At 44.3% G+C, this 143481-nt stretch overlaps 6 protein-coding genes across 10 annotated transcripts in view; 3 read left to right on the forward strand and 3 right to left on the reverse strand.

The window, feature by feature from the left end:
- Positions 1–1187: 1187 nt before the first annotated feature.
- On the reverse strand, positions 1188–5469 carry acer1 (alkaline ceramidase 1). The gene is made up of 7 exons (XM_029630807.2): positions 5367–5469; positions 4515–4627; positions 4185–4299; positions 3850–3988; positions 3152–3289; positions 2892–3029; positions 1188–2769 (listed from the first exon to the last, which is right to left on the reverse strand). The coding sequence occupies exons 1-7, from the start codon at positions 5371–5373 to the stop codon at positions 2592–2594; spliced, it is 828 nt and encodes a 275-aa protein (XP_029486667.1). The 5' UTR covers positions 5374–5469; the 3' UTR covers positions 1188–2591.
- A 4906-nt stretch (positions 5470–10375) lies between these two features.
- myo1f (myosin IF) lies at positions 10376–33011 on the reverse strand. Its single transcript, XM_029632633.2, has 28 exons — positions 32836–33011; positions 27525–27656; positions 26779–26868; positions 26526–26620; positions 19977–20064; positions 19572–19661; positions 18584–18715; positions 18264–18398; positions 17901–18033; positions 17046–17242; positions 15532–15612; positions 15329–15415; positions 15137–15223; positions 14873–15040; positions 14631–14716; positions 14448–14529; positions 14218–14324; positions 13989–14087; positions 13731–13875; positions 13441–13555; positions 13101–13270; positions 12798–12943; positions 12407–12553; positions 12107–12255; positions 11875–11937; positions 11445–11646; positions 11157–11332; positions 10376–10876 (listed from the first exon to the last, which is right to left on the reverse strand). The coding sequence occupies exons 1-28, from the start codon at positions 32836–32838 to the stop codon at positions 10800–10802; spliced, it is 3282 nt and encodes a 1093-aa protein (XP_029488493.1). The 5' UTR covers positions 32839–33011; the 3' UTR covers positions 10376–10799.
- A 5786-nt stretch (positions 33012–38797) lies between these two features.
- Positions 38798–103924, reverse strand: adamts10 (ADAM metallopeptidase with thrombospondin type 1 motif, 10). 2 transcript variants are annotated; one of them, XM_029632634.2, is made up of 25 exons: positions 103738–103924; positions 97655–98005; positions 94087–94457; positions 92833–92992; positions 92399–92601; positions 91879–91962; positions 87734–87879; positions 79406–79449; positions 78880–78985; positions 76981–77127; positions 76678–76819; positions 75831–75938; positions 75603–75748; positions 75089–75152; positions 74654–74765; positions 55949–56082; positions 54035–54158; positions 50176–50256; positions 49822–49985; positions 49601–49727; positions 48605–48734; positions 47933–48137; positions 47498–47674; positions 40793–40967; positions 38798–40695 (listed from the first exon to the last, which is right to left on the reverse strand). In XM_029632634.2, the coding sequence occupies exons 2-25, from the start codon at positions 97758–97760 to the stop codon at positions 40586–40588; spliced, it is 3366 nt and encodes a 1121-aa protein (XP_029488494.1). In that variant the 5' UTR covers positions 97761–98005; positions 103738–103924; the 3' UTR covers positions 38798–40585. The 2 variants fall into 2 exon arrangements, with proteins under 2 accessions (XP_029488494.1, XP_029488495.1); XM_029632635.2 differs by having other exon boundaries at positions 74663–74765; positions 103738–103923.
- A 5860-nt stretch (positions 103925–109784) lies between these two features.
- On the forward strand, positions 109785–118616 carry LOC115108383 (tyrosine-protein kinase ZAP-70). 3 transcript variants are annotated; one of them, XM_029632638.2, is made up of 14 exons: positions 109787–109932; positions 113776–113839; positions 114420–114905; positions 115051–115211; positions 115511–115649; positions 115749–115830; positions 115951–115973; positions 116071–116110; positions 116223–116433; positions 116690–116896; positions 117106–117298; positions 117429–117569; positions 117879–117991; positions 118102–118616. In XM_029632638.2, exons 3-14 carry the CDS (start codon positions 114501–114503, stop codon positions 118217–118219), a joined length of 1833 nt encoding a protein of 610 aa, XP_029488498.1. In that variant the 5' UTR covers positions 109787–109932; positions 113776–113839; positions 114420–114500; the 3' UTR covers positions 118220–118616. The 3 variants fall into 3 exon arrangements, with proteins under 3 accessions (XP_029488496.1, XP_029488497.1, XP_029488498.1); XM_029632636.2 differs by having other exon boundaries at positions 109785–109932; positions 115511–115830; XM_029632637.2 differs by having other exon boundaries at positions 109785–109927; positions 115511–115830.
- Positions 118617–119022: 406 nt separating this feature from the next.
- On the forward strand, positions 119023–124669 carry mob3a (MOB kinase activator 3A). Its single transcript, XM_029632639.2, has 4 exons — positions 119023–119203; positions 121760–122305; positions 123820–124022; positions 124274–124669. Exons 2-4 carry the CDS (start codon positions 121888–121890, stop codon positions 124301–124303), a joined length of 651 nt encoding a protein of 216 aa, XP_029488499.1. The 5' UTR covers positions 119023–119203; positions 121760–121887; the 3' UTR covers positions 124304–124669.
- An 8980-nt stretch (positions 124670–133649) lies between these two features.
- Positions 133650–143481, forward strand: part of mknk2b (MAPK interacting serine/threonine kinase 2b) — a 16767-nt gene continuing 6935 nt past the window's right edge. The window contains exons 1-10 of one of the 2 annotated variants that reach the window (XM_029632641.2): positions 133650–133778; positions 134338–134542; positions 134983–135070; positions 135219–135338; positions 135445–135542; positions 137881–137960; positions 138195–138268; positions 138461–138565; positions 138969–139024; positions 139255–139350. In XM_029632641.2, coding sequence (XP_029488501.1) covers positions 134492–134542; positions 134983–135070; positions 135219–135338; positions 135445–135542; positions 137881–137960; positions 138195–138268; positions 138461–138565; positions 138969–139024; positions 139255–139350 — 768 coding nt within the window. In that variant the 5' untranslated portion in view covers positions 133650–133778; positions 134338–134491. The remainder of the gene's footprint in view (positions 133779–134337; positions 134543–134982; positions 135071–135218; positions 135339–135444; positions 135543–137880; positions 137961–138194; positions 138269–138460; positions 138566–138968; positions 139025–139254; positions 139351–143481) is intronic. The other variant, XM_029632642.2, reaches the window with a different exon arrangement.

A 143481-nucleotide genomic window follows, 5' to 3' on the forward strand; every position in this document is an offset into this window, starting at 1 on the left:
CCACGCAGCCATCATACCGCTCAGGAAGGAGACGCGTTCTGTCTCCTAGAGATGAACGTACTTTGGTGCGAAAAGTGCAAATCAATCCCAGAACAACAGCAAAGGACCTTGTGAAGATGCTGGAGGAAATAGGTACAAAAGTATCTATATCCACAGTAAAACAAGTCCTATATCGACATAACCTGAAAGGCTGCTCGGCAAGGATGAAGCCACGGCTCCAAAACCGCCATAAAAAGCCAGACTATGGTTTGCACTGCACATGAGGACAAAGATTGTACTTTTTGGAGAAATGTCCTCTGGTCTGATGAAACAAAAATAGAACTGTTAATGACCATCGTTATGTTCGGAGGAAAAAGGGTGAGGCTTGCAAGCCGAAGAACACCATCCCACCCGTGAAGCACGGGGGTGGCAGCATCATGTTGTGGGCGTGCTTTGCTGCAGGAGGGACTGGTGCACTTCACAAAATAGATGGCATCATGAAGTAGGAAAATTATGAGGATATATTGAAGCAACATCTCAAGACATCCGTCAGGAAGTTAAAGCTTGGTTGCAAATGGGTCTTCCAAATGGACAACGACCCCAAAGTACTTCCAAAGTTGTACTTCCAAAGTTGTACTTCCAAAGTTGTGGCAAAATGGCTGAAGGACAACAAAGTAAAGGTATTGGAGTGGCCATCATAAAGCCCTTACCTCAATCCTATATAAGATTTGTTTGCAGAACTGAAAAGGCGTGTGCGAGCAAGGAGGCCTACAAACCTGACTCAGTTACGCCAGCTCTGTCAGGAGGAATGGGCCAAAATTCACCCAATTTATTATGGGAAGCTAGTGGACGGCTACCCGAAACGTTTGACGCAAGTTAAACAATTTAAAAGCAAATCTACCAAATATTAATTGAGTGTATGTAAACTTCTGACCCACTGGGAATGCGATGAAATGAAATAAATCATTCTATCTACTATTATTCTGACATTTCACATTCTTAAAATAAAGTGGTGATCCTAACTGACCTAAGACGGAGTTTTTACTAGGATTAAATGTTAGGGATTGTGAAAAACTGAGTTTAAATGTATTTGGCTAAGGTGTATGTAAACTTCCGACTTCAACTGTATCTATGTCTAATGCTCAATACGTTGTTCATAGCAACTTTTCTTTTTTTCAATCAAAAGAGAGAACTACATTCTGTTAAATGTCTCAAATTTGTCTGTACATTTATTTCAGTAATGCACAAACTGTTAATCTTATTCATATAAAAATGTAATTGCTCTCATAGAGGTAGAACCCCACACATAACAAAACTTGACATGTTCCTAACAGTTTCTGTAATAACATTGTAATACTCTTTGAAAAACCTGAGAGAGATTAAATTAATACATGTATGTTATAAAATGACTTAGTTTAGTTCAGTTCACACACAATGTGATATTTATCCCTGAAAAAGGTGTAGGTCATGTAAACAAACTCTACAAGCCCCCTGAAATGTGGTTGCGATTCAGCCCCACATTTAAACAAAGCTGTCTTTTTTGTTGAAAGTATCTCAGTACTCAGCTAAATATAAAAACATGTTGTTTTTTTTTATTATTTTTTTTTTTACCCCTTTTTCTCCCCAATTTCGTGGTATCCAATTGTTTTAGTAGCTACTATCTTGTCTCATCGCTACAACTCCCGTACGGGCTCGGGAGAGACGAAGGTTGAAAGTCATGCGTCCTCCGATACACAACCCAACCAAGCCGCACTGCTTCTTAACACAGCGTGCATCCAACCCGGAAGCCAGCCGCACCAATGTGACGGAGGAAACACCGTGCACCTGGCAACCTTGGTTAGTGCGCACTGCGCCCGGCCCGCCACAGGAGACAAGGACATCCCTACCGGCCAAGCCCTCCCTAACCCGGACGACGCTAGGCCAATTGTGCGTCGCCCCACGGACCTCCCGGTCGCGGCCGGTTACGACAGAGCCTGGGCGCGAACCCAGGGACTCTGATGGCCCTTAACCACTGCGCCACCCGGGAGGCCAAAACATGTTTTTTTTACAAACACCATGTGCAGAGAATATCCTTGCACATACAGATGTAGGATCTTAATTTGACCTATATTGGAACAGCAAAATAATCCTGCAGTAATAGGATTTTAACGTTTAGTCCATAATGTTGCTTGATCGGTGATTAGGCTATTATGCTGGCCAAAAGTATGCTACATGAAAAGCAAAATACTGTTAATATAACCGTTGGTTTTCAGTGAATGTATGTGAACCAAGAAGCTCATCTGCATTTCCTGCAATGCAGGAAAATTCTCAGCAAAAAAAAGATTGATCAAATTAAGATCCTACATCTGTATGAATGCAAATAACAGATGGGTGAATTGATCAAAATTCACACAAAATGCATACAAACATACACACATTAATGACCTGAGTGGCATTGATTCTATTATCATATAAAATAAGAAGCAAACCAATGGATTGCAGCCATTTCTCAAACTGAGTCACTGCTAAGTACAAAGAAAGGCACTGCATCTGACACTTTCTCTGCATGGCACTACAGACCACATTTCATCACCAAAGCCTTCAAGTTGTCTCTTGCAGAAGATGAATGTTCTTTAGAATATTTTCTGAGTCTTGGTGGTTCCTTTCAGAACAATGTAAGGCAACCCCAGGACCCAGTTGTCATTGGGCCAGTACTGAAGGCTTGGCAGGGAGTAGGGTATCTCATAGTTGGCATCCAAGTAGGCTATCAGGGTGCTTGCGTAGGCTACAGCCATCACAATCAGAATGTGCCTAGAGAGTGAATAGACACATGTCAGTTATACATGGTTTTGTTTGTGATTCACAAAATCAAAAAGAAAATTGTTCCATCTAACTTCTATTAACATCATTGTTGTTGTCTCCCCTACTCCTACCAGATGCCATGCAGGTAACAGAAATTAAGCTTTTGCCAGAAGCTGCATCCGAAACGATCACTGATCCAGCAGGAGATGGCCAGCACCCACAGGCCAACAGCAGACCAGCATAACCGCAGCACCTTCGGGTCAGTACAGCTGTGTGTGAGGAAAATAAAGGGAAAGAGAGAGAGACAGAAAGCAGTTATTTGATAGCAGTTATCAGACAGTGGAGTGATAGGCAGTAATGTACAGTGCAATAATGGGAGTTATTTCCTTACGTCCTCATCTCCAGACCCAATGAGTAGATGATGTGGAGGGCAAAGCAGTTGAGGAGGTAGGCATTGGCAGTGGGTTTGACAAAGGAGCATAGGGTGGTGACAACAGTTATCATCATGACCAGCCGGGAAAAAGTTGTCCTGCAGGGGGCGAGAGAGAGAGGGTTAGGGGTGGGTAGGAGACATAACATTAACTTGAAGACAGTTGACAGGTATCACACGGCAGCACAGAAAACACTGGAAGGTAAATAAATGGGGACTATTGAACTAGGGGCTAGTTTTATAGTTAAATTGGGATTATCTTCACACTGTCTTAACAGTGTTAATGGGAGTGTCATTCAGAATGCCAGGGAGCCCCTCTCTCCCACTGGCTGGTGAATATAGCACACTGTGCAGGCTGCTCCTGGCCTGGTTGTCCGGCTCCTGGCTTAATATGGCTTCTGTTTCAACCTAGCGTGCCCTGTAAAAAGATCCTGTCATTGTCTCCTGCCTTATTAAAAGCCTACAGTACGTACTGCCGTTTGGTCCATACAGAAAGAACAGCCGCATGATCCTGTAGCAGGGAGATCTAAACACACGTGGATGCTGCTCTATGGTTGCATTAAATAGAGACAGGAAGGCAGCACGCGGTACCCTACTTCCAATATTCACAGACAACATTTTGTCTGCAGAAGCCTCAACCAGGAGCAATGGTGACCAACCTGTCCTTGATGAAGGAGGGGAAGAGCCTGCGTGGAAACCAGAGACCATAGCAGAGCCCCAGGACCCACAGGATGGACAGCTCATCTAGCATCTGGCCCATGAAGCTCAGGGTCATGTGGAAGTAGGCAGAGAAGAGACCTGTAGGGAGGGGACACATGTTAATGGCCCGTTCCTAAATGTCCCCCAGCCCCTACCCAGTATCAATTGGGAAGAGGTTAAGAGCTATTATTGAATTCAGAATGAACTGAAAGCACCCTGATGAGGCCACCCTTGAAGTGGAGTTATAACTGAATGAAGGTTGGCCTGCTGTTTGGAAAGGAGAGTGAAGACACACCCACAAAGATCATCATGGTCCAGACCAGGTGTACCGCTAGGTTCCTCTCCCTGGCGTAGGGGTGCAGCAGGTATAGCATGATGGGGGAGATCACGAAGAAGAACAGGCTGCTCATCTGGAGAAACAGAAAGGACTGTTCTAAAATATGGATTCACAATGTAATGTAGTGTGTGATGCACCTGTCCACTACATCTATCATCATTGTTGCCATACAGGATGGTCCACAACAGATACAATACAAGAGTACAGCAGACAAGTGAGTTGCGATATAGTTTCAGAAAGGTACATTTCTCAGCTGGATATTGTAAGAAAGGAATCATGTACACTTACAGTGTTGAAGTACTCCACTATGTGTTCAGAGTGCCTGTAGTTATCCTCACACCAGTCCAAATCGGAGCTTTCATAGGCGAACAGGCCTGTCATCTTCTCACTAGAATAGAACCCTGTGGGGGAGAAAGAAAGAGGCCGTTATTTTCTATGCTTCCAGCATAGAGCACAGTATGACTAACCATGTGGATGTAGCCTTTTTCAAAGACTCCACATGCTGATCCACTTTTTGAAGACGCCACATGAGGGACTGGCTTTAGTGAAATGTCAGTTGTCTGTTTTTTAAGCAAATATCCAGGAGTGGATGCCTTAGCATGGGCTTCTTCAATCACAGTCACCAAAATGGTTGCTTCAGTGTTGCTTATGTTGTCCTGAATTATAGTGCTACATCCAGCCGGCCTGTTGGATTGTTAGCAGCATGAGTAAAATGACATATTCAGTGACAGTAAATATAATTGAAATCAACTATGTTGTTGAAATATGACATTTAAATGGGTTACACACAGAGTAGGATGGCCTGTCAATGCTAAATGTTCTCAGCTGGATATCCATCCATGTTTTATCCATCCATGCTGCAATCATGGCATGCTTTAAAATAATTGTCTTTGAGCCAAAGCAAATATTATCTTAACATTGCGTATGCAAGTAGGTTGCAAGTAGGTGGCATAAGACCTTACATTGAAAGACTCAAGAAGACAAATCATCATCATGAAATAATGTCATCATCAAAACATCTGTAACCTGTTGTTATAACTTATATATTGTCAACAAAACAGCACGCGTTCATATGGAATGTATGCAGACACGATATGACCACCATCTCAGGAGACTAGATAACATAGATATAGAGTTTACCTGCCATGTTGTAATCCAACCACAACTACTCAACTACTTTCCTCTCCAAGTGGCAGGTGGATTTTAAGTAGGGGACAAATGCTCCCGATCCTGTTGCACGAGTCTTTACTGTGACATCACGCCCCGGTGTGGCAAGAAAAGCTACTGTGAAACTGACATTCCCGGTGCCTTTGTTATAGTACAACCCGTCAGTTCAGAATTTGGATTAAAGTTGAATGGGAACCAAATGCACATGGGTGCATTTTACGCATGAACGTAAAACCTGATACCCAACCTCAGCAACACGCAACGCATGATCAAACAAATTTAACTAAAACCTACCATATTACATTCCCCTTATTACATTATTCCTTATTCGCCATCCTTTGTTTGAAATTATAGTTTTAGAATAGACCGAATACACACCTAATGGCAAAAGCTGTGGCTATTCATATTCTCTATAGCCAGGTGTACCAGCGGGCATGGCACAAGCACACGAGCGTGAGGCCACATTGGTCATATGTCACCTCAATGCCCTTTGCTTTTGACGGAAGGCATAGGTAGCCAATCGTTCCTTACCTGCTGTTTGCCATTGTATTATTTATGTATTCTAGAAGCAAGAACATTCCTGACAATGTTAATTGAAACAATTGTGCTATTATGCCATTTTACAAGGGATGGCAAAACTACAAGTCAGTCAAACAGCACAGACACCTGGTATATATATATTAGAATATGGAAATATGGAAGTCGGGGTGGCAGGGTAGCCTAGTGGTTAAGAGCTTTGGACTAGTAACCGGAAGGTTGCAAGTTCAAACCCCCGAGCTGACGAGGTACAAATCTGTCGTTCTGCCCCTGAACAGGCAGTTAACCCACTGTTCCTAGGCTGTCATTGAAAATAAGAATTTGTTCTTAACTGACTTGCCTAGTAAAATGAAGGTTAAATGTTTTTAAATTAAAATTAAACTGCATGTTTAATCCCCACACAAGGCCTATGCTGGTTTGGAATAGGATGAGGGCCAAAGAGCCCAGGCAATTCTACAGCTGTATTTTCATTTTAAGAAGTCTGGTTGGTGATATAAAGCTCCATGGGGAATGAGGTCAGAGTTGAGACCAGCTCTACTGGTCTGTCTGTGGATCATCAGAATAAGCAGGGGATCCTGCTCAGCAACTACACAGTCTTGTTATTGTGACCTCCACAGGTACTAATGACAATACTCAATTATTAAAGCAGTAGCCTACCATGTATGTTTAACATGTACCTCATAGTATGGCTGTATTCATTGAGTATGTCGTCTGCTCATATGATTTCTTTATTCAGACGAAGGGTACTGCTATGGGATACCCTATGGCTCCTAACTGTGCTAATTTGAATGTGGGTTACATTGAGAAACAGTCCATTCTTAATCCTCTCAAAAATGTTTTCTTGCCTGACATTACAATTTAGAAACCGTACATTGATGATATTTTTGTTCTATGGAGGGGTGATGCAAAACAGCTCCAGGCATTCCATGCTTTTCTAAACTCTTCTTCTGAGCACCTGAGATTTACTATGTAATCTGACATGTGTCAATCAGTTTCCCTGATCTTCTGATTTTGTGTGAGGATAATGTTCCAAACACTGATCTTTACAGGAAACCTACTGATCCTAATATTTTGTTTATGGCTGATAGTTGTCACCCGCTTCCCTTGAAACACAGTTTGCGCTACAGCCAATTCTGGCGAATCAAACGAATTTGTAAAGATTTCGAAAGAAATATGGCTGACACGCAAAGACAATTCAAGGAGAGGGGGTACAAAAATGTTCAGATTAATACTGCCATTGAGAAAACTCAAAACAAATCGAGACATGATCTATTTCAAGGACAGTCTGGCAAAAAGAAGCATTCTTGCGTTCTTAGGGTGCCGTCTTTCGGATGGGACGTTAAACGGGCGTCCTGACTCTGTGGTCACTAAAGATCCCATGGCATTTATTGTAAGAGTAGGGATGTTAACCCCGGTGTCCTGGCTACATTCACAATCTGGCCTTCATACCATCATGGCCTTCTAATCCTCCCCAGTTTACGATTGGCTCATTCATCCCCCTTCCTCTCCCCTGTAACTATTTCCCAGGTCGTTGCTGTAAATGAGTCAATTTACCTGGTAAAATAAAGGTTAAATAAAATAAAATAAATACCACTCACTATTCAAAGTGCTCTGAACAAATTAAGGGAATCGTTCACAAACATTGGCACATTCTAAAATACGATGACAGTATTGCTAATGTGTTTTCAGACTCTCCCTTGGTCCTATTCTCACCGGGCAGAAATCTCAGAGATTAATTGGTAAACTCCGAAGGGCCGTTCTTACGCACGACGCAACCTGGAGTGCCTGGATACAGCCCTTATCCGTGGTATATTGGCCATATACCACAAAACCCAGAGGTGCCTTATTGCTATTATAAACTGGTTACCAATGTAATCAGAGCAGTACAAATAAGTTTTGTCATTTAGTTGATTGGTTATCCACTGGTTTTTCACTAGGTGCGGTGCATTCAGAAAGTATTCAGACCCCTTGACTTTTTCCACATTTTGTTACGTTACAGACATATTCTAAAATGGATTAAATAAATAAAAATCCTCATCAATCTACACAATCTACCTCATCAATCTACCTCATAATGACAAAGCAAAAACAGTTTATTTTTTATTTTAGCAGATTTATAACAAATAAAAAACAGAATTACCTTATTTACATAAGAATTCAGACCCTTTGCTATGAGACTCAAAATTGAGCTTAGATGCATCCTGTTTCCACTGATCATCCTTGAGATGTTTCTAAAACTTGATAGGAGTCCACCTGTGGTAAATTCAATTGATTGGACATGATTTGGAAAGGTACACACCTGTCTATATAAGGTCCCACATTTGACGGTGCATGTCAGAGCAAAAACCAAGCCATGAGGTTGAAGGAAATGTCTGTAGAGATCAGAGACAGGATTGTGTCCAGGCACAGATCTGGGGAAAGGTACCAAAACATTCCTGCAGCATTGAAAGTCCCCAAGAACACAGTTACCTCCATCATTCTTAAATGGAAGAAGTTTGGAACCCCCAAGACTCTTTCTAGAGCTGGCCGCCCGGCCACACTGAGCAATCGGGGTAGAAGGGCCTTGGTCAGGGAGGTTCATAGTTCCTCTGTGGAGATAGGAGAACCTACCAGAAGGACAGCCATCTCTGTAGCACTCCACCAATCAGGCCTTCGTGGTAGAGTGGCCAGACGGAAGCCACTCAGTAAAAGGCACATGTCAGCCTTTTACTGTCATGGGAGACTAGTCAAGACTGGGAGACTAGTCAAGACTGGGAGACTAGTCAAGACTGGGAGATCGAGGGAAAGATGAACGGAGCAAAGTACAGGGAGATCATGGATGAAAACCTGCTCCAGAGCACTCTGGACCTCAGACTGGGGCGAAGGTTCACATTCCAACAGGACAATGCAGACAGCCAAGACAACGCAGGAGGGGTTTCGGGTCTCTGAATGTCCTTGAGTGGGCCAGCCAGAGCCCGGACTTGAATCCGGTCGAACATCTCTGGAGAGACCTGAAAATAGCTGTGCAGCGACGCTCCCCATCCAACCTGACAGAGCTTGAGAGGATCTGCAGAGAAGAATGGGAGAAACTCTCCAAATACAGGCGTGCCAAGCTTGTAGCGACATACCCAAGAAGACTCCAGGCTGTAATCACTGCCAAAGGTGCTTCAACAAAGTACTGAGTAAAAGGTCTGAATACTTATGTAAATGTGATTTTTAAATTTTTTATTATAAATCTGCAAAATCTTTTTTTTAAATGTTTTGCTTTGTCCTTATGGGGTATTAGGTGTAGATTAATGAGGGGGGGGGGACTATTTAATCCATTTTATAATAAGGCCGTAATGTAACAACATGTGGATATAGTCAAGGGGTCTGAATAATTTGTGAATAAACTGTATACACTTTTCTACTATGCATATTCAACACTTCATATTGTCAAGATATGTTTTTATACAACATAATTGGTCAAAGATGGAACCACCTGCTGCATGCTTCAGTAACTGTTCCAAAAACTACTGCAAACTGCATCCACACATTGAACATTGTAATGGATTAGCATTTCCATTCTTAACATGTAAAGCTCCCAGTTTCAGTCAGTGCTCACCTGCTGGACCAGTCCTCCCAGCTGAAGAAGAATCTACTGCACCCTCTCCTGACAACACATCATTCATAGCCATAATGAAGACAGCATTCTTCAAGGGTTACGAGACTTTGAAAAACAAGGGTGCATTCCAGGGTTCATTATTGATAGCTAATCATGATATAAGAATGTTGGATTAGCATTAGCCTTCAAGCATTCAGTTTAATTTAGTTACACATTGCGTCAAGGAGACAAAAACAGTATATCAATCATTTCTGTATCTATAATAATTGTCTTTATTATGACCACTGCCACATGACAAAAATATAAATTCTCTGTTCATTTGTTAACTTCAAGGTGAAGTTATTTTACAACCCATAAACTAGTTTTGTAACGAATTCAACATAGCAGAACTATTATTTGTAATTACAAGTTTATAACATCAAATAACCATGTATATTATCATACATCAGTCAAGCGTTTATGCTCAGTGCACATTGACTTGCAAGAATTGAAGACAAGGAAATGGTGCAGTGGCGCCTCCCAGTGGTTGCGTAAAGCAGCAACCATAAGTAGAAACGATATCAAAGCAGCCCTCTACACCCCTGGTTCGGTAAAAAGCTGAGGGATCAGGCTGGGGAAATGTAATCACAAAAATTCATAGACAGAGCTATGGGTGCAAGGAATGACCATCCAAGATAGAAAAATGATAGTTTGAACCATGTTTTGAGGCTGTATAGTGTTTGTTGACATTTTCTTTGTTTACAAACATTGGGGTAAACAAGCTTACATTTTGGGTTCTGATGGCATTTATAAGTTATATTTTTCAGGACTCAATGGTGGCATATCATTCATTTATTAGTCAACAAAATGGATGTAGAAACTGTTGATTGCCCCTTTAAAGGTAGTATTTATTCAAAGACAAAATCAACATTTCTGGGATGCTTTTTATTCTACACTTGATGGCATTACATTTGTTTCACGGTTATCACAAAGCAATTTTTGAAATAATATGCATAAAATCATTGCGTCCTATTTTGAGTTAGCACCTCAAAGCTGTCCTCTTTTGTGAAACTGGAAAAAGAAAGTGACAGTTCTCTGTTTCAGCTAGCTTCCCAACATGCACCTTTCTTTGTACTTCTATTGTTGTGCAGATATTATAAAGAACTGGTGATGATTCTATTGATACACTTATAAAACAGATATCTCTTGTAATTACTGTTAGGCTTATATGCAATTCACCATTGCTTTGCAGTGGATAGTCATGTCTGTTGTATACATTGTTTGTTGGGCCACAGGACAGGCAGTAATCAGATCTTCTCCACAAAGTTCCCAGGGAAGAGTCCTTCCTTACCACAAAACCTGCCTCTCCACCAGCCTGATGCATCTGCAGGGGAACACAGAGATATGGACAGCTGTGGACTCCATACACAGTACAGTCTTAGAACTCATCCAATACAGGTCTGAGCATGAATTGATGCTGTGAGCTTATTCGGGATCAGCACTTAAAGCATAACAGCACTGGTGTTGTAGTGCCAAGCATCCAACAAGTTCTCTAGTCTCTTCTGCCTCTTTCTTCTCACCCTTTTCCGTTGTTGAGATGGACACAGTTTCTTAACAAATAGAGAATTGAGTACTATTCTATTCCTTCCCTACGTGTTCCTCACCTTCATTGAGCAGGTCGATGATATCATTGGTGTCGAAGCTGAGCTCGTCTGTGTCCTGGCCAGCATACGGGTACAGCGCCCGGCAACGCGGGCCGGTGGGGCGTGGCTGGGCCTTGGGCCGGCTGGATGGGGCCGGGGGTGGCCGCTGGCTGCTGATACTCCTCTTCCTCTGCATTCTGGAGAGGGGGGGTGAGAGCGAGAGAGATAAGAGAGAGAGAGAGAGAGAGAGAGAGAGGGAGATAGTATATGTTGTGAAAACCCACTGTGTGCTCAGTTTATTCAGCTCACCCAGACACGCCCTGGTCAGGCACGTTGAGAAAGTCCAGGTTCCCTTGCTGAGTCTGAGCCGAGCCTCGTCTTGTATTCAGGGAGCCCAGTTTGGGGAGGGCAGCGCTGGGGGGCCGGTTCTGTTTCTGGGGGATGGAGTAGGTTTGCTCTGGCTGCTGAGGCGGTGGAGCACCTCTAACTCTGGGTGCACCATTCTGGTGCCCTAGTCAAAGAAGAGGAACACAGATACCATCAAAACACAAGTATACCATTGTATACCATTCATACACTAAGACCTCTAAGATCTCAACATAATTATCACAGTGGTGGTACACAGTTCATAGTAAGCACTGCAAGTCCATGTGGGTATTCACAGCACTGCAAGTCCATGTTCATGAAGTGAGGCCTGCCAATGATGTAGGAACATATCTGGACCAAATAATGAGTTTACCTCTGCTAGGAGGCTGACTCCTGCCCCCTCCATGGTTCTGTGGAGATCCCTTCTTGGTGGGCTCTGACAAAATAAACATGTAGAGTTTTAAACTATGACATATTAGGATTAACAGGATATATTATATACTGTACACTGTATTGAGTCAGACTTAGTATTCTATACATTATCTACTATATCTATGTTTCTTTTCCACTTCGGTATGTGATTTTTTTCTGTTCCTGATACTCACTGGAGGTCTTTGGCAGGCCGTCTCCCACGTTGATGGTGAGGGTCTTTCCAGCTGGTTTGATCTCTGCCTGGTCTCCCTGTCCCCTCTGGAACACCACAACACGGGTGCCCCCTCCACCCCAGCCCTCCTTCTTCACCCGGAACTCCAGTCTGTAGGGAGCCACAACAGTGGACATGAATGATATGATCCATTTTACCAGATGCTTTCATCCAAAGTTAACTCGATCAACTAAACTATGGAGACCACACGTAGAGAGTCATATAGCAAGGCTGTTCCTATCCAGTATGTGTGTAGTCATACCTGTCGTTGAAGGAGAGAGACAGCTTGTTCTTGGTCACCTCTTCATAGCGCTTACAGAGCAGGCTGAGGAACTCAGTCTTGAAGTTGGACTCTAGCAGACTGTCATACTGAGCCTCATGCACGATGAAGAAATCATCCTGTCTCATACTACAAAGAGAGGGAGAAAGGCAGAAATGGAAAGGTTTGAGGGATTGCCGTTGATAGAAGACAAGAAGTGTCACACACAGTAGGCCGATATAGCAAAGTTCTTTTTTTACATATCATGTGTGATCAGTTCCTGTTTATTAATGACAACACTGACCACAAAAGTTCCCAATGGTACTGCCTGGAAATACATCATACTGGACTGTTATATGCTATTCTAAGTGGAGCAGGGAGAAAACCCCTTTACCTGAGTGAGACAGAGTGGATGCTCTCAAACTCCAGCTTCCTCTTCAACACCTCTTTTATCTGTCCCTTCTCTGGCCCCTTCTTCACCTTCTCTCTGCCTATCAGGTAGATGCCCTTGGGAGACAGAATCAGGTCCCTCTTGATGGACTGGAGAGACAAAATGGGAGGGGGAGAGAAAGAATAAGAGTGAGAATGAGTGTGTGTAAATGGAAGATGGAAGAAGTGAACCTCATGTTGTGTTGTTAACCCCGGCATTGGCTCTCTTTTCCTCACCGCTCTGTAGGGGAGGGACAGGTAGACTCACATTGAACCTGCGGTCAAACTTGTTGACAGAGTCTGCAAAGTCGACTCGCTCCCTCTTGGCCAGGAACTGTCTGAGCTCAGGCCTCTGCTCCAGGCCCAGATAGTCTCCTACAAAGTTCCTGTTGATGCTGTTCCTCCTCCGCTCCTTAGAGTTGTACAGGATGTCCGAGGCTGCGGATAACATGCGAGAGAGGGGAGTACGTGGTCATTTTAAGTAAGAACCTTCAAGGACATATTCATTGCTGTATATTCATTTTCTGCGTTGACATTGATTTATGTATATTCATATTTCTTCCTTGTTTCATCCCCACACACCCCTCTAGGATCATTGACACACTTACCCTCCTCCCTCATCTGTTCATATTTCCTCCTGGCGATGTACCTTCTCCAGGCCTTCTGGATGGTCCTGGCGAACATGTCGAATTTCCTCTCCCGCATCTCTTCCAATAGGAAGAGCTAGGAGAGACGGAGGGGAGAGGGAATGCTTTGATCAAAGAAACCCTTTTACAGTATATAGATGAATACCTCACACCTTTTTTGTAATACATTTCATATATTCATTTAAACCGGGAAGACCCATTGAGATAAAAGAAATAGCACTTTTCTCAGGGAGACCTATGTGGGCCCCTACCGACTCTGGGGCCTTGACAAAGACCTTGGAGCGCCCCATCTGGTACTGATCTGTGTCCATGTTGACAGAGCGGAGGAGATGCAGGACCCCCTGCTGCTCTCCCCCCCGCCAGCACGGCCACGTCTCTGCCGTCAGGATGGCGTACCTGTAGGCCAAACACAGAGGGTCAGGCACTGGGGGGGACACACACACACACACTGAGAAGAGGACACAAAGCAGACACTGAAGGACACACACCTAGGAGTAAGTAAGACTCACCTCTGTAGGAACTTATTGAAGACTCTGCGGTAGGCGTAGCCGGCTCGACGTACGCGGATGTTCTCCCGCAGCCCAAGGTACTCCACCTGGTGCTTGGCCCTAAACAGACACACATAGTTTCATCATCCCCTTTATTCTGATGTTCCATTTCTAATGTTCCAAACTATACCGTCATAACTTCCTGCTATTGGATATTTGGTGTCTGTTGGGGGGTGTAATAGAGACAAACCGGCTCTCCTCCCAGTCCTTGGGTCTCTTAGTCTCGTTGGGTTTGATACATCGGATATAGTGGGGGGTGCACTTCATCAACGTGTTCACCAGATCATTGGCTTGTTTCTGCGGAGAGAACATAAGAGATGGATATACCACCATGTAGCTACTAATAATCTCAAACCTATGGGTGTACTGTTCCACTCAGCCACTGAACCACAGTGCTGGCAGTAGAGTTGGGACTGTTACCTTGATCTTAGAGCTAGCAGTAGTGGGCCTGCTCTTCTTGTCTGTGTTGAGGTTTTCAGGGAAGAGGCTGCGGATGAAGTCACTGTGGGAACAAGATGGGGGACCACATTTCCCACATTATTTTCAAGCCTTGGTTGTTTTGAGACCCGTGTCTGTTAAGGTAAAGATAAGAGGCATACGTACTGTTCACTGCTCTGCATGAGTTCAATGAGGTCAGTAAAAAGCACGTCCCGGTTTCTCTCACAGAAGCCATTTATTTCGTAGGAGACCTGAGGTGACATGAGACATCATGTGTAAATATCAACCTTCACACATGTCTACCTACCCACTTCCCATCGATGGAACATTCCTTTCTACCTCAGCCTAGAATTGTCTACGTCTCTGTGTTTTGAGCGTGAGAAGACTTGTCCTCTCCTGGTACCCACCTTGCCTGCATAGTGGTGGATGACAAAGCCAGAGTTCCAGCTGTTGAAGTGTTCGTGAGTGCCCACCGCCGCCGAGAGCTTCTGGAGCAGGGTGCCGTCTGCCCCCTCACCCTTGGCATGCATGGTGGCGCACACATCATCCAGCACACTCATGATGCCTGGCGGGTTCTGGAGGGGATTGTTAGACATTTAGCGTGGTAGCCACAAGCAGAATAAAGACACATTTGTGGAAATTCCATTGAGATATTGTCATTTTGGGCTCACCAACTTATTCTCGATGAGGTCACACACAACCTTGTTGTTGAAATACTCAATTGGTGTCCACTTGATGCCTTCCTGAACATACTCTTCCTGCGAGAAACACAGAGAGATAGACAATGCCAATATCATTTTCACAACATCCAAGACACCTCGTAAAGGAAATGAAGAGTGTTGATGTTTGAGAGTGGTTTGTACCTGTTCAGCCTTCAGTGTCAGCTCAATAAATATCTGCTGTAGCTTCTCGTTGACAAAGTTGATGCAGAACTGCTCAAACCCATTCCTCTGTCAGAAAGCACACATCCAGATCGAAGACAATGTTATCACACAGCTATGTCTGGTCTTGTTATCCCATCAGAGATCAGAGATGTACATGTCTATGTATTTAATATACCATTCACCTGAAATATCTCAAAGCCATATATGTCAAGTACTCCTATACTGTATTCTTCATGAGGTTTCTGTATGGCTTTGTTTATTGCCTGGTAATAGGAGAGGAAGAGAGAGGAGTTCATTAGTATGAAATGGACATGTCACCATTACTGTATTTGTGTCTGTGTGTGTATCGTTGCAGTGTATAGTAAACTCAGCAAAAAAAGAAACATGCAATTTTCAGGACCCTGTCTTCCAAAGATAATTCGTAAAAATCCAAATAACTTCACAGATCTTCACTGACCTTCATTGTAAAGGGTTTACAATTACAGTTCATAAACAATTAATGAACAACCACCTGTGGAACTGTCGTTAAGACACAACTAACAGACGGTAGGCAATTTAGGTCACAGTTATGAAAACCAGAGGCCTTTCTACTGACTCTGATAAACACCAAAAGAAAGATGCCCAGGGTCCCTGCTCATTTGCGTGAACGTGCCTTAGGCATGCTGCAAGGAGGCATGAGGACTGCAGATGTGGCCAGGGCAATAAATTGCAATGTCCGTACTGTGAAAGCTGAAGACAGCGCTACAGGGAGATAGGATAGACAGCTGATTGTCCTCGCAGTGGCAGACCACGTGTAACAACACCTGCACAGGATCAGTACATCCGAACATCACACCTGCGGGACTGGTACAGGATGGCAACAACAACTGCCTTAGTTATACCAGGAACGCACAATCCCTCCATCAGTGCTCAGACTGTCCGCAATAGGCTGAGAGAGGCTGGACTGAGGGCATGTATTGTAAGGCAGGTCCTCACCAGACATCACCGGCAACAACGTTGCCTATGGGCACAAACCCACCGTCGCTGAACCAGACAGGACAGCAAAAAGTGCTCTTCACTGACGAGTCGTGGTTTTGTCTCACCAGGGGTGATGGTCGGATTCACGCTTATTGTCGAAGGAATGAGTGTTACACTGAGGCCTGTACTCTGGAGCGGGATCGATTTGGAGGTGGAGGGTCCGTCATGGTCTGGGGCGGTGTGTCACAGCATCATCGGATTTAGCTGGTTGTCATTGCAGGCAATCTCAACGCTGTGCGTTACAGGGAAGACATCCTCCTCCCTCATGTGGTACCCTTCCCACGTCTGGGACCTGTTGAATTGGAAGGTGAGGGCTAGGGCCATTCCCCCCAGAAATGTCCGGGAACTTGCAGGTGCCTTGGCGGAAGAGTCGGCTAACATCTCACAACAAGAACTGGCAAATCTGGTGCAGTCCATGAGGAGGAGATGCACTGCAGTACCTAATGCAGCTGGTGGCCACACCAGATACTGACTGTTACTTTTGACTTTGACCCCTCTGTTCAGGGACACATTATTCCATCTGTTAGTCACATGTTTGTGGAACTTGTTCAGTTTATGTCTCAGTTGTTGAATCTTGTTATGTTCACACAAATATTTACACATGTTAAGTTTGCTGAAAATAAACACAGTTGACAGTGAGAGGACGTTTATTTGTTTGCTGAGTTTAGTTGTCCCTGACCTCCACCAGGTAGTCAAAGAGTCGTGTGTAGAGGGCCTTAGCCAGGGCGTCTCGGGTATAGGTGGCTTGTTCTTGATTGAGTGTCACATCGATGGACTCAGACTTTCCACCCCACTTTGAGTCCATCTTTCTGCTGGTCAGTTTGTCTTGCAGACGTGTTGGGTCAACGCCCAGCAGATAGGCAGGAAAGGCAAGCACTGGGAGGGAGGAAAAACATACAGAACAAACAGAACACCTGAGCAAAATACATGAATTCCTGCTTTCATTATAGCAAAAGTGTGTTTTGGTGTCTATCCCTCTCTAATATTTTTTCACCTTATGGGGACAGTTGCATTGATGCTTACTTGTGCATGTGGAGCTCTGTGTGCATGTGTTCATGTGGAGATCTGTGTGCATGTGTTCATGTGAAGCTCTGTGTGCATGTGTTCATGTGGAGCTCTGTGTGCATGTGTTCATGTGGAGCTCTGTGTTCATGTGGAGCTCTGTGTGCATGTGTTCATGTGGAGCTCTGTGTGCATGTGTTCATGTGGAGCTCTGTGAGCATGTGTTCATGTGGAGCTCTGTGGTCATGTGTTCATGTGGAGCTCTGTGTGCATGTGTTCATGTGGAGCTCTGTGTGCATGTGTTCATGTGGAGCTCTGTGAGCATGTGTTCATGTGGAGCTCTGTGAGCATGTGTTCATGTGGAGCTCTGTGTGCATGTGTTCATGTGGAGCTCTGTGTGCATGTGTTCATGTGGAGCTCTGTGAGCATGTGTTCATGTGGTGCTCTGTGTGCATGTGTTCATGTGGAGCTCTGTGTGCATGTGTTCATGTGCATGTGTGTGTATTAGGCATGTTTGTCTTCTCCCACTCACAGTCAGTGCTCTCCACCTGCCCATAGTTGCCTGCCTCTATGAAGCTGATGTTTCCAAGGTGCAGGATTCCTGTTATGATCTGCAGCCCCTGAGCCTGGTAGGCCTCTGGGATCCCAATCACATTCATGGCTTCCTGTGGACAAAACTCAACACTGATGTCTATGGTCCTGTACAGAGCGCCATTACTGCTGGCCCTGACAACACACTAGGACTGGGAATACACAATAGAACAGTATATTTAACTAATATAAGCCTGTATTATTAATATAAATATGAGTGTCAATGTGTTCCCAGTGCTTCTGTGATGTCTCAATAAAGAAAATAAATATGTACTCTGTTTTAAGCCCTGATGGCGTAAGGTACCATTGTCTCCTGAAAGTCCTTGCTGTCGTTGGTTCCGTCCACTTTGTATGTCCCAGACTGGTTCAGGTAGTAGTAGTACTCTGGAGTCATGATGCCCAGGGCTTCTTTCTGCTGGGGGTTGGCTCCTTCTATTAGCTAAATACAACAGTTCAGACAAAACACAACTGAAAGTTATAGCTCATTAATTACATATCAACAATTCACACACAATTATGAAACCCTACAGAACCGTTAAATCTGTGCTGTCGGGTGAGAAAGTCAAACACATTGCCATTGTGGGTTGTTAAGTTACTGCTGGCCTAGCTCGGGGCCTGACTGACCTGGTAGTAGACGTGGAAGTTCCTCTCGTTCTCATTCTGGCTCACCACCCTCGACTTCTCAAGAAGGAAGTTAGAGATTTTACCACCGTCCGGCTCTCCTCCTCTGCTAAACTGGATCTCAAAGTACTTACCCTGTTAGATCAGAACACACACAAAAACCTATCACTCAAATTAGACATGGTTCATTATTCTGACTTTGTGGGCAGGTAGCCTAGTGGTTAAGAGCGTTGGGCCAGTAACCGAAAGAGCGCTGGTATTGAAGCCCTGAACGGACTAGGTGAAAAATCTGTTGATGTTCCCTTGATCAGGGCACTATACCCTAATTGCTCCTGTAAGTAGCTCTGCATAAGAGCGTCTGCTAAATGACTCGTATTTAAATGGGAATGGGTATGTGGCCCTATGCATTGGTAGAATGGAATTATCAGAGCAGTGACACGAGATTTACTACTGCTCTGTACCACAAGATGTACCACAAAAGAATATATTTACATTACCACACAGCTGTTGACCCCACCCAGGATTTCACCTCAGCTCAGTCTTCTCAAGCTCTTTCATCTCATTGTGTTGTTCTTCTATAATAGAGGCCTACAGTACATACAGCTGGGCACCTCAGAGGCAGGAAACACCAGAGGTGACATGCACTCAGCTACAAAGCCTGAACTGTTGCATGTGGATGTGGTTAGGAGTTGAGGCTAACATCTCAGGATCTCAGTAGTAGGGAAAGGGGAGAGGGTGAAAGGTGGCTGTTGCATACTGCTGCTGTGGGTATATAGTCTGCAGAATTCAGATCACCTCTGGTAGAGCACAGGAAAAACAACAGCCTCTGTGCACAGTGTACTCACTCTACGTCCTGTCTATAAGAATAGTTAGCACAGAACTAACAGAAATGATCAGTTTACAGTATCAGTCTTACTTTATTAGCCCACACACAGTGTCTAGAGAGGAGGAGAAAGATGAAGGGAGGCTGATTGCTGTACATATCACTCACAAAGCGACTGGAGTTGTTGTTGCGGACAGTCTTGGCATTGCCGAAGGCCTCTAATAGAGGATTGGACTGGAGGATGATGTCCTTCACATGCTGAGAGACACATACAGAGAAACATCACAATACAGCACTTCAGTTTCCTTCACAGTCATTAGTAATGGTAATGATAATAGTAGTAATAGTAATGGTAATAGTAGTAATAGTAATGGTAATAGTAGTAACAGTCATGGTAATAGTAGTAATAGTAATGCTAATAGTAGTAATAGTAATGGTAATAGTAGTAATAGTAATGGCAATGCTAATATTAGTAATAGTAATTGTATTGGTAATAGTAGTAATAGTAATGGTATTAGTAGTAATAGTAATGCTAATGGTAGTATTAGTAATAGTAATAACAGAAGGTAATACCTGCACTTTATCACCTCCTCCTGATACTTTGGAGATGTAACCCATAATGTATTTTGCAGCCACAGTCTTCCCAGCTCCACTCTCCCCACTGGCACAACACCCACAAAACATACAGCCATATTAATGACAACCCTCTAATTTACACTGTATCAAAAAACATTTTTGTGAAACTTGTTGTGAAGGTGATCTATGGCTGCACATGAGTTTCTGTTTCTTTTATACTAAACAAAAATATAAACACAACATGTAAAGTGTTGGTCCCATGTTTCATGACCTGAACTAAAATATCCCAGAAATGTTCCATATGCACATAAAGCTTATTTCTTTCAAATTCTGTGCACAAATGTGTTTATATCCCTGTTTGTGAGCATTTCTCCTTTGCCAAGATAATCCATCCACCTGACAGGTGTGGAATATCAAGAAGCTAATTAAACAGCATGCTCATTACACAGGTGCACCTTGTGCTGGGGACAATAAAAGGTCACTCTATAATGTGCGGTTTTGTCACACAACACAATGCCACAGATGTCTCAAGTTTTGAAGGAGCGTGCAATTGGCATGCTGACTACAGGAATGTCCACCAGAGCTGTTGCCGGAGAATTTAATGTTAATTTCTCTATCATAAGCCGCCTCCAATGTTGTTTTACAGAATTTGGCAGTATGTCCCACTGTTTAACGTATACTGTTTACAGGAAACTCACTCTACGTCCTTAGATGAAGTTGAGTGGGAAAAGGGGTGGTGAAATAAATTTCTGTTACGGACAAAGGAACTCAAAGGATGTGATGATATTAATTAACAAAAATGTTGAATATGAAAATGGACGAAAAAAAGATTTGGCTCATTAATTTATATGGTCCAAATCAGGATGATCCACAGTTCTTCGAAAATATTTATATCAATTTATTGAACTTATGATCTAATCATTATGGTATGAGACTATAACACAGTGTTAAGTACCTCAATGGACCGTAAAGGTAATCACTCTACAAACTATCCTCACAGTGACCTTAAGGAAATCACAAATATTATGGACACATTAAAAATAGTGGATATTTGGAGGCTAAAAAACCCCGACCTAGTGAGACATAATCAAGCTAGTCGTCTTGACTACTTTCTTATCTCTTTCTCTCTTGCATAAATGTTTTTAATAGGAGACAGAATGCGATCGGATCATCATCTAATTGGCATTCACATAACTCTTATAGATTTTCCACGTGGACGGGGATATTGGAAATTTTATCAAAGTTTACTGGAAAACAACTTATTTTTAACTAAGACAAAATCATTTATAACTGATTTTTTTCAGTACAATATAGGTTCAGCAAATACTCTTATTGTTTGGAATACCTTCAAATGTACCTTCAGGGGTCATTCAGTTCAAAATTCATCAATAATAAAAAATCAGTTTCTGGCTAAAGAGACAAGACTAACAAGGGAAATCCATGAACTAATAGTACAGGTAGATAGCAATAAAAATGATACTACAGAGATACAAGTTAGAAGAAAAACATAAAGAACTTGAGGAACTTATTCAAGAACGAACTAATGTAATCTATTACATTAGTTCAATTTCGGTAATTCTCTTATAAAATGGGTAAAAATAATGTATAGCAAGTGAGCTGAGATAAGGCGGGGCTTTACCTAGCAGAGACTTGTAGATGACCTGGAGCCAGTGGGTTTGGCAACGAGTATGAAGCGAGGGCCAGCCAACGAGAGCGTACAGGTCGCAGTGGTGGGTGGTATATGGGGCTTTGGTGACAAAACGGATGGCACTGTGGTAGACTGCATCCAATTTGTTGGGTAGAGTGTTGGAGGCAATTTTGTAAATGACATCGTCGAAGTCGAGGATCAGTACGATGGTCAGTTTTACGAGGGTATGTTTGGCAGCATGAGTGAAGGATGCTTTGTTGCGGAATACTGGCTTCCAGTTGAAGCTCGCATCCGCTACAAGACCATGGTGCTTGCCTACGGAGCTGTGAGGGGAACGGCACCTCAGTACCTCCAGGCTCTGATCAGGCCCTACACCCAAACAAGGGCACTGCGTTCATCCACCTCTGGCCTGCTCGCCTCCCTACCACTGAGGAAGTACAGTTCCCGCGCAGCCCAGTCAAAACTGTTCGCTGCTCTGGCCCCCCAATGGTGGAACAAACTCCCTCACGACGCCAGGACAGCGGAGTCAATCACCACCTTCCGGAGACACCTGAAACCCCACCTCTTTCAGGAATACCTAGGATAGGATAAAGTAATCCTTCTCACCCTCCCCCCCCTTAAAAGATTTAGATGCACTATTGTAAAGTGGCTGTTCCACTGGATGTCTTAAGGTGAATGCACCAATTTGTAAGTCGCTCTGGATAAGAGCGTCTGCTAAATGACTTAAATGTAATGTAAATGGAATAGGAAGCCGATTATAGATTTAATTTTGGATTGGAGATGCTTAATGTGAGTCTGGAAGGAGAGTTTACAGTCTAACCAGACACTTAGGTATTTGTAGTTGTCCACATTTTCTAAGTCAGAACCGTCCAGAGTAGTGATGCTGGACGGGCGGGCAGGTGCGGGCAGCAATCGGTTGAAGAGCATGCGTTTAGTTTTACTTGCATTTAAGAGCAGTTGGAGGCCACGGAAGGAGAGTTGTATGGCATTGAAGCTCGTCTGGAGGTTAGCTAACACTGTGTCCAAGGAGGGGCCAGAAGTATACAGAATGGTGTTGTCTGCGTAGAGGTGGATCAGAGAATCACCAGCAGCAAGAGCGACATCATTGATGTATACAGAGAAAAGAGGCCCGAGAATTGAACCCTGTGGCACCCCCATAGAGACTACCAGAGGTCCGGACAACAGGCCCTCTGATTTAACATAATGAACTCTATCAGAGAAGTAGTTGGTGAACCAGGCGAGGCAATCATTTGAGAAACCAAAGCTGTTGAGTCTGCCAATAAGAATGTTGTGATTGACAGAGTCGAAAGCCTTAGCCAGGTCGATGATTACGGCTGCACAGTAATGTCTCTTATCGATGGTGGTTATGATATCATTTAGGAAACCATCTGAAACCAGATTGCATGGTGGAGAAAGTATGGTGGGATTCGAAATGGTGGGTAATCTGTTTGTTAACTTGGCTTTTGAAGACCTTAGAAAAGCAGGGTAGAATAGATAGAGGTCTGTAGCAGTTTGGGTCTAGAGTGTCTCCCCCTTTGAAGAGGGGGATGACTGCGGCAGCTTTCCAATCTTTAGGAATCTCGGACGATACGAAAGAGGTTGAACAGGCTAGTAATAGGGGTTGCAACAATTTTGGGAGATAATTTTAGAATGCCGATGACTCAAGTTTTATATTAAGTCCGCAATCTAGATCCCTGCAATGTCTCATTAAAGATCTAGATAACTTTTCTGTACTCTTTGGACTAAAACCTAATTATGATAAGTGTACAATATTACATATTGTAAGCGGGTGGCAGCGGGAGGAGGTAGGGAACTGGTCTGTCTGCCCAATATAAAGGATCAAAACTGGAGGAGGCGGGTGGCAGCGGGAGGAGGTAGGGAACTGGTCTGTCTGCCCAATATAAAGGATCAAAACTGGCGGAGGAATAAAATTAGCATAAATAGGAAAGTATACCAGTTTCATTTGAGGACCAGGATGTTGACAACTGTGCCATACAGATGACAAAATAGTTGGGAAGAGATGTTTGATGTATTGATTCCATGGTACAGGGAGTATGAGTTGATATATAAAACAACGCAAGATTCAAGACTTCATGCTTTTCAGCTAAAATTATTACATAGAATTATTCCCACCAACAAAATGTTGAATATTTGGGGCATAAAATCATCGAAGCTCTGCAGATTTTGTTGTGAGGATACAGAATCAATAGACCATTTATTTTGGTATTGCCCTCAGGTAGCCTGTTTCTGGTCTCAGGTTCAGAAATGGCTGAAAATGCATAGCATTGATCTAAAATTGGCCCTAGAAATAGTACTGTTAGGAGATCTAGAGAGACCGGATCAGTCAATTACTAATATACTAATACTCTTAGTAAAAGTATTTATTTTCATCTCGCAATCTGTTGATTCTATTCGATTAGATAGATTGAAATTGTACATTAAACATCACAGTATAGTTGAAAGATATGAGTTGCATAGAAACCAGAAGTGGGTGGCCAGCAGAGATAGATGGGACGGGCTGAGGTAAGCTGAGGGTTGGTTGTGGAATTGGAGACAAGTGGGAGTGGAGTTGCTGTGTGAGAGATAGAATGATGGTAAAAGATAAAAGTAAAACAAATTAATACAAAAATAAGTCAAAATAAATCATAATAAAAAGTACATTTGAATGACACTAAGTGGAAGTGTTTTTACAACTAATGCCGGTTTGCATGAGGCTGATGCTGTGCGGGTGTTTGTACACATGCATATACACACACTCTCATTGAAATGAACACCTACATGAACACACACATACATGTAATAGTGCCAGACATGCACACAAACATATACAGTTGGCATTGATGTTATGATTTCAGTTGTCCTTGATGTCCTTTGTTTTAAATGTATTATTATTATTGTTTGCATTGTTGTTTGCTGTTTTCTTCTGTCTTTTCCTTTTTTCTCTTTAGTTCTCTTGGTTGTTGGTGCATTGGAGGGTTCTTGGGGGTGGGGTTCATTCTCTTGGTTGTTGGTGCATTGGAGGGTTCTTGGGGGTGGGGTTCATTCTCTTGGTTGTTGGTGCATTGGAGGGTTCTTGGGGGTGGGGCTCATTCTCTTGGTTGTTGGTGCATTGGGGGTTCTTGGGGGTGGGGCTCATTCTCTTGGTTGTTGGTGCATTGGAGGGTTCTTGGGGGTGGGGTTCATTCTCTTGGTTGTTGGTGCATTGGGGGTTCTTGGGGGTGGGGTTCATTCTCTTGGTTGTTGGTGCATTGGAGGGTTCTTGGGGGTGGGGTTCATTCTCTTGGTTGTTGGTGCAATGGGGGGTTCTTGGGGGTGAGGAATGGAATTAATTGTAAATTTTATTTTGTTTTTTCTTCCTGGGGGGGAACTGTGGGAAGAGTCTTGAATGGTTGAGGAACAGTTATTGGGGAACTGTGGAGGGATCTTGGAGGGTTCGGGTTCACATTTTTTGGCCTGGTGGTAGATCGGTCAACATGCCCTTGAGCAGGGCATTGACCCTGGATGCTTCTGTGTGTCGCTCTGAATGGGAGTCTGTTGGATGACTGGTGTGATGTAGTTGTTGAATGGGAGTCTGTTGGATGACTGGTGTGATGTAGTTGTTGAATGGGAGTCTGTTGGATGACTGGTATGATGTCGATGTAGAGCGGCTTCACTGCAAGTATATTGTATGTTTCGAATATTCAATAAATACATTTTTAAAAAATTAAAAAATAAAGTATGTCCCACTGGCCTCATAACCAACGACCACGTGTAATCATGTCAGCCCGGGACCTCCACATCAGGCTTCTTCACCTGCGGAATAGTCTGAGATCAGCCACCCTGACAGCTGACAGCTGGGTTTGCACAACCAAAGAATTTCTGCACAAACGGTCAGAAACCATCTCAGGGAAGTTTATTTGTGTGCTCGTCATCCTCACCAGGGTCTTGACCTGACTGCAGTTCAGAGTCCTAACTGACTTCAGTGGGCAAATGCTTACCATGGATAGCCACTGTCACACTGAAGAAGTGTGTAGGTATGTATGGTGTCATGTGGGCGAGCGATTTGCTGATGTCAACGTTGTGAACAGAGAGCCCCATGGTGGAGGTGGGGTTATGGTATGGGCAGGCATAAGCTACAGACAACGAACACAATTGCATTTTATCAATGTCAATTTGAATACACAAAGATACCGTGACGAGTTCCTGAGGCCCATTGTTGTGTCGTTCATCCGCTGCCATCACCTTCTGTTTCAGCATGATAATGCACAGCCCATGTCTCAAGGATCTACACAATTCCTGGAAGCTGAAAATGTCCCAGTTCTTCCATGGCTTGCATACTCACCAGACATGTCACCCATTGAAAATGTTTGGGATGCTCTGGATCGACGTGTACGACAAAGTGTTCCAGCTCCCGACAATATCCAGAAACTTCATACAGCCATTTAAGAGGAGTGGGACAACATTCCACAGGCCACAATCAACAGCCTGATCAACTCTATGCGAAGGAGATGTGTTGTCGCGCTGCATGAGACAAATAGTGGTTTTCTGATCCACCCCCCTACCTTTTTTTTAAGGTATCTGTGAACAATAGATGCATATCTGTATTCCCAGTCATGTGAAGTCCATTGATCAGGGCCTAATGAATTTATTTTGATTGACTGATTTCCTTATATGAACTGTAACTGAGTAAAATCTTTTAAATGGTTGCATGTTGCATTTATATTTCTGTTCAGTGTAGTTAGAAAGGAAATGACACACTGATTGAGCTTTGGTTCTTTGTTAGTTCTGAGAAAAGTAGTAGAATGACGCACATGAGAAGGCCTAAGGTGCGTTAGAGAGAGGCACAGAGAAGAACTAGGACTACATACTGCCTGCCAGCAGAAAGAGATAGCAGTTATGACACTGGTATAATAACACACCTGATAATAACACACTGGTTCTCCTGATCAATCATCATGTTCCTGTACATGTTATCAGTCAGGGCGTAGATGTGGGGAGGGTTTTCATACTGGGCCTTTACATGGAGAAAGATGGACAGAAAAATGAGAGAGAGAGAGAGAGAGAAAGGGAGGGAGGGAGTTTAATATACAACTATGAAGGTAAACAAGGAAGTGAATGGGAATACAGTATAAAGACTAAAGTATGTGTTGAACAAAAGGATGTTTTACTCACAGCCCCTTGGTAGAGTTCAATTTCCCGGTCAGTGAAGTAGGGCATCTGTTTGAAAGGGTTCACTGATATCAACACAGAGCCAATATAGGTCTGCACATGACAGTTAAGGGTGTTTCTCGTGAAATCACAGAATTTGATATTGAAACAATCACAGCGAAATTGTTGATTATGTAAACTTTTCAAAAAGATAAATATCCCAAACCATACATTAGTTTCATCCGGACTGGATTACACACACACATATATAATGCTTTTTTTCACACAAAGAATGAATTAAGTCCCGAATGTGCAGTAAAATATGTACTAAAAACACGGAAGTCTGCTGTTGAGTCACAAAGTGCATCCAAAAGAGGAACAGTGCAGTCCTATTATTGCATACATTCATGTGTGTCTGCGCATGTGAAGAAGTTGAGTGAGTACATATGTGTGGTAGGGGGATGAGGCAAGGATGGTATGTATGTCTGTTATTGTGTTGTTGCTACTATATGAGTACAAACATCAGCTGTGCTCACGAATGATATAGAATGGAAGGACCTAATGCTATGGGCCAGTGGAATGACCTCAATGACCTCAATTCTCAAATGGTTTAAAAGCCATTTGTAACAGTTTTTTGTTTGTGTGTATGTGTGTATGCCTATAAATACATCAGTCTGAGAGTGTGTGAGGGGGCAGGTCTGCTGTATTTCTTCTGAAGAGACATGTGTGAGAAGTGATGAAGGTCCCTAACAGACAATGAAACAGGATACGAAGATGTAGTCATCCATGTATCTCTTCTTCAGGTTCTCCACGATGGCGTCTTCGCTGATCTTGGACAGTAGCACCATGTCGTCCACACCACTCTGCTTGACATTCTGACTCTGCCAGTGATACTTACTGCCCTGCAGGAGAGAACGCTCAGGGTTAGGGAATGCACACCCTTTTTATGTGTAATTGAGGCAGAGAGAAAAGCAGAGGTAGATCTATAGATGACCTAGTTCATACTGAATGTGAGCTACAGAACATTCTGAGAGGGAATCTACAAACAGGAGAGGTATAGAAAACCAGAGGAAGCATGGGCCAACTGTAATTGGAAGGCATGTGCACCAGCAGACATCAGAGAGAAGTTTCTCAGCAGCAGGGTCTCTCTGTGTGTAACTGTGTCATTAAGAATGTGACTAACTGTGGTTATCAGTACAGGAAGCTGAGGACAGTTACCAGGCAACGCTCTGTAGATGAGGTGAGCATATGCCAATTTGGCCATCTCTGTGAAGTACTGCTTCCCACTCTGATCTACGACAGTGATAACCAGTAGTTGTGGTATCTATTGAATATGCTTCCTATAGGAGTCTGTGGAATGGGAGGGGACTCCGTTTAAAGTATACCATTGGACCACAGATAGAGCAATGAGACAGATATTTCACAGGATGTATAAATGTGAAGCATCTGGTTCGCGTTTCCACTCACTCCCAAATATGGTGGTGAGAGGAAGCCCAGTGGAAGGCAGTGGGAGAAGATGGAGCGAGATGGATTCTGGCCAATATTCTGCCAATTTTCTCATTGATAAAACATTTGATCTCGATACAGTTTTCTGTTTCCAAAACTAGAATCTGTTACGAACAGAGTAGACTAAGTTTTGTAGACTTTACCCGTTGCCAAAGTTTCAAACTACTGCATTGTTTAGGAGTGCAAGGGCGAATTGAGTTATTGCACACACGCACTTCACAGAGGTAGGTGTTCCCTAAAAGAAATATGCAAATACTTGCTAGAACACACCAATAGGCTGTCACTAGCTCTTGCTTATTCTGCCCACTATGATTTATTTGCTCCCACTGGAACTGATATCCTGTGGTCTATCTTGGGTTAGTTATACAAATCTGTGATTGGGCCTTGTTTCGGTGACTTCTTTACCCAAAATGAATGTAGTGCATTTTAAAGTAACTGCCAAAAAAAAGACCCTCTTTTCATTTTCTGCTCCCCTCCCATTCCTATACCTTCAATATGATGATGACGTCCACCACATCGTGCAGAGAGTTTCCTGACTTCCCTAATCACCACATAAAGAGTTGAGTTCAACCCGGTTTGGCCAACGATATTGTATTATAGGATAAAGTAATCCTTCTCACCCCCCTTAAAAGATTTAGATGCACTATTGTAAAGTGGCTGTGCCACTGGATGTCATAAGGTGAAAGCACCAATTTGTAAGTCGCTCTGGATAAGAGCGTCTGCTAAATGACTTAAATGTAAATGTAACTGTGTGATATGATCTTAGCCTTGTTTGGGTTCCTAACGCTGTTTTGTTTTGATGTGTGGTGGATCCTGAAAATAGGTCTAACATGATTACTGTGGTCTGAGTTCCAATTCTCTCAACCTTCTAGTGATAACTTTGGAGGAGAAGGTTCGAATACAAATGTATATTCCAACCCCAGTGAGTCAGTCAACTCTCTGGCCAATCAATCAATGATATTCAATAACAAATAAGCGACCATGAACATTAGATACTGTAAGAAAACAAGCAGTACTTCAGTCCTTGAGGGCCGGTATTGCATCTCTGTTGTAAAGAATGATACCCACTTTTCATGTGAACAACCTGAGTAAGGCTGTTTGTTTGTCACACATTTCAGACCACAACCCATACGTATTCTGCTCAGCACACAGAAATAGCCTCAGCTGGGTGAAACCAAGGTTCTGACTGCTTTAAATAGCTAACTGCTGATGTGACTGTTGATCCAGTGCTATGTTAAAATAGCCCACTTGCTGCTGTGTAGTGTCAGACCTGGGAGATGCTTTGTGCGCTCAGAGAGGACTACTGTAGTTCACTCCATCTGTCATCACTGTTGTGACTCACTCACTACTGTGAGTGAGTCAGCCTGTTGTAGAAAAAAGTTGTGACAATGCATCCAAAATCAATCTATCAATGAAAGAAGTCTTATTGTAAGCTTACTCAACTATCTTAGAACATCTTTTGTGTGTTTGCGCATCCAGCAAGGGGCCGGATCTGTGCTTGGGAGTCTGTGTGGGGAGGAAGTATTGTGTTAGAAACTACAGGCCCCTCTGTCTCTCTGTCAGGTCAGCTGCACTTCCCTTCTCATGGCTCACCACTACATCTTGTGAAACCCTCTCCACTTTTTAACACGTCACTGCTGCTCTTCCATTCCAGACAATACTACAGAACTTCTTTCACCCTTACATTTACATTTGAATCCAGAGCTACTTGCCGTTAGTGCATTCATTTTAAGATAGCTACAGTGCCTTGCGAAAGTATTCACCCCCTTGGCGTTTTTCCTATTTTGTTGCATTACAACCTGTAATTTAAACTGATTTTGATTTGGATTTCATGTAATGGGCAGACACAAAATAGTCCAAATTGGGGAAGTGAAGTTTATAAAAATACTTGTTTCAAAAAATGTAAAAGAAAAACAAACAGAAAAGTGGTGAGTGTATATGTATTCACCCTCTTCGCTATGAAGCCCCTAAATAAGATCTGGTGCAACCAATTACCTTCAGAAGTCACATAATTAGTTAAATAAAGTCCACCTGTGTGCAATATAAGTGTCACATGATCTGTCACATGATCTCAGTATATATGAATATATATATTTATGAACATTTGAACATCTTGGCCATGTTCTGTTATAATCTCCACCCGGCACAGCCAGAAGAGGACTGGCCACCCCTCATAACCTGGTTCCTCTCTAGGTTTCTTCCTAGGTTTTGGCCTTTCTAGGGAGTTTTTCCTAGCCACCGTGCTTCTACACCTGTATTGCTTGCTGTTTGGGGTTTAAGGTTTGGATTCTGTACAGCACTTTGAGATATCAGCTGATGTAAGAAGGGCTATATAAATACATTTGATTTGATATATACACCTGTTCTGAAAGGCCCCAGAGTCTGCAACACCATTAAGCAAGGGGGACCACCAAGCAAGTGGCACCATGAAGACCAAGGAGCTCTCCAAACAGGTCAGGGACAAAGTTGTGGAGAAGTACAGATCAGGGTTGGGTTATAAAACAAAATCCGAAACTTTGAACATCCCACGGTGCAACATTAATTCCCTTATTAAATAATTGAAAGAATATGGCACCCCAACAAACCTGCCAAGAAAGGGCCGCCCACCAAAACTCACAGACCAGGCAAGGAGGGCATTAATCAGAGAGGCAACAAAGAGACCAAAGATAACCCTGAAGGAGCTGCAAAGCTCCACACCGGAGATTTGAGTAACTGTCCATAGGACCACTTTAAGCCGTACACTCCACAGAGCTTTATGAAAGAGTGTCCAGAAAAAAATAAGCAAACAAAAAGGGATGTGGGAGACTCCCCAAATATATGGAATTAGTTAGATGAGACTAAAATTGAGCTTTTTGGCCATCAAGGAAAACGCTATGTCTGGCGCAAACCCAACACCTCTCATCACCCTGAGAATATCATCCCAACAGTGAAGCATGGTGGTGGCAGCATCATGTAGTGGCAATATGTTTTATCGGCAGGGACTGGGAAACTAGTCAGAACTGAAGGAATGATGGATGGTGCTAAATACAGGGAAATTCTTGAGGGAAACCTGTTTCAGGCTTCCAGAGATGTGAGACTGGGACAGAGGTTCACCTTCCAGCAAGACAATGACCCTAAGCATACTGCTAAAGCAGCACTTGAGTGGTTTAAGGGGATACATTTAAATGTATTGGACTGGCCTAGTCAAAGCCCAGACCTCAATCCAATTGAGAATCTGTGGTATTACTTAAAAATTGCTGTACACCAGCGGAACCCATCCAACTTGAAGGAGCTGGAGCAGTTTTGCCTTTGAAGAATGGGCAAAAATCCCAGTGGCTAGATGTGCCAAGCTTATAGAGGTATACCCCAAGAGACTTGTTGTTATTTCTTGTTTGTTTCACAATAAAACATATTTTGCATCTTCAAAGTGGTAGGCATGTTGTGTAAATAAAATGATACAAACCCCTCAAAAATCTATTTTAATTCCAGGTTGTAAGGCAACAAAATAGGAAAAATGCCAAGGGGGGTGAATACTTTCGTAAGCCACTGTAGGTGAGACAACAACATATCACATATCGTAGTAAGTACATTTTTCCTCAATAAAGAAGTTATCAGCAAACTCAGTGCTAGTAGGAAAAGAAAGAGCCAGGGTTAGACCTTACCCAGCTCCTCAGGAACAATAGTCCCCTCTACTGCTGGTTTTCACATTTGATAGGACTCTTTTTAATGCTTTTGATCAGTATTGTCATACCTACATGTACTTTCTCTCTCATGTCTTGTTAACGTCATGAGAATACAATCTCTGGTTAGGAGAAAAACAGGTTGTAGCAGCAGCAGATACGTTTTATTAACGACTCCATAGTGTACAGCACATTCTTACACAAATGTGAGGACATAGGATTCAATCAATGATTCTTTCCCTCTTGACTAGAAACACTCCATAACCGGAGTGGATACTAGCAGGGCTTGTCAGTCAAAAGAGGAAAGGACAGCATGTTCTCCATTTAAGTAGTTAAGAGTCTCTACTACTTGATGTCCACTACCTCCTGTTCTGCAGCACTTTGTTGTATGATTGTCGTTGACAAGAGTGATAGAACACAACAGTTATCCATTTTCCTTTCATCATCTGGACATCAAATGAACACACCCTGAACATCACTGTGCTTCCCTGTTGGTTGTAAGTCAGCTGTTGCCAGGCTCCAGAGTGTGATAAGTGCCAGCATCCGGGCATAATGTGAGAGCCCACTGTACAGCTGAGTCAAGTGACCTCAACCTAACATATAAGGCCATGTACTTCAGAAAGTCTGTGAGATAGAGGAGACCATCACAGGAGGCTGTTGAGGGGAGGATGGCTCATAAGGGCTCATAATAATGACTGGAATTAAATTAATGGAATGGTTTTAAACACAATGAAATCATTTGCTTGATGTGTCAAAGCTATTCCATGAATTCTATTCCAGACATTACTATGAACTCGTCCTCCCCAATTGAGGTGGCACCAGCTGCCTGTGCTCAGCATATACAGTAGATGGAGAGGATAGACGAGTCCTAGTGAGGAGAGTCTTCAATAGTCTAGGTATGTGTGTGGTGTGTTACCATCGTGCCGGCGGTGCGTGTGCCCCTCTTCTCCCACGGTCCTGGACCAGGTGTTCAAAGTCCAGACTGTGTGTGTCGGTAATCCCACGCTAGCCCCTTCACAGCACGACCATCACAGTCAGGAAGTCTCCAGCACACACAGTCACACAGACAGAACAGCCACCGAGAAGACTTTAACATTCAAAGCGTTCAAACGTACTTCCTCATACTCCCACAGACCCAGAGCGAAACAAGAACTGCTCTGCCACAGACTTAAGAGGACACAGACACACACACACAGATACAGACACACACACACAGACACACACACACACACACTCATCCTATATCTATAGGTACCACTTCTACTCTGTTGCATTTTCAATTCTTCATTTAGTCATGGTCTAAATGTTTAGACCTAATTAACAGTCAATGTTGATACTGCTAGGGGCTGTTATATCACACATTGTTAACGTCCATAACAAACTTCATCTTTGATACAGACAGTATTTTTATATCATGAATAACCCCTCTATAACATACCAATAATTTAACTAATGGCACTTCTGTGTTTAATTTCACTTTACATGACGCTTCAGTTGTTTACTAACTACTCCACCCAGACTGTGGTTAGTCTCTCATCTTTAAAATCTGAACGGCACTACACCCATAACGAACTTTATAAAGGGGTTTTACATGACATGTTCACCTCTGATTTAGACACTGTCTCCTGTATTCCTGACCCTGACTTGGCTCTAGAACATGTATCCTCCATGTTAATTCCTCTAGCCTATTACAGCATCAAATATAGATCTAACTCTTGGTTTTCTTCTATGCTATTAGAGCCCATTTAGATGAGAAATCAGGCCTTGGCCAAGGCAAGAAAAACTGATTCTGCAGTGGACAGTGGTCTGCTAGTACTTCTAAATTTTGGACAACAGTAAATGCACTGAAGCATGCAAATTCTTCTTCTTCCCTGCCTTAGGAAGTTCTGTCTGACTCTGGCATCAAACTGAGGAGAAAGTGATAAGTGATGCTTTTAATAAACATTTGACTTCGGCAGGCTTTTTATTTGAGAGAAACTGTGGTTTAATTGACCCTGGTCAGTCAATCGACTGCTCTTCCCTCTGTACGCCTCTAGCTGAATCGACGGTTATCTGTCAACTTCTAGTGAATCTTTGTATTCATTTCAACAATTTACTACCTGTGGTGCTAGATGCCTTGCTAAAGATTGATGTAAAGAAAAATCCAATGGGGCTGATATGCTTTTGTCACGTTCTGACCTTAGTTCTTTTGTTATGTCTTTGTTTTAGTATGGTCAGGGCGTGAGTTGGGTGGGTTGCCTATGTTCCGTTTTCTATGTTGTGTTTTGCGTTTGGCCTGGTATGGTTCTCAATCAGAGGCAGGTGTCGTTAGTTGTCTCTGATTGAGAATCATACTTAGGTAGTCTTTTCCCACCTGTGTTTCGTGGGTGTTTATTTTCTGTCTTTGTGTATGTCACCAGACAGGACTGTTTCGGTTCGTATCATTCTCGTTGTTATTTTTGTTTTAGCGTTCTGAGTTGAATGAATATCGTCATGAACACGTACCACGCTGCGCTTTGGTCCGATCCTTGCGACTCCTCGTCAGAAGAAGAGGATGAGCGTTACAGCTTTATCCCTTTTTTGCTGCAGCTCTCTGCCCCCCTGATTGCTGAATAATTAACCCATATTTTTTACCTGATGATTATATCTGGTACTATCTCCAAGGTTTGGAAGGCGGCCCATGTACTCCCCCTTCACAAACCTGGTGACCCTTGTGACCTAAATAATTATAGCTCTATTTCTAAACTTTCTGCCTAGCTAAAATATTAGAATCCTTGATTAATTCTCAGCTAAGATCTTTCTTATCTTTGAAATGTATCCTAAATTTACATCAGTCAGGGTTTAGACCAGGTCATAGCACTATCTCTGCTGCATCCCTAGCTATAAATGATGTGGTTAACTGTATGGATAAAAGACAACATTGTGCTGCCCTCTTCATTGACCTGCCAAAACTTCTCGACTGTTCATCACTCAGAGAATTTCCTCAATTGGCCCCGGCTGCATGTAACTGCATGTAACTGGTTTACATGCAGCCTAGAACAGATAAAACTCAATGTCTATCTACTGATGGTGTTAAATCAGGTCTTCTGGATATTTTACGAAAGCAGTCCCTCAAGGGTAGATTCTGGGACTTTTTACTGTTTACATTAACAATAAAATTGTAACCTGCACTTATATGCTGATGATACTGTTGCCCTCTATCTGAACTACAGTTTGCCTTCATTGTATTTCAAAAAAATGTATTGACCTGAAATTAGTATTGAATGCAGGTAGAACTAAGTACAGCGCATTCAGAAAGTATTAAGACCCCTTCACTTTTTCCACATTTTGTTACGTTACAGCCTCACTCAAATGTATTAAATTTAAAAAATCCTTGTCAATCTACACACAATAATACCTTTTTAACATAAGTATTCAGACCCTTGGCTATGAGACTTGAAGTTTCTTTTGATCATCCTTGAGATGTTTCTATAACTTTATTGGAGTCCACCTGTGGTAAATTCAATTGATTGGACATGATTTGGAAAGGCACACACCTGTCTATATAAGGTCCCACAGTTGACAGTGCATGTCAGAGCAAAAATCAAGCCATGAGGTCGAAGGAATTGTTCGTAGAATGGCACCGGAGAAGAAGGCAGACGTTTTACGTGTCCCCAACCAATTGTGTTTTTTTGTTTGTTTATTTGCATTGTTTGTAACTTATTTTGTAACTTATTTTTTAACTTATTTTGTACATAATATTGTCGCTACCGTCTCGTATGACCAAAAATAACTTCTGGACATCAGGACTGTGATTACTCACCATGGACTGGCAGAATCTTTTTTTCCCTTTAACAAGTCTGATGAGCCCGACGCGAACGATATACTGCTTTCTCTGGAACAAGCCCAGATCCCCGTGATTTGCATGAAGAGGCGGCGGAGAAAAAGGGGCCAGAGGGCGGGCTGCCTTCTGAGAATTTGTAGGCGATCGAATAAACCCCCACTTCCTTCCACTCTGCTAGCAAACGTGCACTCTTTGGAGAATAAAATCAATGACCTATGCGCAAGATTAAACTACCAACGGGACAACTGTAATATCTTATGCTTCACGGAGTCGTGGCTGAACGACGACACTATTAACATACCGGTTATAAGCTGGTTATGTGCCGTATCGGCAGGATAGAACAGTGGCGTCTGGTAAGACAAGGGGCGGAGGACTATGTATTTTTGTTCATAACAGCTGGTGCACGGTATCTAAGGAAGTCTCGAGCTATTGCTCGCCTGAGGTAGATTATCTCATGATAAGCTGTAGACCACACTATCTACCTAGAGAGTTTTCATCTGTATTTTTCGTAGCTGTTTACATACCACCACAGTCAGAGGCTGGCACTAAGACAGCTGTTTTCCACCATAAGCAAACAAGAAAACGAGAGGCGGCGCTCCTAGTGGCCGGGGACTTTAATACAGGGAAACTTAAATACATTTTACCACATTTCTATCAGCATGTTAAATGTGCAACCAGAGGGAAAAAACTATGGACCACCTTTACTCCCCACACAGACACACATATGAAGCTCGCCCTCCATTTGGCAAATCTGACCATAATTCTATCTTCCTGATTCCTGCTTACAAGCAAAAATTAAAGCAGGAAGCACCAGTGACTAGATCAATAAAAAAAAGTGGTCAGATGAAGCAGATGCTAAACTACAGCACTGTTTTCTAGCACAGAATAGAATATGTTTCGGGATTCCTCCGATGGCATTGAGGAGTACACCACATCAGTCATTGGCTTCTCCACAGTGACAGTATGTACATACCCCTACCAGAAGCCATGGATTACAGGCAACATCCACACTGAGCTAAAGGGTAGAGCTGCCGCTTTCAAGGAGCGGGACTCTAACCCGGAAGCTTGTAAGAAATCCTGCTATGCCCTGCGATGAACCATCAAACAGGCAAAGCATCAATACAGGACAAAGATCGAATCATACTACACCGGCTCTGACGCTCAACGGATGTGTCAGGGCTTGCAAACCATTACAGACTACAAAGGGAAGCACAGCCGAGAGCTGCCCAGTGACAAGAGCCTACCAGACAAGCTAAACTACTTCTATAATCGCTTCGAGGCAAATAACACCGAAACATGCTTGAGAGCACCAGCTGTTCCGGAAGACGCGATCACACTCTCCACTGCCGATGTGAGTAAGACCTTTAAACAGGTCAACATTCACAAGGATGAAGGGCCAGACGGATTACCAGGACGTGTACTGCGAGCATGCGCTGACCAACTGGCAAGTGTCTTCACTGACATTTTCAACCTCTCCCTGTCCGAGTCTGTAATACCAACATGTTTTAAGCAGACCACCATAGTGCCTGTGCCCAAGAACACTAAGGCAACCTGCCTAAATGACTACCGACCCGTAGCACACACGTCTGTAGCCATGAAGTGCTTTGAAAGGCTGGTCATGGCTCACATCAACAGCATTATCCCAGAAACCCTAGACCCACTCCAATTTGCATATCGCCCCAACAGATCCACAGATGATGCAATCTCTATTGCACTCCACACGGCCCTTTCCCACCTGGACAAAAGGAACACCTACGTGAGAATGCTATTCATTGACTACAGCTCAGCGTTCAACACCATAGTGCCCTCAAAGCTCATCAATAAGCTAAGGACTCTGGGACTAAACACCTCCCTCTGCAACTGGATCCTGGACTTCCTGATGGTCCGTCCCCAGGAGGTAAGGATATGTAACAACACATCCACCACGCTGATCCTCAACACAGGGGCATCTCAGGGGCACGTGCTCATTCCCCTCCTGTACTCCCTATTCACTCATGACTGCATGGCCAGGCACGACTCCAACACCCTCATTAAGTTTGCCGATGACACAACAGTGGTAGGCCTGATCACCGACAATGATGAGACAGCCTATAGGGAGGAGGTCAGAGACCATGACAAAATCCTATTCTCGCTCAGGAAACTAAAAATATACTAAAAATATACTTTGTTTAAAAAATGTTTGGTTACTACATGATTCCATACGTGTTATTTCATAGATTTGATGTCTTCACTATTATTCTATAATGTAGAAAATAGTCAAAATAAAGAAAAACCCTTGAATGAGTAGGTGTGCCCGAACTTTTGACTGGTACTGTACGCATTACCACACCCGTTCTCAGGGATGGCTAACTCTGGAAATTAATTTGGTCTCTCCTGAGTAAGGTAAATCAGCTTTTAGTTATTGCACCTTATTTGTGGAACAAACTGTTCTTAAATTTGGTGCCTCTAAGAAAATTCAGAAAGCTGATTGAGGACCCTATTACTGATGAATGTGTTTGTTTTTCATGACTGTTTTTCTTTCTGCTTGCGTTTTGTATTTATACTTTGATGTGTGTCTTTTCTGTCATTTAGGTAGTTCAGTGCTCATCTGTAAAAGAGACCTTGGTCTCAGTTAAATTAAACTAGGCTCTTCGGCTCTTCACTGACAAGTAGAGATTCACATTGTTACTGCAAGTGCAGTGGGCCTCAGATCAGCATAGTTTAATCATGAGTATAAAGTATATTGCTGAGAGATGTGGGGCTCCTTGCCTTCAATAGCCTCCTCATTCTGGGTGAACATCAGCATACCCCGGAAGGCCCCAAGTTAAGCTCTGCTATGATGCAGGGCCTGAAACGTAACATGTCAGTGGTGAGGATGAGTCATGCCAGGCCTCGGTAACCATCTGCAAATTTCCCCCAATCAGGAAGAGCCTAAAGCAGACATATCACAACCTCAGTGAGGAAACACTAGCGTCATTATTTTCCATGACATCTATGAGATACAGAAATAGATGGATGATCATTTGATGATCTAGCTTTCTGTCTGGGCCAGGGGTTTCCAGAGGGAGAGAGGCTAAAGCACACAATGCTCAATGCATTTATTAACAATGCGCCATATTTATTCACTTTAATATGTTCATTTCAATGGTTGTACATGGGGAACGGGGGAATGTTTCTGTAGTAATTAAAACACAGTACATATCTGTAACAATAAGCATCTAAAAACAACAAAACAATATTGTCCCTAATATTTGATAAAATGGTTTGTCTCTGAGGTCACACCATGACCATAGACACAGATGGTTCAAAATAGAAAATAGAAAATGTAGCTTACATATTTAGACAGTCAAATAAGACAGTATGTTTTATTAAAACAGTTTTGTTATGGTTTTTGTGAGATAGTAAAGTATCAGTCTGTGTGCTGACACCCAGTTTTATAAGAGACTGAATGTTTGGTAACTTTATGTGTCTGTCCCATACTGAGTTACTGTAGGTAAGGAAATAAAGGGTTAACTTCTCCTCCTCTTCTCACAAACTTATATAGCACTATTTCTTTAGCACCTCAACAAAAGCACTTTATATTCACCAGAATGACAACAAATAACGACAATAATTAGCTAAGAAATAGCACCATTCCAAAGCACCATCAGGAGAGTAATAACAACCTAGTTACTCCAACAGAAACCAGAGCGGTCATATTGCAAGGGCTGGTTCTTGGTGTGAGCTCAGTAGATGGATGGATGTGGGAAAAAGGCCTTCACTGTACATGCAGCATATTAAAAACCGAAGTTAACTGGTTGACCATTAGAGGCGCAGCAGGGCCATGCTATCAGACAGAAGGACCACTTAAGACCAGAGGACATGTGAGGGTCTCTGTTCCCATCTAATCGGTTGTTGGAAGTGTTTCACTCAGTGATGGACACTTTTTCACTCACTGTATACGTGACTAGTACAGAGAACCATGTACCATGTAGCATTTTTCACATCGATGAGGCCACGGTACATGCGCCTGTATCTAAATGTGTACAGTAAGTACTAACAGTATGAGAGATGTGTTGAGGTTAGCTGCTAGACGTGAACTGATCCGACCATTGACCAGCCCTTGCTGGGTCCCATGACAAGACAGTGGTGAGTAAAAGGTTATGAGCATAGACCGGACCGTGGATGGAGAACCTTAGTATTCAGTAGAGTCGTCGAGACAAGTCCCAAATAACTAAACATACAGTATCCTTATGAGTAGCCATACTTTGTGCAAATCAAACCCTTTTCAAAAAGCATAATATTAATAAGAATTCATAAAGATTTAGTTCTGAGACAAAGCATTGACAAGATAACAAAGAAGACCACATGAGTTGACAACAGCCACCAGATAACTAACATTAACATTTACATTTGGTAAGTGATAAAGTATCAGGTCAATTTCATTTGTACAGTGTAGATTGTGTACACATAGAGCAACGTCTGTAAATATACAAGTAAATGTCCGTATGGACAGTGTCTCAGGGTAAGATTGGGCCACTTAATAAACAACAGAGAAACGTAGCTAAGCTGAACAGAGTACTTTGGCCAGTCCTGTGGCCAGCATGGCAATGGTAGTAGCACCAAACGCTAATAAGGATATAAGGACATAGAAACAGCGGTATCCCAGCAGCCCATCTGGTCTTCACAGCAATGCCCCCACAGCCGGTATCAGTTAGGGCAATTTCAGAGTGGGGGATAAAAGCACAGTTCTCTCTCTCACCCTCCCCTGATGTCAGAGAGGCTGCTCTGTGGTGCGATGGCTTGTCAGTCCCTCCCCCTGTGGAATGTTCAGCTCAGGCGGTCTGGTCTGGTCCCGCTGGGGATGACTCCGAGTATGGGTCTGGTTCTCACTCTGGATCAGGGGTCAGTGTCCTTGGCAGGTCTTACAGCACATCTGTCTGAAGTAGGGGCGGCTGCAGAACTTAAACCTGAGCACTAGGGGGCAGTACGCCACTGTGTTCACATCTTTACACTCTGGAAGGGAAAAAAATATATTAAAACATCTTAAATGGATATTAAGCTAGCAGGAAAATATACTGAGAAGGTAATTAATACAGAGTTGAACTTTGACCTTCAGGGTCACCCTCAGGGATGTCCATGGGTAGGCTGCTGAGGTCACATTTGCTCTTGCACTGCTGCATGGCTGCCGGGCGCAGGAGGTCTGGGCACTCATTGGACGGCTGGCCGGTGTGTACAAGACACTGCACAGAGCGCATCTCCTGACCCAGACCACAATTGGCTGAGCACTAACATAGAATGGATAGAGAGCGAGAGAGATACAGGTCACAAAACTATGAGGACATAGTAAAGACGGACAATAGAGCACTTTTTAAATGTATTATTCATTTCATTCTTTTTTACCGCTTTTTCGCCCCAATTTCGCAGTATCCAATTGGTAGTTACAGTCTTGTCCCATCGCTGCAACTCCGTTACAGACCCGGAAGAGGCGAATGTCGAGAGCCATGTGTCCCCCGAAACACAACCCAGCCAAGCTACACTGCTTCTTGACATAATGCCTGCTTAACCCAGCCACACCAACGTGTCGGAGAAAACACGGTACACCTGGTGACCGTGTCAGCGTGCATTGCACTCGGCCCACCGTGTGATGAGACAAGTACAACCCTGCCGTCCAAACCCTCCCCTAACCCGGATGACACTGGGCCAATTGTGCGTCGCCCCATTGGTCTCCCGGTCGCGAACCAGGATCTCTAGTGGCACAGCTAGCACTGTGATGCAGTGCCTTAGACCACTGCGACACTCAGGAGGCCTACTATACAAATCTAAACAGGAAAGATTAACATTGTCTAGTATTTCCTCTTCACTTCAATACATCAATCAATCAAGGACCTACATACACTACATGACCAAAAGTATGTGGACACCTGCATGTCGAACATCTCATTCCAAAATCATGGGCATTAATATGGAGTCAGTCCCCCCTTTGCTGCTATATCAGCCTCCACTCTTAAGGCTTTCCACTAGATGTTGGAACATTGCTGCGGGGACTTGCTTCCATTCAGCCACAAGAGTGTTAGTGAGGTCGGGCACTGATGTTGGCAATTAGGCCTGGGTCACAGTCGGCGTTCCAATTCATCCAAAGGTGTTCAATGAGGTTGAGGTCAGGGCTCTGTGCAGGCCAGTCAAGTTCTACACCAATCTCAACAAACCATTTCCGTATGGATCTCGCTTTGTGCACAGGGGCATTGTCATGCTGAAACAGGAAAGGGCCTTTCCCAAACTTTTGCCACAAAGTTGGAAGCACAGAATCGTATAGAATGTCATTGTATGCTGTCGCATTAAGATTTCTCTTCCCTGGAACTAAGTGGCCTAGCTCGAACCATGAAAAACAGCCCCAGACCATTATTCCTCCTCTACCAAACATTACAGTTGGCACTATGCATTCAGGCTGGTAGCATTCTCCTGGCATCCGCCAAATCCAGATTCGTCCAGTCGGACTACCAGATGGTGAAGCGTGAATCATCACTCCAGAGAACACGTTTCCACTGCTCCAGAGTCCAATAGTGGCAAGCTTTACACCACTCTAACCGACGCTTGGCAATGCACATAGTGATTTTAGGCTTGTGTGTGGCTGCTTGGCCATGGAAACCCGTTTCATGAAGCTCCCGACAATTATTGTGCTGACGTTGCTTTCAAAAGGAAGTTTGGAACTCAGAAGTGAGTGTTGCAACCGAGGACAGACAATTTTTATACACTGTGCGCTTCAGCACTCGGTGGTCCCAATCTGTGAGCTTGTGTGGCCTACCATTTTGTGGCTGAGCCGGTTTTGCTCATAGACGTTCCCACTTCACAATAACAGTACCGGGCAGCTCTAACAGTGAAGAAATATGACGAACTGACTTGTTGAAAAGGTAGCATCCTATGATGGTGCCACTTTGAATGTCACTGAGCTCTTCAGTAAGGCCACTCTACTGCCAATGTCTGTCTATGGAGGCTGTGTGCTCAATTTTATACACCTGTCAGCAACAGGTGTGGCTGAAATAGCCGAGTCCACAGTTATCTTTCTCTCTCGCACGCTCAAACGTTAAAGCACCAGACAGAATACATTTCCTACTACAGTCGGTCGAACTACTGCGACATTCAAATGTTTAAAATAATTGTATCTGAAATGCAGCCATACACATCAACAACCGTTGTTTTATATACAGTTGAAGTCGGAAGTTTACATACACTTAGGTTGAAGTCATTAAAACTCGTTTTTCAACCACTCCACAAATTTCTTGTTAACAAACTATAGTTTTGGGAAGTCGGTTAGGACATCTACTTTGTGCATGACACAAGTCATTTTTCCAACAATTGTATCACAATTCCAGTGGGTCAGAAGTTTACATACACTAAGTTGACTGTGCCTGTAAACAGCTTGGAAAATTCCAGAAAATTATGTCATGGCTTTAGAAGCTTCTGATAGGCTAATTGACATCATTTCAGTCAATTGTTTCAAGGCCTACCTTCAGACTCAGTGCCTCTTTGCAAGACATCATGGGAAAATCTAAAGAAATCAGCCAAGACCTCAACAAAAATATTGTAGACCTCCACAAGTCTGGTTTATCCTTGGGAGCAATTTCCAAGCACCTGAAGGTACCACGTTCATCTGTACAAACAATAGTATGCAAGTATAAACACCATGGGACAACGCAGCCATCATACCGCTCAGGAAGGAGACGCGTTCTGTCTCCTAGAGATTAGAGGTCGACCGATTATGATTTTTCAACACCGATACAGATTGGATGACCAAAAAAGCAGATACCGATTAATCGGCCGCTTAAAAAAAAACATGTATTTGTAATAATGACAATTACAACAATACTGAATGAACACTTATTTTAACTTAATATAATACATCAATAAAATCTATTTAGCCTCAAATAAATAAACATGTTCAATTTGGTTTAAATAATGCAAAAACAAAGTGTTGGAGAAGAAAGTAAAAGTGCAATATGTGCTATGTAAGAAAGCTAACGTTTAAGTTCCTTGCTCAGAACATGAGAACATATGAAAGCTGGTGGTTCCTTTTAACATGAGTCTTCAATATTCCCAGGTAAGAAGTTTTAGGTTGTAGTTATTATAGGAATTATAGGACTATTTATCTCTATACCATTTGTATTTCAGGAACCCCACTAATCTACCGACGGAAACACACAAGGTGGCTAAAAACAGACCTCCATCCTCTGCTAGCTTGCTACCGATGGCCCGGCTAGCTGTCTGAATCGCCGTGACCCCAACCAACCTCACTACTCACTGGACCCTTATGATCACTCGACTAAGCACGCCTCTCCTTAATGTCAATATGCCTTGTCCATTGCTGTTCTGGTTAGTGTTTATTGGCTTATTTCACTGTAGAGCCTCTAGCCCTGCTCCTATACCTTATCCAACCTTTCAGTTCCACCACCCACAATGCGATGACATCACCTGGTTTCAATTATGTTTCTAGAGACAATATCTCTCTCATCATCACTCAATGCCTAGGTTTACCTCCACTGTATTCACATCCTACCATACCTTTGTCTGTACATAATACCTTGAAGCTATTTTATCACCCCCAGAAACCTCCTTTTACTCTCTTTTCCGGACGTCCTAGACAACCAATTCTCATAGCTTTTAGCCGTACCCTTATCCTACTCCTCCTCTGGTGATATAGAGGTGAATCCAGGCCCTGCAGTGCCTAGCTCCACTCCCATTCCCCAGGCGCTCTCTTTTGATGACTTCTGTAACCGTAATAGCCTTGGTTTCATGCATGTTAACAAAAGAAGCCTCCTCCCTAAGTTTGTTTTATTCACTGCTTTAGCACACTCTGCCAACCCATATGTCCTAGCCGTGTCTGAATCCTGGTTTAGGAAGACCACCAAAACTCTCAAATCTCCATCCCTAACTACAACATTTTCAAACAAGATAGAACGGCCAAAGGGGGCGGTGTTGCAATCTACTACAGAGATAGCCTGCAGAGTTCTGTCCTACTATCCAGGTCTGTACCCAAACAATTTGAACTTCTACTTTTAAAAATCCAACTCTCTAAAAACACGTCTCTCACCGTTGCCGCCTGCTATAGACCACCCTCTGCCCCAAGCTGTGCTCTGGACACCATATGTGAACTGATTGCCCCCCATCTATCTTCAGAGCTCGTGCTGCTAGGTGGCCTAAACTGGAACATGCTTAACACCCCAGCCGTCCTACAATCTAAGCTTGATGCCCTCAATCTCACACAAATGATCAATGAACCTACCAGGTACCACCCCAAAGCCGTAAACACAGCACCCTCATAGATATCATCCTAACCAACTTGCCCTCTAAATACATCTCTGCTATTTTCAACCTAGATCTCAGCGATCACTGCCTCGTTGCCTGCATCCGTAATGGGTCAGCGGTCAAGCGACCTCCACTCATCACTGTCAAACGCTCCCTGAAACACTTCATCGACCTGGCCCGGGTATCCTGGAAGGATATCGACCTCATTCCGTCAGTAGAGGATGCCTGGTTATTTTTTTAAATGCCTTCCTCACCATCTTAAATAAGCCCCATTCAAGAAATTTAGAACCAGGATATAGCACTTGGTTCTCTCCAGACCTGACTGCCCTTAACCAACCCAAAAACATCCTATGGTGTTCTGCAATAGCATCGAACAGCCCCCGTGATATGCAACTTTTCAGGGAAGTTAGAAACCAATATACACAGGCAGTTAGAAAAGCCAAGGCTAGCTTTTTCAAGCAGAAATTTGCTTCCTGCAACAAACTCAAAAAAGTTCTGGGACACTGTAAAGTCCTTGGAGAATAAGAACACCTCCTCCCAGCTGCCCACTGCACTGAGGATAGGAAACTCTGTCACCACCGATAAATCCACTAAAATTGAGAATTTCAATAAGCATTTTTCTACGGCTGGCCATGCTTTCCACCTGGCTACCCCTACCCCGGTCAACAGCACTGTACCCCCCACAGCGGCTCGCCCAAGCCTTCCCCATTTCTCCTTCTCCCAAATCCAGTCAGCTGATGTTCTGAAAGAGCTGTAAAATCTGGACCCTTTCTAAAATTATCTGCCGAAATTGTTGCAACCCCTATTACTAGCCTGTTCAACCTCTCCTTCGTGTCCTCTGAAATTCCCAAAGATTGGAAATCAGCTGGGGTCATCCCCCTCTTCAAAGGGGGGGAACAGTCTTGACCCACACTGCTACGGACCTATATCTATCCTACCCTGCCTTTCTAAGGTCTTCGAAAGCCAAGTCAACAAACAGATTACCCACCATTTCGAATCCCACCGCACCTTCTCCGCTATGCAATCTGGTTTTAGAGCTGGTCATGGGTGCACCTCAGCCACGCTTAAGGTCCTAAACGATATCATAACCAGCATCGATAAGAGACATTACTGTGCTGCCGTATTCATTGACCTGGCCAAGGCTTTCGACTCTGTCAATCACCACATCCTCATCGACAGATAGCCTTGGATTCTCAAATGATTGCCTCCCCTGGTTCACCAACTACTTCTCTGATAGAGTTCAGTGTGTCAAATCAGAGGGCCTGTGTCTGGGCCTCTGGCAGTCTCTATGGGGGTGCCACAGGGTTCAATTCTTGCGCCGACTCTCTTCTCTGTATACATCAATGATGTCGCTCTTGCTGCTGGTGAGTCTCTGATCCACCTCTATGCAAACGACACCATTCTGTATACTTCTGGCCCTTCTTTGGACACTGTTAACAACCCTCCAGACGAGCAATTGTAAATGAGAACTTGTTCTCAACTTGCCTACCTGGTTAAATAATAATAATATTTTTAATAATAAATAATAATAATATTTTTTATTAAAAATTATGTTTGGAGGAAAAGTGGGAGGCTTGCAAGTCGAAGAACACCATCCCAACCGTGAAGCACGGAGGTGGCAGCATCATGTTGTGAAGGTGCTTTGCTGCAGGAGGGCCAGGGGGACATCACAAAATAGATGACATCATGAAGGAGGAAAGTTGTGGATATAATGAAGCAACATCTCAAGACATCAGTCAGGAAGTTAAAGCTTGGTCGCAAATGGGTCTTCCAAATGGACAATGACCCCAAGCATACTTCCAAAGTTGTGGCAAAATGGCTTAAGGACAACAAAGTCAAGGAATTGGAGTGGCCATCATAAAGCCCTGACCTTAATCCTATAGAAAATTTGTTGGTAGAACTGAAAAAGCATGTGCGAGCAAGAAAGCCTTACATACCTGACTCAGTTACACCAGCTCTGTCAGGAGGAATGGGCCAAAAATTCACCTAACTTATTGTGGGAAGCTTGTGGAAGGCAACCCGAAAAGTTGTGCCCCAAGTTAAACAATTTTAAAGGCAATGCTACCAAATACTAATTGAGTGTATGTAAACCTCTGACCCACTGGGAATGTGATGAAAGAAATAAAAGCTGAAAGAAATCTCTACTATTATTCTGACATTTCACATTCTTAAAATAAAGTGGTGATCCTAAGACAGGGAATTTTTACTTGGATAAAATGTCAGGAATTGTGAAAAACTGAGTTTAAATGTATTTGGTGTATGTAAACTTCCGACTTCAACTGTAGCTTAATAACACAAGATAGATATTGGTCTCCGCTACGACATACAAGTGTATCCGAAATGCAACCTCAGGCTACACCTAAACTATAGCCTACTGTCGTCTATCAAAACTAATTGCGATTATTTTACTCCTGAGGCAAAACTGGTCAAATTAATATCCTACACCTGTAGGAGGTCTAGTTAAATGAGAGCAGAGTTCAATACAGAGCAGAGCCCATGTTAACCCCAGCCTTACCTCTCCCCAGGGCCCTGTGACCCACATGGGGGGTGGGCAGCGCTGCAGGTTACAGCGCACCCTGGTGGTGGGACGCCCATACTTGGGACACTGGGACTCTGGCAGTGTGCCTCCACTCTCCCCCCTCTTACACAGAAGGACACGGTGCCTGAACCCTGGACCACAGCTGGGATTACACTGGGGGAGAGAGAGGGATGAGAGTGAGAGAGATGAGGGAGAGATTATTCAAATCAGAGCTCCAGCCTCTATAGCCCCAGAGCACACCAGAGACCAATACATAATCCAACCAGCAGGTGGCTTTGGTTACACACAGAAATGTTGCATAGGTACAGAAAGTATCGAGGTAAGCAACTTCTCTATTTCAAGAAATCTCTAGATTCTGCTTGTTAGTTTAAAAAAAAGTTTGATAGGCTTCTGGGGGTATTTTGGGTGTACCTCTGACCAGTTCAGGGCCAGCCACTCTGGGGGGCAGGTGTGGTTGTTGCAGGGCTCAGTGAGGGGTGGTCCTGGGGGGGTACAGGCACCGTCATCCTGCACCTTCTCCTCTGTAGGAGAGATCTTCCTCTTACACAGCACCTCTCTGGTCCTCAGGCCCCCGTTACAGCTGCGACTGCACTCAGACCACTCCCCAGACCCCCAGCTGTGGGACACACAGACAGTCAGGGCTTAGTTTAGCAGGATCTCACACATGTTTCATTTTTTTTATTTTACTAGGCAAGTCAGTTAAGAACAAATTCTTATTTTCAATGACAGCCTAGGAACAGTGGGTTAACTGCCTGTTCAGGGGCAGAACGACAGATTTGTACCTTGTCAGCTCGGGGGTTTGAACTTGCAACCTTCCGGTTATTAGTCCAACACTCTAACCACTAGGCTACCCTGCCACCCCATTGTGAAGGTGCTTTGCTGCAGGAGGGCCAGGGGGACATCACAAAATAGATGGCGTCATGAAGGAGGAAAATTGTGGATATATTGAAGCAACATCTCAAGACATCAGTCAGGAAGTTACATACACATATGATAGGTAAAAACGTATTCTGCGTATATAGTCATAAGGGCCCAATCAGAGGAGCTCCAAACACGCAGTGGGACAGATACATTGGCACTCACCTTGGGGAGCATGGCTCAGAGTTGCAGCCTCGCTTCTTGTCTTTGGGTTTGCTCTTCTTGTCACAGAAGTGGTTGTAGACCACGGAGTGATCAGCTTGCTTCTTACACACAACCTGCTGGATCTGAGCACCTGACAGAGAGAAGGAGAGAAAAACACATTATAAAACAACTCTTTTGATCATTCCTCTGATGCAGCTCACACTGTGTGGCTCAGTTGGTAGAACACGGTGCTTGCAACGCCAAGGTTGTGGGTTCAAATCCCACAGTGGATCAGTATGAAAATGTATACCCTCTACTGGATAAGAGTGTGTGCTGAATTACGTAAAAGTGTGTAGAACTTGTACAAGTACTTTTCCTCTCGCTTGTTTTGCTGACATTAGGGTCAAGGAAATGTGCTTTTAAACAAAGTAAATGAGTTTATATCAAGCTAGTTACTTTGGATCATTTACCCGAAACAGAAAGAAAGCAAAAGAAAGAGAGTGTGTGTAACTTCAAAGTTGGCTTCAGCACGAACTCCTGCGGTTTCACCAACCCCACAGTACCTCTGTTCATAAACATTCCATTCCCATGTTTCCCCAGGGTCAGTGTTACATTAGGAAAACTCTCAAAAACTATTTTATATACCAGCATGTGTTTGTGTGTGTGAGAGAGGGAATATGAGAAAGCCGTGGAGAAAGTGAGGGTATGCACTGTGCATGTATGTGCCTGAGTGAGTCAGTGAGTTTACTAGAGAGGTCAATAGACTGTCTATATGGAGGACCCAGCCCTGCCCAGCAGATAAATGGATCATTAGTAAAACACAATGGGTGTGTCATGACGACCATGATGGTATTTTTAACCTCAATAATATGAAATGAATATGGGATAAGAGATTGAACTGCATGAATAAAAGTCTCTGTGTGCATTTCTGAATCAAATAATATCAATCAATCAATGAGCAATGGTAGAGCCAGAGAAGAGTACAGTACAGAGTTATAGAGCCAGTAGTGGTGGTACCCCCAGCGCAGAGTGCGGAGCAGCGGGACCAGGATGTGTAGTGCCAGGCGTATCCAGTCAGAGGGTCTCTGTTGACTGGAGGGTTGAAGCGGTAGTGGATCCCTGGGTTCTCGTCCCTCACCAGCACCTACACACATACACATACACACGCATGTCACGTATGGTATGCCATAGAATAATTACCGTTACACACACAATAACATACACAGCTAGGCCATTACCATGACGATGAGGGTCATGTTGGTGGGCCCCAGGGCCTCCAGGGTCTCAGGCTCATCAGTGGGTCGGCGGTAGTGGAAGGTGGTCCCTGTGATGTCGAACCTACGAGGGGGGTCGATGGTCAGCTTCCCATTGATGAAGTACTGGTCCCCTTTACTCTTCAGCACTATAGCAGAGAAGGAACGAGAGGATGTCTGACTGCAAACGTGTTATATGTTCTAATAGTTCTAATAACAGTGTTACTGATGTGCCGATGCACCTACATTTTCATTTCAGTTTGAGTGTGAATGCACACTATAGAATCCAGCATGACAGAATAACACATTGTGTGACACAGAAGAGACATGAACTCTCACCTAGGTAGTTGAGGGAGATGTTGAGCTCCTGAATATGAATGAAGGTAGATCCTTTGGGGATTCTGACCACCTCTTCATAACCTGGGATCACACACACACACACACACACACACACACACACACACACACACACACACACACACACACACACACACGAGGAGAAAGGCAATGTGGAAGTGTTATTCACTGACATACTGGAGGGAGAATGATGTATAAATAGTGTTTTACTCTGTGGGACTTCAATGGAATAAACAGAGCCTTCGGATTCCAACCAAATTCCTGGGCAGCGTTCAGTAACCATGTTTGAAGCCAGGCTGTGCTGTCCAGCCAGCCACCACAGCCCTGTAAATAACTTCAGTCTCACAAAAAAAAAAGTTTTTTTAAATAATCCATTCCAATGGTGCGACCGCTGAGGAAAGGAGAGGCTTGACTTTTGACCCCTCTCTGGTGCAGCAGTCAGTGCAGTGAGTAAATTCAGTAACCCGGCTCTGTACTTGCGGTTCCTGGCAGCTGAAGAGGGAGAGGTTTTTCTGTTAACAATCAGGGGCCTATGCGGTAAAGAGAGAGCCAAAGAGCAATAAACCCCTGGCCCTCAACCCCTGAGTAACCCTCCACCACAACCAAAGTACAGACAGACAGACAGACAGACAGACAGACAGACAGACAGACAGACAGACAGACAGACAGACAGACAGACAGACAGACAGACAGAACCTAGAAAGATAGATGAGAGAGTGTCTCAGACCTCAGATGGGACTAGTAAGGTTGCAGAGGCAGGGGAGAAAATGGCACCATCGTCACTCTTAGGTGTGAATCTCTAGATAGAACAACATGCTCAAAACACCAGCCCATCTGCTGTACTGCTTGGTTAGTGAATGACAACAAACCCCATTTAAACCCTCCTGGGAGTGAGGATTGGTCTGCACCTCAGAGACATAAAAAACCCTGTAGACATGACTGCTCTGTGGCTCATAAATCAGCCAGGAACCAGAGTGTAGGCCCAGGCTAAGGCTCTTGCTGAGCCGTCCAGTGTGGTCCCAGCCACCAAGCTGTGGCCACCCCAGGAGGGTGTGTTCACTCTGAGGGTTGCAGAAGGGATAACACTCCTGCAACCCACACCTAAAACTGCCTGCCACATGACCGCCAAACGGGCACAAGAGAAACCCCACACACTCCTTCCTCCCCACATCCTTCCTCCCCCGCAGCCTTCCTCCCCCGCAGCCTTCCTCCCCCACAGCCTTCCTCCCCCACAGACTTCCTCCCCTACAGCCTTCCTCCCCACAGCCTTCCTCCCCACAGCCTTCCTCCCCTACAGCCTTCCTCCCCACATCCTTCCTCCCCACAGCTTTCCTCCCCACAGCCTTCCTCCCCTACAGCCTTCCTCCCCCACATCCTTCCTCCTCCACAGCTTTCCTCCCCACAGCCTTCCTCCCCTACAGCCTTCCTCCCCCACAGCCTTCCTCCCCACAGCCTTCCTCCCCTACAGCCTTCCTCCCCCACATCCTTCCTCCCCCACAGCTTTCCTCCCCCACAGCCTTCCTCGCCAGTGGAAAAGAAAGCCCAAGGTCTCCATATTGTGGTGGCAGAATTTGGAGTGAGCTGTTGTAACTTCCCAAGGGATATGTACAGTGTTGGACTGTGATGTTATGCCTTCCATAGACTCTTGGTATGTCTGCACCCTGACACAGGCAACTGTTCTGGACCTGTTGATGTGTTGAAAGAACTGTCGTGTAAACAATATGATAGTATGATCACCTCCCACTATATAAGGGTGGACATGTAAATATTTATTCATTGAGTTCTTCCTTGTGAAATCAGAGGTGGATCTCCCCTGCAGCTGCTTGTATTAAATGGTTTTCTATAATATCATGAAATAGTCTCTGCCTTAATCTTTGGATGGGGTTTTCCACAACATTTGGTGCTGTGACCCGGATGAGAGCGACCTGGCGTTTTGATCCGTTTCCCTCGGTTGGACTCAAGACTTCCCTCTGGCCACAAAGAAAAATTATTAAGAGACCTTACTTAAAAATGTCTGTGAGGGATTTTCTAGCCGAGACTTCATGGTGAAAGATCTCGTCCTCCTCATCCACAAAATGTAGGGGTTCAATTTGGCAGAACTATTTTCCTATAATAATGAATCTCACCGGTGGTAGGTAGAACCTAAGGAAACTGGTTCAGGGATCTAAGGAAATTGATACAGAATTGTATTACAATCACATGTAGAACCTAAGGAAATGGGTTCTGAGGATCTAAGGAAACTTATCCATGGTTAATGTTGATCAATAGTGGGTATTTGGAGTTTAACCGGACTTTAAAGTATTCTGAGTTTGACTATGCCTTAAAGCACACATAATCACACGATAGCCTACAGGAAAAGTATTCGGAGTTTGACCATACTTAAAAAGAAACAATATTATTCAAGTGTTTGAGAAGGCATTAGGGTTAGTGCAGTATCATGTACCTGCAGGGTGACGTTAGGCATTAGGGTTAGTGCAGTATCATGTACCTGCAGGGTGACGTTAGGCATTAGGGTTAGTGCAGTATCATGTACCTGCAGGGTGACGTTAGGCATTAGGGTTAGTGCAGTATCATGTACCTGCAGGGTGACGTTAGGCATTAGGGTTAGTGCAGTATCATGTACCTGCAGGGTGACGTTAGGCATTAGGGTTAGTGCAGTATCATGTACCTGCAGGGTGACGTTAGGCATTAGGGTTAGTGCAGTATCATGTACCTGCAGGGTGACGTTAGGCATTAGGGTTAGTGCAGTATCATGTACCTGCAGGGTGACGTTAGGCATTAGGGTTAGTGCAGTGTCATGTACCTGCAGGGTGACGTTAGGCATTAGGGTTAGTGCAGTATCATGTACCTGCAGGGTGATGTTACCCACGGCTCTCTAATAGGACAGAGGACCACAAGCCTTCCAACTGTCACTATGATGGAACCGAAACCTCTGGAGTGTCTATAGGCTGAGCCAACCACAAGCCCTCGACAACGGCTTGGTTTTCTTGGAGATGGTGATGGCTAATTCTTGTGCCTGGCATCATCTGTAAGCCTGGCTGGGCTGTATCAGTTCCCCTGACATGTTTCCACAGAATTAATCACAGACCATTAATCAGGGCCAAAGTGTTTAGACTGAAATAGGTACTGAAATAAAAGGTCATTATGCACCTACAGGAGGGAGAGAGGGAGGGAAAGGGGTTGGCAGGGCAAGATATTCACCAGTAACTCTATATGATTAACTGGTACAGTATGCAGATCATGCAACTAGAAAGCTCGCATGTGAACAGATAATTATACATTACTTTCAAAATGTCTGAGGTCCCCTAACTCACATTGCAAGGCAGTAGTCCAACACATATTTAGCTCATGTCAGAATCCAAATGCACACATTGTTTGAATTTCCATAAAACTATTTGGTTGCATAATCCTTCGATGGATCTCTCGAACTTAACTAAATCTCATTCTCAGAAAGTTGCTCGAGCTCCCTGGTCCAAAACACAGGCCCTTTCTTCTTTGACATTTTATTTGTGTTTTTCATTTTGATTCCCAAGTCTAATTGAGAGGTATGTGTTATTGGCCTGTTCTAGAAGTGGTGTTGGAGGGAGCAGAGAGTTTGAGGACAGAAAAACGCAGCAATCAGGGTCTTTTAAAGAGAGAGACGTGTCCTGTTGCCAAGTCTTGGAACAGAACAGTCCCCCCAGTGTCTGTCTGTCCACGCCTGCCCAGCCTGAGAGAGAGGCACACTACCACCCTAACTGTAGAGACCATCATTGTGCAGTAAGCATCAAAGAACGGGGTTAAGATTCCTTCCTAGCAGTATTGTGGTGAATAGACTTCTGCTCTGTATACTAAACTGTACCTCCTTCAGGCAAGGAGTCATTGAAGACGCCCTCTATGGCCTCACAGTTGCTCCCGTCACCCCCGCAGATACGGCAGCGGTCCTCCCGTACATCCGAGCCCAGGATCCGGTCACAGCCCACGTGCTGCAGGGAGACAAGGGCCATAGATCAGAGGGTGCAGGCAGAGGCACACAGACACAGACACTAGCCCCTATAGTGAGCAAAGCAGAACACACACTGTCCTTTCAGCAACAGAAGTGAGGCTGATTGAAATGTTTCCCAGGTGCCTAATGAAAATACTGACACCACAGGATGTCAACAACACACCCTCTCTACCTACAGGAAACATTCCTAAGACACAACCCGTACTGAGCTGTGATATACACACGTACCCCACCAGACATGCCACCAGGGGTCTTTTCACAGTTGCCAAATCCAGAACAAATTCAAGAAAGCGTACAGTATTATATAGAGCCATTATTGCATGGAACTCCCTTCCATCTCATATTGCTCAAATGAACAGCAAACCTGGTTTTAAAAAACAGATAAAGCAACACCTCACGGCACAATGCCTCTCCCCTATTTGACCTAGAGAGTTTGTGTGTATGTATTAATATGTAGGCTACGTGTGCCTTTTTTAAATTGATGTAGTTTTGACCTTGAGCTGTTCAGGAAGAGTAGCTCCTGCTTCGGTAACAGCTAATGGGACCGTAATAAAATACAAAAAAATACCAAATAGCAACAGAAGGTTCAAGCCAACACAAATGTTGGTCTAAATTAACTCCTGCCCTGTACAGTAACTCTAACATGTGACTGGATGGATGGAGCAACCCTGGGGCACTTTAAACCCTGTTGACCCAGGCAAGTCTAGGTTCCATTAACTATCAATGTGGAAGCTATTTCCCCTTAGTAATAGCAGGACTTGTTCCAGGCTGGGCCCTGGCCCTTCAGTTCAGACTGGGCTCTGGGCCGTGTCCCCTGGTGAGCCTGGGCCAGGCCAGGCAGACAGCCTGCTGCAGCCTGCGCATGTGTTTCCAAGCACACACACACATCTCTCTCTCCACTCACTCTCGCTCGCTTCAAATAAATCTCTTACTCTCTGGATCCTAACCACCATGAGGCTGCAAACAATACTTACATTTTTCTCCTCACTGTTTTCTCCTTTTTATATACACAATAAATATAAGAGAGAGACGGGAGGAATGGGACAGAACCTGGGAGATAGAAACTGTGAGAAATAATGAGAGAAGGAGAGTATGATAGGGAAAGAAACAGAGTTCTAGAAATTAAGAGATAAATAGAGGAATGAGAAGGAAGAATGCCAGAATATGATAGACCCAGAGAGAGAGAAAGAGAGAGAGAGAGTGAATAAGAAACAGAGAGAGAGTGGGAGAGAGGGGCTGAAGTGAATATATTTAGCAGCTAGCCGTGCAGCCAGCTGAGCTGGAGGGTCACTGAGTTCCTGCTACACAGAACAGAACCAAGTAAGAGAGGAGAGGATAATAGTTGATAAACAGGCTCCTCTCTCAGTCTGGACGAGCCCAGAGACTTCCACTCACACCCACTTCATGTGCCCAGGCCCTGAGACAGCTCCAAACAAAGCCCAAGAGAGGGGAGGGGGATGGCCGTTCAATTGCCTAATGAAATCTAGCTCTGCTCCACATAGCTGCAGGAAACCACAAAACAACAATTCAGATGTTTTGTGGTTTGGTGTCATTCAGCGAGAGTATTTCATTTTTCCCTCCTCCCCTCCCAGTCCAAAGCCACTCTGCTTCTTGACAGGCTCTGAAGCCATCCAAAAACAACAGAATGGGGGAACAATCGGCATCGTTTGTGTGAGCAGTGAGCAACACCATCTGAAAGGCAATACTACTTTAAGAAGACAACCAGGAGGAGAGTTAAATGAGAGGACAGAAAGGATGGAGCAGTCTCACCTTGCACTCTCCATTCACACAGACATCCAGAGAGTCGTCCCGACATGGGGTCCCGTCCACCACAGCCGGAGCACGCTCTGTGTAGAAGTTATATCCCTCCGCCAGGCAGTTCAGAGAGCAGGACTTCACTCCACCTGGACAACAGAGCAGCACAGAGAAGAGGAACATGAGACAATAGTTCAATACAAACACAAATAGATCCCGGATTAGATTCTGCAGCAAATTTGGGGGGGGGGGGTAACCTAGAAGTACTTAAACCCACAATCCTACGTCTCTTGGTCTACACGTCTCTTGGTCTACACGTCTCTTGGTCTACACGTAAGCCATTATACAAATAGGTCTTGACTAGATCGCTGGTGTTTTGGCAAGGATCTGACAATATCATCATGTCAGTTTTTAAGGCTGGGTTTACACAGGCATTCCAATTCTGATATTTTCCACTAATTGGTCTTTTGACCAATCAGATCAGCTCTTTTTCCAATAACTGGGCAAAAGATCAGAATTAGGCTGCCTGTGTAAACGCAGGCTAAGAGCTGTTGGTTTCATAAGATGTTACGTAATACTCTTGGGTAAACAACAAATACCCAGACTTGACAATACCATCATGTCAGAGGTTTAGAAGAGCTGTGCATTGTTATTTTCATTCATTGTTTGTGATACTCTTGGGTAAACAACAATATACACTCACCGGACAGGTACACCACCACCCCGTTCACGAAAATGGATTGCTCCTACAGACAGTGAGTCACGTGGCTTGTTATATAAATCAGACGGACATCAAGGCATTCAGTTACTGTTCGATTGAACATTAGAATGGGCAAAACGAGTGACCTAAGCAACTTGTGCGTGGTATGATCGTCGTTGCCAGGCGTGTCGGATCCAGTATCTCAAAAAGAGCCACCCTCCTGGGATTTTCACACACGACAGTGTCTATGATTTACCGAGACTGTGTGACAAACAGAAAACATCCAGTCAGCGGCAGCCCTGTGGGCAAAAACAGCTTTTTGATGAGAGAGGTTGAAGGAGAATGGAAAGAATTGTGCAAGCGGGCCGCAAACAGGCAAATAACTACGCAGTACAAGGCACAGTACAACAATGGCGTGCAGAACGGCATCTCGGAACACACAACTCGTCTGTCCTTGTCACGGATGGTCTATTACAGCCGGACAACCACACCAGGTACCACTTGTCCATGGACCCATCCTGCCTGTTGTCATCAGTACAGGCTGGTGGTGAGAGGAGCAACTGTGAAGGTCCTCTATAGGATCCCATAGATGGTTGGTGTTTTGGGAAGGACATGAAAATACCATCAGAAATAAGTCAGAGGTTATTGAGAGCTGTATGTTTCATTAGGTGTCACGTAATACTTTTGGTAAACAACACATACAGTAGAATGATTAAGAGCTAGATTGAGTTGACCAGAGAAGCAGCTGGTCCTCTATAGCAGGGGTGGGCAATTCCAGTCCTCGAGGGCCTGATTGGCGTCAGAGTTTTGCCCCAGCTAACACACCTGACTCCAATAGTCACCTATTCATGATCTTCAGTTTAGAATGCAATTTCAAATTAAATCAAAGTTTATTTGTCACGTGCGTCGTATACAACAGGTGTAGACCTTACAGTGAAATGCTAACTTACAGGCTCTAACCAACAGTGCAAAAAAAGTATTAGGTGAACAATAGGTAGGTAAAGAAATAAAAACAATAAAAAGAGAGTGAAAAATAACAGTAGCGAGGTTATAAGAGTAGCGAGGCTATAACATTAGCGAGGCTACAACATTAGCGAGGCTACAACAGTAGCGAGGCTATAACAGTAGCGAGGCTACAACAGTAGCGAGGTTAAATAGAGTAGCGAGGTTAAATACAGTAGCGAGGCTGTAACAGTAGCGAGGATATAACAGTAGCGAGGTTAAATACATTAGCGAGGCTATAACAGTAGCGAGGTTAAATACAGTAGCGAGGGTATATACAGTAGCGAGGGTATAACAGTAGCGAGGCTATAACAGTAGCGAGGTTAAATACAGTAGCGAGGCTATAACAGTAGCGAGGTTAAATACAGTAGCGAGGGTATATACAGTAGCGAGGCTATAACAGTAGCGAGGATATAACAGTAGCGAGGTTAAATACAGTAGCGAGGTTAAATACAGTAGCGAGGCTATATACAGTAGCGAGGCTATAACAGTAGCGAGGTTAAATACAGTAGCGAGGCTATAACAGTAGCGAGGTTAAATACAGTAGCGAGGGTATATACAGTAGCGAGGCTATAACAGTAGCGAGGATATAACAGTAGCGAGGTTAAATACAGTAGCGAGGCTATAACAGTAGCGAGGTTAAATACAGTAGCGAGGCTATAACAGTAGTGAGGTTAAATACAGTAGCGAGGGTATATACAGTAGCGAGGCTATAACAGTAGCGAGGCTATAACAGTAGCGAGGTTAAATACTTTAGCGAGGCTATAACAGTAGCGAGGTTAAATACAGTAGCGAGGGTATATACAGTAGCGAGGGTATAACAGTAGCGAGGCTATAACAGTAGCGAGGTTAAATACAGTAGCGAGGCTATAACAGTAGCGAGGTTAAATACAGTAGCGAGGGTATATACAGTAGCGAGGCTATAACAGAAGCGAGGATATAACAGTAGCGAGGTTAAATACAGTAGCGAGGTTAAATACAGTAGCGAGGCTATATACAGTAGCGAGGCTATAACAGTAGCGAGGTTAAATACAGTAGCGAGGTATAACGGTAGCAGGTTAAATACAGTAGCGGGTATATACAGTAGCGAGGCTATAACAGTAACGAGGATATAACAGTAGCGAGGTTAAATACAGTAGCGAGGCTATAACAGTAGCGAGGTTAAATTCAGTAGCGAGGCTATAACAGTAGTGAGGTTAAATACAGTAGCGAGGGTATATACAGTAGCGAGGCTATAACAGTAGCGAGGTTAAATACAGTAGCGAGGCTATAACAGTAGCGAGGCTATAACAGTAGCGAGGCTATAACAGTAGCGAGGTTAAATACAGTAGCAAGGGTATATACAGTAGCGAGGGTATATACAGTAGCGAGGGTATATACAGTAGCGAGGGTATAACAGCAGCGATGGTATATACAGTAGCGAGGCTATAACAGTTGCGAGGTTAAATACAGTAGCGAGGTTAAATACAGTAGCGAGGTTAAATACAGTAGCGAGGCTATAACAGTAGCGAGGTTAAATACAGTAGCGAGGCTATAACAGTAGCGAGGATATAACAGTAGCGAGGTTAAATACAGTAGCGAGGCTATAACAGTAGCGAGGTTAAATACAGTAGCGAGGCTATAACAGTAGTGAGGTTAAATACAGTAGCGAGGGTATATACAGTAGCGAGGCTATAACAGTAGCGAGGTTAAATACAGTAGCGAGGATATAACAGTAGCGAGGCTATAACAGTAGCGAGGCTATAACAGTAGCGACGTTAAATACAGTAGCGAGGGTATATACAGTAGCGAGGGTATATACAGTAGCGAGGGTATAACAGTAGCGAGGGTATAACAGCAGCGAGGGTATATACAGTAGCGAGGCTATAACAGTTGCGAGGTTAAATACAGTAGCGAGGTTAAATACAGTAGCGAGGTTAAATACAGTAGCGAGGCTATAACAGTAGCGAGGATATAACAGTAGCGAGGTTAAATACATTAGCGAGGCTATAACAGTAGCGAGGTTAAATACAGTAGCGAGGCTATAACAGTAGCGAGGCTAAATACAGTAGCGAGGATATAACAGTAGCGAGGTTAAAAACAGTAGCGAGGCTATAACAGTAGCGAGGTTAAATACAGTAGCGAGGGTATATACAGTAGCGAGGCTATAACAGTAGCGAGGATATAACAGTAGCGAGGTTAAATAGAGTAGCGAGGTTAAATACAGTAGCGAGGCTAAATACAGTAGCGAGGCTAAATACAGTAGCGAGGTTAAATACAGTAGCGAGGGTATATACAGTAGCGAGGCTATAACAATAGTGAGGTTAAATACAGTAGCGAGGCTATAACAGTAGCGAGGTTAAATACAGTAGCGAGGGTATATACAGTAGCGAGGGTATATACAGTAGCGAGGTTAAATACAGTAGCGAGGCTATAACAGTAGCGAGGTTAAATACAGTAGCGAGGGTATATACAGTAGCGAGGCTATAACAGTAGCGAGGTTAAATACAGTAGCGAGGCTATATACAGCAGCGAGGCTATAACAGTAGCGAGGTTAAATACAGTAGCGAGGCTATAACAGTAGCGAGGTTAAATACAGTAGCGAGGGTATATACAGTAGCGAGGCTATAACAGTAGCGAGGTTAAATACAGTAGCGAGGATATAACAGTAGCGAGGCTATAACAGTAGCGAGGTTAAATACAGTAGCGAGGCTATATACAGCAGCGAGGCTATAACAGTAGCGAGGTTAAATACAGTAGCGAGGCTAAATACAGTAGCGAGGATATAACAGTAGCGAGGTTAAAAACAGTAGCGAGGCTATAACAGTAGCGAGGTTAAATACAGTAGCGAGGGTATATACAGTAGCGAGGCTATAACAGTAGCGAGGATATAACAGTAGCGAGGTTAAATACAGTAGCGAGGTTAAATACAGTAGCGAGGCTAAATACAGTAGCGAGGCTAAATACAGTAGCGAGGTTAAATACAGTAGCGAGGGTATATACAGTAGCGAGGCTATAACAATAGTGAGGTTAAATACAGTAGCGAGGCTATAACAGTAGCGAGGTTAAATACAGTAGCGGTATATACAGTAGCGGTATATACAGTAGCGAGGTTAAATACAGTAAGCGAGGCTATAACAGTAGCGAGGTTAAATACAGTAGCGGTATATACAGTAGCGAGGCTATAACAGTAGCGAGGTTAAATACAGTAGCGAGGCTATATACAGCAGCGAGGCTATAACAGTAGCGAGGTTAAATACAGTAGCGAAGGCTATAACAGTAGCGAGGTTAAATACAGTAGCGGTATATACAGTAGCGAGGCTATAACAGTAGCGAGGTTAAATACAGTAGCGAGGATATAACAGTAGCGAGGCTATAACAGTAGCGAGGTTAAATACAGTAGCAAGGGTATATACAGTAGCGAGGGTATATACAGTAGCGAGGGTATAACAGTAGCGAGGGTATAACAGCAGCGAGGGTATATACAGTAGCGAGGCTATAACAGTTGCGAGGTTAAATACAGTAGCGAGGTTAAATACAGTAGCGAGGTTAAATACAGTAGCGAGGCTATAACAGTAGCGAGGATATAACAGTAGCGAGGTTAAATACATTAGCGAGGCTATAACAGTAGCGAGGTTAAATACAGTTGCGAGGCTATAACAGTAGCGAGGCTATAACAGTAGCGAGGTTAAATACAGTAGCGAGGGTATATACAGTAGCGAGGCTATAACAGTAGCGAGGCTATAACAGTAGCGAGGTTAAATACAGTAGCGAGGTTAAATACAGTAGCGAGGCTAAATACAGTAGCGAGGTTAAATACAGTAGCGAGGTTAAATACAGTAGCGAGGCTATAACAGTAGCGAGGATATAACAGTAGCGAGGTTAAATACATTAGCGAGGCTATAACAGTAGCGAGGTTAAATACAGTTGCGAGGCTATAACAGTAGCGAGGCTATAACAGTAGCGAGGTTAAAAACAGTAGCGAGGCTATAACAGTAGCGAGGTTAAATACAGCAGCGAGGGTATATACAGTAGCGAGGCTATAACAGTTGCGAGGTTAAATACAGTAGCGAGGTTAAATACAGTAGCAAGGTTAAATACAGTAGCGAGGCTATAACAGTAGCGAGGTTAAATACAGTAGCGAGGGTATATACAGTAGCGAGGCTATAACAGTAGCGAGGCTATAACAGTAGCGAGGTTAAATACAGTAGCGAGGTTAAATACAGTAGCGAGGCTATATACAGTAGCGAGGCTATAACAATAGCGAGGTTAAATACAGTAGCGAGGCTATAACGGTAGCGAGGTTAAATACAGTAGCGAGGGTATATACAGTAGCGAGGCTATAACAGTAGCGAGGATATAACAGTAGCGAGGTTAAATACAGTAGCGAGGCTATAACAGTAGCGAGGTTAAATACAGTAGCGAGGCTATAACAGTAGTGAGGTTAAATACAGTAGCGAGGGTATATACAGTAGCGAGGCTATAACAGTAGCGAGGTTAAATACAGTAGCGAGGATATAACAGTAGCGAGGCTATAACAGTAGCGAGGCTATAACAGTAGCGACGTTAAATACAGTAGCGAGGGTATATACAGTAGCGAGGGTATATACAGTAGCGAGGGTATAACAGTAGCGAGGGTATAACAGTAGCGAGGGTATAACAGCAGCGAGGGTATATACAGTTGCGAGGTTAAATACAGTAGCGAGGTTAAATACAGTAGCGAGGTTAAATACAGTAGCGAGGATATAACAGTAGCGAGGTTAAATACATTAGCGAGGCTATAACAGTAGCGAGGTTAAATACAGTAGCGAGGCTATAACAGTAGCGAGGCTAAATACAGTAGCGAGGATATAACAGTAGCGAGGTTAAAAACAGTAGCGAGGCTATAACAGTAGCGAGGTTAAATACAGTAGCGAGGGTATATACAGTAGCGAGGCTATAACAGTAGCGAGGATATAACAGTAGCGAGGTTAAATACAGTAGCGAGGTTAAATACAGCAGCGAGGCTAAATACAGTAGCGAGGCTAAATACAGTAGCGAGGTTAAATACAGTAGCGAGGGTATATACAGTAGCGAGGCTATAACAATAGTGAGGTTAAATACAGTAGCGAGGCTATAACAGTAGCGAGGTTAAATACAGTAGCGAGGGTATATACAGTAGCGAGGGTATATACAGTAGCGAGGTTAAATACAGTAGCGAGGCTATAACAGTAGCGAGGTTAAATACAGTAGCGAGGGTATATACAGTAGCGAGGCTATAACAGTAGCGAGGTTAAATACAGTAGCGAGGCTATATACAGCAGCGAGGCTATAACAGTAGCGAGGTTAAATACAGTAGCGAGGCTATAACAGTAGCGAGGTTAAATACAGTAGGGAGGGTATATACAGTAGCGAGGCTATAACAGTAGCGAGGTTAAATACAGTAGCGAGGATATAACAGTAGCGAGGCTATAACAGTAGCGAGGTTAAATACAGTAGCGAGGCTATATACAGCAGCGAGGCTATAACAGTAGCGAGGTTAAATACAGTAGCGAGGCTATAACAGTAGCGAGGCTAAATACAGTAGCGAGGATATAACAGTAGCGAGGTTAAAAACAGTAGCGAGGCTATAACAGTAGCGAGGTTAAATACAGTAGCGAGGGTATATACAGTAGCGAGGCTATAACAGTAGCGAGGATATAACAGTAGCGAGGTTAAATACAGTAGCGAGGTTAAATACAGTAGCGAGGCTAAATACAGTAGCGAGGCTAAATACAGTAGCGAGGTTAAATACAGTAGCGAGGGTATATACAGTAGCGAGGCTATAACAATAGTGAGGTTAAATACAGTAGCGAGGCTATAACAGTAGCGAGGTTAAATACAGTAGCGAGGGTATATACAGTAGCGAGGGTATATACAGTAGCGAGGTTAAATACAGTAGCGAGGCTATAACAGTAGCGAGGTTAAATACAGTAGCGAGGGTATATACAGTAGCGAGGCTATAACAGTAGCGAGGTTAAATACAGTAGCGAGGCTATATACAGCAGCGAGGCTATAACAGTAGCGAGGTTAAATACAGTAGCGAGGCTATAACAGTAGCGAGGTTAAATACAGTAGCGAGGGTATATACAGTAGCGAGGCTATAACAGTAGCGAGGTTAAATACAGTAGCGAGGATATAACAGTAGCGAGGCTATAACAGTAGCGAGGTTAAATACAGTAGCAAGGGTATATACAGTAGCGAGGGTATATACAGTAGCGAGGGTATAACAGTAGCGAGGGTATAACAGCAGCGAGGGTATATACAGTAGCGAGGCTATAACAGTTGCGAGGTTAAATACAGTAGCGAGGTTAAATACAGTAGCGAGGTTAAATACAGTAGCGAGGCTATAACAGTAGCGAGGATATAACAGTAGCGAGGTTAAATACATTAGCGAGGCTATAACAGTAGCGAGGTTAAATACAGTTGCGAGGCTATAACAGTAGCGAGGCTATAACAGTAGCGAGGTTAAAAACAGTAGCGAGGCTATAACAGTAGCGAGGTTAAATACAGTAGCGAGGGTATATACAGTAGCGAGGCTATAACAGTAGCGAGGCTATAACAGTAGCGAGGTTAAATACAGTAGCGAGGTTAAATACAGTAGCGAGGCTAAATACAGTAGCGAGGTTAAATACAGTAGCGAGGTTAAATACAGTAGCGAGGGTATATACAGTAGCGAGGCTATAACAATAGCGAGGTTAAATACAGTAGCGAGGCTATAACAGTAGCGAGGTTAAATACAGTAGCAAGGGTATATACAGTAGCGAGGGTATATACAGTAGCGAGGTTAAATACAGTAGCGAGGCTATAACAGTAGCGAGGTTAAATACAGTAGCGAGGGTATATACAGTAGCGAGGCTATAACAGTAGCGAGGTTAAATACAGTAGCGAGGATATAACAGTAGCGAGGTTAAATACAGTAGCGAGGCTATAAAAGTAGTGAGGGTATACACAGTAGCGAGGGTATATACAGTAGCGAGGGTATATACAGTAGCGAGGGTATATACAGTAGCAAGGGTATATACAGTAGCGAGGGTATAACAGTAGCGAGGATATAACAGCAGCGAGGGTATATACAGTAGCGAAGCTATAACAGTTGCGAGGTTAAATACAGTTGCGAGGTTAAATACAGTAGCGAGGTTAAATACAGTAGCGAGGCTACAACAGTAGCGAGGTTAAATACAGTGGCGAGGGTATATACAGTAGCGAGGCTATAACAGTAGCGAGGATATAACAGTAGCGAGTTTAAATACAGTAGCGAGGCTAAATACAGTAGCGAGGCTAAATACAGTAGCGAGGTTAAATACAGTAGCGAGGTTAAATACAGTAGCGAGGGTATATACAGTAGCGAGGCTATAACAGTAGCGAGGATATAACAGTAGCAAGGTTAAATACAGTAGCGAGGCTATAACAGTAGCGAGGTTAAATACAGTAGCGAGGGTATATACAGTAGCGAGGTTAAATACAGTAGCAAGGATATAACAGTAGCGAGGTTAAATACAGTAGCGAGGCTATAACAGTAGCGAGGCTATAACAGTAGCGAGGTTAAATACAGTAGCGAGGGTATATACAGTAGCAAGGGTATATACAGTAGCAAGGGTATATACAGTAGCGAGGGTATAACAGTAGCGAGGGTATAACAGCAGCGAAGGTATATACAGTAGCGAGGCTATAACAGTTGCGAGGTTAAATACAGTTGCGAGGTTAAATACAGTAGCGAGGTTAAATACAGTAGCGAGGCTATAACAGTAGCGAGGGTATAACAGTAGCGAGGTTAAATACAGTAGCGAGGCTACAACAGTAGCGAGGCTAAATACAGTAGGGAGGGTATATACAGTAGCGAGGCTATAACAGTAGCGAGGCTATAACAGTAGCGAGGTTAAATACAGTAGCGAGGCTATAACAGTAGCGAGGATATAACAGTAGCGAGGTTAAATACAGTAGCGAGGCTATAACAGTAGCGAGACTATAACAGTAGCGAGGTTAAATACAGTAGCGAGGTTAAATACAGTAGCGAGGTGAAATACAGTAGCGAGGCTATAACAGTAGCAAGGTTAAATACAGTAGCGAGGGTATATACAGTAGCGAGGCTATAACAGTAGCGAGGATATAACAGTAGCGAGGATAAATACAGTAGCGAGGCTATAACAGTAGCGAGGGTATATACAGTAGCGAGGCTATATACAGTAGCGAGGGTATAACAGTAGCGAGGTTAAATACAGTAGCGAGGCTATAACAGTAGCGAGGTTAAATACAGTAGCTAGGTTAAATACAGTAGCGAGGGTATATACAGTAGCGAGGCTATAACAGTAGCGAGGATATAACAGTAGCAAGGTTAAATACAGTAGCGAGGCTATAACAGTAGCGAGGATATAACAGTAGCGAGGTGAAATACAGTAGCGAGGCTATAACAGTAGCGAGGTTAAATACAGTAGCGAGGGTATATACAGTAGCGAGGCTATAACAGTAGCGAGGATAAATACAGTAGAGAGGCTATAACAGTAGCGAGGTTAAATACAGTAGCGAGGCTATAACAGTAGCGAGGCTATAACAGTAGCGAGGCTATATACAGTAGCGAGGGTATAACAGTAGCGAGGTTAAATACAGTAGCGAGGCTATAACAGTAGCGAGGTTAAATACAGTAGCGAGGTTAAATACAGTAGCGAGGGTATATACAGTAGCGAGGCTATAACAGTATAATATAACAGTAGCAAGGTTAAATACAGTAGCGAGGCTATAACAGTAGCGAGGTTAAATACAGTAGCGAGGGTATATACAGTAGCGAGGTTAAATACAGTAGCGAGGATATAACAGTAGCGAGGTTAAATACAGTAGCGAGGCTATAACAGTAGCGAGGTTAAATACAGTAGCGAGGTTAAATACAGTAGCGAGGGTATATACAGTAGCGAGGGTATAACAGTAGCGAGGGTATAACAGCAAGGTTATACATACAGCTATAACAGTTGCGAGGCTATAACAGTAGCGAGGTTAAATACAGTAGCGAGGTTAAATACAGTAGCGAGGGTATATACAGTAGCGAGGCTATAACAGTAGCGAGGGTATAACAGTAGCGAGAGTTAAAACAGTAGCGAGGCTACAACAGTAGCGAGGTAAGCGAGGCTACAGTAGCGAGGCTATATACAGTAGGGAGGGTATATACAGTAGCGAGGCTATAACAGTAGCGAGGCTATAAATACGAGGTTAAATACAGTAGCGAGGCTATAACAGTAGCGAGGATATAACAGTAGCGAGGATAAATACAGTAGCGAGGCTATAACAGTAGCGAGGTTAAATACAGTAGCGAGGCTATAACAGTAGCGAGGCTATATACAGTAGCGAGGGTATAACAGTAGCGAGGTTAAATACAGTAGCGAGGCTATAACAGTAGCGAGGTTAAATACAGTAGCGAGGTTAAATACAGTAGCGAGGGTATATACAGTAGCGAGGCTATAACAGTAGCGAGGATATAACAGTAGCAAGGTTAAATACAGTAGCGAGGCTATAACAGTAGCGAGGATATAACAGTAGCGAGGTGAAATACAGTAGCGAGGCTATAACAGTAGCGAGGTTAAATACAGTAGCGAGGGTATATACAGTAGCGAGGCTATAACAGTAGCGAGGCTATAACAGTAGCGAGGATAAATACAGTAGAGAGGCTATAACAGTAGCGAGGTTAAATACAGTAGCGAGGCTATAACAGTAGCGAGGTTAAATACAGTAGCGAGGCTATAACAGTAGCGAGGTTAAATACAGTAGCGAGGCTATAACAGTAGCGAGGTTAAATACAGTAGCGAGGTTAAATACAGTAGCGAGGGTATATACACGAGCTATAACAGTAGCGAGGATATAACAGTAGCAAGGTTAAATACAGTAGCGAGGCTATAACAAGCGAGGTTAAATACAGTAGCGAGGCTATAACAGTAGCGAGGTTAAATACAGTAGCGAGGATATAACAGTAGCAGTAGCGAGGCTATAACAGTAGCGAGGTTAAATACAGTAGCGAGGTTAAATACAGTAGCGAGGGTATATACAGTAGCGAGGGTATAACAGTAGCGAGGGTATAACAGCAGCGAAGGTATATACAGTAGCGAGGCTATAACAGTTGCGAGGTTAAATACAGTTGTGGGGTTAAATACAGTAGCGAGGTTAAATACAGTAGCGAGGTTAAATACAGTAGCGAGGGTATATACAGTAGCGAGGCTATAACAGTAGCGAGGGTATAACAGTAGCGAGGTTAAATACAGTAGCGAGGCTACAACAGTAGCGAGGCTAAATACAGTAGCGAGGCTACAACAGTAGCGAGGCTAAATACAGTAGGGAGGGTATATACAGTAGCGAGGCTATAACAGTAGCGAGGCTATAACAGTAGCGAGGTTAAATACAGTAGCGAGGCTATAACAGTAGCGAGGATATAACAGTGGCGAGGTTAAATACAGTAGCGAGGCTATAACAGTAGCGAGACTATAACAGTAGCGAGGTTAAATACAGTAGCGAGGTTAAATACAGTAGCGAGGATATAACAGTAGCGAGGTGAAATACAGTAGCGAGGCTATAACAGTAGCGAGGTTAAATACAGTAGCGAGGGTAAATACAGTAGCGAGACTATAACAGTAGCGAGGATATAACAGTAGCGAGGATAAATACAGTAGCGAGGCTATAACAGTAGCGAGGTTAAATACAGTAGCGAGGCTATAACAGTAGCGAGGCTATATACAGTAGCGAGGGTATAACAGTAGCGATGATATAACAGTAGCGAGGTTAAATACAGTAGCGAGGCTATAACAGTAGTGAGGTTAAATACAGTAGCGAGTTTAAATACAGTAGCGAGGTTAAATACAGTAGCGAGGCTATAACAGTAGCGAGGTTAAATACAGTAGCGAGGATATAACAGTAGCGAGGTTAAATACAGTAGCGAGGCTATAACAGTAGCGAGACTATAACAGTAGCGAGGTTAAATACAGTAGCAAGGGTATATACAGTAGCGAGGGTATAACAGTAGCGAGGGTATAACAGCAGCGAGGGTATATACAGTAGCGAGGCTATAACAGTTGCGAGGTTAAATACAGTTGCAAGGTTAAATACAGTAGCGAGGTTAAATACAGTAGCAAGGTTAAATACAGTAGCAAGGTTAAATACAGTAGCGAGGGTATAACAGTAGCGAGGTTAAATACAGTAGCGAGGCTATAACAGTAGCGAGGTTAAATACAGTAGCGAGGATATAACAGTAGCGAGGTTAAATACAGTAGCGAGGCTATAACAGTAGCGAGGCTATAACAGTAGCGAGGTTAAATACAGTAGCAAGGGTATATACAGTAGCGAGGGTATAACAGTAGCGAGGGTATAACAGCAGCGAGGGTATATACAGTAGCGAGGCTATAACAGTTGCGAGGTTAAATACAGTTGCAAGGTTAAATACAGTAGCGTGGTTAAATACAGTAGCAAGGTTAAATACAGTAGCAAGGTTAAATACAGTAGCGAGGGTATAACAGTAGCGTGGTTAAATACAGTAGCGAGGCTATAACAGTAGCGAGGTTAAATACAGTAGCGAGGCTATAACAGTAGCGAGGCTATATACAGTAGCGAGGGTATAACAGTAGCGAGGGTATAACAGTAGCGAGGTTAAATACAGTAGCGAGGTTAAATACAGTAGCGAGGTTAAATACAGTAGCGAGGCTATAACAGTAGCGAGGCTATAACAGTAGCGAGGTTAAATACAGTAGCGTGGCTATAACAGTAACGGGGCTATAACAGTAGCGAGGCTATAACAGTAGCGAGGATATATACAGACACTGGTTAGTCAGGCTGATTGAGGTAGTATTGTAACGGTTTTCGTCCTGGTTACCAATCAGAGGCAGCTGTCAATCGTTTTCTCTGATTGAGAACCATACTTAGGCAGCCTGTTCTCCCACTATGGGTTGTGGGTAGTTATTTTCTGTTTAGTGTGTTTTGCACCTGACGGAGCGGTTTCGGTTGTTTATTTTGTTCCCTGTTGTATTTAGGAAGGATCGGACCAATATGCAGCGTGGTCAGTGTTCATCATTATGTTAATAAACTGAACACTAAATACAACAAGGAACAAAAGAAACAACCGAAACAGCTCCGTCAGTTGCAAAACACACTAAACAGAAAATAACACAACCCATAGTGGGAAAACAGGCTGCCTAAGTATGGTTCTCAATCAGAGAAAACGATTGACAGCTGCCTCTGATTGGGAACCATACCAGGCCAAAACCAGAAATACAAAACATAGAACAAAAACATTGAAAAAAGAACAGAACGCACACCCTAGTCTAACCAAAATAGAGAATAAAAAGCCTCTCTATGGCCAGGGCGTGACAAGTATGTACATGTAGATATGGTTAAAGTGACTATGCATATATGATAAACAGAGAGTAGCAGTAACGTGTAGCCGTAGCGTAAAAGAGGGGTTGGTGGGCGGCGGGACACAATGCAGATAGCCCGGTTAGCCAATGTGCGGGGGCACTGGTTGGTCGGGGCAATTGAGGTAGTATGTACATGAATGTATAGTTAAAGTGACTATGCATATATGATAAACAGAGAAGCAGAATTTGATAAACAGAATTTGATTAATCAGCTGTGTTTGCTAGGGATGGAGAAAAGTGTGAGGACTGGAGTTTCCCACCCCTGGTCTATAGGATCCCATCTGCAGCAGCAAGCAGAGACAACACCACCAGACTCAGCATTTTAAATGGCATACACTCTGGCTTTCACACCATTTCATTGCTCAAACACATTTACGCAATGTGATTTTGAGCTGCACTGCTGCTGTGTCGAGTTTACAACATTACACAACGTTATCACAAACACGAAAACAAATCGCTTCCACTTCGCTCTTTATTAGCACTTTCAGCCGTGAGGCCTCTTGTTGGGTGAAGACGCAACACAATTACTTAAGCCATTCCCCTCCATTACTGAGAAAACCCCGGGCTGCTTTAATGTGTCTGATGGCCACGCATGGTATTTTAATGGGATTTTGGGTTTTAGGTTCGACACAGTTAGTTTGTTCTCCCACAGCTGTAAGGACTCGGGTGCCAAAGACAGAGGAGAGTGGGGAGGTGGAGGGGCTATAGAGGGGAGAGAGAGCACAGTTTGGATTGCTAACATCAAGAGAACAAGCAGCTGATTGTGATTAAGTCCCCCCTTCACTCCCTCTATCCACACACAGACACACACAACCCTTTTGTCCCCTCTGCCCCCTCTTTGTCTGTGCCACCCCTCTACCACCTAAGGTCTGGGACTGATCAGCGCTGTGGGTTCTGAGGCTCTTGGTTTCGCTAACAGCATGGTGGGGTCAAACGCTCACAACAACAAAAAGGAGAGGGCGCTAACAGAAACAGTGCAACTCTCAGCAAATTCCCTGGGAAACTGGAATGTGGAAATCCTGCAGACTTGCACAAAAACGGACAGGGGGAGAGGAAAGAGAGGGGGAGAGGAAAGAGAGGAGAGGAAAGAGGGGGAGAGAGGGAGAAAGAGAGGGAGAAAGAGAGAGGGACAGAGGAAAGAGAGGGGGAGAGGAAAGAGAGGGGGGAGAGAGAGGGAGGAGAGGAAAGAGGGGGAGAGAGGGAGAAAGAGGGACAGAGGAAAGAGAGGGAGAGAGAGGGGGAGAGGAAAGAGAGGGAGAGAGAGGGGGAGAGGAAAGAGAGGGAGAGAGGAAAGAGAGGGAGAGAGGAAAGAGGAGGGGAGAGGAAAGAGAGGGGGAGAGGAAAGAGGGAGAGAGTGGGGGAGAGGAAAGAGAGAGGGAGAGAGAGGGGGAGAGGAAAGAGAGGGAGAGAGGAAAGAGGAGGGGAGAGGAAAGAGAGGGGGAGAGGAAAGAGGAGGGGAGAGGAAAGAGAGGGGGAGAGGAAAGAGGAGAGAGAGTGGGGAGAGGAAAGAGAGAGGGAGGAGAGGAAAGAGGGGGAGAGAGGGAGAAAGAGGGACAGAGGAAAGAGAGGGAGAGAGAGGGAGAGAGGAAAGGGACAGAGGAAAGAGAGGGAGAGAGAGGGGGAGAGGAAAGAGAGGGAGAGAGAGGGGGAGAGGAAAGAGAGGGAGAGAGGAAAGAGAGGGGAGAGGAAAGAGAGGGGGAGAGGAAAGAGGGAGAGGAAAGAGAGGGGGAGAGGAAAGAGAGCGAGAGAGAGGAAAGAGAGGGAGAGAGAGGGGAGAGGAAAGAGATGAAGAGAGGAAAGAGATGGAGCGAGAGGGGGAGAGGAAAGAGAGGGAGGGAGAAGAAAGAGAGGGGCAGAGGGGGGAGAGGAAAGAGGGGGTGAGGAAAGAGAGGGGGAGAGGAAAGAGAGGGAGAGTGAGGGGGGAGGGTGTTATTTGTGCACTGACAGGTGCTCTCATTTATTCCATATTCCAGAGCATGCCAGCGACCACACTGAGCTCTCTTACTGGCTGACAAGGCCAATCAATGTCTCAGCACAGAAACGCCATCACATCTGCTCTATGGGCTGACCCAACACATAGCACAAACACGTACACACAATGCAACACACATACATCACAACACAGCCATTGTCTCACTTTACTTACCACCACCCTTTAGTCAACACAGTTTCCATGCTTTATAACCTGGCTAGGCTCTGGTCATGTGAGAGTAGAAATAAGTGTTAATTGGGCAACATTCAGGACCAGGCAGGCAGCACAGTGGAACCAGCTGGCAGTCAGGACCAGGCAGGCAGCACAGTGGAACCAGCTGACAAGTCAGGACCAGGCAGGCAGCACAGTGGAACCAGCTGACAGTCAGGAATAGGTAGGCAGCACAGTGGAACCAGCTGACAGTCAGGACCAGGTAGGCAGCACAGTGGAACCAGCTGACAAGTCAGGACCAGGTAGGCAGCACAGTGGAACCAGCTGACAAGTCAGGACCAGGCAGGCAGCACAGTGGAACCAGCTGACAGTCAGGACTAGGTAGGCAGCACAGTGGAACCAGCTGACAAGTCAGAACCATGTAGGCAGCACAGTGGAACCAGCTGGCAGTCAGGACCAGGTAGGCAGCTCAATGGTACCAGCTGGCAGTCAGGACCAGGTAGGCAGCACAGTGGAACCAGCTGGCAGTCAGGACCAGGCAGGCAGCACAGTGGAACCAGCTGGCAGTCAGGACCAGGTAGGCAGCTCAATGGTACCAGCTGGCAGTCAGGACCAGGTAGGCAGCACAGTGGAACCAGCTGGCAGTCAGGACCAGGCAGGCAGCACAGGTTAATCAGCTGGCAGTCAGGACCAGGCAGGCAGCACAGGGTAATCAGCTGACAGTCAGGACCAGGCAGGCAGCACAATGGTACCAGCTGACAGTCAGGACCAGGCAGGCAGCACAATGGTACCAGCTGACAGTTAGGACCAGGCAGGCAGCACAATGGTACCAGCTGACAGTCAGGACCCGGCAGGCAGCAGAGTGCCTTTCCACTGGCCTCCCATGAAGCCTCTCTCTTAGCCAGGGCATCACAGCCCACAACCCCCCTGTGAGCTGGGAGAGCAGCCCATAGTCTAACATATCACTTTATAGGCTGTGACAAATCATCTAATACTGCCACGGCTGTGTACAAGCCAAGTATACCCATCTCCAGCTAGTTCCACTGTTTGAAAAGTTGTTGAAATCTCTTTTGGGCTCTGTTTGTGCTGGCACCGCTGAAACAGGTACAGTATGTGCTGCCTGTGAGGCTTGCGGATAACAAAGCTGTGGGATGATGGAAAACTCAAACTCCCATGGTACTGTGCTTTGGCAGGCTTGCCTCCAGTCTGAAGCTAAGCAGGTTTGTAGGCTGGATGGATGGATGGGGGCTGACTGACTTGGGGGGCCTGCTGAAGGAAGGCAGCCTGCGAAAGTTGTTGGACCAAGCGCAACAATGTGGATGGCTTATGCCTCAGAATTTTTTTTTATATGACTGCTAAAACGCTGCACGCTTTTTTTAATGAACTATCCTTGGCTGTCTGAGCCGAGCCCGATGGTCTGCTAGAGGTGTCCAACTACAGGACAGACGGAAAGAGAGAGGCAGCAGAGAGGAGAGAGGAAAGAGCAAGAGAGAGGTGGAAAGAAAGCAGGATAGAGAGGGAGAAATAGGGAGGAATGTAGAAAGAGAGTGAGTGAGTGAGTGAGTGAGTAGAGAGAAGGAGGCTGGGATGTGTGATATGGCCCTAACGCAGGGCAGACTGTGGCACAGCTCGTATTTTAACAGCTGCAAGGGATTTCCATTGTAAAATCAGCTGACTTGATGAAAGGAGCACTTGTTGCCTGGAGTTGGAGAGGGCCCCTCTGTAAGCCATTATGTTATTGGACTGGTAGATTAAAAGCAGCTATGTCATCGAAAGTATTTATCTTTCGCATCCAGAGCAGCTCTCATCAAGCATAGGAATTCTAGCCAGACAGGAGATTGTCTGCAGCTTTCCCCTCTCCTCGTCTCTCCCCTTCTCCTCTCCTCGCTTCTTTTCAGCTCTCCCCTCTTCCCTTTCTGGGCCCACGGTCTGGCAGCACTCTCCTGCTCAGCTCTCCCCTCTTCCCTTTCTGGGCCCACGGTCTGGCAGCACTCTCCTGCTCAGCTCTCCCCTCTTCCCTTTCTGGGCCCACGGTCTGGCAGCACTCTCCTGCTCAGCTCTCCCCTCTTCCCTTTCTGGGCCCACGGTCTGGCAGCACTCTCCTGCTCAGCTCTCCCCTCTTCCCTTTCTGGGCCCACGGTCTGGCAGCACTCTCCTGCTCAGCTCTCCCCTCTTCCCTTTCTGGGCCCACGGTCTGGCAGCACTCTCCTGCTCAGCTCTCCCCTCTTCCCTTTCTGGGCCCACGGTCTGGCAGCACTCTCCTGCTCAGCTCTCCCCTCTTCCCTTTCTGGGCCCACGGTCTGGCAGCACTCTCCTGCTCAGCTCTCCCCATGTGCTGCTGCACTATTCTCTCTCTGTGAACTCACAGGCAGATGTGTCAGCTTTCTCTGTCTACAGACGTTTTCAACCTGAAATGACCACCGAGCAGACAGTGTAGTTACCTCTGTAATTATGTATCCCAGTCTGCTGTGGAGGAGGGTGGGACACACACTTACTGTACGCACCTCCTCTGTAGGGTTGCCAGGTGTAGAATTTCCCCCGGAAAGGAACGTTGTCGAAATCGGCGCACTGAATCTCCCGGAAATCCTGAGAGCCTGCAGGACACTCCTGAGACAGACACAAAGAGGAGCAGAGATCAGCTCTGTGTCAGTCAAATCTCAGGCCTCTCAACATCAGACATCCACTTTATCCCCTCCCCTGTCTCTTTTGCTCCCAGCCTCTACACTCTACCAAACGCACACTTGGACACACATCCACACACACACACACACACACACACTGAGGGAATTAGTTCTGGGCTGGGCAGGCTGCTGTTAATTAGGTCAGTCTGAGAGCTGTAGAGTTGGGCCGGGCCAGGATGAGTATGGTGATGGTACTGTAGGCCTCTCAGAGGGAGCTACTTCTCCACTCTGCTCTGCTCCCCCACTCACATCAATATTGCACGATCTGAAGCGCTTCCTCTCTCCCAGACAATACTTTCCACCAATCGTTGGCCTGGAACCAGAAAAGCAGAGGCAAAACACATCTGAGTGCAATTGAACAATAACTCCCCAATCACACTGGGCTCTATTCTCCTCCCGCCTGGCTAGCCTCGCTCTACCACCCTGCTTCAATCTCTGACAGTCTGTATTTTTATTACTCTGCTATCCAAGTCAATTAGACAAACTCCTCAGTAAAAACACCAGAAAAAAGTCAGTTTGCCACGGTCTATGTTGATATCCTTTAATACAGCTGTCATTGTTGCACGTGGGTGATTATAGTGGGATGTTAAAATGATTGGTGGTAGACTGGCATCTATCATCCTCCACAAACAAGTTAGGAAGAGCCAGCCAGACACAACCCAATGGCTTTACAGTTCTACAGTGACTGTGAATTCACTGCCTACTGTCCGTCCTATGGCCAGAGTTGAGATCCACATCCCCATCCATCTGCAGCACCACTCACCTGGGGCTGTCACAGTGGCGGATGGAGGAGGACACTCCTCCCCCACAGGTACGGCTGCACTCCTCCCAGGGGGTCCAGAGACCCCACCCGCCGTCCACGCCCTCTGGCCGGGTCCCGTAGGCCACACACACCCTCTTATAGCACCACTGTAACACACAGAAGACTAATGAAATAAAAACCAAACACCCCCCCCCATTTCTGCTGATCATGGAACATTCCAGTGCTTACCCCTTTCTCTATGGTATTGGTTTGACAGATGGTTCCTTCTGCAGCGGGTATGCTGCTGGTGATGCAGCGGTTGCTCTTGCTCATGCACCACAGCTCACTGCAGACTTCCTGCAGACACAGGGAGAGCTGTCAGAGTGTGTCCATTTCAGACCATATAGAGACAACAGGCCCTGATGAGCCCAGCCAAGAGGGCCCACTGACCCGGAGCAGACGGCACCAGCGGTTGGTTCAACTACTTCTGGGCTCTGTGGTGCTAATGTATTTAAGGCTTTTACAACGGCAATAACTTATGGCACTGTATTTTATTGTACTGACTGCATAGTATCAATGATAATGACACTATAAAGTACTATTTTGTGCCAGATGTCTGTTCACTCAGCTGTCGGGCCAATAAAATAGACCATCTAATAAAAATATGTCATACAATAAAGATAGCACAAGACTTCTTCATAAACTCTTCAACATGGGGCCAAAAACCAATGGGACTGGTTAAAAAGAACATGTCAACTCTAGCTAGGAGACAAATAAATAGCAGTATATCCAGTGGCTAGTGGCTACTCTGTCTGCCTTCACGCTGCACTGATCACAGTGGGCAGAGAGCCAGAGATACGCCAGAGAGGAGAGGAGAGCTGGCCTACAAACGGTGGAGAGGAGAAACGCATGTCTGCTCTGGAGTAGGGGCAGGCGGGAGAGGACATACGGTGCACGTGGTACTGATGGATCAGAAGATTTGGGTCAGTATCATTTCTACATGGTCACACACATAGTACTGAATGGATCTGTCAGCTAAAAATGACCATACAGTATGCCTTATCAGGCGAGTTAGAAGAGGAAGGTGAGTAGGTACCCCGTATTTACACTGCCGAGACTTCACTCCGTACTGGAAGCGGCACTGCTCGTCTGCATCGTAGGCCTGGCCGGGGGCCGTGGTGGGGTACACAAACTCCTGCTTCGGTGGGACGTTGTTGAGGCATGAACCCATACCTGAGCTGTAGGGAAACAGACAGGAGACTAGAATGAAAACGGGCCCAACAAACATGGACCTCGCCCACAATGTACTTGGCTAGTTAATCTATCCCACTGTCCACACATAACAAACCCTGCAACTCCCTTTAATATCCTGTGTATTGGAGGTGAGTGTCAGACTCACTCCAGGAAGTTGGTGATGTAGTCTCGGCTGCAGGCCGACCAGACGAAGGGGTTGGTCTTCATGGTGATGTGTGCAGCCATCAGCTTGGCTGTCTCCTGACTGCGGGAGCCACAGCCGTTGCTCACTCCGTCGTGGTTCATCCCAAACCTGCAGGGAGACAGATGGTACTGCGTTGATATATCTCCTGGGTGACTGAGCATGAGTGCAAAAGTTATTGGGGGGTATTGGCGATGTATCGAGTAAAAGGAAATGTTTTGCTCAAACATCCTCTCCCTGTTAAAATCATATTAACACCATGAGTGCAGAACTGGGCCTGTGCAGATTTTAACAGACAGCAAAGTGTCTCTGTGCTCTGCTCTCTCTGTCTGACACAGACTTCCATATGCACTGTAAAAGACAAGGCCCACCGTCTAGACAGCCCCAGGGTACAAGCACCCCATCCAGTTCAAAGGTACCTGGACTAGCCATTAGGGGGGAGCACCAATGGGTTTGCCACCTGTGAAAATACCTCAGAGGCCTGTGTCCACACGTAGGTAAATGACACACTCAATTACTTAGTGGACTTTCAAAAACGATACCAAGTCATGGCTTTTGAAAGTAAAATATCAGAGCATATCTAACAGAATCCTCTTTCATGGCAGGGTATGAAGAGGTTTGGAAAAAACAAGCATGTCCAGTGGAGCATGTCCGATGTTACTCAGGCATACGCCTAGATAAATATGTATGCATGACTAAGTGAGGCAGATCGGCTGGTACGCCAGGCCAGCAAGTAAAACAAAGTGTCTTGAAGGGAAGGCACAAAAGCCATGCCCACTGCCAGGCCCGGAGGTAGGCCCAGAATGATATACGGTACCAGACATACTCGTAACTTGTTATAAATATGACAAAGAAAATATAAAGCTATTAACAAGTTGTGTATTGATGGAAATAACTCATAGTTATGTAAGTTCTCCCTCTGGTCCAGCTCTAATCTAACAGCAATCTCACACTGAGGCTGGGCCAGTTTAGCCCAGGTCAGCACAGGGGTCAGCACAGGGGGGGGGATGGGCGAGTTGGGTGAGAGGCTGGGCCAGTTTAGCCCAGGTCAGCACAGGGTGGGGGGATGGGCGAGTTGGGTGAGAGGCTGGGCCAGTTTAGCCCAGGTCAGCACAGGGGTGGGGGGATGGGCGAGTTGGGTGAGAGGCTGGGCCAGTTTAGCCCAGGTCAGCACAGGGGTGCGGGGGATGGGCGAGTTGGGTGAGAGGCTGGGCCAGTTTAGCCCAGGTCAGCACAGGGGTGGGGGGATGGGCGAGTTGGGTGAGAGGCTGGGCCAGTTTAGCCCAGGTCAGCACAGGGGTGGGGGATGGGCGAGTTGGGTGAGAGGCTGGGCCAGTTTAGCCCAGGTCAGCACAGGGTGGAGGGGATGGGCGAGTTGGGTGAGAGGCTGGGCCAGTTTAGCCCAGGTCAGCACAGGGGTGGGGGGATGGGCGAGTTGGGTGAGAGGCTGGGCCAGTTTAGCCCAGGTCAGCACAGGGGTGGGGGGATGGGCGAGTTGGGTGAGAGGCTGGGCCAGTTTAGCCCAGGTCAGCGCAGGGGTGGGGGGTGGGCGAGTTGGGTGAGAGGCTGGGCCAGTTTAGCCCAGGTCAGTGCAGGGGTGGGGGGATGGGCGAGTTGGGTGAGAGGCAGAAGCCAGGATAGGGGCAGGGTTTCCTATGAGGGGTCACAGGTAACACCAATGAAAGAGTGGTTTATTGAAACAGCCAATGTCCATAAAGCAGAAGCTGAGCCTAAAGACCAAAGGGTTTGTCAAAGGTGATGAAGGCTATAACTGTTACTGGGGCCGTGAATGTCAGGGACAAGTCAGGGCCCCAGTCATGAGGGACATTAGGGTGATATAGGTGACGTGGGTGAGCGTCTTACGTGTGTCCTATCTCGTGGGCGATGGTGAAAGCTGTGGCTAGCCCGATATCCTCGTTGATACTGCAGCTCCTCTCTGGCTCACACATCCCCCCCACTGGAGCTAGACCTGGGAAAGAGCGACACACAATACGGTCTCTAACATACATGTCAAGTCCAATTCATGCATTCTGAAGCACATACAGGGGTGATACAAGTAAACAATACATACAGTTACATGCTTAACTAAAACCTACAATTCTGCATCTACATATCATTTGAAGACTGTGCTAGTCAGTCATGCTGGTCAGTCATGCTGGTCAGTCAGCTGCAGCAGAGATATGGTAGGTAGGTACTTAATAGTGAGGGAGTGCAAAATCCAAATTAGGGCAGTTTCCTGAGTCACATCCCCTCCCCTGGCATCGCTAGATTATATACAGTCTGACACTGAAGCCCAGTGCTTCCCAACAAGCAGCCTGTGTGTGTGCAGTGTGTGCCCAGTGTTAGCCCTCTCCTGGGCTGTGCGGGCAGGTTTAACCAAAGGTCCTACCTAGGGTTCCACATGGCTTGTTCTTGTAGATGCAGATGTCGTACCTGGGAACAGGAAAGAAAATAAACCGTTTACTAAAATGAATACTCTGGCAGTCGGAGCGTCCACACCCTGACACGCACTCACACTAAAACATACAGTGGGGAGAACAAGTATTTGATACACTGCCGATTTTGTATGTTTTCCTACTTACAAAGCATTTAGAGGTCTGTAATTTGTATCATAGGTACACTTCAACTGTGAGAGACGAAAATCCAGAAAATCACATTGTATGATTTTTAAGTAATTAATTAGCATTTTGTTGCATGTCATAAGTATTTGATACACCAGAAAAGCAGAACTTAATATTTGGTACAGAAACTTTTGTTTGCAATTACAGAGATAATACGTTTCCTGTAGTTTGCACACACTGCAGCAGGGATTTTGGCCCACTCCTCCATACTGACCTTCTCCAGATCCTTCAGGTTTCCGGGCTGTCGCTGGGCAATACGGACTATCAGTTCCCTCCAAAGATTTTCTATTGGGTTCAGGTCTGGAGACTGGCTAGGCCACTCCAGGACCTTGAGATGCTTCTTACGGAGCCACTCCTTAGTTGCCCTGGCTGTGTGTTTCGGGTCGTTGTCATGCTGGAAGACCCAGCCACAACCCATCTTCAATGCTCTTACTGAGGGAAGGAGGTTGTTGGCCAAGATCTCGCGATACATGGCCCCATCCATCCTCCCCTCAATACGGTGCAGTCGTCCTGTCCCCTTTGCAGAAAAGCATCCCCAAAGAATGATGTTTCCACCTCCATGCTTCATGGTTGGGATGGTGTTCTTGGGGTTGTACTCATCCTTCTTCTTCCTCCAAACACAGCGAGTGGAGTTTAGACCAAAAAGCTCTATTTTTGTCTCATCAGACCACATGGCCTTCTCCCATTCCTCCTCTGGATCATCCAGATGGTCATTGGCAAACTTCAGACGGGCCTGGACATGCTGTAATGGCTCTCTTCTATCTCCTCCTCTGACGAAGAGGTGGAACAAGGATCGGACCAAAATGCATCGTGATGATGATTCATGATATATTTTAATGAAGAAAAACTATACATGCAGAAACTACAAAAGTAATGAAATGAAATAATGAAAACCGAAACAGCCCTATCTGGTGCAAACACAAAGACAGGAACAATCACCCACGAAACACTTACAGAATATGGCTGCCTAAATATGGTTCCCAATCAGAGACAACGATAATCACCTGACTCTGATTGAGAACCGCCTCAGGCAGCCATAGACTACGTAGACACCCCACAAAACCCCAAGACAAAAACACACCACAATAACCCATGTCACACCCTGGCCTGACCAAATAAAGAAAGAAAACACAAAATACTAAGACCAAGGCGTGACAGAACCCCCCCCCCCTAAGGTGCGGACTCCCAGACGCACATCAAAACCATAGGGAGGGTCCGGGTGGGCGTCTGTCCATGGTGGCGGCTCCGGCTCGGGACGTGGACCCCACTCCATAAATGTCTCAGTTCCTCCCCCTCGCGTCCTGGGATAGTCCACCCTCGCCGCCGACCATGGCCTAGTAGTCCTCACCCAGAATCCCACTGGACTGAGGGGCAGCTCGTGACTGAGGGGCAGCTCGGGACTGAGGGGCAGCTCGGGACTGAGGGGAAGCTCGGGACTGAGGGGAAGCTCGGGACTGAGGGGAAGCTCGGGACTGAGGGGAAGCCCAGCACTGAGGGAAAGCCCAGCACTGAGAGGAAGCTCAGCACTGAGAGGAAGCTCAGCACTGAGAGGAAGCTCAGGCAGGTAGTTGGATCCGGCAGATCCTGGCTGGCTGGCGGATCTGGAAGAGTCTGGTTGACTGGCAGATCTGGAAGAGTCTGGTTGACTGGCAGATCTGGAAGAATCTGGTTGACTGGCAGATCTGGAAGAGTCTGGTTGACTGGCAGATCTGGAAGAGTCTGGCTGACTGGCAGATCTGGAAGAGTCTGGCTGACTGGCAGATCTGGAAGAGTCTGGCTGACTGGCGGATCTAGCTGCTCTGACTGCTCCATGCAGACTGGCAGCTCTGGCTGCTCCATGCAGACTGGCAGCTATGGCTGCTCCATGCAGACTGGCAGCTCTGGCTCCTCCATGCAACCTGGCAGCTCTGGCTGCTCCATGCAGACTGGCAGCTCTGGCTGCTCCATGCAACCTGGCAGCTCTGGCTGCTCCATGCAGACTGGCAGCTCTGGCTGCTCCATGCAGACTGGCAGCTCTGGCTGCTCCATGCAACCTGGCAGCTCTGGCTGCTCCATGCAACCTGGCAGCTCTGGCTGCTCCATGCAGACTGGCAGCTCTGGCTGCTCCATGCAGACTGGCAGCTCTGGCTGCTCCATGCAGACTGGCAGCTCTGGCTGCTCCATGCAGACTGGCAGCTCTGGCTGCTCCATGCAACCTGGCAGCTCTGGCTGCTCCATGCAGACTGGCAGCTCTGGCTGCTCCATGCAGACTGGCAGCTCTGGCTGCTCCATGCAGTCTGACAGCTCAGGCTGCTCCATGCAGACTGACAGCTCAGGCTGCTCCATGCAGGCTGGCAGCTCTGGCTGCGCTGAACAGGCAGGAGACTCCAGCATCGCTGTAGAGGAGGAAGGCTCTGGCAGCGCTGACCAGGCGGGAGACTCCGGCAGCGCTGTAGAGGAGGAAGGCTCTGGCTGCGCTGAACAGGCGGGAGACTCCGGCAGCGCTGGAGAGGAGGAAGGCTCTGATAGCGCTAGACAGGCGGGAGACTCCGACAGCGCTGGAGAGGCGCACTGTAGGCCTGATGCGTGGTGCTGGCACTGGTGGAACTGGACCGAGAACACGCACAGGAAGCCTGGTGCGGGGAGCTGCCACCGGAGGACTGGTGTGTGGAGGTGGCTCTGGATAGACCGGACCGTGCAGGCGCACTGGAGCTCTTGAGCAACAAGCCTGCCCAACCTTACCTGGCTCGATGCCCACTCTAGCCCGGCCAATACGAAGAGCTGGTATGAATCGCACCGGGCTATCCACCCACACTGGAGACACCGTGCGCTCCATAGCATAACACGGTGCCTGCCCGGTCTCTCTAGCCCCCCGGTAAGCACAGGGAGTTTGCGCAGGTCTCCTACCTGGCATAGCCATACTCCCTGTGAGCCTCCCCCCAAGAAAAATTTGGGGCTGACTCTCAGGCTTCCATCCGCGTCGCCGTGCTGCCTCCTCATACCAGCGCCTCTCCGCTTTCCCCGCCTCCAGTTCTTCCTTGGGGCGGCGATATTCTCCAGGCTGAGCCCAAGGTCCTTCACCGTCCAGTTCGTCCTCCCATGTCCAGTCCTTCTCTCGCTGCACTCCCCTGGTTTAGCCCAGGGTCCTCTCCCGTCGAGGATTTCCTCCCAAGTCCTGAAATTCTTGTCGCGCTGCTCCTGCTGCTGCTGTTGCCTGTTACCACACCACTTGGTCCTGTTGTGGTGGGTGATTCTGTAACGGCTCTCTTCTATCTCCTCCTCTGACGAAGAGGTGGAACAAGGATCGGACCAAAATGCAGCGTGATGATGATTCATGATATATTTTAATGAAGAAAGACTATACATGCAGAAACTACAAAAGTAATGAAATGAAATAATGAAAACCGAAACAGCCCTATCTGGTGCAAACACAAAGACAGGAACAATCACCCACGAAACACTCGCAGAATATGGCTGCCTAAATATGGTTCCCAATCAGAGACAACGATAATCACCTGACTCTGATTGAGAACCGCCTCAGGCAGCCATAGACTACGTAGACACCCCACAAAACCCCAAGACAAAAACACACCACAATAACCCATGTCACACCCTGGCCTGACCAAATAAATAAAGAAAACACAAAATACTAAGACCAAAGCGTGACACATGCGCTGGCTTGAGCAGGGGGACCTTGCGTGCGCTGCAGGATTTTAATCCATGACGGCGTAGTGTTACTACTGGTTTTCTTTGAGACTGTGGTCCCAGCTCTCTTCAGGTCATTGACCAGGTCCTGCCGTGTAGTTCTGGGCTGATCCCTCACCTTCCTCATGATCATTGATGCCCCACGAGGTGAGATCTTGCATGGAGGCCCAGACCGAGGGTGATTGGCCGTCATCTTGAACTTCTTCCATTTTCTAATAATTGCGCCAACAGTTGTTGCCTTCTCACCAAGCTGCTTGCCTATTGTCCTGTAGCCCATCCCAGCCTTGTGCAGGTCTACAATTTTATTCCTGATGTCCTTACACAGCTCTCTGGTCTTGGCCATTGCGGAGTGGTTGGAGTCTGTTTGATTGAGTGTGTGGACAGGTGTCTTTTATACAGGTAATGAGTTCAAACAGGTGCAGTTAATACAGGTAATGAGTGGAGAACAGGAGGGCTTCTTAAAGAAAACCTAACAGGTCTGTGAGAGCTGGAATTCCTTCTGGTTGGTAGGTGATCAAATACTTATGTCATGCAATAAAATGCAAATTAATTACTTTAAAATCATACAATGTGATTTTCTCGATTTTGGGATTTTTTAGATTCCGTCTCTCACAGTTGAAGTGTACCTATGATAACAATTACAGACCTCTACATGCTTTGTAAGTAGGAAAACCTGCAAAATCGACAGTGTATCAAATGCTTGTTCTCCCCACTGTACATTCAGCAAAATGCACTCAAACATGTCATCACACACACAAAGACTCTCACACATACACACTCTCCTCTCTCACTGTCGCTTTCTCCCTCCCCCCACTCTCTCTCTCTCTCTCTCTGGCACTAAGCCCTATGGACACATAGCAGACCTGATAAGTAACTGATACGGTCTGAACAATGGCAGGAAATAAAAGGACGGTCACTAAAAGGATGGTTACTTAATTTTCCATCCCTCTTTGATAAAAGTCTTCATATAAAGAACCTGTTCTCACAGACCAAACATCCCAAGATACTCCAAGCTACTAGGAACAGGGGCCCTTGCATGGGCAGAGGAGTGTTTTTCAGTGAGTAGTGCTCTGTTGTATCTCTCTGCATGCAGTATTGTGTTTCCACTGCTGTTTCCCCCCTAAATAGAGTGCCTCACTAAACTGCACTTTGCTTCCTTGGCCCAGCTCTTGACTGTCAGATTCAAGGCAGCTGTGCTCTGATTCTCTCTCTCTCTCTCTCTCTACAACGCTCCCTCTCCAGATGCTCAGTTGAGCATAACAGCCTAGGTTTCGTCACTCCAGTCAGGACCAGACACTAACGCACACTTGGCGAAAATGACAGGTCATGAGGCAAGGAAGGTGTCAGTGAACTTAGAGGCATCTCGAGGGCAGAATATTGAGTCAGTTCTTACTAAAACCGTAAATAAGGATTTGAGCACAATATATTTTGGTTGTCCAATAGACACAGTGGTGGATCATTAAGGAATTAGGCTAGAGAGGTTTCATTATGTGCATTGTTAACCTACACATACAACACCCGTTCCGCCAATCACATTCTGTTAAAGGGACCCAAAGCACACACATCCCTGGGTCGCTACTCTTTTCAATTCACTGGAGCTCGTGACTGGAACGAGCTGCAACAAACTCTCAAACTGGACAATCTACTTATTCAAAGACTCATGGACACTTACTGACAGTTGTGGCTGCTTTGCGTGATGTATTGTGGTCTCTACCTTCTTGTCCTTTGTGCTGTTGTCTGTGCCCAATAATGTTTGTACCCTGTTTTGTGCTGCTACCATGTTGTGCTGCTGCCATGTTGTGTTGCTACCATGTTGTGTTGCTACCATGTTGTTGTCATGTTGTGTTGCTGCCATGCAGTGTTGTCATGTGTTGCTGCCATGCTATGTTGTGGTCTTAGGTCTCTCTTTATGTAGTGTTATGTTGTCTCTTGTTGTGATGTGTGTTTTGTCCTATATTTTTATTGAATTTATTTTTAATCCCAGCCCCTGTCCCTGCAGGAGGCCTTTTGCCTTTTGGTTGGCCAAAAAGTTAACAATGGCCATCATTGCGTATAAGAATTTATTCAACAAAGAATTTATTCCTAACTGACAGGCCGGCTCGGTCCTCCCCTCCCGCTCCGTGGCTCGACGACTCATTGCGAGCTCACAGAACAGGGCTCCGGGCAGCCGAGCGGAAATGGAGGAAAACTCGCCTCCCTGCGGACCTGACATCCTTTCACTCCCTCCTCTCTACATTTTCCTCTTCTCTCTCTGCTGCTAAAGCCACTTTCTACCACTCTAAATTCCAAGCATCTGCCTCTAACCCTAGGAAGCTCTTTGCAACCTTCTCCTCCCTCCTGAATCCTCCTCCCCCTCCCCCCCCCTCCTCCCTCTCTGCAGATGACTTCGTCAACCATTTTGAAAAGAAGGTCGACGACATCCGATCCTCGTTTGCTAAGTCAAACGACACCGCTGGTTCTGCTCACACTGCCCTACCCTGTGCTCTGACCTCTTTCTCCCCCTCTCTCCAGATGAAATCTCGCGTCTTGTGACGGCCGGCCGCCCTACAACCTGCCCGCTTGACCCTATCCCCTCCTCTCTTCTCCAGACCATTTCCGGAGACCTCCTCCCTTACCTCACCTCGCTCATCAACTCATCCCTGACCGCTGGCTACGTCCCTTCCGTCTTCAAGAGAGCGAGAGTTGCACCCCTTCTGAAAAAACCTACACTCGATCCCTCCGATGTCAACAACTACAGACCAGTATCCCTTCTTTCTTTTCTCTCCAAAACTCTTGAACGTGCCGTCCTTGGCCAGCTCTCCCGCTATCTCTCTCAGAATGACCTTCTTGATCCAAATCAGTCAGGTTTCAAGACTAGTCATTCAACTGAGACTGCTCTTCTCTGTATCACGGAGGCGCTCCGCACTGCTAAAGCTAACTCTCTCTCCTCTGCTCTCATCCTTCTAGACCTATCGGCTGCCTTCGATACTGTGAACCATCAGATCCTCCTCTCCACCCTCTCCGAGTTGGGCATCTCCGGCGCGGCCCACGCTTGGATTGCGTCCTACCTGACAGGTCGCTCCTACCAGGTGGCGTGGCGAGAATCCGTCTCCACACCACGTGCTCTCACCACTGGTGTCCCCCAGGGCTCTGTTCTAGGCCCTCTCCTATTCTCGCTATACACCAAGTCACTTGGCTCTGTCATAACCTCACATGGCCTCTCCTATCATTGCTATGCAGACGACACACAATTAATCTTCTCCTTTCCCCCTTCTGATGACCAGGTGGCGAATCGCATCTCTGCATGTCTGGCAGACATATCCGTGTGGATGACGGATCACCACCTCAAGCTGAACCTCGGCAAGACGGAGCTGCTCTTCCTCCCGGGGAAGGACTGCCCGTTCCATGATCTCGCCATCACGGTTGACAACTCCATTGTGTCCTCCTCCCAGAGCGCTAAGAACCTTGGCGTGATCCTGGACAACACCCTGTCGTTCTCAACTAACATCAAGGCGGTGGCCCGTTCCTGTAGGTTCATGCTCTACAACATCCGCAGAGTACGACCCTGCCTCACACAGGAAGCGGCGCAGGTCCTAATCCAGGCACTTGTCATCTCCCGTCTGGATTACTGCAACTCGCTGTTGGCTGGGCCCCCTGCCTGTGTCATTAAACCCCTACAACTCATCCAGAACGCCGCAGCCCGTCTGGTGTTCAACCTTCCCAAGTTCTCTCACGTCACCCCGCTCCTCCGCTCCCTCCACTGGCTTCCAGTTGAAGCTCGCATCCGCTACAAGACCATGGTGCTTGCCTACGGAGCTGTGAGGGGAACGGCACCTCAGTACCTCCAGGCTCTGATCAGGCCCTACACCCAAACAAGGGCACTGCGTTCATCCACCTCTGGCCTGCTCGCCTCCCTACCACTGAGGAAGTACAGTTCCCGCTCAGCCCAGTCAAAACTGTTCGCTGCTCTGGCCCCCAATGGTGGAACAAACTCCCTCACGACGCCAGGACAGCGGAGTCAATCACCACCTTCCGGAGACACCTGAAACCCCACCTCTTTAAGGAATACCTAGGATAGGATAAAGTAATCCCTCTCACCCCCCCTCCCCCTGAAAAGATTTAGATGCACTACTGTTCCACTGGAGGTCATAAGGTGAATGCACCAATTTGTAAGTCGCTCTGGAAAAGAGCGTCTGCTAAATGACTTAAATGTAATGTAAATGTAAATAAAGGTTAAATAAACATTTAAAAAGTCAATTGACAATGCTAGAGGGTGCCTTTCAGTACTTAGATCAGTATTATGTCTTGAGATCTGTGCACTTCTCTCAAATTTTCACAACATTTTCCCATTGGCCTCAATTAATGCTTTACGCGAAAGTCAAGAGTTGTGAACACTGAATCACTAAGAATGTTCCGGTGCTGTGAGTGCTGACCTGGTGATGAGCACGGCAGTGTCGTGGTGAGCAATACCGTTGTCTGGGATGGCGTTCCCGTTGCCATTCCGGTTCTGGATGGATTTCTGCCACTTACAGAAGCTGTCCAGGGACTTCCCTGCATGGTGGTTGATCTCTAGAGTCGGCTGACAGAGACAGAGAGGGAAAACTGAAATCAACATATTCAGGAACAGACTACAGTGAAATAATCAAATTACAGTATGATCACTTTTAGGTTTTCATAGATATGCCAATTTTACTATCTGCCACCACCTGACAATCATTTATAAGCCAGAGGGAGTAATGAGACAGACATTCCCTAGGTGGTCCAATAATTAATTTCCCCTACATAAACAGAATTGATCAGTACAACCATAGCTGTGCAATGAGCCTAGTATTGGGCAGCCCAGCCCTCTGCCACGAGGCTATTGAACTGGACTGATGAGGACAGGAGCTTCTACTGCTTTGCTGTCCCTCTGCCATTAGCCGCCCTGGCAGGGGGAGGGGATACTCTCCTGGCTACAGCGGAGTATGCTCGTAACACAGGAATGCACATGGTGATGACATAACTAGTAATTGTCATATCCCACAATCCATCTCTGGGCTCAGTGGGCTGGCTGGCCTGTTTTGTTTTCCAGGGGCAGTTTTCAGCTGGAAGTCTCTGCTCTGGGAGACAACTTTTGGTCTTACCCCAATCTCAACAGACCGAACGGCAAGAATAATACTAATACTACTGCTAATGATCATAACACTTATTTATTTGTCAGATGACATACTGTATACCCGGGGCAAATGTCAGGGGCTTATTTGCAGCTATCTGGTATGAATCATACAGGTTGTTAGCCCCTTAAACTCGTGGAAATTGCCCATGTGGATAGGGCCAAATTGAAATGTTTCTTACAGAAGAAATATTAAAACCATATGCATGACCATGGTAGCAATTGGTGAAATTATCAGACCAAAAGGTGAGGACAAAACAGTTCACCTGACAAGACTGAGTCCAAACATTACACTGTTGATTTTATGTGCATTTGACATTTACTCTACTTTTCACAGCATTTGTCAATAATGAAATCTGAAAATAGCCTGGATACATTCAGCAAACGTAATAAGAATTGAATATACATTTTGTACTCGGTAAGAAAAAACAATTACAAAGGTTTGAGTGAGAGGTCTCACTGGTGTCTCCAAGTGGCCACACACCTCTCCAAACTGCACAGTTCCTAAGTCAGTCCATTGCACTTTTATGGCTCAAGGAAAGAGCCTTCCACTCTAAGGCTCTTTATTTTTTAGCTCTCCTAGCTTTACTATTGAGGAACTGAAGCAAGCACACTTATAGATTTTTGTTTGGAACACAGACCTGCGTCCCCACCATCACACGATTACTGTTGTTTACACAATCCAAACATTTCCATGATACTATAAATCGCAGTCTGGATCAGGTGGGCATCATTTGAAAGCTTTTACCCTATTGCCAACATGGCTATCTGAGTAATAAAATACAATTTTACAGTGTTAGGCTTTCAAAAGGCACTTCAGACAAGCAGATTGTCATTTTGGTGATCATAGACAGGAGTCATGAGTTCATTCAGGTGCGTGTTCCGCCTCAAACTTTCTTCACAATAAGAACAAAACAAACTTTTATACAATGGGTGGGTCTAATCCTGAATGCTGATTGGTTAAATGCGCATTCCAGCCGGTGTCTATTCCACAAGTTACCATCACTATGACATTAAAATGCCTATTTACTCTGTTCCATCCGACTGCGCAATCCACTGTCTCATCAGCCCAGCCAGGCACTTTATAAACTTGATCTCATCTATAAAAAGCATCTAGATATTATCTCACATTTCTTTTAGAGTAACATTTAGTTTTCAACAACGGAGATTTGTAAAAACCTTGCAGTCTGTCTAGGGCATTTGCAACATTGTTTCAATATTTAAATTCGATCTCCTCTCCCGTAGTAATGAACGTGTAGGGGTCAGGGTTGGGGAAGAGACAGATAGGCAGGCAGCGTTTCTCAGCCAGTTGAAATCATGAATCAGCTGGCATCATTTTTATGGATATATACAAAGAAATGTCAATTGAAAAAATGTACAATGAAACGAAGTGCAGCTAGTTTGCAGTCTTCCCAGCTTCAGTTTGAAAAGATGTTGTTAGATGTGTTGTTGGCTCCTCTGAACAACAGTATGACGAGAGAACACATTTTCTTTGCCAGGCGAAATCGTGCCTCATTACCTCATTGTTATGGATGTGTAAACTGGAACGGTTTGCCAGCCCTCGACCTTGTCTCGGGGCTAACAACACCCGTACCAGCAGTTCCAAAAGAATATTTACTAAATAAACTAAAGTAAAAATATATATCTCTGTGAAGCGGAGAAACTGAGCTCTGATGTCATGTGTAGCATGTAAAGCCATTGTCTTCCAATTAAGGCGCTAATCAATGACTAAATCTATAAATTTCAACCTGGGCATATACGGGATGACAGGGGCTGTCAACCGGAGCATATACGGGATGACAGGGGCTGTCAACCTGAGAATATACAGGATGACAGGGGCTGTCAACCTGAGCATATACGGGATGACAGGTGCTGTCAACCGGAGCATATACAGGATGACGTGGGCTGTCAACCGGAGCATATACGGGATGACAGGAACTGTCAACCTGAGCATATACGGGATGACAGGTGCTGTCAACCTGAGCATTTACGGGATGACGTGGGCTGTCAACCTGAGCATATACGGGATGACGTGGGCTGTCAACCTGAGCATATACGGGATGACGTGGGCTGTCAACCTGAGCATATACAGGATGACAGGGGATGTCAACCTGAGCATATACGGGATGACGTGGGCTGTCAACCTGAGCATATACGGGATGACGTGGGCTGTCAACCTGAGCATATACGGGATGACGTGGGATGTCAACCTGAGCATATACGGGATGACGTGGGCTGTCAACCTGAGCATATACGGGATGACGTGGCTGTCAACCTGAGCATATACGGGATGACGTGGGCTGTCAACCTGAGCATATACGGGATGACGTGGGCTGTCAACCTGAGCATATACGGGATGACGTGGGCTGTCAACCTGAGCATATACGGGATGACGTGGGCTGTCAACCTGAGCATATACGGGATGACGTGGGCTGTCAACCTGAGCATATACGGGATGACGTGGGCTGTCAACCTGAGCATATACGGGATGACAGGGGCTGTCAACCTGAGCAAATACGGGGTGACAGGGGCTGTCAACCTGAGCATATACGGGATGACGTGGGCTGTCAACCGGAGCATATACGGGATGACAGGGGGTGTCAACCTGAGCATATACGGGATTACAGGGGCTGTCAACCTGAGAATATACAGGATGACAGGGGCTGTCAACCAGAGCATATACGGGATGACAGGGAGTGTCAACCTGAGCATATACGGGATGACAGGGAGTGTCAACCTGAGCATATACGGGATGACAGGGGCTGTCAACCTGAGCATATACGGGATGACAGAGAAGGTGAGTTGGAAAGGTTATTAGACTGCCACAGTACCTTCACTGCAAACCCACTAGTAATACCCTTTCTAATGCCCTTTGAAGATTATAATGTCCACATTAGGCCAGAGAGTGTAACCCTGTCCTGGCACTCAGTCTGACCGCAGGCCGTTAGCAGCACAGTGCCGTGGCCTGGCTGGCCTGCTGGACTGGACAGGGATCAAGAACATGACGTGACATTCATGTCAACCACCAGGCAGCAGGTGGACAGAACACTAGACCACAGTGACGCCCGCCTGCACCAGCCTCATATTTAGCTTTTTATTTGCACTTTTCTAGGGCACTAATGTACGTCATAGCAACAGCCTAAGAGGTCACCAGCAACAACAAGTGCAGTCATGGCTGGGCCGCCTGGCAGGTCGCTCTTTCTCCACCACCGCAAATGGCTCCACTTACAAGACATTTTCTGCTGGGAGCAGGGGAGGAAGGACACTTAAGCCAATAATTTGACACAAACAAGGAGCTCATAGATGCTGGTCTAGACAACAGGCTGGACTGAACTAGGAGTGAGATGCAGAGAGGAGGCAGGGTGGATGGATGCAGACCCCATTGAAAGGCAGAGGTTTCTCAGGGATGGGTCTAGAAGAGAATACCTGGTCCTCCATGAGCAGGATGAGACGGGTCACCACGATGTTCACTGCGTTCCCCAGGCTAGAATCCTGGAACAGTTTGGCAACCTGACCTCCAGGGAAACAAGAAAAGACCAGTCTTAAAAAGAGCTGACATCATTCATCACTACCACTTACAACCTAGAAACTTGTGTAATTTGGGTTACTTTACAGTACACTCTTGTAGTTTAATTTCTTCTGTTTGGGATTTTGTGACAGGATGGATGCAACCTGGTGTGGAACAGTAAAATAAGGCCAACCATTCATTAAATACATTCCATTCATGAGTGTGTGCTTGGCCATCTGATGGACAGGGTGTGAAGTGATACCCTGTGAAGCAATACTACTACACGTTATGACCTCGACTACACTATCTGTAGAACCATTCAATACAGTAACAACAATCCTAGACTCAATCCTAAACACAGAAAAAGTGGACAGGACAAGTATTTTCCAGGTTTTCCACCCTGCCAGTTGTAGTGATCTGACTCGATGTGAAACTTACAATATTCATGACAGCCAGGATGTACTGCTCGATGTCCCGGCGGCCGTGGTACCCCACCATCATCTTGTCGGCCACCACCAGTGTTTCTACGTAGCGCTCTCTGCTCACAGACCTCTTCAGGGGCAGCTGGCCTCGGCCAATGGGGTTGGGAGGTGTCTTCAGAGTCCTCTGCCACCAGGCCATACCTTTCCCTGGCTTCTCATCTGAAGAACAGTCACAAAGAGGGGTTAATGGCATTGAGAGAAGAGAGGGTACACCACCTGAGAAGAGTGGCATTAATGTGCATGTATTAAAACCAGGTTATTATGTCCTGTAAACTGAGACTGCTGTACAGCCGATATCATAAATGACTGTTTGCTGATCTAATCGTAACCCGTGAAACCTGAGAGTTTGAAGGGACATGTTGTACCCAGGACCCAGACAGCTCTACCTACCGATGACCCCACAGGATTGGTCCATGTACTGGTGGCGAAGAGATGACCTCTTGTAGACCACATGGGGGCGGCTCTCCCCCCTCTCCGCCCTCGTGAGGTTTTCGGGCGGGGTCAGAGGCTCGATGATATACTCCTCACCCCCTGCCACGATCACCCCCTGCTGGAAAAGTCAGGGAAGCAGAGGTGAGCCAGGGGCCCTCTGAAGGCTGGTGGGACAAAAACTGGCATCTCTGGTGACTGGCAGGCCCATTACAGTAGCATACTGGAGGTCTCTGTCTGTCTACAGCCAGTCTCTAACATCTCACCTCCCCTCAGTGGATACAGTACAGTACATAACTATCCCTGGCCTGGGATGATAATCATATCAGTCTCTCATCAACCTGGGCCTAAACAAGTACAGGCCCTCACCTCTCCCAGACATGTCTGTAGGTCAGATACATAGGGAGAGTGATCCTATCTGAGTCTTTCCACAGAGAGGAGACAGGGAGACACTTCCCCTGATTAGATCTCTTGGCTGCAGCCTCTGAGGTCACCGTGAGTGTTTCCCCCCCTGGCCCTCTCTAGTCGCTACAATAGCAGCGCACTTTCACAGTGCACCTAATCCTGTAATGTGTTTAGTGATGCTCTCGTGGACACACAGCGGATTCCCTGCTGAATTAAGTTATGCTAGTCTGACCACAAGTAATTACGCATAGGGCTTATTAACACTTTGTGAGCAGATTTAATCCTGTTATTATGGGCCCAATTAGTTATTAGCTGTAAAGGGATCACAAGAATAGATGGATAAGGAGAATGCTTTCATGTGTCAAAAGGCAGATTGGAATTGTGTCATTTGACTGATTTTATTATTTCAAAAGGGTCTGCTGTGGGCAGAGGTGCTAGCTGGCTACTGGATGGTCTGGACGTCCAGCTGTGAACATGCCTTAGTGACATTATGAGTTGTGACCAGCAGGGGAAGTCTGGTGATAACAATGGGCTTTGGTAATCCCTTGTTTACACAAGTGCATTACTGCTCCAGAATAGCATGTGGTCCAGACAGGTGCCCTGGTCTAGTCCAGGATCCAGGGTCAGAGCTATCCTAGTACACAGAATCATAATGTTACACTCAGAGGGAGAGGATTCCTCTGGAGCTCCATTAGCCCTGGGTCCCCTGAGGCCAAGGACAGCAGAACAAAACAACAGAGCAACAAGACAACAGGCCAATAGGACAACAGGCCAGTGGTGCTAGCAGTACTAGATGGGTCAGGTTCTTACCAGGCCATTACAGTTGCTGAGGGCCACCTTGCTAGAGTGGGGCTGATCCTGCAGATGGCCTACATAGAGACACTGAAGGGCGTAAGGGTGGCTCCAGGCCAGACGCCCCCTCCTCCAGTACTCTACACGGAACTGACGGGACAGCAGGCCCCCCTGCAGGGTCAGGTTGAGGAGAAAGTTGGTTGTGGGGGTAGAGAGCTGGTAGTACAGCTGGGACAGGTCCTGTTGCTGGTCCTCAGCACTACGGTGGCTCCGCCGGTGGTGGTTGGGGCTGTCTGCACCCACATCCCCTGTGTGCAGGGTCTCGCCCTGCGGCCCCACGCGAACCGGGATGGCAATCTCATACTGGCCCAGGCTAGACAGGAACGTAGCTGGAGAGAGACAGAGAGAGGAGACAGAGCACAAACACTCACAGTCAATGACATTTCAAATAAACTTTGGTAGAATATACAGTATGTGCATATTATCATCACGGCTTAAAGCTTATGAGGACAGGCCTCAGTCAGTAGTGACTAGTGGGATTCTTGAGGACTTCTCAGTCCACGCTATTCCTCCCAAGGCTGTCTCCATAGCAACCCTGAAATCCTATACTTCCTATCTCTGGCTGCGGGCCCGGATATTTATTGTCCAAACACGGTGCTCCAAACACTGCACTAACAGGGGAAAGGTCAACAGAAATTAGCCCAGTTTTCATCAAGGCCTTTTGCCTTGTTTTGTGGAAAAACAGCCCTCCCCACTGAGAGTAAACAGGCAGGGATTAGTGTCTGTACTGTGAGTCCGGACCCAGGCTCTCTGTTTATGTGGCCAGGCCAGCTTAAATAAACAGCAAGCACCATTAGAGGCCCCCTCCAAACCCATTTCACATCCTTCAGCACATTCTGCAACAGTCAGTTATATGAGCTTTGAATTCCTCTACTACAACATTTCAGACAATTGCCCCACATAAAAAGTGGTATTTTCATGGTATTTTCACAGGGTCAAAAGTATCTGGCCCAGGAAAGCCTCCTGGAGGACTGGAGGGGCCTCGGAGGGCAGCGGTCAGATAAAGTAGACAAGTCTACTTAATGAGGCATATTTTCAAAAGTGTACTGTACCCCTACTCTCCCCTCCTCCATGGTTCTACAGCTATACAGCTGCTCCTCGTGCCCTCCCAGCTCTGTGCAATAGCTCTCTCTGCAGCACAGCAGTAATCTGTCCAGCAACCTGATAAACCTGTCTAATTAATGAGTGAGGCAGCTAGTGGCCTGACTGGGCTCCACCACTGTTTCCATAAGGCTACCAATCTGCTGCCAGCCCCCTCCCAACGCACTATGCCCACATGTACAGGGTACTTCAAAGGGGAAATATGGCTGGTACAATGGAAAATAGGGGAGCGAAGTTGGCTAACTACAGTATAAGTGTACAGTAGGTCCTAGTCTGGTCTGAAGGGTCGCGTGGCGTCTGATCCTCTCCCAGGTCCCCTACAACTGATGGAAAGCTGCTCCCAGCTCTCTAGCACCACAGGGCGAACCACTTCTCTAATTCTTTTGATCTATTATCTAATCACTAGGAGGAGGAGGAAACTATTATTACTCACCAATAAACCCAACCGGTAACAGAGAGAGGCCCATAAAAGAATAGAGGTCTGCAGAGTGTTCACCTTTTGTAAAATAAACTGTCATAAAGCACTACCCAGGGTTCAGTTTATTTTAGCTTTCAGAAGAAAATAACCTTAATTAGCCTTTTTTTTTAAAGAGAAGGAAATGAGAACAGTGGCCTTTTTACTGTAGCGTTCCCAGAGAGGAGCTTCTCTCTTTCATCCATGCCTGGCTGAAAAAGTCAATCTCTGCCTCCGTTGCCATAGGGCCCTGTCAGCAGTTCCTCTGTTCATAACTCTGCTCTCAGCTCTGCCTGCCTGTCTTGCTCTCTCCCTGTCTGTCTGTCTCCCTTCCTGTCTCTCACCCTGTCTCGCTCCCTGTCGGCCTATCTGTCTGTCTCCCTTCCTGTCTCCCTCCATGTCTTTCTCCCTGTCTCCTTGTCGGCCTGTCTGTCTGTCTCCCTTCCTGTCTCCCTCCATGTCTTTCTCCCTGTCTCCCTGTCGGCCTGTCTGACTGCCTTTCTGTCTATCCCCTCTGTGTCTCCCTCTCTATCGCCCTGTCTGTCTCCGTGTCTGTCTCCGTGTCTGTCTCCCAATCTGTCTCCCACTATGTCTACCTTACTGTCTGTCTGTCTGTCTGTCTGTCTGTCTGTCTGTCTGTCTGTCTGTCTGTCTGTCTGTCTGTCTGTCTGTCTGTCTGTCTGTCTGTCTGTCTGTCTGTCTGTCTGTCTGTCTGTCTGTCTGTCTGTCTATATGCCTGTCGGTCACGCCTCTGCCTGGGACAGTTGACTGGCTGAGTTATGAGGCCGCGTTGCGGAGCCTCAGTCTCAGTCTGAGAGAAAGGTTATATATACACTCCATGCAATGGTTTAATAACACTAAACTAAATGACTTAATGCCACTACCACGATGGCTTACCTCATTATTCGCTTATTTCAAAGAAATAGGGAAATACAATTTTTTCAGAAAAAGCCCAACTCTCCAACTACGCCATGTCTACATATTTGTCCTCTCCTTCCTTTAAATAAACACAAAAGCCTAGCCAAATATACTCTGCAGCTTGTCATGAAGTGCAGCAGCAAATATAGACAGATTCCGTGCCCCCCATTTTCAAATGTTCTGTTTTTGTTGAAGGTTTTAATGTAGAATGACTGAAAGGGGAGACCATTCTCAGTTAGATAACAACTAACGCTTGACCAGAAGTCAATATCCATTGTAGGAGACTAGCATGGAGGAATCTAACAGTGGTGCTGAAATGTAGAACACCAGACGTACTGTACTAAACAGCCTGTCCTGGATGAATTTCACAGCCTTAACAAATTAAGCATTGACCTACTTGTTGCATTTTCTAGTGAATACTTGTGACAAAAGATAACTCATAAAAATGATTACCATCCATCATCAACGGAGCTGGTTTCAGTTTTGGGTTAGAAAGGTGTTCTTCTAGAGCGTGTTTAAACAGAGGAGATGAATGAATGGTCCTGTGGTGGTTTTCAAGGAAGCAGTGTAGCAAACTATTGGAAACAGATGACTTGCAGGGTGCAGAGGTTAAGCATAAGAAATGCACAATCAGTGCCTTGTACTGTAATGGACACTCTGGGTATTTATGTCTGTGCCAAAAGGGGATTGGTCTAGCTGAGGAGAGGTGAGGGGGGCGCGTGGCTCTCCGTCTCTGGAGTTGATTTCTGAGAGCAGGGTTCAAGTTTAGCAGGGCTACTGCCCTGGAGTGTTGCTCAGCTCAGAGGAGGCCCTCAACACTGTATGGAAGAGTTCAATGAACAGGTCCGTTACCTCTGTTCAACTGTCTAAGTGACTGGAAATGTTGAACCACTTTCACAGTCCAGAAGAGGGAATAATACCAATTCCCCAATGAATATGACTGTAATAATAACATAATCATAGTGTGTATTCATGACAAACATTGACACAGTTAAACATTTCCATGTATGTCAAACAAAAGAGAAGAAAGTAGTCGGCCCGATCGCTGCTCACCGTGTGACTGAGTGAACTTTTCAGCAGTCTGACTTTCTGCGACCTCGGTGGCAACCATGACGATGATGACAACAATGCAGGCCAAGATCCTCCATACTGTTTCCATGGTTACTACAGCAAGCTTCAGTGCAGTCCCCAGGCCTCTGTCCCAACATGTCTTCTGCCCTCTGATGCCCCTCGCTCACCAGTGGGACGCAGCGAACTCACGGGCCATAGCAGCAGGATAGACCTCTAGAGACTGGACTGGAGCGCTCTGGACACTCTGCTTCTCTCTCTGGTAGGACCAAAGTCAAAGGAAGATGGAGAGACTGCCTCCGAGTAAAGCAGAGTCTATAATGTACTGTGGCCTCCCTGTGGAAGAGAAACAGGTTAGTGTGAGGGGAGATTGGGGGAGGGAGAGAGAGAGCATGAGATCTCCCTAACCCAAATGGTCCCCATCTGACAACACAAACATATCTAGTCTGTAGTCAGTGACTCACGAACAGCCACCTCCCGCTGCGTCTTCAGTTGATCAATCACTCCAGGAAAACACTGTCTGACAATCTAGGGACCAGGGTAAGCAAGTCTCGACCTGGGTGCCCTGTGTCTCTTTTAGTCTTCTGCTCACAGGAAAGCGAAAGGAAGGCATTGATCTTTTAAAACGCTGTGCTTAGGCTGAGAGGAGCTGGAAGTGGGTGTTATGTCAGTGGCTGTGGGGGAAAATTACCCAATTTGAGACAAGCAGTGGGTTACTTCCACACTCACTGTTGGCCTCATGTGACATGGCCACTTCACAGGGAAGAGGCAGTCACACACAGCGAGAATAGGCCATTAGCCATAGATCAGGCTTTTTTTGGGGAGATTAAAAATAGCCTTTAAAAAAGCAACATTGGTTATTATTACATCACAACACTAAAGATGTCCCATCCCCCATCACACGTTGAAGTGTACAGAGGAGTTAAAAGCCTGGATGAGGAGTCCTATTTACAGTAACATTGTGACATTTGTTCCTAAGCCTTTTTGGCAATGTCATTGAGAGGCCCAAACTTAATCTTTGATAACCTTCCCTCAAGCTACACTGCCTACCCTGCTCCCTGCCTCTATCATTCTTTCAGTGTGTCTGGGTAGAGAACAGAGAAGAAGCCACACTGGCCCAGATGGCTGGCGACAAACCAACTGCAGGCAAAGGTAACCGGAAGCAGATGGGAAACGATTTGGCGACGAAAGTGAGGAAACAAGTAGCCTCCTGACAAAACAAATATGAAAAAGGGAGTGCAAAGCTCAAGGGGCTGTAAGAGAGATGGAGAGAGCTGGGATAGCCATTCTTAAATACTATGTGTGTGTGGAGAGAAGGAGAGAGAGAGAGAGAGAGAGAGAGAGAGAGAGAGAGAGAGAGATGGGATAGCCATTCTTAAATACTATGTGTGTGTGGAGAGAAGGGAGAGAGAGAGAGAGAGATGGGATAGCCATTCTTAAATACTATGTGTGTGTGGAGAAGGAGAGAGAGAGAGAGATGGGATAGCCATTCTTAAATACTACGTGTGTGGAGAGAAGGAGAGAGAGAGAGAGATGGGATAGCCATTCTTAAATACTACGCGTGTGGAGAGAAGGTTGAGAGAGAGAGAGAGAGAGAGAGAGATGGGATAGCCATTCTTAAATACTACGTGTGTGGAGAGAAGGAGAGAGAGAGAGAGATGGGATAGCCATTCTTAAATACTACGCGTGTGGAGAGAAGGTTGAGAGAGAGAGAGAGAGAGAGAGAGAGAGAGAGAGAGATGGGATAGCCATTCTTAAATACTACGTGTGTGTGGAGAGAAGGAGAGAGAGAGAGAGAGATGGGATAGCCATTCTTAAATACTACGTGTGTGTGGAGAGAAGGAGAGAGAGAGAGAGAGAGAGAGATGGGATAGCCATTCTTAAATACTACGTGTGTGGAGAGAAGGTTGAGAGAGAGAGAGAGAGAGAGATGGGATAGCCATTCTTAAATACTACGTGTGTGTGGAGAGAAGGAGAGAGAGAGAGAGAGAGAGAGAGAGAGAGAGAGAGAGAGAGAGAGATGGGATAGCCATTCTTAAATACTACGTGTGTGGAGAAAAGGAGAGAGAGAGAGAGAGAGAGAGAGAGAGAGAGCTGGGATAGCCATTCTTAAATACTACGTGTGTGTGGAGAGAAGGAGAGAGAGAGAGAGAGAGAGAGAGAGAGAGATGGGATAGCCATTCTTAAATACTACGTGTGTGGAGAAAAGGAGAGAGAGAGAGAGAGAGAGAGAGAGCTGGGATAGCCATTCTTAAATACTACGTGTGTGTGGAGAGAGAGAGAGAGAGAGAGAGAGAGAGAGAGAGAGATGGGATAGCCATTCTTAAATACTACGTGTGTGGAGAAAAGGAGAGAGAGAGAGAGAGAGAGAGAGAGCTGGGATAGCCATTCTTAAATACTACGTGTGGAGAAAAGAGAGAGATAGCCATTCTTAAATACTACGTGTGTGGAGAGAGAGAGAGAGAGAGAGAGAGAGAGAGCTGGGATAGCCATTCTTAAATACTACGTGTGTGGAGAGAGAGAGAGAGAGAGAGAGAGAGAGAGAGAGAGAGAGAGAGAGAGAGAGAGAGGAGAGAGAGAGAGAGAGAGAGAGAGAGAGAGAGAGAGAGGGAGAGAAGCAGAAATAAACAAGAATCTTTGCACCTTCTGAAAAAATGTAAGCTTTCTCTGTGCCTGGATTAAGGTTCACCTCTCTCTGACTGCTTTCTGAGTTCTGTAGATCACTGCACATATCCAGCTCCAGAAACAGCCTGGCCTGAAGCTTTGCCATGTTGTGTACACAATATATTCATATATTCATTCATCTAGCTAATGAACAATGATTCATTTGTTCAAGCACAAGTAAGATACAACTGACCCGGCCCATTTGAAAATGAGCAGCTGAAGCTTTTCACACTTATAGTCTGCTCATAATCAGACAATGCTGACTACCATACAATCTACAGACGTAGCTGACATAGTGGGATAGAAGGACGCTTAATGTGCCTCTGGTTTCCCTGCAGTGCAGTGGTTCACAGTACAGTACCGTACGGAATGGGGTCCTAAAACAGTGAGGCGGCTTTGTGTTCCCACTTCCCTTAAATGTGGAGCAACTGTAAGCCCCTCTCCTCTCCATCTCCACAGCCCTCACACTTTTTGCCCTTTCCGCCCCCTTCCTCAAGGCTTTTTTTTGTAATTTCCTGCTTGGCCAAACTCTCCTATATTTTCATTACTTCTTGTTGGAGTCTCATTTTATTGTGGGGTTATTAGACTTGCAGCAAGATATCAAATGTTTTCATTAAAACTCTTCTTCATCTTGTTTACTTAAACAAAGCCCACATAATCAGCCCCCCTATCATTGCCTTTGTGTCTTTAAACAAAGCTGCTTAAAAGCTTTACTGACTGTCTTCAAGTTCTCTCTACACTCACTAAATCATTGTACACTCACTAAATCATTGCTCAATTTGACAAAAATCAGGTAATTTGTGAATTTGTACTATCTCTTGAAAGGGATTTTGTCATTTGTATTTGTGGGTCTGTTTTGTAGCAGTTTTCCTTTGGGAAAAAACTCAATGTGTTTGTCATTCGGCCAATACAACCATAATCCTGTAAGTACTGTTGGCATTTTATAATATACATGTAATATATTCTACTTAGCAGACGCTTTTATCATTTCCTTAGATGAGTACCTCTGATCATTTTGAATGCCTAATTGTGGCAATGGCGAGTTCAGAAATTGGAATGGGCTGTATACAGCTCAATTATAATGTGGTCAGAGTGCTTTTTAAAAGCAAGACAAGGAGGTATTTGTGGACAACAGTAGAAGAGACATTAGACAGGCAGTTGTAAATTGCAATTTCAGGGTGGGTCAAAGTCATAATGTAGTCTGGACCATAAGCTTTTCAACATATGTAATGGAATGGAGAAGGCAGTGAAACGTATGTTTTTGCAGACTATGTATAGTGACCCTGGCAGGAACTGTACAGACAGGCAGAATAGACCACACTAATCAAACCCACTTGCTCAATGTAAAGGCTCTCTCTAGGAACTGCTGCTCAGTCCCCTGCTCAGCTCCGAACAACTCCCTCTGTGTGCTCCTCTGAAGAAACCACTATGATTGTCTACTCTTCCTGTCACTCCTCTCTGATATTAAACTTACTCTTTTGATGTCTCATTTGTCATTCCTATTCGAATAGGGGAGTGTGGCATCTTCACTGTACTGTAAACACATCAACACTAAGTGAAAGCTGGGAGCTCATGCAGCACATGGCCTAGATACTTGTTTCACCCTGACAGCAGTCACTCCCTCAGAAGTGGTGTAGAAAAGCAAGCTCAATTGACATGACTCCCCCACGTTAAGCCTGGCAAAACAAACAACAGATGAGATGATAAAAATAATATGGAGAATAAAGGGAGGGATGTAGATCACTGCATACAACTAGGCTTGTCAGACAGCCAAGGATGCGCACTCTGAAAATGAGCTTAGGTCGAAGACAATATTTTGTAAGAGCTGGCTTGGACTCGCTGAGTCAGCCAACAACTCTAAAGCGTGTACAAAAGATCATAGGCAGTTTATGTCTTGAGTTTCACATTTCTCATACTACACACACCCAGAAGACAACAACAGACCACAGATTTGTCCATTTGCCTCAGCCAGTTGAGAGACCTAGGAACCTCACATGCTGATTAAACACTGCCCAGCTCTACCATGGTGAAAATATTGGATATGAAGGTTATTCACAATATGAACAAAACATCAATCATTTTAGTGACAGATTCTTACCATAAGTTTTTTTATTAACCCAGCAATAGCAACATTTGAGTTTTGTTACAAAAGAGATCACTAGCCTAATCAGCAACAGGTCACTTCTGGGTCAGTGTCATAAATCTGTTTATTGCTTGAGGAAGAGGAAGTGGTGGGCACTGATCTGCAAGGGAAAAGTACAGTATGGACTACTGTACCAGATATACAGGAAACACCAACATTAAGTGTCTTAATAGAGCAATGGGCCGCCACGAACCAGAACAGCTTCAATGCACCTTGGCATAGATTCTACAAGTGTCTGGAACTCTACTGGAGGCATGCGTCATTCTTCCACGAGAAATTCCATCATTGGTGTTTTGTTGATGGTGGTGGAAAACGCTGTCTCAGTCGCTGATCCAGAATCTCCTATAAGTGTTAAATTGGGTTGAGGTCCAGTGACTGAGATGGCCGTGGGCATATGGTTGACATTGTTTTCATGCTCATCAAACCATTCAGTGACGACTCGTGCCCTGTGAGAGCATAGTCATGGAAGCCAAAATAATGGCCTGCCCAGCATTTTTATACATGACCCTAAGCATGATGTTAATTGCTTAATTAACTCAGGAACATGTTACATCACTGTGTTCACTGTGCAATGCAACTCCTTCAAGGTACTTTTTAGTTAAAATATTTGTTTGATGTGTGTGTGTGTGAGAGAGAGAGAGAGAGAGAGAGAGAGAGAGAGAGAGAGAGAGAGAGAGATCACCCAATCACACAAATATTCTTCAAACACTGAGAGTGCAGTGGTCCTGAAGACTCCCCTTCTACCTATTCATTGCCCAACTTTTGCTGGAGCAATGCTTTCTCCCCACCTGGCAGAAACCCTCAGAACTATGTGGATTAACTGCTGCTGCCTGGAATCAACCAAGCAAGATCTCTCATCGCCCACATGGGTTCAGCTTTACAAATAACGGTCCTCACTTCACTTAACTGAATCTAACAAATGGGGGAAAATGTCTGGATCCTTGACAGTTTCTTCATTATAACCTCAATGCAATTAAACAAGGAAATATCCCACAACAATGTTGTTCATTCAAAAGATTTTACTTTGCTGAGAAATCAACACCATGACAAAATGCCACAGTCTGACTACCTGATAATTCCCATGCAAATGTTCGAGTTGTGCAAAATTACTTTAAACAGCTGGAAAATCGATATGTAAGATTTCGAATGAAGTCGTCAACCATTTTTACGGAATCGACTGTACTCTCATAACATAGACAAAAGTGAACACTAGGTTTATGAAATATGAGTTTAAAAGAAGTTTCAAATTAGGGTCCAGTACCTTTTCCTTCTCCCTGTCCAAGTTCACTATGGTCACCTTTCAGGGTTTCCGGTGTCTTTCTCTTGATTTACTTCAAGACGTGTCAGTTACCTTGAAAAGTTATGTCTGTATTGAGCGGATGATCGTACAGTGAGTGGACCTCTCTTGCTCCCAGGGTCTCACTGCCACAGATACGCGCTGGATGCCTGCGCGCTCGCTCTCACTGCTGCGTACTAAACCAGGAAGTAAAAATGGTAATGGCCGCGTCTGTACACTAAGCACAGAGGAGCTACACCAAAGATTTTTGCCGATACCGTGCTTCAGAAAACGAAGGGCCCCAAGAAGGGGATGTTTTAAAACACAACTATAACCAAAATTCTGCAATAACATATACATACATTTATTTTGTTCTTAATGGTCGACTTATTTTATAATATACTAGTTCGATTAAAAAGTTTAGGCTACATGCTTTCTTTGAAAGAAATGCGACTTCCCTAATAGTAATAGCCTAATAACGCAGTTCACAGCTGGCTCTTAGATTGGACTCTAATCAAAATAAACGTTCTATAACAGTGACCATGTTATTTTTTGGGGATGCCCAATTGATTCGGAGTTTGGAAATGAAAAAGTTTGTAAAACCTAAATAGTATTTCAAATATGCATAGCTAGCATACAGTTGAAGTCAGAAGTTTACATACACCTTAGCCAACTATATTTAAACTCAGTTTTATCACAATTCCTGACATGTAATCCTAGTAAAAATTCCCTGTCTTAGATCAGCTGGGATCACCACTTTATTTTAAGAATGTGAAATGTCAGAATAATAGTAGAGAGAATTATTTATTTGAGCTTTTATTTATTTCATTCCCAGTGGGACAGAGGTTTACATACACTCAATTAGTATTTGGTAGCATTGCCTTTAAATAGTTTAACTTGGGTCAAACGTTTCGGGTAGCCTTCCACAAGCTACCCACAATAAGTTGGGTGAATTTTGCCCATTCCTCCTGACAGAGCTGGTTTAACTGAGTCAGGTTTGTAGGCCTCCTTGCTCACGCACACTTTTTCAGTTTTGCCCACAAATGTTCTATGGGATTGAGGTGCAGGGCTTTGTGATGGCCACTCCAATACCTTGACTTTGTTGTCCTTAAGCCATTTTGCCACAACTTTGGAAGTATGCTTGGGGTCATTGTCCATTTGGAAGACCCATTTGTGACCAAGCTTTAACTTCCTGACTGATGTCTAGAGATGTTGCTTCAATATATCCACATCATTTTCCTCCTTCGTGATGCCATCTATTTTGTGAAGTGCACCAGTCCCTCCTGCAGCAAAGCACCCCCACAACAGGATGCTGCCACCCCCGTGCTTCACGGTTGGGATGGTGTTCTTCGGCTTTGCAAGCCTCCCCTTTTTCCTCCTATCATAACGATGGTCATTATAGCCAAACAGTTCTATTTTTGTTTCATCCGACAAGAGGACATTTCTCCAAAAACTACGATCTTTGTCCCCATCTGCAGTTCAAAACGTAGTCTGGCTTTTTTATGGCGGTTTTGGAGCAGTGGCTTCTTCCTTACTGAGTGGCCTTTCCTGTTTATGTCAATATAGTTTACTGTGGATATAGATACTTTTGTACCTGTTTCCTCCAGCATCTTCACAAGCTCCTTTGCTGTTGTTCTGGGATTGATTTGCACTTTTCGCACCAAAGTACGTTCATCTCTAGGAGACAGAACGCGTCTCCTTCCTGAGCAGATGACCGCTGCGTGGTCCCATGGTGTTTATACCTGCATAATATTGTTTGTACAGATGAACGTGGTACCTTCAGGCATTTGGAAATGTCTCCCAAAGATGAACCAGACTTGTGGAGGTCCACAATTTTCTTCTGAGGTCTTGGCTGATTTCTCTTGATTTTCCCATGATGTCAAGCAAAGAGGCACTGAGTTTGAATGTAGGCCTTGAAATACACCCACAGGTACACCTCCAATTGACTCAAATGATGCCAATTAGCCTATCAGAAGCTTCTAAAGCCATGACATAATTTTCTGGAATTTTCCAAGCTGTTTAAAGGCACAGTCAACTTAGTATGCAAACCTCTGACCCACTGGAATTGTGATAGTGAATTACAAGTGAAATAATCTGTCTGTAAACAATTGTTGGAAAAATGACTTATGTCATGCACAAAGTAGATGTCCTAACCAACTTGCCAAAACTATAATTTGTTAACAAGAAATTTATGGAGTGGTTGAAAAACAAGTTTTAATGACTCCAACCTAAGTGTATGTAAACTTCCGACTTCAACTGTATGCATCTGAAAGTGGGCTTTGTGAAATAGGTGGGTGTATGGAAATCTATAACAGCAAATTGGGCAGATTGGTTGCCACTCAAGACCGTTTTAGAAGTGGCTGCTTGCTGCTTCCTTGTAGCATTTTACCTAACCCTAACTAACCCTTTTCCTAACCTTAACTGCATTGTCCTAACCTGCTAGGTTAGTTCTCCTAACCTGCCATGTTAATTATCTTAACCGGCTATGCTAACCTGCTACGTTAGTCCTAACCTGCCCAGTTAATTCTCCTAACCTGCCCCATTAATTCTCCTAACCTGCCTAACTGGCTTAGATAAGAGCCAATTTATGCTTGATGTGCAAATGTGGTCAGAGACTCCTTATGGAGGGTGTTGATGCAATTGTGGAGACTCCAGAGGCACGCACTAGCCAAATTGATCTCTGTACCGCATCACTTTGTGCCTCCAATATTTTTTAACAATGCGGAGGGCTCCGTAGACCACCACAGTAACATGATTGTTTGACAGTAGGTGGGGGCGGGAGGTCCTGTATAAACACAAACTCGCTTCCTTGATAAATTCCTTCACAACAGCTCTGCTCAACAGCTCTGCGCTGCTCCGCAATGCAAGATCATTTTGAATGCCCTGACTTCTGCAGAGGCCGTATCACCATAAATGCTGCACAGCCAATGCAGACAACGGATTGACCATGCAGTGCCTTTAAGATGTTAAGCAGTACTCCCTAAAAACACCCCACTTCGATACAGCTATGACTTTTCGTAGCAGGTTAGGCATATGGTTAGGGTTAGCGAAAATGTTCTCCTAACCTTCTAGGAAAAGACACTTGTATCGAAGTGGCCTGTTTTTAGGGAGTCCTGATGTTAAAGCAGCATGTCCTATTAATTTGAAATATAAAAAATAAATAGGTATTTTAATCGGAGTATTCATTGATCATGACCTTACTCCGATTAAGAAAATCCGAGTAAGGCATTTACATTACTAATACCATACATGTAAACCCTGAATGTGGTTGAAACGCACTGCCTAGGTTAGGCTGCCTAATGTTGGCCTGGTGGGGATATTCTTATTCTTCAGATTAGATGCTGTCTGGTGGTGATGGTTGCTGTAGGTGCTAATATGGCCTAATAGTAACAAATAAAATAACATTTTATTTGTCCCATGCTTCATAAACAACAGATGTAGATTAACAGTGAAATGCTGATTTACGGGCCCTTCCCAGAAACACAGAGAGAAATAATAGAAAAGTAAAACACGTAATAATCTATACGCATGACTTTCAACCTTCGTCTCTCCCGAGCCCGTACGGGATTTGTAGCGATGAGACAAGATAGTAGCTACTACAACAATTGCGATACCACGAAATTGGGGAGAAAAAGGGGTAAAATTCACACAAAAATAAAATAAAAAATGTACATATAACTATAAATAAAGTGTATGTGATGAGTCAAAAAGTTAGTCCAAAAAGGGTTAATGCAGATAGTCTGGGTAGCAATTTGGTTAACTATTTAACTAACTATTTAGCAGTCCTGTAAAGGGCCGTACGCATTACCCTTTGTAGCGCCTCGCGGTCAGATGCCAAGCAGTTATCATACCAAGCGGGGACGCAGCAAGTCAAGATGCTCTCAATAGTGCAGCTGTAGAACCTTTTGAGGATCTGAGGTCCATGACAAATCTTTTCAGCCTCCTGAGAGGGAAGAGGCATTGTCGTGCCCTGTTTATTGCTGTGTTGGTTTGTTTGGACCATGATAGATCCTTATTCATGTGGACACCGAGGAACCCGCTCCACTATAGCCCTGTTGATGTGAATGGGGACCTGCTCGGCCCTCCGTTTCCTGTAATCCACTATCAGCTCCTATGTCTTGCTGACGTTGAGGGAGAGGTTGTTGTCCTGGCACCGTACTGCAAGGTATCTGACCTCCTCCCTATAGACTGTCTCATCGTCGTAGGTGATCAGGCTTACCACCGTTGTGTCGTCGGCACGCAGTCGTGGGTGAAGAGGGAGTACAGGAGGGGACTAAGCACGCACCCCTGAGGGGCCCCTGTGTCGACGATCAGCGTGGTGGGTGGCCCATCAAGAAGTCCAGGATCAAGTTGAAGAGAGAGGTGTTCAGTCCCAGGGTCCTTAGCTTAGTGATGAGCTAGCTTGGGCACTATGGTGTTGAAAGCTGAGCTGTAGTAAATGAGCAGCATTCTCACATAAGTGTTTGTCTTGTCCAGGTGGGAAAGGGCCATGAGGGGTGCAATAGAACTTGCGTCATCTTTGGATCTGTTAGGGAGGTATGTGAATTGGAGTGAGCTGTCTCATTGGTAGTGTAGTAAGATGGCGCCGACAGATTTGGCAGTTCTGCTTCTAGCTCCTAAGCAACTTTGCAGTATTTATTTTGTTGTTGTATAATTTCTTACATTATTAGTCCAGAACATTTTTCTTATTTTACGTACAGCCGGAAATAATTTTGGGATATCAGAGCGGCACAAGCATTTCACTACACCCGCAATAACATCTGCTAAATATGTGTATGTGACCAATTCAATCTTATTTTATTTGATGTGAGCCATGACCAGCCTTTCAAAGCATTTCATGGCTACAGTTGTGAGTGCTACGGGGCGATAGTCATTTAGACAAGTTACCTTGGCATTCTTGGGCACAGGGACTATGGTGGTCTGCTTGAAACACGTAGGTATTACAGGTTGGGTCAGGGTGTCGCACCCTGATCTGTTTTACCTGTCTTTGTTTATTGTCTCCAACCCCTCCAGGTGTCGCCCATCTTCCCTGTTGCCAGTTCGTCTTGTCTGTCACGCTTACCAGCATTTTGTCCTGTCAGCTCCTGTCTTTTCCCAGCCTCTCTTTTTTTTCGCCCTCCTGGTTTTTGACCCTTGCCCGTCCTGACCCTAAACCGCCCGCCTGACCACTCTGCCTGCCCCTAACCCTGAGCCTGCCTACTGTCCGGTACCTCTGCCCCTATCTGGATTTCCGATCTCTGCCTGACCTGACACTGAGCCCGCCTGCCGCCCTGTACCTTTGCCTCTGTTTGCGGCAATAAACATTGTTACTTCGACACGGTCTGGACTTGGATCTTACCTGATTCCTGATACAGGGAGAGGTTGCCAGCTGGTCAGCGCATGCTATGAGAACGCGTCCTGGTTATCCGTCTGGCCCTGTGGCCTTGAGAATGTTAACCTGTTTAAAGGTCTTACTGATATCGTCTACGGGGAGTGTGATCACACAGTCATCCGGAACAGATGATACTCTCATGCATGGTTCAGTGTTGCTTGCATCGAAGCGAGCATAGAAGACATTTAGTAGACAACTGTAGTAGTAACAGCAACTTGCCAGCGTTATTATCCTACTTAATTCCTTTGCATGTCTCCTATGCATATTACACATACATTTGACTTGTTATTAGTGGTAGTAGTTAGGTCTACCTGAATAGTTAATCCAGACCGCCCTCTGTAGGTGATTTTGAGGGCATGCACTAGCCCTGTTCTGACATGTGGCCTCCAACAAAGATATATCTGAAATGGAATGCTGTTCCATATAACCATTAAAACCTCCACCATAGCCTCGCTGCTGGAGGGCTGTGGTCGACAGTTGGATACAGAAAACTGGGTCAGCTGTGTCAGATGGTTGTAAATATTGAAATTGTGCTATTTTTGTATTTCTGCCTTTTCATGAAACAAAAGGTAGTATAGTAGAAAGGGTTTCATGTAGCTGAGGTGAGGAAGTAGCTTAGTGAAGATTCCAGGGCTGTATCAATCAACCCACATAGTTTTCCTGAACCCTCACTCGTGCCCTCACTCAGCAGTGCTGATGCATATTCTCTGTCACCTATACAGATCGACAGACTCAGCAGCTCTCTGTCTCTGAGGCCAATCTACTAAGATCTCTGACTTCTTTCCTCAGTTCCAGTGAAATAGTGTATGGTGAGTCCATCTCATTTAAAAAGCCAGTTCTGTCTTTTTATTCACTCATTTTCAGTTGAGGAATTAGGATGAATCTCTTTTAACCAAATCAAGGATTTTGTTTCGGCTGTATTTTGGAGATGGAAAAAAGATCAAGTTGAAAGTCTATTACTTGAATGTACTTTGAAGTATACAATACAATATTTTAGACTGCATTTATATCAATAATATGTGTAAAAGATTGTTCTTGAAATGTTCCTTTTCTATGACTTGTTTCCTTATAACCAGTGTCTTAAACAGATTTAAAACTGTTAATATGTTTCTATTAGAAGAGTTTGTGCTGTAACACAGGCAATATGGGTTCACCGCAGTGCTCAAAGACATTCTAGCTGTGGCTTCAAAAGTAGAGATTATATTTATAAATAGTTGCTTTCATTGTGTATATGAATAGAAAACCAAAAGGGGGTACGATTTTCAAGTAGACACACCCGTGTTTCATGTGTGTCGTTACTGCTTGTAATTTTCTTTTGAATTATACTGTAGATTCTATTTTGAGACTTGCTGGCACTTAAGGGGCTGTATTTTTATGACGTTTTAAACAGAGACTCATTCTCAACTAGACGACAGACTAACCTTCATACTTCTTTGAAATATTCTGAACATAATGCAATCCAGTAATGGGTTCTATAAGAATCTATAAGAAACAACTTGATTGGCCTGTTGGGATAGAGCCCTGGTTTAAATCTTACTGGCCAAACTGTGCCCTGATGATGTGTGGCTGACTTGGGCAATTTCATTCTATATATTGGCTAACTCATTACAGAGGTGCCACAACCCAGATCACTAAGACTGATGTGTTGTCGTTCCAGGGAGAATTAGAGAGTTAGGGGTCACAAAATACTTGATTATCCTCTTGGGTTTGGTCTTAAGCTCGACTGGCTAAATATGACTGGTTGAGGGACAATTGTCAGCTACCCAGCAAGTCAAGCATTTTGCAAGCTGCATGAAACAATAGCAGAACAAGAAATTCAAAAAGCTTGATTTGAAATCAGCAATAGTCTTCTACGTTTAGGAAAAATATGCGCATTAAGTCCCTTATTGATTTTCCATTGAAGTAAGCAATTTCTAAATATTATTTGTTTTCTAGGTAGCAGTCTCAGCCACATACTTTAAATGAACTACTTATTAGAGTCTTCCACCATTTTAATGTATGTTTGATGTTTGTAGGCCTATTTGTGGTTGTTTCTGCAAACACTGTAGGTATTAAGCAACATTGTGTGGTCTCTTTGTTCTCTAAAGGCCTATACCACTGTATAAAAAACAACATTGCCGCATGGAACACATTTATATTTAGTAGTAGCCAAAGCCATCCCTAAAAATAGCTAGGTATTGCGTATCTAATGATTTAGGAATGTTTTTGTTAGCATAACTTACAGAACAGATCATGTTTCTGATATGTTTCTTTTCAATCATCTTTTGAACACTCTAATGGCAAAACATGATGGGCTATTATTTATATGACTATGATTACATATGAAATACATGGCAAATATGTATTATTGTTACAGATCATGGCCATGTGCCAACGACTGAATTTAGCAAAGCTGAGTTTACTGCTTATAGTTGATTAATGTAATGTCTTATAGCTAAACCAAGGGCCCTCTATCATGTTATCCTCTGTGGTACAGTGGACAAGGCATTTCTATTGTAGAGCTCACAGTCACAAGGACTTGCATGGGAAAAGTTGTGCGTCAGAACACAGTTCTGCTATCTCTCCGCTCTTTAAATCTATGGCCTTCAGCCTGCCGAGAGGACCTGGGACTCCTCTAAGGGTCGGCCGGTTCAGCCGTCCAACCTGCTGCTACTGTATGCCCTATATTGGCTCAGCTGTAAACCCCAACCAACCTCCGGGCAAAGCACTACTGAGAATGCAGGGTCTACCAGGGGAGAATATAGGCCTACAGCTGGTTTTGATGTGAGTTTAATGTCTTGTGGGAAAAAAGTAATTTTGTTGGAATGTAACGTTTGAATATTAGCAGCATGGGTAATGTTTGTAGAAGTGTATTGGAAAAAGTGCTGATGCAGTTAAATATCCATCACACTGTCAGTCTCTGTTTTGTAAAGTAACATCTGGGTTGCTCTATATATTGTTAGGGAAATTTGTCTTGGTTGGTTTGTTTTCCTTATGAAGCAGTATAACATTCAAAAATAGTTTTATTAAGCAATAAGGTCTGAGGAGGTGTGGTATATGGCCAACATACCACGGCTAAGGGCTGTTCTTTCGCACGACGCAACGCGGAGTGCCTGGACACAGCCCTTAGCCGTGGTATATTGGCCATTTATAAAAGAGATTATAAACTAGGTGGTTCGAGCCCTGAATGCTGATTGGCTGAAAGCCGTGGTATATCAGACCGTATACCATGGGTATGACAAATTTGTTATTTTAACTGCTCTAATTATGTTGGTAACCAATTTATAATAGCAATAAGGAACCTTGGGTGTTTGTGATATACTGTATGGCTAATATACCACGGTTAAGGGCTGTGTATCCAGGCACTCCGCGTTGTGTTGTACATAAGAACAGCTCTTAGCCGTGGTATATTGGCCATAAACCACACCTCCTCGGGCCTTATTGCTTTAATATATAGTGTATTCCCTTATCAGAAGTTGATCTCCATTTAGGTTTTCTGTTCTGGACTGGAAGGAAAGAAACATCAGGGAAGAGAATTGAGGTGGTCAAAAGCAAACAGCATATTTATGCTCCGATTACTGAGCTAGTGGTGAGACATTTATGGTTTTGTCTATGTGTTCACTCATAAATTCAGGGAACTAGAAAAGAAAATGTGGACATTTCCTCATCAACAAGTCTCTTGTTGACAATACATCTTCTTCTCTGACAGATTGGTTTTTATGCTCAACATCTTTCCATTTGCATGGGAACTGACTTTCATGGCTATTCTCAAGTACTTTATTCTGTCGTTCAGACTTTTAGCTGATTCCGCTCATAAAATACAACGATAAGAAAGACAGGAAATAAAACTAAACACAAGTCAGTTTTAGCCATTCACATCAATGGAATTTCAGAAATGTCAACAAGTGCATACTAAAGGCACAGTTTTGACAGTACAACATGTCTTTGTACCACTGTCCCTTTACTGTGGTGAGTGGGGATTTTAAGCTCTCCGGCCATGGTGGAGTTTATGTATGCTGCGGCACATTGCGTCTCTCTGTGGCTCTGTGTCTGTGTGTCCGGCGTGGATACTGTACGTCCAGGAAACTGTGGTTGAATCACAGCACAGTTTTAAAAGCATAAACACAAACATAGACAGACATAGACAAAGATGACCCAGTCTTTACCTTCACCCTCCTTTTGACATATCTCACCTGCCTTTCACAAAGCACGGGACTTCATCTCTAAAACAATACATCAAATATTGGCCATGGGCCATAAGTTTGCACTTTTTTACAAGACAAATAGGAATGAAGAGTTCCCATAAGGAGCTGCTAGTATATTGTGTATCATGTAATAAACTGAAGTTTGATTTTAGCAGTTGATTCAAACTACAAACCAAACCAAGGAAAACCACCCTGACCTATGACTCACACCAACAGTTAACATTTTTGATTTGCTAAAGCCTCCATTTTCCAAAATGAGGCTGTCAATTTAAACAGAAAAGAGGAAGTTATGTGAAAACCGCAAATAGAAAACTCAGTACATCACTATGCTAACTGATCCAACTGTTTATTTTGCCTGCTAGACTTCTTTTATTTCTGCTTCTGTGTGTGAATATCATGTCATCTTGATAGTTGTCTGGTGTGCGTTTAAAAAGTTATGATACTCATCTGTGTCTTACCCACCAACAGGCATTTTCCACTTGTTATCAAATAAAGCTACCTGACAACAGAGCAGACACCAGCTGCTTTGATGGTAATTGCACAGACTGCAGTCTACACTTCTTTTACATTCTCCTGATGATACATTCTCCAGTCAGAATAAAGCACAAATTAGTTTAAACAAATACGCATGGGGGATACAACTGAAATATTTTGTTTCTGTATTTTCATGTGTCTATAAAGGACATTTGTTTTCATAATCTTCATTGAAATGTGCAGCAGTGTGTTGAACAGCTCAGGGAAAATGTGAAAAACAGCAGCACCTGTTCAACGTCAGAGTGAGAAACTGAAGACTTGGAGAAGGAGGATGGGGGCGGGTGCATTTCCTGTTGTGGCTGTGCTTAACACCAGTCTGTGCCGGTGTAGAGAAACACGCATAGCCTACTATTTCTCTCACTTACTGCACCCAGAACAGCCCAACCACACAAATACCCCAGATACTCCTCTGGATCCCTGAGATGGAGTTTCTGATGAAGACTGTAGACTGTCATCAACAACCTCAATTAGAGAAAAACTATGATCTGGAAAACATACTGTAGTTATCATTACTTAGGGTCATATGACTATTGTGAAAATAATAATGCATTATTATTTTCCATTCTCTCTCTGTATAGATCTTTAATCAGGAGCTTCCAGACATCTCCAACCGTTCCAACTGAGGAGTCTTCCCTCGTACTTCCTGAGGAGACTCAGACATGGCGACAGACCCTGCGACAGAACTGCCATTCTTCTACGGCAGCATCAGTCGCTCGGAGGCTGAGGAGCACCTGAAGCTGGCAGGCATGGCAGACGGGCTGTTCTTGCTGCGCCAGTGTCTGCGGAGCCTGGGCGGCTACGTAATCTCCCTGATATGGGACCTGGACTTCCACCACTACTCTGTGGAGAAACAACTCAATGGCACCTACTGTATTGCGGGTGGCAAGCCCCACTGTGGGCCAGCGGAGCTCTGTGAGTTCTACAGTAAGGACTCAGATGGCCTGGTGTGCAATCTGAAGAAGCCCTGTCTGCGCTCACCAGACAACCCCATTAGAGCAGGCGTATTTGATAACCTGAGGGACAACATGCTGAGGGAGTATGTACGACAGACATGGAACCTGGAGGTGAGGGTTGGCTGAAGAATAGGCAGCAGGGTCACAACAACAGCATCTCTGATGCCCTGTAGAACCTTGGCACCAGTAGGATAACTGTTGTTAGTCTGCTGGCCCTGTGTAGGCTCAGGTTGACTAACTGTCTATCTGTGTTCAGGGGGAGGCCATGGAGCAGGCCATCATCAGCCAGGCCCCACAGCTGGAGAAGCTGATCGCCACCACTGCCCATGAGAGGATGCCCTGGTACCACGGCAAGATCCCTCGCCAGGAGGGGGAGAGGCGACTCTATTCCAGGGCACAGCCAGACGGAAAGTTCCTGTGAGTCATTTAATATATTTTAGTCCAATTCCATCCAAAAGTCCCTGTCGTGGTAATTCTTACACAGGGACACTCAAAGTCAATCTTAAATTAGTCATTATTTACAATCAGCGCGCTGGAGAGGTTCCAACAAACTTGATGCACCACAGGGAACATCTGTCAGGAGCTCTAACGGGGCAGGGTCATTAGTTCCCTTATATGCAAGCATATATATGAGTTCCCTTATATACAAACACAACAATTTACATCACATCCCAAAACACTCACAACAATGATTATAATGGTTTTTTTCTCATCAGAGTCAGAGACAGAGAAGAGTCCGGCACCTTTGCCCTTTCTTTGGTGTACGGAAAAACGGCCTACCATTACCAGATCCTACATGACAAATCAGGGAAGTACTCCATGCCAGAGGGAACCAAATTTGACACTGTGTGGCAGGTAGACTGTTCTGTCTTCTTCAACAAATTGGTTCAAATGTATTATGTCTGCTACCTCATGGTAAAGTTTACCCCACTCTCCCTCCCTTCTACACTGCAGCTGGTTGAGTATCTTAAGATGAAGCCTGACGGGCTAGTGACAGTTCTGAGGGAACCATGTGTGAACCGCAACAATGCCAAACGTACTGAACCAACATTTTGTTCTCAAGTGAATCAAAATCATGACATTCTTCTTATCCTTTCACAACATGTGTCCCCTATGCAATTTAATGAATTGTCTTGTTTTTCAAATGCATTTTCAGAGACTCCGGTTGTGCCCTCAGGGGTGAGTGTCAAGAACATTTTATAATTTATCCATGGTAGATACAGTACTTTCCAACTTCATTCACACAGATCTACTGAATACAGTACATTTCTTTCAGAGGTTGTCCAGAACAAATAGATACACACCGCCACCTGGAGGTAGGTCACTAACATTACAACAGACACACATGGCCTTTCCACCAAATTACACATAAAAAATCATTGAATGTGTCTTTATGTCATTTACCTGTGGTTTGGCCCTTTCTTACAGTACCTCTGGGGGGCTCCACGGAAGTCAACACTTTGCCCCCCACTGACCGTCAGATGCTGCCCATGGACTGCAGTGAATTTGTCAACCCTTACCATGACCCCAATGACCTGAAGAAGTTCTTCATCAATAGGGAGCAGCTGATGATTGACGAGGTGGAGCTCGGCTCAGGCAACTTTGGCTGTGTCAAGAAAGGAGTCTTCAAGACAAATAAGTGAGGGGGGGTGGGGGGTGCTGCTTCTTGGATGAATGAAAACAAAACATCAGAACCTGAGTTTAGAACCAATAACCTCATGCCTAGAGCCACTTATAACAACTGGTAACTATGTTTTATGTCACAGAGGTGTATAATTATTTTTATTGAGAAAGTGAGCTGATCAGGAAAAACTCTGAACCCTAGTTAGAGGCTAACATTTAGAACAACATGGGGCCCTATTGATAACATATCACAAATGATTGTGTGCTTCCAGGGGCCACACGGATGTGGCCATCAAGGTGCTGAAGAGTGAGAATGAGAAGCTGGTGAAAGATGAGATGATGAGGGAGGCGGAGATCATGCACCAACTGAGTAACCCTTACATCGTCCGCATGCTGGGGCTCTGCCAGGCTGAGTGCCTGATGCTGGTGATGGAGATGGCTTCTGCTGGGCCACTCAACAAGTTCCTCTCCACCAATAAGTAAGGGCAATTATTTCACACGTGTAGTACAGTATATCATAAGGCATGTTTTTCTCTTAATAGTGACATTGATCATAGAGAGTTATGGAAATGCAATTAATGATAGCCCTGCTATTACTCAAACAGTGATGATGAGCTCAGCAAAGTGAAGCTAAATACCATGAGAATTGAGTTTATTTGAGTTCCCTTTCTGTCTCTCTACCTCTCAGGGATAAGGTCACAGTGGAGAACATTGTGGGGCTGATGCACCAGGTGTCTATGGGAATGAAATACCTGGAGGAGAAGAACTTTGTGCACAGAGACCTGGCAGCTCGCAATGTCCTGCTGGTCAACCAACAGTTCGCCAAGATCAGTGACTTCGGCCTGTCCAAGGCTTTGGGTGCTGATGACAACTATTACAAGGTAGAAGTCTCTTGCATGTGTCATGTGCTATAATGTTAAGTTGCTCTGTTTTATATAGTTAAATGATGCAGTTCTTCATATGTACATTATTCATGTGGTATGGTAAGCATGTGTGTGCGTGGGTACATAGGCACGCACTGCAGGAAAATGGCCGCTGAAGTGGTATGCTCCAGAATGCATGAATTTCCACAAATTCTCCAGCAAGAGTGATGTCTGGAGCTTTGGTGTCACCATGTGGGAAGCCTTTTCTTTTGGAGGGAAACCATACAAGGTACTATCTGTACAGCAGCAGCAAGATCTATACACAACAAACATTTAAAGATGTATACTGCTGCCTAGTGGTTAGAGAGTTGGGCCAGTTACTGAAAGGTTGCTAGATCAAATCCCCGAGCTGACAAGGTAAAAATCTGTTGTTCTGCCCCTGAACAAGGCAGTTAACACACTGTTCCTAGCCTGTCATTGTAAATAAGAATGTGTTCTTAACTGACTTGCCTAGTTAAATAAAGGTTCAATAATAACAGCCTCCAACAAAGGAGCTGTTGAGATGATCTTCATCTGTCTTTTTACCACATGTGATCAGAAAATGAAAGGTCCTGAGGTGATCAGTTTCATTGCCAGTGGGAGCCGCATGGAATGTCCATCTGGATGTCCAGATAAAATGTATGCTCTGATGAAGGACTGCTGGACATACAAGTAAGTGAGAAACCAGAGACCTATTCATTTTCACACCACATGCTACTAGACCACACTGCTGCCCAAAGGAGATCCATCAAGTCTAAAGTGTCTGATCTTTCTCTTCTCAGACACGAGGACCGGCCACGCTTTGTGAAGGTGGAGGAGCGCATGCGAGGCTTTTATTACTCTATATCCAACAAAACTCTGCCTGAGGGGACCACAGACGCTACTGAGCCTCTCAAATAGTCCAGGGACAAGATACACTCTGTCCCCGCACCACACAATGCAATCTTTGAGACAGACAATGAGCCTCTTATGAACTGGGAACAAGCTGACGGCTTCAGAAACAGGCAGCAACAGTAAACAGCTAAACAAGCCTTATTGACGCAAATGTGAGTCTGTAATGAAAGTAATTCATATTAGAACAGCCTTTTTTATTAGCTCAGGACTGCATCATTTGTTGGTTTGAATAGTTTGGAAGAAACTAAAAAAAATGGTACATGTTAGAATTGTAAAACTGCATATTGAAAGTGTAATTCCTTGAGAATATAATTAGGTCTAGTGTGAATTATGTTTCTATGTATGTGCTTTAGCTCTCTATACATTTGTTAACACGTCATGATGAATAAAACATGTCACAGAATATGGTGTATGTATATCAAGTAATTTAGGAAATTATTTTTTAATAAATTATGAAACAGACTTTAAGATCAGAAATATGGGATTCATTTCGTTTTTGAGTTGTGAAATTGTCTACATTTTCACAATATCGGTTACCAAGTTTGTCACTTCCACGAGAGATTGACATTTTCACAACACTTTAAAATCGAAAACTATGAGGAAACAATTCAAACCCATAGCTATATCATCGACACAACAGTCTTGCTTAGATTAATATGATGTCAAACAATTCACTTTGTTTGAATTATCAAGATACTTGTAGGCATTTCATTAGGCTACCAGCCTAATGATAGAGTTGTGCACGCCTCATTGAGGTGCGCCACTCTGTCCTCGGGCGGTGTACAGTGACGTCTGATCAAAGGAAGTTGGGTTTTTTTTGGTAGGGAGGGGCTTATTTTTGTTTCCTAATAAAGTATAGACCTAGCGCTGTGAGTCGTATTCTTATACATTAATCATAATGTAGCTTTTGTTATACATTTGAAAACGATTAGCAAAGTTTATTTTATTCAAGGGAACATCGCTAAAGAAGGCTCAGTAAAAGCGGAACAAGTAAGTGGTGTCTCTAAGTTCGAGGAAAGTGGTTGGGAGACGAATTTCGTCACCGTCAGCTCGGTAGCAATTTACTCCGTTATGTTTACGTGAAATGTAATAATGGTACATATTTCGATGAGAAGGTTATGCTTAGCTTTATTATGCGAAATGCAACAAGTGCGATTGATGTCCTTTTTTTCACGTCATGAATAAACTTCGTAGCCTCGTCACGCGCCCTCATCGTTCACGAAACCAACATTAGCATCAGCGCGCAGGCAACCGTAATGCTACATCATGTACTAACTAGCTAGATTTAAGTTTTTCACTTTTGCCTCCGACCACTTTATACTTCTGATGTCAGCTGTCTAGATATAGGCCTATAAGTAACTTCAATATATGAAATGGCGTTATTGTCTGAGGTCACTTCATAAAATCATGCAAGGTTGTCCATGCTGACTCGCTTGGCTGAACCAGGCCGTAAAGTAAATGTGACAAATAGGAAATGACTCGTATAGCTTGCAACATTGTAACCACATTCTAATTAAAAACCTCACTCTGCAACATGGTAACTATCTAGTCTACTCTGCAACAACACTCACTTTTGTAACATTGTAACTGGTTGGTGTTATTCTTCTCCAAATTGATGTGGACAGACTTCCATGAACCTACTACTCTTTATGACAGCAGTCATGGAAGTGTATTTTTATGGTTTGGTAGTTAAATATGGTTAAATAATTTGTTTATGTGATTATTAATCAGTGCTTAAACATGATTTATGAATTGTTTTTTAATTAGTTCATTGGAGCTCAGAAATGGACAGAGACACCACAAATGCTTACAGTATTATTCATTCATACCAAACAGAACTAATGGTGATGCAGATTGTTTTAACAAAGTATCGGTCAACAATTTGGACACCTACTCCTTCAAGGTTTAAAAAATATATTTTCTACATTGTAGAATAATAGTGAAGACATCAAAATTATGAAATGTCAAACACATGGAATGATGTAACACAAATCAAAATATTTTATATTTGAGATTCTTCAAAGTAGCCACCACCCTTTGCCTTGATGACGGCTTTGCACACTCTTGGCATTCTCTCAACCAGCTTCATGAGGTAGTCACCTGGAATGCATTTCAATTAACAGGTGTGCCTTGTTCAAAGTTAATACCCTGGAGAGCGTTGGGCCAGTAACCGAAAGGTTGCTGGATCGAATCCCCGAGCTGACAAGGTTAAAAAAATAATGTTCTGACCCTGAACAAGGCAGTTAACACACTGTTCCTCGGGCGCCGAAGCCATGGATGTCGCACCTCTCTGATTCAGAGGGTTTGGGTTAAATGCGGTAGACACAACTGACTAGGTATCCCCCTTCCCCAGTCCGGAAAATTTTAAGAACTTTGAAAGTACCTTCAAGTGCAGTCGCACTTGAACTGGCTCTCATGAGGACCGCCACAGGAAAGGAAGACCTCTGCTGCAGAGGATAAGTTCATTAGAGTTACCAGACTCAGAAATTGCAGTCCAAATAAATGCTTCAGAGTTCAAGTAACAGACATCTCAACATCAACTGTTCAGAGGAGACTGCGTGAATCAGGCCTTCGTGGTCGAATTGCTGGAAAGAAACCACTACTACAGAACACTAATAATAAGAGACTTGCTTTGGCCAAGGAACAAGCAATGGACATTAGACCGGTAGAAATCTGTCCTTTTGGTCTGATGAGTCCAAATGTGTATATTTTTGGTTCCAATCGGTGTGTCATTGTGAGATGCAGAGTAGGTGAACGGATGATCTCCACATGTGTGGTTCCCACCGTGAAGCTTGGAGGAGGTGGTGTGATGGCTTGGGGGTGCTTTGCTGGTGACACTATTTAGAATTCAAGGCACACTTAACCAGCATGGCTACAACAGCATTCTGCACCGATACGCCATCCCATCTGGTTTGGGCTTAGTGGGACTATCATTTTGTTTTTCAACAGGACAATGACCCAACATACCTCCAGCTTTGCAATGGCTATTTGGCCAAGAAGGAGAGTGATTGAGTGCTGCATCAGATGACCTGGCCTCCACAATCACCCAACCTCAACCCAATTGAGATGGTTTGGGATGAGTTGGACTGCAGAGTGAAGGAAAAGCAGCCAACAAGTGCTCCGCATATGTGGGAATTCCATCAAGACTGTTGGAAAATCATTCCAGGTGAAGCTGGTTGAGAGAATGCCAAGAGTGTGCAAAGCTGTCATCAAGGCAAAGGGTGGCTACTTTGAAGATTTCTCAAATAAACAATATTTTGATTTGTTTATTACTTTTGTGGTTACTACATGATTCCATATTTGTTATTTCATAGTTTTGATGTCTTAACTATTATTCTACAATGTAGAAATGTTTTATTTTTTATTAAATGAGTAGGTGTGTCCAAACTTTTGACTGGCACTGTAATATTAAAAATGTAAGAAATAAATTGTGGGCCTTGTTGGCATAGCCACACCAGATGGAATACTGCATGTTAAATGCTGAATTTGACAATATGGCATCTATGTGAATCTGACACTGTCAATTATTCTTTCTACCCCTTTCAGATTTGACCCTTCAACAGCCTCGGGACTAAAATCATCTGTGAGAAGAATAAAACCAGTGTGTAATATCTCCACTGCTGTTTAACCAGTAAATAATTCTTTAAGACATAAACAAACTGCCACATGCAACAATGTCCATGGCCCTGAAGCAAGTCTTCAACAAGGACAGGACATTCCGGCCGAAGCGTAAGTTTGAGCCCGGGACACAGCGCTTCGAGCTGCACAAGAAGGCCCAGGCGTCTCTGAATGCAGGCCTGGACCTGAAGCAGGCGGTAGCACTGCCCCATGGAGAGGACCTGAATGACTGGGTGGCCGTGCACGTGGTGGACTTCTTCAACCGCATCAACCTCATCTACGGCACCATCAGCGACTCCTGCACCGACCAGACCTGCCCCGTCATGTCCGGAGGGCCCAAGTACGAGTACCGCTGGCAGGATGAGCACAAGTACAAGAAGCCCACAGCCGTTCCAGCCCCAAAGTACATGAGCCTGCTGATGGACTGGATTGAGGTACAGATCAACAACGAACACATCTTCCCCACCAACGTCGGTATGTACAAATAATGATAACTAAGTACATGGGCTGGGATCAGCATTGTGATAAATGGGTTTAATGTTTTGGCAGAGTTACAAAAGAGAATCTTGATAGGCTGAATTCCTTGAGTTCACTTTGTCATTACTAAGTGCAACAGCTGTATTAGTTCATCTACAAAGAGCCAGAAATTCTTAACCTTCCATTCTTCAGTCCTCCCACCACACAACTTGGTATCTGACTAGCTGTAGAAACAGCCAAGCAATGGCATTATAAATGGATCCCAGAATCCACAGTAGGGTATAAATAGGCATGGCATGTGCACATGTCCCTGGAAATGCATTGTTAAAATGCTATTAGAATAGTGTAAATGGATGGACTTCGTCTATTGCAGACCTGCCAACATGCACGCATTTTGCGTACCAACTACGCAATTCTCTGTCCATGTAAGCAGGTACGAGATCCGAGTTTAAAGTACGCAGAAATTAATAGGGCCTGTATTTTTTTAAATGTAATTTTAATCAAATATATCTGCTGAGAAAATCTAACATCCCAATTCTCGAGCTGCAACACACAGACATGTACGGAGTTTGTGTCAACGGACATGGAGATTAATACATCATTATTCGACGTAGCTACCCCGTGTCTGCCCCTCCTGTTTGTTGTGATGCTGAGTTTGCCGACTGTCAGCTGTACGTAAACACAGGACAAATCCATTTTCGACTCCATGTGTTGTGGAAAGGTAAACACTAATAAAATGGACATTCAGTGCCAGCAGTTGCTAGTGCAATAAATACAATTTAAATACGAAAAATAACTGGTTTCCACGTAACATAACGAGGATCACCCAACCTGATATACTGTAATTGTAAAATAAATATAAACATATATTGGCATTAAATGGAGTCGGGAGTTTAGAAGACTGCGCGAAGAAGGATTGAGTGTCCGGTTTTAGCTATAGAGGCAATGCTTCTAAAATGCCTTTGCACTAGATTTGAGATTTTATCAACTTCGAAAATGATGTATGCGCTGCAAGAAATACAATAGGCACCTTTTTACATAGACTGAAACACCGGACTCTACTAGCGAACAGCGTTCAGATTCCCTTTGCGGTAGCCTACTTAAAGCTTTGTGTAGCTAGTTTGCGTTCTGTGTCGATGCGATCATTTGTGTTTTCAAAATGATTTTGCTTTTAGTGTTGATTAGGAACCATGTCTAAAAAAGCATCAGACTCTCATACAGCGTGTGCTAGTAGGGGAAGTAGACTCAAATTTGCAGGTACTCTAAAAAGTTGGACAGGGTTGGCAGGTCTGCTATTGGATGGATGAAGGAAAATATGAATCATCTGTCCTGTGGTCATTTAAAGGCTCACATATCTCCTTCAAGTGATACAAGCATGATCCTGTAATACACAAAAAGTTGAGAATTAATCTGACAAGTAGACTGATTCAAACACATATGGTTGAGAGCATACATGTTTCAGGAGGACACATCTTCATATTTTTTTGTCATCTTTTGTTTTGTTTTTGAAGGTACTCCCTTCCCCAAGACCTTCATGCAGGTAGCTAAGAAGATTTTGTCTCGCTTGTTCCGTGTGTTCGTCCACGTCTACATCCACCACTTTGATCGTGTGAGCCAGATGGGTGCAGAGGCCCACGTCAACACCTGTTACAAGCACTTCTACTACTTCGTAACAGAGTTCAACCTCACAGACCATAAGGAGCTCGAGCCACTGGTGAGTGAGGAAAAAATATTTTAATTGTCTATCTTGTTGGTATGTGAGCTGATAAAACAATTGCACAAGCTTATAAAGGCAAGGATACATTTTAATTTCCAAATAATTTCTTTGACATTACATGGCTTTTGTGTAAAGGAAGCTGCCTTTAGTTATGTCTGTTTTGCACCCTAGAATTGTGGTCTTTACGAGCACATTTTTGTGCTTTTGCTATAATAATATTGCTAAACTACAACTCCTGTCTCCTACAGAAAGAGATGACATCACAGATGTGCCACTAAGGGAGCGCCACTGACCACTTGACACATTCCCCCTTGAAGACTAGTTCCGTCCATGTAGAAGAATGAAACAGGAAACGTAAACCAAATCTAAAAGAGTCTTTATTTTTATAAACAAGTACTGTAATCTATTTTAACCATGTAGGTCTTTTTAACCAGGAACCTTGTAAGGCATTCTGTTCCTTTTAATGTTTTGAGCATTTTATCAGAGCACAGTATTAAGAGATCTTTCTTTTTTAATTTGAAGCTGAATCATTCCTGTCATTTAGTTGTTCTCATATCTTAAAATAATATATGTATGTTTGTACATATCTAAGATTGTAGTATGTGGTGACATTAAACATACTCATTCTATGTTCCTACTCTAAACTCTGTCTTATGTTTAATTATAGAATGGGTAGTTTGGATCCTGGATGCTGATTGGATGAGCAGCGTTTGAAGCCGTGTTGTATTACCATTGTTATTTTTCCAGAATATACACTCAAACGAATATATTGTTTGTTAATTAAATCTATGGCATTGTTTTGTAAAAGCAATAAAAGAACTGAGAACAAGGCCTGTAGAGCGAGACCAACTAACATAATAAACCGGTCGTGCGGGTCTTAAGTTGGTCCACAAGGTGGCATAAAGAGCACACAAATATGGCTGGTGTAAGGGATGTGGAGTTAATATGTAGCCTGAAGCCCATTCAGTTTAATATATGCCATTAACCTCGTCCTAGACTTATAGATCCATTGAAGGGGAAACGTAGAGCTTGTGACATGATTTGGGGTAATTATCTGATTTAAAACGGTTATGCAAGAAACAGTATGGACTGAACTGTTTTAATAAGGAAGACAGCGACTTTGTTGTAAATCTTTTCTTCTGTCCTCCATAATTGCTCAAACTAAGAAGGAACACTACTTGGCCTTTGCCAGATAGGCTTGGGCACAGTGGTCTGGGGTGGATTAACAGGCCATGATATTTCATAATGAACAGTATTATGTCACAGCCAGTGAGGGTTAAAGGCAAGAATGATTTTCATTCATAACCTGTCCTATTCCTTTTCGATGGGGACAGGTCATTATTGGACATGCATCAAATTAAACGCGTATCAACTTAACCATGACCTGAACCCACTTGACTTGAGCTAAATTAATCCAAGGAGGTCACATGAAATTCACTTTCTTGGATGAGTAGGCTCCTCAAAGGTAGGTCTATCGGTTGTCAATCTGGTCTCAGAGCATTTTGTATTCTGTATGTAAATCCGAGACACTCCATTTAGTATGATATGTTCTGTTTCGTATGATTACGTAAGACCAGGGGTGGAAAAAGTACCCAATATTCATACTTGAGTAAAAGTAAAGATACCTTAATAGAAAATTACCTAAGTGAAAGTCACCCAGTAAAATCCTACTTGAGTGAAAGTCTAAAAGTATTTGGTTTTAAATATATTTAAGTATCAAAAGTAAATGTAATTGCTAATATATATATACTTAAGAATCAAAAGTAAAATAATAAATTATTTCAAATTCCTTTTATTAAGCAAATCAGATGGCACCAAACCACAGCATGATTTTCTTAAATACAGCTCACCAACACAGACAAAGTATTTTTGTGTTTAGTGAGTCTGCTAGATCAGATGCCCTAGGGATGTTTTTTTATTTTAAATAACTAGGCAAGTCAGTTAAGAACAAATCCTTATTTTCAATGATGGCTTAGGAACAGTGGGTTAACTGCCTGTTCAGGGGCAGAACAACAGATTTGTACCTTGTCAGCTTGGGGATTTGAGCTTGCAACCTTTCAGTCCAATGCTCCAACCACTAGGCTACCCTGCTGCCCTAAGTTCTCTTTAAGTGTGTGAATTAGGTTAAAACATTTTTTTTTACCATTTTCCTGTCCTGCTAAGCATTCAAAATGTAACAAGTACTTTTGGGTGTCAGGGAAAATGTATGGAGTAGTAAGTACATTATTTTCTTTAGGAATGTAGTGGAGTAAAAGTTGTAAAAAAAATATAAAAGTAAAGTACAGATATCTAAAAAAAATATAATGACTTAAGTAGTACTTTAAAGTATTTTTACTTAAGTAATTTACACCACTGCATAATCTAGATGGCTACTTAGTAGGGAGTTGGTCAGGATGGGTGGGCGTATAATGTGAATGTCTAGCAACCCAAAGGTTCTTGCGTTCAGATCTTATCACTGCCAACTTGACAATTTTAGCTAATTACCAACTTTTCAATGACTTAAATGTTAGCTAACCCTTCCCCTAGCCTTAACCCTTTAACCTAACTTTAACCCTAACACCTAGCCTAGCTAACATTAGCCATCTAGCTAGATTTTGTAACATATCATACGGTTTGCAAATTCTTAACATATAATACAAATTGTAATTCGTAACATACAGTATCATACAAAATGGGTGATTGGCAACCACAAATTAATACATACCATATGAAATGTCATGGATTTACGTCCAGAATAATACAAAATGCTCTGAGACCAGGTTGCAAAACCTGGAAACCACCTTTATTTCAGGCTGTCGTGCCAAGAGTACCCACTGGCCATGTTACAGGAGTACATGACCTCTAGCTGTGAGGGGAAGAGGATTATTTCTATCTGCCCTCGGTCAACAATATTACATAGCAGGTTCTAATCAAAATTCTCTCTGCCTCTGCTTGACTATGTAGTCTCAGTGCCAACTCACAAGAGTAATTTCCCCTCATTCTTCCCTACAGCCAACATGTGACTGGTCTCCCTGCGTGAGCTACGTGTGAGACCGACCGGAGATGATTTGACTCATCTCAACCTGCTTGTTTTTTTTTATGTGAAATGTTTTAGACCAGACTGGACTCTACTCGACATTTGGAGAATTGGCATGAAAAGGCGGAGTTTCAACTGGATCAGGGCGGGATCAAATTAAAGAATTTCCGTAGCACCAATCAAACGTGAATTTACTCAACTCTGTCTGAGTTGTTGCAATGACAATGTGCTTCTGCTGTTTTTAATGCAAATGTCATTGTTATCACGGTGGATTATGTGACTCAGCAAATATTAGGCTGTGAGTGCACACCCTAACGGTTTCATGACTTGCAAGTCAGTCTGCCTCATGTATGGTCCTCTGTATTATCTCGCAGACTGAGTGTCAGTACAAATGGTCTTATTTCAATTAGAATGAAGTTCTAATAGGATCATATTCCTGTTACATAGTAGGATATTTCAATAAAACATGTGCTTGGGATGTCTGTAATATTTAGGACTTTATAATGAAATATTCTCAAATGTACACAGAAAGGGATCAAAAGTGTCAATTTGGGTTTAAGTAGAATTTGGTAGTGACAGTATACAGTACTTTGTTGTGTATGTATAAATATGTCATACTATTTGCATTAAAAACAGCTGACAACGTCACGAAAACCATGCGCATGCTCCAATGGGGCAAAGGTCCTTGTGTTGTGATTCTAGATGGCCGGATAACTCGCAACAATGACAAGAAGTTTCATGTGTGGAATCGTGGGTGACTCGTTTCAGCTAGTTCTATCTTGTTCTTTATACCATGTCTTGTTTTAAGGTGTTTTGACTTCTATGCTAATATGTCTCAAATTCGCTAACTAACCAACAACTGTCAGGATATATTTGTGAGACAAGTGCTCATCATCGTGCACATGTATTTACAATATGTTTTCAATAGCCTAAAATCGAAGACAAAATATGGTTTACGTTGTCACCAATACCCAGTCTGTTTTCCCCATAGTTGCGAATGAGTCGCTTTTGTTGCTAAACAACCATCCCGTCGATCTATGCTACTCATTAAACAATTTCCTTCACAATTTGTGGTTCTACTTCAATTTGAAGCCCCTAAATATATATGTTTACTAGATAAGTACAAGGATAGGTACCGTATAACTACAGTGTAGGAACATATTATTAGGCCAACATAGTAATTACTAAAGTTGCCTGACATGTAAGATAACACATATATAAAATGTACCTGAATACCATGCAAATACAGTTTATGGGACAACGCAGGGAATTCTTTCAGTTAAGGTTGTCTGTTGGTTGAGCGGTTGGTCTGGACTAGTCCGACATTTAAGTGAGATCTTCAAATAATATACAAAATTCCAAACACTGTAGTCCTAAAGTGAACTGAATATATTAATTTCACAGCACATTTGAGCAATTGTTCATGTCCTTAGTTGGAATATCTTGGAGAGAGTATTGGGTGGGATGTATCATGTGTGGTCTCTGGAACCTATAGCTTAGTGATAGGTGTACTTTTGGTGCTATTATGTCTTTATCCTAAACTAAAGTGTCATTGGGACTTGTAAAGGTGTTATTTGGATAACATGTATTGCTATAATAGTATTTTATTTTGCTTGAAAGTTCCTTTCCTTTAAAGGTGGTCATGTTTTCAAATGTTCTGGGAACCTCATTCTAAGAACAAGTGTGTGTAAATCTTCACCATGTGACGTTGATCGCTGACTCCTTGGAAAAACCCAGCAGCCAAGATGAAACAGAAGAGGACTGCTAACTGCAGCACACTCATCTCTCTTGTGCAGAGTAATAAGAATTTGTGCACACATTCACACACCTACGATACATACACGCGCATTTGTATACATCACAGACACGTGACGTGCATAACTGGACATGTTGACCCTCCTGAACGAAACATTTTTTTTGGGGGGGGTTAATTCCTCTACAGTACTTAGTGTAGTTGTAGGCCTAATGTATGTACATACTTGTTAATACTTACTGTAAGTATGTTGTTTAAATCAATGAACCTGTTATGTATGTTGTCTTGAGCTACTACACATACAAATTCCAGCTATTCTTTTACTTTTCCTGTTGAAAATATCCCAAGTATCCCAAGTATAAATACAGTAATGTACACACATTTAATGGGGGACAAATTCAAGGAGTTGGCCATTCAATAATTTTGCAGAGGTTGGTAGTTAATGTATTGTGCACGTTCTGATGCATGTCAGTCATACATCACTCAGGTGGTTGCTACACACTGATGGTGAATGAGTAACTCATACTTATGACTGTAGCACACAAAAGTGCTGTATAAATGCAATCCATTATTGTTATCATCCTCTCAGCCACACCTCCTGATCACAGCCAATCCGTGAGCAGGCAGAAATATCCCCTCTCTGAAAGACTACCCCCTGGGATGTTGTTATTGGAATGAGGTTGCCACTTGAAGCCTTTTACTATGCCCCTGCTACTGTTACCCCATAGTGCCCCTCCACAGTCCCATGGTTTGTTTTCCAACCTAACCTTGGATTGCATCATGTGGTCCTGGCCCTACTGAGAAGCAGCCAATCCCTTTACATAATGTTTGCTGCAGTTTAAGGCCCAAGTATATGGGCCAAAATACACTGAGGGCCCGGGGAGAGGGAAGGAGAGAGAACACTGTCACAAGATGTTCCTGTTCTTATAAACAAGTCCTACAAGGAAACTAGCACATACAGTAGCAAGTATTTCATGGCCACATAGTAACAATAGGCAAACAACAGAAAGAACATGGTCTACAGGTTTGGGTCATGGCAATAATTGAACATATTTTGCACAACCATTAAATAAACAGATCAATTATTTTGGGTGTGGCATAGGCTACAGTGCCTTCAGAAAGTATTCACACCCCTTTACTTTTTCCACATTTTATTGTCTTACAGCCTGAATTTAAAATTGATTTTGTGTCACTGATCTACACACAATACCCCATCATGTAAAAGTGGAATTCGAAATGTCTTGGGTCAATAAGTATTCAACCCCTTTGTTATGGCGTGCCTAAATAACTTCAGGAGTAAAAATGTGCTTAATAAATCACATAATCACATGCAAGGACTCATTCTGTGTTCAATAAAAGTGGTTCAAATATGTTTTTATGAATACCCCAACTCTGTAGCTCACGCATACAATTATATGTAAGGTCCCTCCATCGAGTAGTGAATTTCAAGCACAGATTCCGCCACAAAGACCAGGGAAGTTTTTTAGTGACTTGTAAAAAAGGGCACCGATTGGTAGATGTGTAAAAAAAAAAAAGCAGCCGCTGAATATCCCTTTGAGCATGGTGAAGTTATTAATTAAACAAATGGAATTCAGTTAAGCACAGGCAAAATCCTAGAGGAAAACCTGGTTCAATCTCCTTTCCAACAGACACTGGGAGACAAATTCACCTTTCAATAGGACAACAACCTAAAACAAAAGGCCAAATCTACACAAATCTACAATCTTTTGCTTACCAAAATGACATTGAATGTTCCTGAATGGCCTAATTACAGTGTTGACTTAAGTCAGCTTGAAAATCTATGGCAAGACTTGGCAAATCTATGGAAAATGGCTTTCTAACAATGATCAACAACCAACTTGACAGAGCTTGAAGAATAAAACCAAAAAATGATGGGCAAATATTGTACAATCCAGGTGTGCAAAGTTCTTAGAGACTTAACTAAAAAGACACAGATGTAATCGCTGTAATTTCTAAGATGCATTGTCTCAGGGGGTTGAATGCTTAACTAGTTGAATTTTTCATACATTTTAATAAATTTGAGAAATGTTCTTCCCCTTTGACATTATAGAGTATTTTGTGTAGATTGTTGACCAAAGATGATACTTAAATCAATTTTAATCCCACTTTGTAACACAACAAAATGCAGAAAAGTCAGTGGGTATGAATACTTTCTGAAGGCACTGCATGCGATGCTAGGTCACGACTCACTAGATAATATGCCATAGATGTGTAGTGTGAAGATATGAAGGCGACGCGTCATTTTGAGCCCCACATTGTTAGCTAAAAAAATACATATATTGTTTTGCATGTTATTTTGGTATTAATACGTGTCACATATCAGTTTGCAAACAGTGTAAAAAAAACATATAATCATTGACTTAATAAAGCCGCATACAAACATGGTCTCTTTTTTTATTTCTTGGGTAAGGCAGCTCCAAAATGCAGGTGTTTCAGCCTAGCTCAGTGCTTTCTGTGGTGGTGGGGCACCCAGCAGAAAAATACAGAGCAAAGGGGTTGGTAATGTTCTCCAGTTGCGCCGTGATTGGCTCAGTGTTCTGTCACTCATGGGGACACTACGTCACCTCCAAATCTAAGGGTAGAGCTTGAAAATTCAAGCCCCCTGGGTGCTGCCATAGAGTTACATTAGAAGTGCCCATCCAAGAAGGCTCAAGGTCATTGGCCACAGAAAAAAGTAAAATCACATTATATCTATAGTAGCTTTGATGGGACTGTCAACATCATACTTTCAAAATCTTAGCTAGCAGTCATCAACATAAATCAAGTCGACAATCTACTGACAAATCCTTTTTAATCCTTGTCATATGAAGATAAATAATTAATAGAAATTACACATAAAAAGTATCGGTGCTCTTAGGCCATTGGACATAAACATTACACAACAAGTTGGAAATCGCAAATTCAACAATGACTGGTTTGGAAGGAATCAGTGGATAACTGCTAGCATTGCAAAGATATCACTAGCATGCTATTCAGTGGTGTGTCTGTGTGGTCCCAAGTCTGGGTTTAAGGGTCTCTTTTCCAAGCTTAAAATGATAAGCATTCAACATTGGCCATGCTGTCAATCCGGCATTATTTCTGCCGCGCTTTCAACAACTGTTAACTCAGAACTGGGAAATATGACTTGTGAATTCAAGACAATTGGGAATTCGGGGAAAAAATAAGCTCCGACTGGGAATATACGTTTTGAAGGTCAACCAACTCGGAATTGTAAGTCAGGAACTCTGGCCTCTTTCTAGAGCTACGACCTGAAGATCACTGACAATCATCATCATGATTTGACCTTGTTCTTTTCCGAGTTCCCAGTTGTCTTGAAAGCACTAGAAATCCAGAGAATGCCTAACTTTGATGACAAAATTTGCCCACGAAGGACTTCCTGTTCTAGTGAGCACAGCACAACAAGGTGAGTCCAAAAATGTATTGTATGCTGCTGCATAAATTATGTAATATGTATATGTATACTAATATAAATATAGATATGTATACTGTAGCAAAGAAAGTAATACTAAGTGTATGTTGTATAGTAAGCTGTTAGTAGCCCATGTCCCTCACCCTAAGAATTTGGTCTATTTTCCTCTCTTAATTTCGCCTACTGTTCTGACTTAGTGATGCACATGTAGCCTATAACCTGTTTTAGAGAAATGTAATCATTGAATATTGTAAGAGCTTTCATTGTTTGCTTATATGCCCCCTTTATTTATCCTATGGTTCTGACTTTACATTAGGAGTACCTTCCTAATACTGAGTTGCACCCCCCTTTCTTGATACACATGGGAAACTGTGAGGGTGAAAAACCAGCGCTGTTTCAGTTCTTGACACAAACCGGTGCGCCTGGCACCTACTACCACACCCGGTTCAAAGGCACATAAATCTTTTGTCTTGCCCATTCAACACATACACAATCCATGTCTCAATTGTCTCAAGGCTTAAAATTCCATCTTTAAACTGTCTCCTCCCATTCATCTGCACTGATTGAAGTATATTTAACAAGTGACATCAAAAACAGATCACCATTTTCACCTGGATTCACCTGGTCAGTCTATGTCGTGATTCCCTATTGCAATTTGTCATCGCCAGCCTGCCTAAGTAACAAGGATTAGTGAAATGCATAGGCTATTATCCGTAGAAGTCCAGTCAATGTAAGAAGAACTTTGTTACACTCGGTAAAGACACAGAAACATAATTCCCTGAGTAGGATAACTGTCTGGCTGCAACTTTTTATTCAGAATCAATGTGAAAAATACTTAGCCTTATGCTATTGCTGAAATGCGTCTCTCGCCATGTCTGACAGAACACGATAGGCCTACACCTGAATAAACATGATCATTGTTTGTGCCCTAAACACACACTAGTCTACATCCTCTTCATTCCAGCATGCATCTTCACTTGAACTCAGGGAGTACAAAGCAATCCACTGTCACCCAGTTACATTTCTGTCCCCTCTCCTAAAACCTAGCACACTGAAAATGCTTTATAGAAGAAAACAACATGGCAGAATCTCCACAATGTGGTGAAAGGCTGTGGTCTGCTTACACACCTACATAATAATTGAGAAGGCGTTAGGAAAGATGCTATAGGCTGAAATAGAAACATAAATATATTTTATTTAACAAGGGAAATTTATAGGACTCTCAATCACTGCCTGGATTCGAACCAGGGACTGTCGTTATGCCTTTTGCACTGAGATGCAGTGCTTTAGACCGCTGCGCCACTCAACGAGAACACACGTAATTCCTAATCCCAGCCCTGTTGTTGTGTTTTGGGTGCGAGTAGCCGAAGGGGCTGGATGAACCGAGAAGTGGGCGGAAACAGTCGTGAGATTAAAAAGCCTTGTCGGGATGCACTTCGTTCCATCTTCCACACACTCACGATCTGGCTTCCCCTCGACCATCTCTGCAGCTTTGATGAAAGCAGTGGGTCAAATAACGGCTTTAACACTGGAGCTGTGAAAAGCGAAAACGGGGTAAATTAAAAGTAGTTTGTCGATAGTTACTTTGGCTTGACGTCCTTTCTACTCGGGAGTTTATCGAAAGTAATGCTTTGTCGATGGTTGACAGCGCGTCAGCATAAGTAACTAACAGTTAACTAGCTTTCTGGCTGGCCAAGTCGATTCATTGATTTAAAATTTTATTTACATTTCTTCACGCTTAGTTTATTTAGTCGGTTGACTCCGTTGGTAATTCATTTCAGGATATTGATGCGATTAACTAACTAGCTAGCTAGTTGATTAGCTAGCTAGTTGATGTTGCTGTGCAGTGTCCTCACGGACAGTATTTGCTTCTACTAGCGCAGTGTGTGTTCAGTAAACGTGTTTTGACAACAGACCACGGGTCTAGCTGCGTTATGTAAATTGGGTGAACTATTTTTAAATAATAGTACAGCTAGCTACTCGTTAAAGTAACGAAATATGTTTCCAATGTTTAACCCCGTGTCTAGTTTGACAGGCCTAATTAGGCTATTGTTGTCAAATATTCCCGATTGTGTAATGTTTATACTATGTATATGTTTTTTTTTTACCACAGTGCTCCCGTCTGGTTGAAAGCGCATCATCTTGACCAGACAGCACAGCGTTAATTTGCTGCATTCTCTCTAAAAGAAACGTTTTGTTTTGGGAGAGTGTAATTTGATACCACAAAAACGCTGCAGTCGCCATCAGTCCCCCATAATCAAAGCAAAATGGTGCAAAATATGATCAGCGAAGTCACTGGATTCCATAGCTCTTTCAAGGTGAATAAGTGTTTCTATTAGATTGCATTGGTTACAAGATGGGAAAAGTGAGATCAGACTCCATCTTGCTATATTTAACTACATCTGTCTTCACACAGATATGGATAATGACTAATTGAGTTAGAGGGAGACTGTTAAACTGGCCTACTTGGACAATGTTTTTAAATGGCACAACAGCACAGATTGGTTCAGATGTTATTGTATATATATATATATATGTATATATATGTATATGCCTGGGTACAAGTGGGCAGTGCACAGAATTGTACACTGGATACAGTATCAGCTGTGAAATTCTTGGAGCTTGATTCAATATTGTGATGGATGAGACCATGGCCACTGTAGCAAATATGTTGCTAATTTTACCATCAATTGTGTGGGTCATTTTGAACAAGGCCTAACTTTTAGTTTAAATTCACCGGTTTGTTCTGCTCATCTAGGGCCAAAATCCCTTTGAGACTGATGAATTCACAGAAAATGGATCCCTCCTTGATTCCGACTTCAATTTTGAGTCGTCGAATAGACATGGTAAGTACATTCCTTTGTTGTACTGACCCCATAACTCTGAAGTTCTCATCTTACTCCAATAGGTCAATAATGTCATCCTGGGACACAAACTCTGTACTACCATTTCCTATGTTAAGTAGCATGCTGTAATTCTATATTATTCTTACAGATGTTTGTGATTTTGTAGATATTCCCTCCAGCCAACCTATTGACATCCCTGATGCCAAGAAGAGAAATAAGAAGAAAAAGCGTTGCAGGGCAACTGACAGCTTCTCTGGCCGATTTGAGGGTGAGTCATTTTCTTATCTCATGTAAAGGACAGATTCTGTAGTTTATAGTACAAAATAAAGTTTTTGTTTTTACATTTCTAATTTTTTGTGATTGTGTCCTACTAGATGTCTACAGGCTGCAGGCAGAGGTTCTTGGAGAGGGGGCATATGCAAGAGTGCAGACTTGCATCAACCTCATCACCAATAAAGAATATGCTGTGAAGGTAAGATGTTTCTCATGTTGCACAAGTTATTTGAAAAGAAACTCCAATATCATTGAGTGCCTAACTGTTATTGTAATAAGTGGTTTGTATAGAATTTGGGAACGTGCCCATTTTTATAGGAAAGGTAATTGAAGGCTTTCCCAGGATATTGCCAACTTCAGAGGGTAGTGTCTGACGTGTGCGTCACTCCTGACATGGGCCTGTGACTGCGATCGTCACACTGCTTTGCTGTTTGGGCCTTGGCTTGCGCTCAAAATAGGAATGTTACATTGATCATTAGCCACAAGCTGTGAATTGTGCACATGAAGGTATTGCTCAGGAAATATAGCCCCTTCATTTAATGATGATTTTTTTATTTAACCTTTATTTAACTAGGCAAGTAAGTGAAGGACAGATTCTTATTTACAATGACAGCCTAGGAACAGTGGGTTAACTGCCTTGTTCAGGGGCAGAACGACAGCTTTTTATCTAGTCAGCTTGGGGATTTGATCTAGCAACCTTTCACTTACTGGCTCAACACTCGAACTACTAGGCTGCCTGCTGCCCCTCTTTAACCCAGTCTTCTCTTGCATCTACATTTGTGTAATGTACTCTTGTAACCTTGTTTGGGACATTTCAAGACAGACTTTATCACTTTTGTTCTGTTTAACAGATGTATGAGGCTCTTGTCAGTCTTTTGAGGCTGCTGTAGTTTTTAATGGGCACTGGGTACCTAGCTACTGCTGTCACAAACTCCCCCTTACTGTGTTTTTCTGGCTCCAATAAGAACCAGCCAAAGGCTACTTCCACCCCCTCTCTTTGCTCTCATTTGTCAGCCAGGCTCTTAGTGGCGGGAGGTGTGTGTGCTGGCAACAGTGCCAAAACATAAAATCACATTTTATTGGTCACATACATGTGTTTAGCAGATGTTATTGCAGGTGTAGCGAAATGCTTGTAGGACTAGAAGCGAGGCAGTCCTCTCTGTCTTCGCCATTTCCCGCATAAACCCGGTAAGGGTTATGACCTGGCGCGGTCACTCATTGTTTTGTTCCTCTAGCAGCACTGCCCCCCTACAAAATGGGGTGTGGTTTGAAAAACAGTTGTTGGATTCCTGTGACTCATTCTCCCTCCTTTTGCCTTGAGGTAAATGTTGTGAAATTCAATTTGATATGTTTTCCATTTTTGCAGAAGTGTTGTAAGATTTAGTTTGTTCCACATTTTGTATGGATTCTTTGGATGCCTTAAGACAAACCATTACTTTTGCATCCAGTGCATTAATTATCTTTGTTCCCCTCAAATCTTTCTAGTAATAGTTGTTCACTTAAGAGGGGTTCTAGGGGGTGGAGTGTGGGAGAACCCATGTCTGAAGGTCAGTTGGGGCTTGGCGGGGTCTCAGACTGCCCACACCAGATGTCCTCATCAACTAACTCCTGACGTCTGGGCGGGGGGGCGGGGACTCTAGTGTTGCAACACTAGAACAAAAGCCAGAGCTGCAGGAAAACAAACTGAAGGGGCTGGTCTTCTGTCTGCTTGCTTTCTTTCCTGCCTGGCTAGCTTCATTCTGGGGCCCAGCATACTGAGTGCTCCTGGGAGGCCTGGGAATTCACATGCCTGGGTTTATTTACAGACCTGCAGTATGACTCAATGAGGCCAGGCTGCAGGGATGTATAGCCCCTGCTGGGTGACTGTCTGACAATAAAAACTCCACAGCCCTCCATAGAGATAAGAGGCTCACCCTCATGCATTGGCTATTCATTTAGCTATCTAGCAATTCTCCCACTATCAATTAATACTAGTGTCTGCTACTTGGCGACTACTCATTGGAAGTTGTGTTCAGGAGAAAGCTTTGGGTCCATACAGGCCTCTAATCCTAGAAACATTGTGCTCTGGCCCGGTGGGTTTCAATGGCAGCTCTAATCCAGCTAACAGGAAGAGTCACGTACACCCTCAGACAATGAGAAGAGGGGGCAGCTGGAACATTTAGGCATTTGCTTTTAGTGTCAGCAGTCTCTTTTGGCTTTGCAACAAGCTGGACTGCCAGGCAGCAGCCCACAACAGTACTGCAGCTAAATTTAGTCTCCACTCTGTTGATGCAACTGGGAACTGGCTGCCTGTGATGGCTGGGATGAACCCTTTGCCCCTTTTTGCAATATAGGTTACACACTTATACTATATTTAGAGGTGTGGTGCTGTGATTCTTAACCTATTGGCTGTCTGGGTGGGTAGGCACTAGGCAACCTCGGAATTAGGTTAACCCTTCATCCAAGCTGTGGTTAGGGGGAAGTGGTGCTAAGGAGACAGTATGATACATACATGGTGGTTGGAAGCCTATCCCCTAACCCAAACTCCTCCACTCCAGATCATTGAGAAGAGACCAGGTCACAGCCGCAGTCGCGTCTTCAGGGAGGTGGAGATGCTGTACCAGTGCCAGGGTCACAGGTAAGATTACTGCCTATATGCCACCCACACGGCTGACTTCTGACACTTTTTTGTTGTTGTTGTAGAAAGCAGTGTACCTTACTTCAACAGATGCTTTTGGCACTAAATTAGTAATGCTCTGAGACAAGTTTTTCCAGTTATTCAATATAAATATTTCCAGACTGATATATTTTTTTAGTAATGGTTATAATCGCTTGACCACATAATGACCGTGTCCTGTTTCCTTCACTGCAGAAACATCCTGGAGCTGGTGGAGTTCTTCGAGGAGGAAGACAAGTTTTACTTGGTGTTTGAAATGCTAAGAGGAGGTGAGTGCTTCCAACCAGGCTTAAATGCTCTGAACCCTCACCACCAGTCTCAGGGGCTAATGTAATGCTTTAGTAAAATACACCATTTCCTCTTGCATGCGTCTCATTGAATTGGTCGGTGTAGCTTAATACAGACACTTTTTAAACAAGACCATGTAAGGGAGCAGAGTAATAAGTCTTGCTGACCCGCAGGTTCGGTCCTGGCTCACATCCACAGGAGACAACACTTTAGCGAGCAGGAAGCCTGCGTTGTGGTGCAGGACATCGCCAGCGCTCTGGATTTCCTGCATAACAAAGGTAAGCGTCCTCCAGCAGGGTCGAGCCACAGCCCAGGGCTTGCCTGCCAGGCCAAGGGGGAGGGTTGAGTTTCACATTGGTACTGGGAAGGACCTGGAGATGGGCTGACGTGTCTCACGAGGGCTTTGCACTGCAACTATCTGATCTGGTTTCAGCAGATTGTTGGAAGGCTCGGCCCACTGTACTCCTGGGTATAATAAATGGTCTTAAGGTCTTTCGTGTTGCTTCCACACCTGGGCTGTTGGGTGAAAGGTCAGCCATAGGCCCCCTGTGATCCCTAGCAGTGGCCCATACTGGTCATTTGACACATGCCAACGTACAACCCACCAGTTCTCTTTAATTCACCATACCTTAGAATGACACTTATTTTAAAAAATGTGTATTATTTTTTTCCTTTTTAAAGGAATGGCACATAGAGATCTGAAGCCGGAAAACATCTTGTGTGAGCACGTGGACAAGGTACGTTTCCATTGCTGGGTGTCTGATATCTTTAGTCACTGGCACAAGGGCACGCTAATCTGAAGTTAAGTATGATTGCCAGTAAGTCGCCTTCCTAAAGTGCTATCATACCCAATGAAAGGCATAAACAACAACCAACACCCTGAACTTTGGTCACTAATCTCTTGAGCGGCATCAGAAGAGAATGATTTTGTAACATCTAAAACATGTCTTTCTCCCTTCCTCTGTAGATCTCTCCTGTGAAGATCTGTGACTTTGACCTGGGCAGTGGGATCAAGCTGAACAGCGACAGCTCACCCATCTCCACCCCAGAGCTCCTTACTCCGGTCAGTCAGTCTACTACACTGTTGTGCCAGTCCAGTTCACCTTGATTCATTTTGACTGCATGTGTAAATAGTCTTGTGGAAATGGTATGGGAGGGAAACAGACATTTTATAGGAGGCAGTAGGGATCTTCATCGTTCCCTTTCAAGACGATTCGATACGTATCGAAATACAAGGGCTCCAAAACGGTACATTTTATTTTGAAACGATTCGGTGCATTTTGGTTTGACTAGATAACGATTGGATGCGATTTACTGACATTTGTTGCATAAACGTATTTATTTTCTGTGCTAAATTCTGCTGTTGGAGCTCATGAGCTGGTTCTGTTTGTGCTGACTTGTGTGGGTGTACATTATGTATATATATGGTGTATATGCTGAAGGCATCTGAGCCATAAGGGAGACAAGGCATCTACCACCACACTATCACTATCAAATTGGGGGGGGGTTGGGGGGTCGCCGCAATGTAGCCTATGCTTTTGTCCCCCTCACCTTGGTTCTGAAATTATAATCACTTGAACTTGTCATTTTTGCAGATTAAGTGTTTGTGCTAGTAATGTATCAATATTTAGCTATGACATAGCCAATGAATATACACTACCGTTCAAAAGTTTTTGTAACTTTAAACTGCAATGTATTTTTGTATTTTAAATGTACGCCTATGTATATATTCCAGAGGCCCATTATCAGCAACCGTCACGCCTGTCTTCCAATGGCACATTGTTAGCTAATCCGGGTTTATAATTTTAAAAGGCTAATTGATCATTAGAATTATGTTTGCACAGCTGAAAACTGTCCTGTTTTAAAAGAAATACAACTGTCATGCTTTAGACTAGTTGAGTATCTGGAGAATCAGCATTTGTGGATTTGATTACAGGCTCAAAATGGCCAGAAACAAAGACCTTTCTTCTGAAACTCGTCAGTCTATTCTTGTTCTGAGAAATGAAGACTATTCCATGTGAGAAACTGAAGATTTAGTACAACGCTGTGCACTACTCCCTTCACAGAACAGCGCAAACTGGCCCTAACCAGAATAGAAAGAGGAGTGGGAGGCCCGGTGCACAACTGAGCAAGAGGGCAAGTACATTAGTGTCTAGTTTGAGAAAAAGACACTTTACAAGTCCTCAACTGGCAGCTTCATTAAATAGTACCTGCAAAACACCAGTCTCAACGTCAACAGTGAAGAGGTGACTTTGGGATGCTGGCCTTCTAGGCATAGTTGCAAAGAAAAAAGCCATATCTCACAGGCCAATAAAAAGAAAAGATTGATGGGCAAAAGAACACACTAGACAGAGAAAGATTGAAATAAGTGTTATGGACAGACAAATGTAAGTTTGAGGTGTTTGGATCATGAAGAGGAACATTTGTGAGATGCAGAAAAGATGCTGGAGGAGTGCATGACACCACCTGTCAAGCATGGTGGAGGCAATGTAATGGTCTGGGGGTGCTTTGGTGGTAAAGTGGGAGATTTGTACAGTGTACAAGGGATCTTGAAGAAGGAAGTCTCACTCCATTTTGCCATGCCGTACCCTGTGGACGGCACTTAATTGGAGCCAATTTCCTCCTACAACAGGACAATGACCCAAAGCATAGCTCCAAACTATGCAAGAACTAGGGAAGAAGCAGTCAGCTGGTGTTCGGTCTATAATGGAGTGGCCAGCACAGTCACCGGGTCTCAAACCTATTGAGCTGTTGTGGGAGCAGCTTGACCGTAGGTACATAAGAATTGCCAATCCAACTTGTGGGAGGTGTTTCAGGAAGCATGGGGTGAAATCTCTTCAGATTAGCTCAACAAATTGACAACTAGAATGCCAAAGGGCTGCAATTGCTGCAAATGGAGGATTTTTTAAATTAAATAATTATTTATAACCTTATCTTGACTGTTTTCTATTCATTTCACAACTAATTTCATGTGTTTTCATGGAAAACAAGGACATTTCTAAGTGATCCCAAACTTTTGAATGGTGGTGTGTAGCTCATCTTTGGATTTCACCCCATCTCAAAATGGAATGGTTTTGACTAGTTCAAAGTGTGTCGCTCTTCCTTTCTCCGCCAGCGTTGGCCATGCAGTGCACCTCGCAAAATGAAAATTTGATCATTTCATATCTAGAAATGACCATATACACTGATTGCTTAAAGCAAAACTATTGCTGATGCGGGAACCTGAACAATCTATTGTAAGCCCCCTTCAGCAGGTATAGCCAGATGCGTGGTCTCTGGCAGTTGTTTCCCGGCGGCTAACTCCCAGTGGTCAGCGTGCAAAGCTGGGCACTGTGACTAGACTATTGATATTCCCTAGGGTTGTTCGGCATGAAAAGTGACTTTGTAGCTCATCGCAGTTACATGCTTAGTTCAGTTGTCACTAAATATTAGGTATTTTCGGGAAGGTAGAAAAAATGTCATTGGAATGAAAAAGCAAATCGTAGCGTTATGAATTTATTTAGGTTTTTTTGACTGGTGCATGTTACATTTGGATCGGTTTGGGGTTCGGACCGATGCAGTCATATCTTACACATTTGGATCGGGGACCGGTGCGCGTCCCTAGAAGGCAGATGTGATTTATAGGACGTCGCACAAAGCCCCAGTGAGGTTAAGCAATCACATGCCCTTTCCCTGAGGCAGGTAGATAATATGCAGGGTGTTTTTACGGTGCCGCTCCCCAGTGGTGTCACCTGGGGATTGACTCTCAGGCTGTGTGTGTGCACCCCTCCTATCTGGCAGCTCCTAGGCTTAGATATCTGGATTGCTCCTGTTAGCTCCATTCGAATTCCCAAAAGTCTAATGTCCACATCCTTCTACTTATCAGTGGAAATGGTGAGGCACATGGGGTTATGATGGTTTAACCCCACGTTTTGTCAAATAACTATTTTTGAACCCGTAATGGTAGTTTTTGGAATGATTCAAATGTAAAGGGATCCCATCTCATTATTTGCCCCTCCCATAGCTGTCAGAGGAAGGGAGATTGGTGTGAGCAGGTGAAGCTGATAGCCCGTCCAGGCTAGCAAGAGGGGGAATGTGGAGAAATGTAGGGGTGGTGGATTTTTCATTGGAACCTGACCTAGCTTTAGCAGCTTGTTGGTGGGCCAACTCTGCCCTGGCCTCTTGGTAGAATAGTTGTGGGGCCAGGGGTCTCACGGGTTTAGTCTGTGGTGGGGTGTGTCACACTTGCACATTTGGCCCACGTTGGAGACTGAATAGGTGCTGAGTGGTCTCCCCCTCTATGATGTTGGCTCTCTGCTCTCTCCCTCACCTTGCCTGCATCCCCCTCTGGTTTCAACAAAAGCCTGGTCTTTATCTAAGAGATTTCCCTGGGTCAGGTCAGACTTTTTTGAATTAAGGTATTTTGTCATTCCTGTGGAAAGAACTAGATGTAATATCCTTGTAGGATTAAGGCTACAGGGAACAGATTGCACATTTGCACAGCGAGGCTAAACTATGGTATGTGGAAGTGGCTGAATGAACCTTATTTTCCTTGGAACGGTAATTGGAACAAAACAATGTCTCCCTTCACTGAGCCTCTGCTGCATTTCTCTGGTATTGAGCTGTAACATGCACAAACAGAAATAACATCGCCACCCACCCTCTGGTCTCTTCTCACTGTAGTTGCCACCCACTTTCTCTCACCACATTTGTGCAAGCCTGCATTTCTCTTTGTATTCATGAAACAAAAGCCCCATGTCTGAAGCTTGTTCTATAGAAATTGAGTCTTGCCCTTGTACCTAGCAACTGTGCTTTGATTGGCTGAGCCAGTGGGAGGGGGGTGACGTGTGTGTGCCCAGAGCTGCTCATACGCTTGCCCTTGTTTTTCTTTCGCCTCATCCCCGGGGCAATCTTATCTGATTTTAATTTCTCTTCCCCCCCTTACCTGCATGTCTGTACTTAGGCCGTGTTATTCTCCAATATATAGTTTCAGAAATCTGTAAATACTTTCATCTGCTTGAGTAAATTTGAATTTGATAAAAGGCACACTAAGACATTTTGTTTACTGTACTTGTAGAGGTTGAAAGTCTTCAGGTAGCAAGGGGGGGGGGTGAATTTTAGGGTATAGCTGGTCTCTTTTCTGAGAATCATGTTTGTGGTTTCCTGAACTTAGTGGTGAAAACAGATCGGCATGGGGCTGTGTAGCCGTACGAAC

The sequence above is a fragment of the Oncorhynchus nerka genome, linkage group LG24 (assembly GCF_034236695.1).
Source record: "Oncorhynchus nerka isolate Pitt River linkage group LG24, Oner_Uvic_2.0, whole genome shotgun sequence".
NCBI lineage: Eukaryota > Metazoa > Chordata > Actinopteri > Salmoniformes > Salmonidae > Oncorhynchus > Oncorhynchus nerka.

Bases quoted from the DNA above. Each gene is read 5' to 3' on its own strand.
- acer1 (XM_029630807.2), bottom strand. The intron at 4,300-4,514 runs GTAAGTGTACAT...CTGTTTCTCCAG, and splicing joins TAGTGGAGTACTTCAACACT to ATGAGCAGCCTGTTCTTCTT. The intron at 3,290-3,849 runs GTTGGTCACCAT...CGCCCCCTGCAG, and splicing joins CCCTCCTTCATCAAGGACAG to GACAACTTTTTCCCGGCTGG.
- myo1f (XM_029632633.2), bottom strand. The intron at 18,034-18,263 runs GTACCTTACGCC...TTTTGTCCACAG, and splicing joins AGGACTTTCAGGAGACAATG to GAAGCCATGAATGTGATTGG. The intron at 14,088-14,217 runs GTTTGTCTCTAT...GTGTCTGTTTAG, and splicing joins AAGGACTGGGAGGAGAGCCG to GGCCAAGCACCAGGTGGAGT.
- LOC115108383 (XM_029632636.2), top strand. From the start codon at position 114,501: ATGGCGACAGACCCTGCGACAGAACTGCCATTCTTCTACGGCAGCATC. The intron at 116,434-116,689 runs GTGAGGGGGGGT...GTGTGCTTCCAG, and splicing joins GGAGTCTTCAAGACAAATAA to GGGCCACACGGATGTGGCCA. The intron at 117,570-117,878 runs GTACTATCTGTA...ACATGTGATCAG, and splicing joins TTGGAGGGAAACCATACAAG to AAAATGAAAGGTCCTGAGGT.
- adamts10 (XM_029632634.2), bottom strand. From the start codon at position 97,760: ATGGAAACAGTATGGAGGATCTTGGCCTGCATTGTTGTCATCATCGTC. The intron at 56,083-74,653 runs GTAAGTGTGTGT...TCTGTTGTCCAG, and splicing joins CTACAGAGGAGGTGCGTACA to GTGGAGTGAAGTCCTGCTCT. The intron at 48,138-48,604 runs GTGAGTGCCAAT...TGTGTCCCACAG, and splicing joins TCTGAGCCATGCTCCCCAAG to CTGGGGGTCTGGGGAGTGGT.
- mob3a (XM_029632639.2), top strand. From the start codon at position 121,888: ATGTCCATGGCCCTGAAGCAAGTCTTCAACAAGGACAGGACATTCCGG. The intron at 122,306-123,819 runs GTATGTACAAAT...TTGTTTTTGAAG, and splicing joins CATCTTCCCCACCAACGTCG to GTACTCCCTTCCCCAAGACC. The intron at 124,023-124,273 runs GTGAGTGAGGAA...TGTCTCCTACAG, and splicing joins ATAAGGAGCTCGAGCCACTG to AAAGAGATGACATCACAGAT.